At 45.5% G+C, this 115,534-nt stretch overlaps 4 protein-coding genes and 2 long non-coding RNA genes across 15 annotated transcripts; 4 read left to right on the top strand and 2 right to left on the bottom strand.

Annotated features, from left to right (window-relative positions):
- Window positions 1-8,262: 8,262 nt before the first annotated feature.
- LOC101716483 (uncharacterized) lies at window positions 8,263-15,570 on the bottom strand. Of its 4 annotated transcripts, none has more exons than XR_015450726.1 (5): window positions 15,243-15,570; window positions 11,594-14,505; window positions 9,633-10,306; window positions 9,430-9,471; window positions 8,263-8,290 (listed from the first exon to the last, which is right to left on the bottom strand). It is a non-coding gene; the product is annotated as an uncharacterized LOC101716483 (long non-coding RNA). The 4 variants fall into 4 exon arrangements; XR_015450727.1 differs by lacking the exon at window positions 9,430-9,471 and having other exon boundaries at window positions 11,594-11,730; window positions 12,129-14,505; XR_015450725.1 differs by lacking the exon at window positions 9,430-9,471.
- Window positions 11,069-12,228, top strand: LOC147828473 (uncharacterized). The gene is made up of 3 exons (XR_015450728.1): window positions 11,069-11,516; window positions 11,607-11,724; window positions 12,094-12,228. It is a non-coding gene; the product is annotated as an uncharacterized LOC147828473 (long non-coding RNA).
- Window positions 15,571-15,641: 71 nt separating the features above from the next.
- On the top strand, window positions 15,642-28,639 carry LOC106007912 (transport and Golgi organization protein 1 homolog). Its single transcript, XM_087209851.1, has 6 exons — window positions 15,642-15,818; window positions 18,305-18,438; window positions 21,117-21,203; window positions 23,247-25,866; window positions 27,899-28,209; window positions 28,485-28,639. The coding sequence occupies exons 1-5, from the start codon at window positions 15,674-15,676 to the stop codon at window positions 28,072-28,074; spliced, it is 3,162 nt and encodes a 1,053-aa protein (XP_087065977.1). The 5' UTR covers window positions 15,642-15,673; the 3' UTR covers window positions 28,075-28,209; window positions 28,485-28,639.
- A 4,973-nt stretch (window positions 28,640-33,612) lies between these two features.
- On the top strand, window positions 33,613-59,069 carry Mia3 (MIA SH3 domain ER export factor 3). Of its 4 annotated transcripts, none has more exons than XM_087209853.1 (23): window positions 33,613-33,741; window positions 34,413-34,544; window positions 36,836-36,857; window positions 39,634-39,722; window positions 39,965-40,042; window positions 40,130-40,240; window positions 47,537-47,608; window positions 47,741-47,845; window positions 49,018-49,140; window positions 49,239-49,350; window positions 49,888-49,940; window positions 50,182-50,272; window positions 50,346-50,484; window positions 53,177-53,278; window positions 54,007-54,067; window positions 54,185-54,220; window positions 54,310-54,377; window positions 54,460-54,560; window positions 54,644-54,787; window positions 55,977-56,068; window positions 56,161-56,211; window positions 57,156-57,303; window positions 58,194-59,069. In XM_087209853.1, the coding sequence occupies exons 5-23, from the start codon at window positions 40,010-40,012 to the stop codon at window positions 58,460-58,462; spliced, it is 1,911 nt and encodes a 636-aa protein (XP_087065979.1). In that variant the 5' UTR covers window positions 33,613-33,741; window positions 34,413-34,544; window positions 36,836-36,857; window positions 39,634-39,722; window positions 39,965-40,009; the 3' UTR covers window positions 58,463-59,069. The 4 variants fall into 4 exon arrangements, with proteins under 4 accessions (XP_087065979.1, XP_087065978.1, XP_012921969.1 ...); XM_087209852.1 differs by having other exon boundaries at window positions 33,695-33,889; XM_013066515.3 differs by having other exon boundaries at window positions 33,695-33,889; window positions 56,158-56,211.
- Aida (axin interactor, dorsalization associated) lies at window positions 58,525-94,182 on the bottom strand. Of its 2 annotated transcripts, none has more exons than XM_004867417.3 (10): window positions 93,654-94,182; window positions 85,566-85,635; window positions 76,898-76,951; window positions 76,474-76,528; window positions 70,204-70,267; window positions 69,828-69,934; window positions 65,984-66,106; window positions 63,636-63,758; window positions 62,528-62,645; window positions 58,525-62,413 (listed from the first exon to the last, which is right to left on the bottom strand). In XM_004867417.3, exons 1-10 carry the CDS (start codon window positions 93,761-93,763, stop codon window positions 62,317-62,319), a joined length of 921 nt encoding a protein of 306 aa, XP_004867474.1. In that variant the 5' UTR covers window positions 93,764-94,182; the 3' UTR covers window positions 58,525-62,316. The 2 variants fall into 2 exon arrangements, with proteins under 2 accessions (XP_004867474.1, XP_021102084.1); XM_021246425.2 differs by having other exon boundaries at window positions 61,606-62,413; window positions 76,898-76,969; window positions 93,654-93,937.
- Window positions 94,183-94,323: 141 nt separating this feature from the next.
- Brox (BRO1 domain and CAAX motif containing) lies at window positions 94,324-114,969 on the top strand. 3 transcript variants are annotated; one of them, XM_004867422.4, is made up of 13 exons: window positions 94,324-94,463; window positions 97,404-97,520; window positions 100,307-100,413; window positions 100,753-100,849; window positions 103,762-103,857; window positions 105,350-105,422; window positions 106,816-106,921; window positions 107,630-107,719; window positions 109,093-109,178; window positions 110,058-110,139; window positions 110,455-110,605; window positions 111,347-111,506; window positions 112,431-114,969. In XM_004867422.4, the coding sequence occupies exons 2-13, from the start codon at window positions 97,420-97,422 to the stop codon at window positions 112,515-112,517; spliced, it is 1,236 nt and encodes a 411-aa protein (XP_004867479.1). In that variant the 5' UTR covers window positions 94,324-94,463; window positions 97,404-97,419; the 3' UTR covers window positions 112,518-114,969. The 3 variants fall into 3 exon arrangements, with proteins under 3 accessions (XP_004867479.1, XP_021102083.1, XP_004867478.1); XM_004867421.4 differs by lacking the exon at window positions 94,324-94,463 and adding an exon at window positions 94,759-94,894; XM_021246424.2 differs by lacking the exon at window positions 97,404-97,520 and having other exon boundaries at window positions 94,356-94,463.
- The last annotated feature ends 565 nt before the right edge of the window (window positions 114,970-115,534 follow it).

Below are 115,534 nucleotides of genomic sequence, written 5' to 3'. Positions count from 1 at the left end.
GAGACACTGGTGGCTCCGACAAGAGAAATCCATGCACAGCCTTTAAATTTCTTCCTTGAAAACTTATTTTACAGTTTTGGCTTTCAATTAAGTGACTCAACTGCCTTCCCCACAACTTGGGCAAGAATCTTTTTCCTTCTCAACAGAATCGACCCAGGGGCCGTTTCAGGTCAACTTTCATGAGCAGCATGGACCCCGCAAGTGAAGGAGAAGAGGAAAATAGGATGGTTAAGCACTGCAAAATGAAGGAGACTGAGGCTGCGGGGAAGAGGACCCAGAAAGAGGCTCAGACACATGAGAACACAATGTGTTCTCCAGGATTTGAAGGATGGAGATGAAAAAGGGGCCAGGCTCTTTTTTAATACCCTCAGAGAACCGAACCAACACTAACAGGAGCCAGCTTTAAAGTCACTGCAAGGAAGAATTTTGACCATAACTATGGAGCCACAAATAATAGCATATGCCAGTGGTGGCAAACTTATGGCATGTGTGCTGTTTGTCTTTTAAGAAAAAAGATGTTAATGTATGAGTTGTTTTTTTCTAAACTAAAATCTCAGTATTCAGATTTAATTGCATTGTTGGCACTTTGTGATAAATAAGTGGGTTTTGGGTTGTAGTTTGGGCATTGTCTCTAAAAAGTTACCATCACTGGCGTAGGCTTTCCCAGGACTGGCTGAATTTCCCCCTGGAGAGGGAACCATTTCAGTAGAATCAGTATCAGAAAGGGAATTTAAGTCTAGTGAGAGTTTGTACACAAATGCTACAGATGGATACTTCGCTCTGTTTTCTTCATAAGATATGTAGTAGGCACACTCTTGCAAAAAAAAAAAAAAAAAAGTTCCTTCTGCTGGCTTTTATGCCATTAGTTGTTGGCCTCATTCAAATCCACTATAACTACAGGAAAATCTAACCTGCATGATGATCAATGGTTGAGGACACAGAAGATAATAGTCATTTGCTTCCAGGCTAGGGGCTTGTTCTGGCTACATTTTTCTGTTAGCATGACGTTATATTTACCAAAACTAATCAGAAGGGCCGGGGATTTAGCTCAGTGGTTCTGCCACCTGCTGTGCAAGCACAAGGACCTGAGTTTGATCCCCGGAACAAAAAAAACAAACAGAACTGTTTTTTATGTGGCTAAAAATGCATGTTTTCATGAAAATAAGGAAGAATTTTCTAATTTAAATTTCTGAAACATCTCTAGATAGCAATAGATAAAAGCCACAAAGTTAAGAATATCCTTATATGTCCTATTTACAATTTCCCTTTCTTAGAACAATTCTGACAGAAAATGTGTTGAGAGCCTCAAAAGTCAACTGTATTGCCAGATGTGGTAACACATGCCTGTAATCCCAAGACTTGGGAGGCTGAGGCAGGAGGATTGCCGCGAGTTCAAGGCCAGCCTGAACTACATAGCAAAGCCTGTCAAAAAAAAAAAATCATCTGTATTGTATATAATAGCATGAACAAGATTTTTTTAAGTGGCACAACAAAAATGAAAATAAAATGAAGCATGCAAAAGGCTTTCTGAACTCCAGTGTAGAAGAAAGCATCCCAAAGGAGAGTGCTTGAGGAGTCACATTATACTCTAGATCGCAGGTAAAGGTATGAATAAGAAAGGAATGTGGCAAAAATGAAAGCATAAAAACATGTCACATAGAAATGTAGATGCCAGGGGCTGATCAGACCCTCAGATACCTGGGGGGGGGGGGGAGTGGTGACACAGAATAAAAGAAGACAGAGACAAAATTCAAGGTGTAGGGCCAGGGATTTAGCTCAGTGGTACCGCACCTACCTGGCAAGCACAAGGTCCTGAGTTCGATTCTCAGTGCTGGAAAAAAAAAAATCAAGGTATAAGAGGATCCGGAGGAAGCTGCCTCTAGTGCACAGGCTTGACAATCTCCATGGTTGACTCATTTTTATTAGCCAGCAAGAAGTGCAGGGAGAGGGATAGTATACTTTTCCTGGAGCAGTAACTACAGTAAGAATGGGGCAATAAAAACATGAGGAACAGGGCTGGGGATTTAGCTCAGTGGTTCCAGCACCTGCCTTGCAAGCACAAGGTCCCGAGTTCGATCCCCCTTACCAAGGGAAAAAAAAAAGAGGAACAAGTTAAGTCTTACAAAGGGAACAAGTTAAAGGGGATTAGTTTCTTCCTCATACCTGGATTCCTGCATATTTTTTTTTTTGCATTGTTCTCAGCAAATGTTATCTTGCCTTAGAAGTCCTATGACTGCAAGCTTTCCCCATACATCAGGGAACCATGCAGCCTTCCACATACTTCCCTATTCCTAAAGCAGGTCACACCAGCCTCAAAACTGTGGAACCTAAGTCACTAACCTGGTCCCCAACATTTTCCTCACATAGCTTGGTCCCTAACATATAGATACAAGCATCCAACTCTACATTCCCTAAAATATGTGTACTGGGATCCTATCCCAGACTTAAACTTGAGGAAAGACTGTCCTCCAAGGCAAGGCATCAGTTGTTTTTCCCCCCTTTGGTACCCTGACCTATGCTGTAAAGCACAGGCTCTCCTACTGAAGAGAGTCTGTATGAAGAAAGAGCCACTGGAATAAGGAAGACCACAAGGGAAGGGAGACCATGTGGAGTCATTGGTCAGCATCTTGGTTCTAGTAAAACAGTGGTTTTAAGCCACTAAATTTTGGATTGGTTACACAACCATAGATAGCTTAAAACACCAATATTGATAATTTGCATCTTCTGCCTTTCTTTCACGGCCAGACTTGTTAGAGACTACAAAGTTTATTTTGTGGTTAGAAAACAAACTGTGAAATTCAGTATTTAAAAATTTTTTGAGCTGTGTTATCCAGAATATAGCCTGTATGTAAACGTTGCATAAGCACTGGTAAAGAATGTGTATTCTCAAGTGGTTGAGCACTGTCAATATTGATGAGGTTAAAGTGGTTGATAATTTTGTTCAGCTCTTCCATATTATTACTGATCTTTATTCACTGTTACTATCAATGATTGAAATAAGAATGTTAATTCAAGTATATGTGTGGGACTGTGTGATTCAAAAGTTAATTACTCCCCTAGATTCTGTTGTAAATTTGATGGTTGGAGTGTGTTTGCCTCGGGACAATGGACAATCAGTAATAGGGCGAGGTTACTCAGCCATCTGTTTGCCCTAAATCCAAATGTCCCGGGGCCCAGTATCTATAGGACAATCTGTAAACAGGGTGGTCGTAACTGTCAGTCAGGATGTCTGCTGAACATCAGCATGTGACAATGAGCCACTAACCTTTGTTCTTTTTTTTTTTTTCCTGTGAATCCACATGTTAAACCCCCCCTTAACCCCCTATAAAACAACCTCGGACTCTGAGCCAGGTGCCTCTCTGAGCTATTTTGCTTCGGGAGTGCCATCTGGCCAGACTAATAAAGGTCTGTTTTCCAACATGGCCGGTGTGTTCCTTCCCGGGTGGTCCTCGCTGTAGCTAGCTCCTTGGAGCGTTTGGTAAGGCCTTGGTCTTACATTCTGAAGGCACCGCTGGGATCCTCGGGTGTGCTCCACTTCAGCTCCTTGGAGCATTTGGTAAGGCCCTTGGCCTTGCATTCTGGAGGCACCGCTGGGATCCCTCGGTGTGCTTCACTATAGTCAGCTCCTTGGAGCGTTTGGTAAGGCCCTCGGTCTTACATATGCATTTGGTTTATTTGTCAGGCTTTCACATTTCAAAATTTTGGGGGCATATAGATATCTTGGTTGTATGATACAGTTCTAACATCTTCTTAAAGAACTGATTGTTTTATTGTTATGGATTATTTTTTCTCTCTCATAAAACCCCTTTCTTGGACTCAAATTCATCTCTTATTATAGCCACTGCAGCCTTCTTAGCTTACTGTTTGTATGATATATTTTTATCCATTTTTCTATTTTCAACTTGTCCATTTTTTAAATTTTATGTGATTTCCTTGTAGGCATCAATCAAGGTTTGTTATTTTAATCCAATCTGTTTAATTAGTATGCTTAGTCCATTTATATTCATAGTAACATGGATACTGTTGAATTCAGTTCTGTCATTTTGCTATTCATTTTCAATTTTTTCCATTAATTTTATGTTCCTGTTATTGCTTCCTGCTTTCTTTTGAATTAATGTTTTTAGTGTTACATTTTAATTACTTTGTTAAGCCTTAAGGCATATCTCTTTGTATTCTTTTAGCAGTGTTTATAGAAATTACCATATTCATTCTTAACTAGTTACAGTCCATTAGAGTTAAAATTGTGATATTTTCCATAAAACACAAGAGACTTGCAATAGTACAGTTGCACATACCACCTCAAGTCCTTTGTTCTGTTGGCACATACATTATATCTACATACATTATTTATTTTTGCTTTAGTCATATGTGATAAGAGTTCTCTGCTGGATAAGATGGCTCTGGCAGCCCCACATCCTAAATGGCTCTCCCCGGCAGATAATAAATCACTCAGGGAAACAATAACCTAACTTTCCTGCCATGAAGCTCTGCCCCTTATAGTCCTTCCCACCACCAAGAAATTCAATCTTGCCAGTGGATTTAAACCTCACCTCTGGCTGCAGGCAGACATCTACCTCCACTACGTCCTGTGTCCACTCCCCCCACCCCGCCCCTTGCCCCTTGCCCCTTGCCCCTTGCCCATATAAGAGGTCCCCTAGCCAGCCCCTGGCCTCCGCTCTCGCCATTGTTTGAAACAGCCCAGCACCCTATCCCCTAATAAAGGCCTAGCCTCAGATGTTCGTGTTTTCTGCTCATTCTCATCCTCTCAATATGTATATCAAAGATTTGAAAAGAAAAATATATATTGATTTTTATATCCACCTACATTTTAATATTTGCAGTACTTCTCATTCCTTCCCTTTTGAGATGGATTATATTTTAAAATAACCAGCACGAGTTCATCACATTTCTACATGTTCATGCTGCTTCTCCTGTTGAGAAGGCAAGTCTCTTCTCCCACCCCATGAATCAAGGCTGGTCTTGTAACTTGTTTTTTTTTTGGTTCCAGTGTAAGACCGCTGGCCTTACCAAACCCTCCGAGGAGCTGACTACAGCGAAGAACACCCGGGAAGGAACACACCGGACAAGTTGGAAAGTAAAACAGAGCTTTATTAGTCTGGCCAGACGGCACTCCCAAAGCAAAGTAGCTTAGAGAGGCAACTGGCTCAGAGTCCGAGGCTGTTTTTATAGGGGGCTGAGGGGGAAGTTAACATATAGAATTAAAGAAAAGGGGACAAGGTTAGTGGTCGACTGTCACGTATTGATGGTCAGCAGACATTTGCAGCTTGTTCTATAGATTGTGGTGTCCAGAACATCAGTTCCAGGCAAACAAGGAGTTGAGTAGTTTACTTTGGGACTTTAGGTCTGTTACAGATTTTTATCTAGTGTCCCAAAACTAACAAGCATCTTTATCCATTAACTCACATTTAATCACAATGGGGCTGGAGAAAAGGAACAAAGGTTATGCAGTCCCACACCGGGGATCAAACTCGGATCCTTGTGCTTGCGTAGGAGGAGGCGGCGAAACCACTGAGCTAAAGCCCCTGCCCTTCTTTTAACTTGTTTTGATGAACAACACATGGCAAAGTGGTGCCGTACCAATTCTGAGACTATGTCCTAGGAAGCCATTTCCTTCCACTTTTATCTTCTAGAATCCAGTAGGCAAATGCATAAGATTAGGCTAGATTACTGAATGGTTTAAAAGACTTGGAGGGAAACAGGCCTGTCCCAGCCATTTGAGCTGCCAGAGCTGAACCGCCAGATGTGTGACTGAAGCTATCTTGGAACTCCTAGCTCTTTCCACTCTCCAGTGAGTGACCCTGGACAGTAAGACATAGAGCAGAAGAATCATCCAGTGAAGTCTGGCTAGGCTACAGAAGAGGGAGAAATAATAACTGACTATTCTTTTAAATTACTAAATTGCCCACATGGTGGTGCATACCTGTAATCCTAGCACTGGGGAGGGTGAGGCAGGAGGATCCCCATGAGTTCAAAGCCAGCCTGAACTACATTATGAGACCCTGTCTCAATCCCCCCCCCCAAAAACACTAAATTTACTACACCACAAAGGATAACTCAAAACACTACAGATTACGGTTTCCACCTGGTGAATCATCTTTCTTCCTGAAGAGTCTCTTTTCACTTTTTTTTTTGCAGTACCAGGGATTTGACTCAGGACCATGCATTTGCCAGGCAGGTGTGGTGCCACTGAACTAAATCCCTGGCCCTCTTTTCACATGTCTTAGGGTGGAGTCTGTTGGCAATGGATTTCCTGGTTTTATTTATTATTCTACTTCCAGTTTTGAAGAATACTTCTTGATTCAGTTTTGTTTTCCAACACTGTAAACCCATTGACCTTTTATGTTTTGTTTCTGATAAGTCAGCTATCAATTTAATCGTTTTTGCCAAACATAACATATCACTTTCCTCTGGTTGCCTTTAAAACTTTTTCCCTTACTGGATTAGTTTGACTATAATGAATCTAGATATAATTATCTTTGTGATTAACCTATTTAGCATTCACTGAGCTTCGTAGATCACTGTCTTTTTTGTAAATTTGGGATATTTTCAGCCATTATTGCATCAATGCCTTAATGCATTTTTGCATTATCCTATAAAATAATGCCTCAGATTCTCTTCTAGGACCCTAATTGTATGTGCATAAGACCCCCTTGTTATTGATAGTAACTGAGTCTCCTCATTCCATTTCTTTCTCGTCATTTTTTTTTTTCTCTTTGCTGTACCGGGGATCCAAGTCATGACCACGACGCCACTGAGCTAAATCCCTGGCCCTTTTCTTTCTGGTCTTTAGACTGGATAATCCCACGTGGTCTGTCTTCAAGTTAACTGATGAAATTTGCAGTTCACAAACTGACGATAAGCCTATTTCGTGAATTTTTAATTTCACATACTATTTAGTCCTTGGGATTTCTCTCTTTATTTTCTCTTGAACGTATTTATAGAAGCTACTTTAAATTTTTTTCTGCTAATCCTAACAACAGGGTCATCTCACAAATATTTTTAATACATGTCTTTTTCTCTTATGATTCTCATTTTTCTCTTTGCATTCTGATGAAATTTAATTGTATCCTGGGCATTTACAAGATTACAAGATTGCATTGTCATTCTCTAAAGGACATTCTGCTTCCTGAGTCATGCAGGTCAATTACTGGTAGATTCTTTTGATCATGTGAAGTTTGGTATTGTTCATTTTCAGTATGAGTCAAATTTGGTTTCAAGAAAGAGAAAAGCAAGCAACTGTGAGGCTAGACTTGGCTTGTGGGTCACAGTTTGCTGAGACTTGCACTAAAGTATCCACTAATGTTCATGTTCACAATGAGGTTTGGCTGGGGTGTACACATACGTCATATGCACAAACATAAGTACAATTTTAAATATACATAATCACACTGTGGTGAATTTTGTGTCCAAAAAGAGATCTACAAACATAACAACTACTGCTAACACCTCACACCTCAGTTGTTATCTTAGTCATCAACTCTGCCTTTCTTTTCCTGACCACTTCAGCACAAAGTCAGTAGATGCCAATGTCACGAGGAATTTTGCTGTTCTATGTGGGAGAAAGCTGCCCATACCAGGTTAATTGAGATCAGCTACTGTGAACTGATGTATGTTTATTTAGTTATAATTGCCATTCTAATAACTCTGCATACTAAGTCTCAAATTATATTCCCATAGGTTCCACTTAAAAACATGTGCTTTCATTAAAAAAAGAAAAGAGAAGGAAGGAAGGAAGGAAGGAAGGAAGGAAGGAAGGAAGGAAGGAAGGAAGGAAGGATACCTCCACAGCCAGTCCAATAATTCAAACTGTATCCCTGAGTGGACCATTAAGACAAATTAAAAACAATGTAACTCATTCAAACTTAGATTTAAGATAAGCTAGTGCGGGAGAGAGAACAAGTGTAGGAACATGGGAGTGGAACAAAGTGAGGCTACTCCTATAGGTCAGAAAGTATAAACTCGGAGGCCTGAGCCGCCCTTCAGGACCGTGCTCTCGTTGCCCTAATCCTCAGTTTGGCTGCAGAGACTGGACTATGCGCCTGGCTGGCGAAGGCACCGCAGCGGAGCCGGAGGAACGGAAGAACGGCGGTTGAGAGGCGGACCCTCGTTGGAGGAGGCGGTCATGGGGCGTGACCTTCCCGCTGTATCTGCTCCCCATTGCCTTCGCTCAGGTTCTGCCCCTCTGCTCTGCTTCCTGTCCGCCGAGTAAGCAGCTTTCCCTTCCACCGTGTTGTTTCTGTCTTGGGGCCAGCTGCCCATGGACTGAAATCTGTGAAACCATAAGCCAAAATAAATATTTCCTCCTCTGATTTGTTTTTCCCAGGTATTTGCTCACAGAGATGGAAAAAGCTGGCTGGTACAAAGGTGGTGTTAGCTTTTAATGGAAAAAAAAAAAAAAATCTGTACAGCAAAGTAATTCGGACCACAGAGGCCTTGGGGTTTGAGGATTATTTTCCTTTTGGCTATTTACATATTGATTTTATAATCCTTTCCTTTTAGCTGATGAGAGAAACTACAGAATATTTACAACCACAGGTGCTTTGTTAACTGATCAGGTTGTACCAAAAGCCTCAAGCATTGCATCTCAAACTGGGAGGGTGGTGCATTCTGAAAAGGGGTCTTGGGGAGTGACCAGGACACTTTTCTTTTGTTGCCAGGACTAAGGGTGCTACTGACATTTCACAATCAGGCTCAGCGATATATATAATATATTTTGCAACTCATAAGAGGATCCGAGTCACAGTACCAATACAGTTGGGTCAGCAAACATTTATGTAAACAAGTTACTTGGTCTATTCCCCTCCTTAACCACAACTGGTTTCCTATAGTTTTGTCTAAAAGAATAAGGGATTTCATGCAATTTGTTTTATTACCCATTTAAATGTAAAGCTTCATTGTTTTACGTTTGTCAGGAAGTAAATGTGTTTAAGATAGCCAAGAAACCATAAAAGCATGAGCAGTTTAGGAGCCTTAGGATGACTCACAGCTTGTACTTTTTACTTAAAGATTTTAGATCCACCTGACATGGCAATAAAATCCTCAGATATTTCAATGGAAATCTCAACCTCTGACTGCAAACAAAAAGTTTGGGTTTTTGAGGTAGCCTCAATCATTCTTTCTCTCTTCTGCAGAAGTTGCAAGAGAGCTTGGCCCAAAACAGTTTAAATCCTATGACACAATTTTCAGCTTTGTTTTTCTTTAAAATAAGTATATATAAAATAATGTGCAAATACACAGTATGGCTCTGGTGTTAATTTTCAATCCTTGCTTTCTAGTGCTATGGTAATCTGTAAGTGTAACAGATCTGCTGAGATATGCTGTAAAATACACATCAGATTTCAAAGTAGGCTGGCGTGGTGGCACATGCTTGTAATTGCAGCACTCAGAAGGTTGAGGCAGGAGGATTACCTTGAGTTGGAAGCTAGCCTGAACTACACAGCGAGACTCTATCTGAAAAAAATAAGCAAACAAACAAAAACCCCAAATATTTCAGATTTCTTATGGACTAAAAAATATAAACTATCTCATTAATGTTTTATATTGATTACACATTGAAATGATAACTTTTGAATATACTGGATTAAATAAAATATTATTAAAATTAAGTTCACCTGTTTTGTTGTCACTTTTTTTTTTTTTTGGTACCGGGGATCAAACTCCTGACCTTGCGCTTTCAAAGGCAGGCGGTGGAACCACTGAGCTAAATCCCCGGCTTGTTGTCACTTTTAAAACACAACTTCTAGAACATTTAAATTATATATGCAGTTGATGACTGTATTTCTATTGGACAGCATTGGTCTAGGGAATCAGTAAAAATAAGCCAGTGTCAGGTAATGCTTGGGGTCTCCATTTCACCACTTGGGTGTGGCATCACCATTGATCCTCTGACGAATTCCACTTCTTGTTCCATGTGGACTTAGGTAGGAATGAGCTTTTGTATTAATTCCAGAGACTCTTCTTTTTCCTGCAGTGATTGCTTGGTGTCCAGGACTGAATACAGACTTCACAATGGTCCTGCTGTTTCTAGATTGAAACACTGAGGATCAGGAGGTTTGCCTCGTCTAGCCGTCAGCAGGATGGCATGTTATCCTCCTCAGCCCTCTGTGTTTCTTGGAGACACTTGGATCTCCCAGCACAGTCTGAGCAGTTTCGAGAGGCCCTGCTTTCTTCAGTGAGAAGAGGAAAGTTTCGGGGTGAGCACTGTCTGCAAACAGCTCCTTGGTGACGAGGCCATTGGTGGCCAAGACTTTGTGCTTCTTCAGTCATCTATAGTGGCTGTCACTGCCTGAGATTTTTGTTTAATTATTTAAACAACATAAACAACAATTTTATGCATTTCTCATTTGCTTGTTTAAAATCCCTAAAAAGCCTTAACCTTGGCCCCAGTGCTCCGGATGAGGAATCTGAGACTCGGAAAAGCCGAGTCTGTCTCAGGTCATGCCATTGGACTTCTGCTTCCTAGCGCAGTACTCTGGACTGCATTCCCCGCCTTTGCTGTTTTCCTGGGAAAGAAGTAGCTCTGAAAGCTAAATGGACAAAGCCAGGCAGTCTGCACTGTGGAAAGTGACGTGTACAGGCCACACCCCCAGATTTGCTCTGCACTTGTCTCAAGGCACCAAATATTTGACTTCTGTGCAAATAGTGCCAAGGTAAATTAGGCGGAACCAGAAACAGGAACTGGTATGTACACCTATGCAGCAGTAGCAATTTCAGATGTTTGAGTTTCATTATCTGTGCGATAGAACATGGACTGTTTGTCTGGGCTGGACAAACAGTCCATCCTGGCAGACGAAGTGGCCCGAGTATGACTCACTCCCAGCAGCACTCTCGCCTCCACAGGACTTCCACTCTGGGGAGAGATGTACTCTGCCGGGCACGCCCTGGCTTTTGGACCAGGATATTCACTTAAGCTTCAGTCATACAATCCCTTTCCTTCAAGCCTGGTAGCTTTCTATATTTCCCCTCTCCCCCTCCCCTCTCCCCCTCCCCTCTCCCCCTCCCCTCCCCTCCCCCTCCCCCTCTCCCTCTCCCTGTCCCTCTCCTCCTACTGGGGATCAAACTCGGATCCTTGCGCTTGCGCAGCAAGTGGTGAAACCACTGAGCTAAATCCCCGGCCCTAGCTTTCTATATTTCTATTCCAAGTTCTCAGGCTTGGTTTCCAAAGGTCTTCCTAATTGACCCGTCTCAGTCACCCAACCTCGTCCTGCATCGCTCCAGCAGAACCCTTTCGCTGTAGGGAAATGGGGCTTCCTACTGTCCTGTACACAACACTTTCTGCTGTGCCTTTTCCTAAGCTATTTTCTTCATTTGCCCTCTCCTCTCTATTTTTTAGACTCTAACTCCTGTGTATTCATGAAAGCCTAGCTCAAATTTTACCACCCATCCTCGCTTTCCTCTTTAACTCTTCAATGTATAGGACTTGGAGCAAAACACATTTCAGCACTGACCGGGTGGCAGGATAGTCCTCCCCCCATGCCCCCAATTTTACTCATGAGGTAACTGGCGATAGCAAGACACCTGTTTATCTTCTAGCAGCTCCCCTCTGAAGGTTATGATGAGAATGTAGAGTTACCTGTCATCCTCAGGACAGAGCCAACGTGTGAGGGTGAGCCGTCTCCTAGACACTGGTACAAAAGCCAAAACTCTGGGAGGAGGGCAGGAAGACAGAAGACCTCAGGATACCCACAGGAAACAACACTGCAGGTTAGCCTGACAGAGAAATGTGTTTCTTGTCACTTTCTCTCTTTATTATGACCAATTGTAGTGTTTTTTATTTTTACTAAGACTACTAGGATTTACTTACAACTCTTCAGTTACCCTTAAAGACAGTGGAATCTGATCTCTTTGGGCTAATATTATAAATTTCCCCCACGTGCTTCCACGCATGTGCTTGCTGTCACTCAGCAGATCTGAAGGAGGCCCCCACAGATGTCTGGAATTCCCCCCGACACACACACACACACACACACACACACACACACACACACACACAGAGCTCTTCCCTTGCCTATACTCTGCTCTGTGAATTCTACTTGTTGGCTACCCCAACTTTACAGCCCGCCTCTGGTTCAGGGCGACTTCCTGTTGCTTCCGTCCCTGGCTGTGACCTGCGGACTCCGAGTGAGTGGGACACGGATCGCACCCATCTCCCCCGCTGGGCTTCATCCAGGGACCCTGCTCCTCCGGCTCACTGTCCAGCGTCTGAACACTATCCCGTATGTATTCCGTCTGCTTCAGATGTTTAATGGGGGAGGGTAAATCTGTTCGAGGTCCTCAGCAACCCTTCCGCAGACTGTTCCTCTGCTGATGGCCGGGAGGTTCTCCTGGGACTCCAGGGCTGAACCTCCCTAGGCTCCTGGATGGCACCAAGGCCAACTCGCAAGGGCTCTGTGATGCTCTCTCCCGCTTGTTTCAGGTGCATCCGCTCACTTTCTGTCGCGCTCAGATCTAGAATGTCCCAGAGGCCTCTTGTGTTCTGGGCGGGGCTTTTAAAGAGGATTGGACCCCGGGGAGACACAGCCCTCGGGCTACTGGAGGCGGGGTCTGGTGGGTAGGGCCGGGCCGCTGGGGCGTGGCCTGACCGGTGCTTCTCACTCCCACTTCTTCCCTTCTCTGGAGCTCGACCCCAAGCCTGAGCAGCTTTAGACCCCAAGCCTGAGCAGCTTTCCTCCCCGAGCCCCTGTGCTGCGCTGCTTATGCCCTGGAGCTGGAGCACAGACTGTAACCTCGAGCCAAAGCGAACCTCGCCTCGGTTACTTTACAAGTGTTAGGTATTGTGTGCCTTGTGTGCCTTCGAGGACAAGGCAACAAAGACACCTTCTCGCTCAGACTTCCAATTCCCTGAGGTCTGCAACCCTCCCTATCCTATATTTCTATGTCCTCACCACCCTACATAGACACATTTACTTTTGACTATGACCCAGCCTTTATCCAGGAAAAATCCCACTTGAGGTGTTAACAAATGACACACTTGGGATAAGAGTTTAGATTAAGTAGCATATGCCTATAATCTCAGCACATAGGAGGCTGAGGTAGGAGGAGCCACTGCAAGTTTGAAGCCCACTTGGGCTACATGGTGAGTTCAAGGCCACACTAGACTACACAGCAGGACCTTGTCTCAAAAAAACAAAAAACAAGAGTTTAGGTTAAGCAACAGTGTCTCATCTTCAAATGTTATGAGCAAAAATGAATGATGAGTCATCCACTGGATTAGCATCTGCTGCTAGGAAGAACTACCACTGCCACCTCATGATGCTCAGTGGAGAAATGATTTCTCAGTATCCACCGGACCGTTTACTATCTCTTTAAGGCAAAAATTTTTGAAAGAATGCAGCCAAATCAAAACCTACTAAACTCTACAGATTGAGCAGCCCGTTCTTCAGCCCTAACACAGAAGGACCTCTAAGGCCGACTCAGTGTAGACATCAGCACAGTAATAATCAATCAGGTCACTTTGCTGTTTCGCTTTTTCCACTCATCAGTCTTCTCCAGTTCTATTCTAAATGGAAGTAGGAAACATTAAAAGTACTTTTCACGTGCTTTAATATTCTGGTAGTGCAGGAAAAAAGCACAGTGGGACTTCCCTACCCTCCACTGAAGAGCATTCTTGTTCAACACCAGGGGCATGTGGGCTGTTCCCAGTGTTGGGGCTGCCACCGCTGAGGGGAGCACATTCCACACCTTTCTCCTGGTGTTTCCTCAGGTGCTGTTTACATCTGGGGTCTTGGCTTGGCCTAACAGTGTGACAGACTGATAGCATGTGAGGAGCCAGTTCATCCAACAGTCACTTGTCAGGTACCTGGCCCACTGCAGACATCCCATGTCCTGGTGTGACAGCAGTGGACATGACAACACGCCCTGTGCTGTGGGGCTTGCATCTGCGTTAGGGTGCAAGCTGTCAGTTGGGTAAACAAATGCAAGGCAGGCGGTGAGTGCTCTGAAAGCAATCAAATGGGTGTGGGCCCTGCTCCTGGGAAGCACTCCTGTTATGCAGGGTGTCTGGGGAAGGGCTCTGCCATGTGACGTGCCACTGTCCCCTGTCGTAGAGACTTGGCGACATGGGGACACTAAGGCAAGAAGACTGCTTGGAGAATTACTCGAAGTTTTGGGAAAGTTGTAAGTGTGAAGGCACAGAGGCAGGTGTGGCTTGGTGAATCTGAACTAACAGAGCCAGGGCAGCTTGCCAGGAAGTGGCTAAGGGATGAGAGTGGTCAGACTAAATGAGACAGTGTGGTCCACAAGAAAGTCACTGCATTCAGGGGCAAAGGGAAGCCCCAGGAAGGCTTTGGTCGAGGAGACACAAGATCAAATTCACATTTAAAAATATCCCTGGCTGGAACCGGGACAACAGATACTGGGCAGGTGGGGGTGGAAGCAGAGCAATGTTTAGACCCCGAGCTGGGAGGTGGCTTTGGCTTCCTCACGGGCACTGCAGGGAAGGCAAGCATCGCGGATTTCAGGTGCTTATACTGAGGGAAAGTCGGGCTGAAAAAGAAAAGAGTGCAAGCTGTATAATTCCATTCGTGTCAAATTTTAGAAAATGCAAACCAATCTAGAGTGACAGAGGGTTCCGCAGTCAGGGGAGCGGGAGAGGTTACAGAGAAGCAGGAGGACTCCTCAGAGTCTCAGAGGTGTGACGGTGTGTCCAGGGTTGTCGGATTGCACACTTTAAACGTGCAGTGTGCTGTGGGCCATCACGTCTCAATACAGCTGTGGAATGAACGCATTTCGGACCGGGGTGAGAGGAACGAAGTTGGACTGGTCAGTAAGTTCTGCGCTTGGACCCCCGGGCCAGAGCCATTAAAGTGTCTTTCCTATTGATCTCTGAGGTCAGGAGGGCTGGACGGTAGGGTTTGAGAGAAAACGCAGTGTGGTTTCCAGCCTACGCAGTAAGTTAGAGATGCCTGCCAGTCACGCCCAAGCCTGCGACACACCCACGCACACTAGACGCGCAGGACGGCGGAGCCCGCGTGCCCTGGCCTCAGAGCTGGGCCAGGGGACGGCTCGGCCAGCACCGTCCGTCCCCTTCTGGGCGCAGCACTGCGGACCGCGTGTTTTCGCTGGCTTTGGGAGTCGGGTCAGTGTGAGAAGCCAGGTGGAAGGCTTGCTGCTGAGGGTAAGAATAACCAGACACAGGCGCGGGGGAACCCTGGCCACAGACAAATGCCACCTGCCTCGGCTAAATAATGATAACGATAATGATAATGGTAGGTCCGACTTACGGGCAACTCAGCTTCATGATGGCTTAAGCCAGATGTTCTCTCCTAGTCAGAGAAAAGCAGATGCGCTTGCTGCTGGACGGCAGCTCCGCAGTGCGGCAGAGAGACGCGGCTGGAGGCTCAGTGCCCGCCCCGCCCCGCAGGCCGCGTCCTCCCGGGCCGCGTGGGAAGCTCCGCCGCCCGCCTGACACCCGTCCCTCGCCCCGAGCCGGGGTCTCCGCCGAGGCAGGGCTGGGGCGCCGTCGGCCTCGCTCGTCCGTCCGTCCGCCGCCCGGCCCGCGGAGCCAGCGAGTCCCGCGAGGAAGCTCGGCCGGGTGCGGCGGCGTCGGGCGGGCGGGCGGGGCGACGCGCGCGGTCGTCATGGCAGCGGGGGCGGGGCGTCGCTACGCAGCTGACGTGGCCCCAACCCCCGGCAACGCGGGCGGGATCGCAACATGGCTGCGGGGCGAGCGCTGCAGCTGTCCCTGCTGCTGTCGCTGCTGCTGTCCGGGCCGCCCGGTCGGGTGAGGGGACAGCGGTCTCAGGACCGCGGCCGCCGCTTCTCGGACTTCAAGAGCTGCGGTGATCCCGAGTGCAGCAGTGAGTGCGGGGCCGCCGGGCCGGGGCGTCGCGGGGGTCAGGGGCGACGAGGGATCGCGGGCCCATGGTGGTCGGGGGAGCCATGAGGGATCGCGGGCCCATGGGGGTCAAGGGGAGCCCTGAGGGGTCCGGGGGCCGTGGGGAGTCATGGGGTACCCAGGGATCGCCGGGGATCGCGGGAGGGAGGGCGGGCGGGCGGGGAAACATGGGGGACTGGGATCGAGGGAGGCCAGGGTTGGGGCGGTTGGGGGATCACGGTGTGCCCGGGGGTCGCAGGCGGGGGTCCCTGGCCCGTGTCCCCCACCCCCACCCGGTCTCCCGGGCTACGAGCCCACTTGTTGTGGACATTGTTTTCCTCCGCCGCTGAGGCGCCCTGAGGGCTCGGGTTCCAGTGACAGCAGGGCCCCTTCCACCCGCCTCACTGGGTGGGTGGCGCCTGCCCAGGGCAATGTGGGGGTGCGGGCCCCTCCCCCTAGCTGCCCTTGGGAACTGGGGTGTGTTTTCTTTCGACCCCCAGGCCTCGTGTAAGGATCTGAACGAGGCCAGAATCTTGGCGCGGTGTGTTCTGAGCGCCCGGCTCTGAGGCCCGCGGAGGCCTGGGGGGGGCGGGGCGGGGGGCGGCGGAGATCCTCCTGCTCGGAGGGAGAGGGTTGTTAGGCCATCGTCGCAGCCCCTCCGGGGGCTGGAGCCCAGCCAGCCGAGGCCTTGGGGCTGGTGTTGCTGGAACCTCGCCCTGGGTTCGCTGGCCCAGGGAGGCCGGGCCTCAGGAGCCCTTAACTCACCGACAGTGATGTTCATAAATTCATATAGACTGTCCATGTGCAAAGGGCGAGAAACCTGCAGGGTAGCTTTTATATTCAAACTGATGTTACCAAAAACAAATGTCATAATCTGAAAGTTTGTATCCCCACAATACCATGAAGGAGCAGGACAGTCAGCACAGTACAGCACAGTAAGGCTAATTCACGGTAGCTATTCCCGGAGGAGACCCGAGGGCAGATCCCCGAGGCTGCCACGCTGGCCCTGAAGCTTTTTGGAGAAAGCCAGCTGCTCGCTGTCCTGCAGAGTTTGCACTGCTCGCTGCCCAGCGGTGTCCCACCTGGCTCCTCACAGGAAGTCACCTTGAAGACCACAGCCTGAGCCTCCTCAGGCCCAGACAGCTGCTGGGGGACACAGGGTGTGACAGAGCCTGAGGGCCCTCTATGCAGACAGGCACAGCAGGCACGGGAGCAGGCCTGGCTGGCCATGCTGCCCTCTGATATGTTACTGCAAGTCCCCGGACCCAAGGGGCCAAGAGAAACACTGCCCTTTCGCATTCTGGTAGAACCCCAGCCTTGATCTGCCCCAACCCCTTCAGCCTGGCCCCCTACTCAGATGTGAATTAAGATGCCAACATATCGCAAAATTACCACATTGAAGCTTCTAAAAACAAACTACCCCCTCCAAATCCGCACATTTGTTCCTTGAGTACATATTTTAATACTGAATAATACTGAGTACATTATATAAAATTGGCTTTTAGAAAATGTGTTGTTTCCATTTCTACCTTGTTTCTGCCATCTAGGTACATTTAATGTCCATTTCATCCCACATCAGAAGATGACATGTACTTTGTCAACAAAAGGAAAAATACTACTTCTCCCAGTTTCTAGATCACATTATAAGGATGGTAGCTATTAACTTATTCTTATAGTTTGGCATTGTCCCTGCCAAATGAAATGTCCATTTTTTAATTTAGCATATAGAAAAATATAAATAAGGGTAGGATTTCTTTTCTTTTAAAGGCTTCCTGATGTTGAGTACAATCAACATTATTTGCTTTGAGTAAACATTGCCTGCTGTTGGGACAGGATTCATAAGAAGTCACTTTCTCTTCCTAGTTAAGCTACGCAGATCCTGTATGTTAACTTACCCAGATCCTGTTCTGAGACAACAGCTTGGCTGCAAACACAACTGCCTGTGTTTACTGGTTCTGGGAGCAGGCGCAGAGCTTAAAGGCAGGGCCTGCTGGTGGGAGCTCGTGCTAATTGACCCCTTGGGGCTGCAGATGTTCTTCCAGTTTGCATTACCTCTACCTGTGCCGAGCTCCATCCAGTCAGTGTCTGCACAGCCATACACACATTTCCAAGTGAAGCTTTTTGTGGTTATGAAGCAGAAGAATCAGGCCTAGCGCGGAAGAGAGGAAACCAAGAGTTTGTTCCCGCCCTGTGTAGTGGGAGACGAGGCTTTTGATTCTTGGCAGCAGCCAGAGGGAAAGACAGACACTTTCCCCTCCCTTGTCTAATTGCAGGGATGTTGTGGCTCACAGCAGTAAGGTTCTAAGGATTTCATAGACTTTGAGCCTGCGCACTGGAAGCAATCGCAGAGTATGGGAAACCCTCAATTGTCGTTTACAGTGAGATTCTTACACTTCCTGATAAATCCGCATGCACTGTGAAGGTTGAATTCTAACATATGTTGTTTTTTCTTTTCTATCCTTATAATAGTGTTAATGTGCTGGGGTAAAGCTGTTGGAGATTTCACAGGCCCGGATTGTCGCTTTGTGAATTTTAAAAAAGGTGACTCTATACATGTCTACTATAAACTGGTAGGGGGATCGCCTGAACTTTGGGCTGGAAACGTAAGTAAAGTTTTGACACATTTTATTTTCTTACTTTGATAGAGTCGTCGAGCACTGTAGATTTAAGCGACAGTGTTCCTGGGGTCTTTGAGTGAGCCCACTGACTCAGCCAGACTGAAAACAGAACACGGCCCTGTGTTCCCAGGGGCCTGGGCCTGGCCCAGCACAGGGCTCAGCAGAGGTTTCCGAAACAGAATAGAACCAATTCTGGCTATCACCCTTCAGGATCAAGTTTTGGGGTGCTGCAGACAAAAGAGAGGTTGAAATGGTGAAAAGTCTTAGCTTCATTGCTTCCTTCAAAAAAGGATTCACAGCAGTAGACGTAATCCTGTAAGCTGTGACGTAGCGGCTCGAGCATGCATGCCCTAAGCTGACTTTCTGTGCCTTCCTTCTTCTGTGTCATTACTGTCTGTAAAAGGCATCAGCTCTAGGAGCAGTTACCTAGTCATCTGTGCTGTCACTACTCTGTAAGAAAGCAAAGTATTGTGTCCGTGTGCTTCCCTGTCTGCTTTTTATTACAATTCTGGTCACCTTTTGCTCTTCTTTCAGCCACTTCCCGCCTGTGGGGCCTCCCGGGAGTGCTGTCCCAGCCAGTTTAATGGGTGTGCTGCTATCAGACATGGCAGCTGGTGACCCCATGGTGCTTTAATGAGGGGATTCACTAGGAGTGACCTGGTTGAGTCTTACACGACTTGGCCACTCCATTTTACAAAGTGTGATATGGGGACTATTTCCGCTAGTAGCAAGGGTGCTTGACAGCCTTGGGATGGTTCGAACTTAGAGAGATTATCCCAACTGTGAAAGTTCTCACCCTCAGTAAAACGCCAAACAAGCAGCAGAAAATAAAGCTGGAAAAGCCCCACAATAAAAATAGGTTCACAGCAGAGTCCTTGGGAAGAATCTTGACTTGTCAAGTGGTCAGGCACAGCCATTTTTCAGACAGGTGTCCTGATAATTTGATTCTGGGAACTGTTTTTCTATTCACTGACACTGCATTTTTCATTTAGCAGTTAGTATGTTTCTCCCCTCTTCATCCTTGAGCTTTTGGGTATAGGAGCCGGACTTGCATTTTCCTCCTGCCATGGTTAGGCCCATGACCGCGTGCACCTCTGGAAACCCTCTTTCTGGGGTGCAGCACTGGTCCTGCCTTCTCTCGGAAGCCTGCTTGCCCACAGGCCCCGCCTGGGGGCCCCTGTGCCATGGTCACCCGCCAAGTGCTGGCTGAGCCACTCACTCCCGTCGCCTTCTCAGTGTTTCCTTCCTTACGTTTGCTCTGAGAGGAGCGCACATGAGTCTGTCCTCTCCTCTGGAAGCAGCAGCAGAGCACCCGCCCCCAGTCAGAGCAGCAGGGCCTTGGCAGGGATGTGCATGGAGGCAAAATTAGACATCAGATCCTTCCGTCACAAGCTCCCAGGATTCTGCACCATTTTTTTTTTTGTCAGATTGTAAGAAATGGGATACCAGCTCATGTAAAACCAGGAAGCTTTAGATAACCTGAGGCCTCGGATGGCAAAGATTAAGCTAAGATAGATGTTTTCCTTTCTCCATGTATCTCTGGTTTGTTGCCCTTTTCCAGATTCAGCCTTAATAGAATTTTCCCCAGAAGGAAGGAGAGTCACTCCCCTCAGGCTCTCCCCTCATCTTGTGCTCCGTATCCTTGGGAAATGATTGTTTCTCACTTCTGTTTCTTAGTTTTTATTCTGCAGTCTTTTTGGGTTTCCTGTAGTGCCGGACTTGTCTGCCAGTAAGGCAGCTTTTAAGTACCCACCTTGTCTAATCTTTAGGCAGTGTTCTACTACTAATGCTGGCTTTCAGATGGGTTCCACAGCAGGACCACTCTCCGAATATTTTAGGGTCAGAGATAAGGGTCCTTTGCTTCTTTCACTGTATTTGGTTTGCATATTGGTCTTCTTTAATGATGGGGAAAAGCCTGTGGCTCCCTCTCAGGCCACAGCTGGTACAAGACAGAGTGTTTCTCAGGGCCTCTTTCTGCTCATCTGCTCCATAGCTCACCTGTTGATGTGGAAAATGAATGGGATTCTGTTCTCTACAAGATTTATTTTGCATGAAACTGAAGCTTGGCATGTAGATAAGTATGCGTTACATTGTAATTTTATGTTCTCCCCATTTACTTGTAGTTTCTTAAAAAGCTGGGATAGTACATAATATCAGTATATGCCATTTGATGTAGTGGTCGTATATTTCAAAAGTTCTCTTTTTACTTGTTAGTCTTCCTAGCTGTTGTTGTTGATTTAGGAAAGATTTACATGCTGGTTTATGAGCAGTGCTGTGAAATGTTCAGGTAAATTCCTTTTAGAGGTTATTTGGGGCTGTGTTTCTGACGAGCTTTGATTCACATAGTTTTAGTCATGTAATATACGGTCATCTCTTATGCAAAGCTTTTATTTTCTTCTAAAATCTAACTTTATGTGTTCTGTGATTAAAATTAAGCTGAATATAGAAAAAACTACAAAGATTTAGAACTGTTGGCTTAACAGTATTCTGCACTTAATTTTATTGACATACAGTCCCAGTGTAATAATAATAGCAAGTGTCTGTCTCTTTTGGTTATATCTACCTATCTGCTTATTTCCTGACACTGCTAAGAAGTGTCTCATTTATATTCCTCACACAGAATTTGATTGACATCTGTCCCTGTTGCCCATTTTTTCATACAGGTTGGATTTTTTTTTGGATATTTCCCAAAGGATTTAGTCAAGATAGAACAAGTATATGCCAAAGAGGAACTACAAGTCCCAGCAGATGTAAGTTGTGGATTTCTATTTTGTTCTCAATTATAAATTGGCTTATATATTTATTAGTTATATATTCAGTTAATTGTTTTTGCGAGTCTTTGTTTTAATTGGGGAAGAAAACAATCTAATATTTATATATCGGATCTTAATTTGGAATCAGGCTACCTGCAAAATGAGCAAAGTTTGAAAAGCATTTACACAAGATCATATCATAATCTGCTTGTTAGCAATACATGAAGCAAATGTTCAGATAGCAGGCTGGATAGCCATAGACAGAGCTTTTCTTTGCTGTCTTATGTGTGTGACAAGTTAAGAACTTAATATCTTTGTGCCCAGTTATTAAATTTAAGAGGTAGATAATTTCATTTCACAAATACAAGGAGTAGGTATCCCAATTTGAAAACTACCATTGAACACTATTAGACATTTGTAGTATAGTGGAGATAGGGATAAATTAATCAAACTCTAATTTATGTACTGGGATAGAAGTGCAGACTTACAAGTGGCTTCTTCCTGTTGGACACTGATGTAAGGGACCTTGCTGGGTTACAGATCGGGCGGAGGGAACCTGTGGAGCCAGTCTCAGCCCTGTGTGATGGTGACCGGGCACCGACAGCACACTTGGTGCTCCCATCTGTGGCCCTGACTTCACGGGATTCTGTGTCTGGAATCCCCATTCCAGCCGATTATTTTCTGGAGGTTGAGGTTTTCCAGTGATTGGTGTCCACCCTCCCTGAGCCAGTTTTGGGCAGCTCCTCGTGTGGCTGCCAAGCACTTGAGCTGTGGGCAAGGACAGCTCCTAGATGAAACAGGCTGCAGAGTAGATAGAGTGAGAGCTGTTTCCAGTCTCAGAATTTTGTGACGATCTCGGAGGCATAAGAGCACTCTTCTTGCCTGCGGGCTTCGCTGTCAGTAAGAGGTGGCCAGGGCCTCAAGTGTGAGCCCCCCGGCCACAGGGGCCTCACCCGCTTGGACGCTACCTTCGCTTCCCCATGACACTTCCCTTCAGCACGCGCAGGAGGGGAAGAGGAAGTGACCTCCGGTGCTGCCCTGGACAGGCTCCCCAGGGCACCGGGAAGGCGTGCCAAGGAGGTGGCAAGTGTTCCACTCAGTTGCTGCCAGCTTGCCTCCTGGTGGAGAAGAGGGAGAATACAGATGTGCAGATGGTCCTGAGGCCGACAGCCACCTGGAGCCCTGACGCAGAGTGAGGGTCATACTCGCTGAGTCTAGTGTTCACATAACCAAGTGGGAAGGCCTCAATGCCACTCTTTGTGCCTTTAAATTCCTACTTCCCATGCCCCGTTTCTCACCAAGATACTTACTAAGCCGGTCTGTCTTCTTGATGTCCAAGGAGAATCCCCACCAAGACCCATGGGGCTGAGCCCGACAGCAAGGTGCAGCTGCCTGTCTGTACTGGGAGCAGAGCAGCAGTGTTAGGGGCACAGGGTCTCACTGCTCCGGAGTGGGCTGATCGGAGGAGCCAGGGACCCAACAAATGACACCCCACTTTCTCCCATCTGGCTCAGACGGATAGAGAGTCCAGGAGTAAGGCAGGAGAAGACCAAGATGTTGCCATATTTTTTCATTGTGCTTTTTGGAAAACATGCCCCATGCTTTAGGAAAAAGTAAAAATAACAGGCTTTCTAGAACTGCAGTCTAGAATGAGGGAGATTTACCCAGCCGCAGACTGAGCTAGCTGCCGGGGGGCCCTACCCGAGGGACAGGCCCCTGTGAAACCGGTGGCAGGGAGGGCCGGAGAAGTTCCTTTCCCTGCAGCAGGTCCCAAACAGAAACTGTTGGGCCTGAGCCAAGTCACCAGCCATGTGAGTGGGCAGCTGCTCCCCGAGGACAGAAGGAAGGGAAGGAAGGGTGTGACTGGAGAGACAGTGGGTCCAGCCTCCTGCCGCCAACTGCCCAGGAAGAGCCACGGCCAGGGTCACCCCGAGTACCCCTAGCGCCGGGGGAGTGTGGGATTCTGTCTGTCATAGCACAGGTAAGAGCTGCTCTGCGACATCAGTCAGTCACACACTAATGTCTCCTTTTCCCTTCCAGGAGACAGACTTTGTCTGTTTTGATGGGAGAAATGATATGTTTGATAACTATAACGTAGAAGAACTCTTAGGGGTTTTGGAACCCTATAACTCTGGAACTGAAGATGCTGAGAAAGCGCCTCCACATGCAGAGCAGCCTCCGGAGGGCTCCGCGGGAAGCGAGCCCAAGGCCCACAGCAGCAGTGCCGCCGAGGGAGGCGGCCCGGAGCACCAGCCCCACGCTGACCCAGGTGCCCGGGCGGAGGCGCCATCCTCAGAGGCGCTGGAAGAAATGCTGCAGGGGAAGCTGAGGGCGCCGCAGAGCGAGGACAGCAGGGCCAGCACTTCTCAGGCCGCCTCCGCTGAGCAGAAGGTGGACACTTACAAGCTCCCGAAGGAGATGGCTCTAGGCTTGAAGACCAAGTTCGGCTCCACTGCCGATGCTATGGTGTCGGATGACGAGGCGACTGCGCTGGTGACCGCCCCGGAAGGTGCTCTGGACAAGGCGCCGGACGCCGAGGCCTGCTCGGAGGAGGAGGAGGAGGAGGAGGAGGAGGAGGAGGGGAATGGAGGCGGCCTGGACGAGCTGCCGCTGCTGACCTTCAGCAGCGGGGAAGAGCCGAGCCGGGCAGCGGAGCCCGGGCTGGAGGAAGAGGACAGCACCGTGGCAGCTCGGCACCCCAGCATGGGAACCGGCCAGAACGGCATCCTGGCCACCTGGGGGAGCACTCTGTTCTCCATTGTCGCCTCCGGCCAGAGGGGCACGCAAGACTTGGAGGGCTCTCACTCAGAAGGAGCACAGGAAGGTGACCCCGAGAGCAGCGAACAGGGGAAGCCACAAGCTGTGGCAGATTATTTTGACTCTGAAAACTTAGATGATTTTTTTGTAGAAGTCTTTAAAACAAATGATGAAAATGACTCAGGAATGGACACAGAACCTGACAATAAGGAAAATGGCAGTGATGCTGAGGAACCAGAGTCCCCACTCGAGGCTGCCCGGCACGGAGGGACAGTTCCACACGGCTCTGCTGCGAGCCTGGGGCTGAGGCCCCTGCCGGCTGCCGGAAAGGGCAAGGACGCCCCTCAGCCAGCTTCTGAGAACAGAGACAGTGACCCGCAGGAAGCAGCTGTGGGCGATGCAGAAGACACACTCAGGGAGGGAAGACCTGGAGCCCAGACGTCGGCTGCCGGCCCAGAGAGCGGCTCTGCTCTGAACGGTGTGGGCAGTCGGGCGACTGAAGGGACTGAGGGGATGAGAGAGCAGGAATCCCCCGGCGCTGTGCCACCGCCCGGAGAGGATCTGCACACCTCGACCCCAGATGGTGTGCAGGTGGCTGGGGGTGCGGCCCCGGGGCCCAGCTTGCACCCTGGCCCAGCGCGGCACCAACTCGAAGAGCAGAGAGAGGAAACAGGCCTGACAGCCCCAGGCCACCCTCTGTTCCCTCCTCCAGATGGAGTGAGATTGGCAGGAAAACTGGAAGAGGAGGTCCCCCCTCTGGGAGATCGTTCCCGGCTGCAACAGAGAGATGCTGCCCTCAGGGAGCGAGCGACTGAAATGGAGTCAGCTCAGCACGAGGCAGAAGAGAGGGACCCAGCAGAGGAGAGGGAGCTGCCCGATGGTGCGGCTGCCCCAGGCTCCCATGCCCAAGAGACAGAGGGGGACGAGGAGAGGACGGAGGAGGAAGAGGAGCCAGAGGGCGACGAGGAGCTCCCAGAAGAGCTGCTGGAAGATGAAAATGCAGTCAGTGCTAAACAGTCTCAAGAAATTCACCCGGAAGTCGGGGATGGGAAGCCGCCTATTAACCCACGAGGTTCTGTAGGGGCGCAGTTAGGGACCATTCACCCCGATCCAGCAGCCGAAGAAAACCAGCAGGAACCTAACGTGATTCTTGTGATTGAAGACGAAAATGCTACTGCAGCAAGACAGGGAGATGGGCCAAGTAGGGGCCTGGGCAGCGCTGTGGTGGGGAGAGAGGACGGAGGTCCCCCGGCACCAGAGATCAGCGAGCCTGAGGGCAGGGAGAAGGCCCCCTCACCAGGCCCACGTGAGGCCCTGCAGAAGGAAGACTCGGTGGGGGTGTGGCCGGGCGGGGACAGCACAGGGCCTGTGGAGAGGCCTTCGGGGGAGCCCTCTGAGGAGGCCCAGAAGGCTGGGGACCCGAGGAGCCTGGGGCCCTTCCCTGCATACCCCATAGATGACCTGTCCCGGCAGAGTCCACTCGCTGCGCTAGGGGAAGACTGGCCCATCATCCTCAGCGTCTTCAAGGACCTGGAAGTCTTGGAGCGCTTCCTCAAGTACATGGATGTCCTCAAGCTGGAAGCTATGCTGCAGGACATGTCCCTGAAGCTGAAGGCGGCGCAGCAGGAGAGCCTGCCTTACAACGCAGACAAGGTGCTGGACAAGGTCTTCCGGGCCTCCGAGGCGCAGATCCTGAGCGCAGCAGAGAAGATGCTGGATGCCCGCACGACCAGGAACAGAGAGCTGGGGGCGAAGGAAAGCAATGTGCTGGAAGAGTATGCCGTGCTAGATGACGTGCAGGACCTCATCTACTTCGTCAGGTACAAGCACTTGGCCGAGGAAGAGCCCGTCCCGCTGAGCACGGCCCCGACTCTGGAGGACTGCTGGAGGGGACCTGCCCAAGGTAGAGTCCTGCCTCAGCCTCCTGGGGTGGGGCAGGTGCGGGGCGGCGGGGGGTCTGTAATGTTCTGTTCAGAGTCCCTGGCTTACAGGAGGAGGCCCAATGTCCTCTCCTTCCTTCTTTCTTTTAGGCACAAACATGCAGCAACATTTCTTTCTTTTTTTTTTTTTTTGGTACCTGGGATCAAACTCTGGACCTTGTGCTTGCGAGGCAGGTGGCAGAACCACTGAGCTAAATCCCCAGGGAAGAATTTATGTTTTGGTACTGGGGATCAAACTCGGGACCTTGTGCTTGCAAGGCAGGTGGCGGAACCACTGAGCTAAATCCCCCACTTGCAGCGACATTTCTTACTGTCTTCCCTTAGGACAGTTGATACTCATTAGCATTTTTTTTTTTTGGTACTGGGGATCGAACTCTGGGACCTTACGCTTGTGAGGCAGGTGGCAGAACCACTGAGCTAAATCCCCGGCCCCTAGTTAGCATTTTCAAAAGGAAACTTACAAAAACCTAAAGAGAAAGATGAAAGTTATACAGAAAGAAAATGATATTCAAAGTAGACCTGTTAACAGAGTTCACATGCGATTATGAAAAAGCATTCCTGAGCAGTGAACACAGCTTCTTTTTTAACCTTTTGAGGGTCCTGCTGTTTAGTTCAGGCTGGCCTTGAACTCATGGGAATCTTCCTGCCTCAGCCTTCCAGGTGCTGGGATTACAGGTGCGCACCACCACCTCTGGCTGAACAGGGTTCTTAACCCTAAAATAACTGTCCTCTCACCAAGAAGCGACCAGCCTGGCTTCCACACACCCTGGCTTAGCTCCTCCACACTTCGCCTTTTGTGGCTGTCGTGCTCTTTTCTGCCTGTAGAGGGCGGTCGCTTGCTCATTACCTGCCCTGGGCCTGGGGTTCTTCCTTTGCCTTTGTCCAGGGTGGTGACCTTTGCGACCCACAGGCTGATCTGGGATGGAGCCAAGGCGGGCACTTCCCAGGCCCGCACGCAGAAGCCAGGCAGTCAGCACTGGTCAGCGTGACCCCAGCCAGGATGCCGACGTGGCTGTGTGACCCGGTCCAGGGTCTGCTGTCCGTCGCCACTGCTTTTCACACTCAGTGTGTGCACCCAAGGCATGTGCAGAGCCCAGGAGGACAGAAAGCCGCAGGACACTGTCTCCCCAGAGTGCTAATTTTTCCTGAGAACCGGGGGAAGAAAACATTTTTGCCCTTCATCAAAGTGGCTATATTTTGGCCAGGTGTGGTGGCTCATGCCAGTAATCCCAGCACTAGGGAGGCTGAGGCAGGAAGATCACGCAGAGATCGAGGCCAGCCTCAGCTACATAGTGAGTTCAAGACCACCCTGAATACATGGGAGACCCTGTCTCAAAAACAAACAGACAGGGGCCGGGGATTTAGCTCAGTGGTTTTGCTGCCTGCTGCGCAAGCACAAGGACCCGAGTTTGATCCCCAGTACCAAAAAACAAACAGACAAAAAAGAGTGGATGTGTTTTGGATAAGAGTCCAATACCCTGGGCCGGGGATGTAGCTCAGTGGCGCCATGCCTGTGTGGCAAGTGCAAGGCCCCGAGTTCGATCCCTGGTACTGAGGACAAAAAGAAAAAGAGTAAAAGCCAAGTGAAATAGCAGGTTGCAAAGAACTAATGCTGGCCTGGCGAGGGTGCTGCTGGCTGAGCCCTGAGGCTCTGGCAGGCGATGGGTTTGCATCCAGCTCTCAGAGTGCTCAGAGCTGCCTTCCTCCAAGGCCGCCCCTCCCGGAAGGCCGAGCCTGAGCCCACATTCCTTCAGATTCTCTCCTTTGCTCTTACTGGTGTGGGTACCTGCTGCTTTCCAAGGGCAGTCATCTTACTGAGGGCCCTCCCACGGAGGCGTGTGGGAAACCTGCAGCGAACGGCTCCTTCATGCACTTGACAGTGTAGATGGCTGTCCTTTGTGTGGACTAAGGAAAGCTCTGCTTCCACCGGCTGTGCTTGTGGGGCTGCCGGGCAGCCAGCTGTATCCAGCAGCTGAGTGGTTCCTCTCCCCTCAGAGACGCAGCCGCCCCCTAGCGATCTGTTCCCTCGAGAGAACACGGAAGATGCTGGCACGAAGCTCCCGGAAGAGCCCAGCCCCTGGGGCCAGCCGGCGACCAGGGTAGCAGGCGGCTCCGCCGAGGAACAGACACCGAATCCCAAGGAGGACGAAGCCCCAGGTAGAGCTTGTTGACCATCCCGCCCAGCAGAAGCATCTTCACAACGCCTTGCAGGACATTGCTGCTGAAGGCAGGAGTCGGGGAGAATAATGCAGAGAAGTAGAGCTGAAGGCTGGAACCCCAGGCTGACGAGAGCAGAGTCCAGACAGGTGGGGCAAAAACAGGAGAGGCCAGACCTGGCTAATCTAGCGGCGTTTGGCTGCGAGGAGCCTCGTGAGGCATCTCCATCTGGGGTATTCCTGCAGAGCCCTTGTGCTCCGAGAGGTTCCTGCTGGGGCTGCCAGGCAGCTCGGATGGGGGTTCTGGAGCTTTTCTCCCTGTAACTGTCCTCAGGGAAACCCATATTCCAGGCCACTCGGTGAATATTTAAACTTAACAGACACAGTTCTCCTGTAGCCTAAAGCTGAGTGCCCATTTTCCCCAGTTTTAGGGGTGATTACGACAGAAGGCCCCGAAGCTGACCCAGGAGGTACTACGGAGAGCCAGCAAGAGATGAACAGGCAGGAGCCGGCCCACACCAGCCCTTTGGAAAGCGTAGTCCCGAAGCATAGTTCATTCATGCCTTACCTCAGCAAGATGGTGAGTTGATGCCTGCCAGCCTGTCTTTGGCATTGTCATTTTTAGGTGGATTTTGAGCTTCATGTGGAGAACTTAGGGTGTCTTTATGGAAACACTGCCAGACCCTCTGCAATAGCTCAGAAGAGGCCAGGGCATGCACCATCCCAGGGTCTCCTGACCACTGAGGCGGCTTTCTGTCTGCTGGGCCGCAGGTGCGCACTGGGAGATGCAGCTCTTCCCGGGCCACCACCATCAGACTGGCAGGGGACAGAGGCATCTGTCGGTGCAGCAAGGTGCAGGCAGGGAGGGAGCACTGCGTGGGGGAGCCTGGAGTGCTGTCAGGTAGCTCCCTGAGCCTGGGGTGACAAGGGGGTGAGGAGCTGGGCCCTGCTTCGAGCAGCCCAGGACGGACGGGAGTCTTGACGGGAAGTTTGCTGCTGGACAGATGGGCCGGCCGACAGAAGAGAACACGTTTGGGGGTGGAGAGCACAGGAAAGGGGATTTGGGCAGCCAGGGACGTGTGAACAGTTGGCACTGGTGAGTGTGGACTTGGGGCCCAGCCACATCATAAAGGAAGCCCTGTGCCAGCGCAGGATACCGCTGCCAGTGTGGGATCCTTCGACGGTCTGAAGCAAGCCAGGGCTTGGGCAGATCTGTCTCTTAGAAAGACTCCCTGAGCGGATGACCTGTACTGACCTCTGGAGTCCCGATGGGGACGCAGCGCCCCCTGGTGGTGTCTATGGACAGCAGGCTCTGGACCAGTGGCGGGGCTGAGAGAGCTGACAGAAGCTGGCACTCACTGACCCGGCCAGGCTGGAGAAAGTGTCCTCCTCAACCAAAGCAGGTCCCATCGGTTATGATAGTCCAAGGCTTATGCAGGAAGGGGGTTTTGAGCCATAAATCCCAGAGTCATCACTTAGAAGATGGGAAATTACTAGCCGTGGCTGACCGGTCCTCAGGGATCTGGGGCTGGAGGAGACCCTGGCCCACTCACCCGTTCCTCACTGTGCGGCAGTCGCTCTGCCCCAGCCCTGCATCACAGCTATGAGCCTGTGACCGAAGTCCCCGGCGGAGCCCACCACAGGGCACCGGCTTGCTGCTGGCAGATCCTCTCTGCGACCTCCCTAGTACAGCCTCACTCCTCTTCTGCAGAGTAACCCCTTAGATATTTGAGGTTACACTTTCATTTTTAAGCTACTTCTGGGTATTTTATTATAGAAAGCTTCAAATAAGCAAGAGCAGAGAGAATAAATAGTAGGGTGGTGGTAGATGATAATGTAATATAAATTTCAAAATACTGCAGGTAGAAATTTTCAAAGTTTTACTCTATGGAAATGATAGATGTTTGAAGAGATAGGCATGTTTGATCTGATTTAAATGTTAAACTGTGTACACGTAGTGAGACAGCATGTTACTACCCTTGAAATATGTAGTTTTATGTTTTTATGTACTAGCTAAAAATAAATTTAATATTTAAAACTTTCAGAAAAGCAGAGAGAATAGTAGAGTGAACTCAGGGCTCTATCACTGAGCTTAACAGTGATTCCTTAACATTTGGTCTAAAATCCCATCCCTTACATTTTAAAATGTTCAAATCAGGTTCTTGTTGAGGTGCAAATGTCATCATTGGTTGATATGTATCTCAAGTCAAATTTAATCAGACATAAATTGCATATAAGGTACCCATCTTAGGAATACAGCTCAGTGAGTGTGTTAACAAATGCACACGCCCATGTAAACACTACTGCAGCCATGTAGAGAGAACATTGTCTTCATTCACAGATTTCTATTCAGGAGCTTTCCTAGTAACAGCCCCCAACCCGCTCCAGGCCACCACTGACGAAACTTCTTTTAAGTTATCGATCAGTTACTCTAGAATATCACCTGTGTGACCCTGTGGAAGGACTCACACCAAGGAGGAGAGTGGCCCCTGACGTGGTCAGGGTGCCTAGCCACCCTCCGAGGGCTGGTGGTCTCTGACCTCTGCTGGCCACCTCGAGAGTGGCCTCTCTTTGTGAGCTGCTTGTTTCCAGATGGTTAATGACATAGAGTGCATTTGCAGGCCCTTGGGGGCTGTGCCTTTCCCGTGTCCCCTCCCTCTGGCTGGCTGCCATACAGCTGTCCCCACCAGGGTCAGCTCCGGGAACCTGCCAGTGGGCAGGTGCTCTGTTCCCCTTCTGCAGTTCTTCCCTTCACTCCTCAGTCTCGCCCTGCACAGGGACTGCCTCTGCTCAGCCCTACCTGCGGGAGTCCCCGAAGACTCCCAGAGCAACTTCTCGGTCACTGCCCTCTCTCTGGGCCCCTTTGCCCGGTCCCACAGCTGGGTCTGTGGTGAGACTAGTGGCCAGGTCCCCTTTCATGGCAAGGTCTGGCGAGGAAGCCCACCCTCTTGTCCTTCCTGCTGTGTGAACTGGCTGCAGTTCTCCAGCTGAAAAGCAGTCTTTCTGTGTATTCTGTCCATTGTCTGTCCCTTTCATTGGCGGGGCCAAGTCACATACCAGTTACTGTGTCTGTGGGCTTCTTCTGTTGCTTCGATATCCTCATTGAGGAAAATGTTTGTTAGCTTCTAGGGCAAAGTGTGGTCCAGGTTTTGTGACCGACAGCTCCCTTGTATGACTTAACCTACTTCTCTGCTTCTCTTTTTTCACTTCTGTGCTTTTCTCTTGCTTGAATCCCCTCTCTCCTCCCTCCTCCCCTCTCCTCCTCCCTTCCTTCTTGGCTTTCTTTTATGCTGGGAATAGAACCCAGGCCTCACACATTCTAGGCAAGTGTTAACCACTGAGCTATACCCCCAGCTCACCTCTGGTTCTTCACATTTCTTGGGAATGGATAGTCAGATTTGTAGTCAGATTTGGCTCAGTTCTGCTCAGTAGGAAATGTTGTATCCTTCTACCAGGAGACATTTAGACATCTAACACTAGTATGTCCTTCTTTTTGATGTCATTAGTCACTGGTACCATTGATGAAATCCGCTAACATCTCACAGGTAGCACAGTGGTGATAGATCAACATAGAATCAACTTTTCTTTACACTGAGACTTGGTTTGTATAGTGAAGGCAGGATAATTACATGATTCTTTATTTAAACAATTTTTAAAATAGTGAGCTCCCTTCCTGGCCTTATCCAATGATGCCCTCAGGAGCTTTTAAAAAGCTTTTTTTCTCTTATCTAAGAGTTGTTACAATGTCATAGATTTAAAACCAGTGTGTTTCAGTCCAATCAAGAATAACAATTAGGGGCTGGGGGAGTCCCTCAGTGGTAGAGCTCACGCCCAGTATGTGCAAGGCCCTGGAGTCCATCTTCAGCACTGGAACACACGAAGACAATTGCCCTTCTTTTTTTTGGTACTGGGGATCAAACTCAGGTCCTTGCGCTTACAGGGCAGGTGGCAGAACCACTGAGCTACATCCCCGCCCCGACGCCTTGCATTTTTACTGCCTGTCTCAGTGTACACAGCTACTGCCGCGCTGCCACAATTGCCCGTGGTATGTGCTGATCCCGTGTGCCAGGGCTCTGGCCTCCGCTGAGACCACGGCACAGTCAGCCAGGATGTGCTTCTCACCAAGTGGCGCAGGACAGTATTTGCCTGTTTGCAGTGTAGTCCTACAACAGTATTAAAGGTCCACACTACCACCAGGAGGATGCTCTTGGAAATGTTTTAAGGATTTTCAGTAAGCTGTAGCCCAGGTGTGCCGGAGACCATTCATCTTTGTGGTTTTGCCACCGACTGGATACACAGGTTGTTTCCTTTTTCCTTTCAGTATTTAGGCGCAGTTTCCTAAGACTTCTTAACCTTACGATTATCTAACATACCTGTGTGATCCAAACTGGGAATGACGTCTGTTGGGAGAACTCTAGCTTTGGCGGCAGTGATGTTGCCCTCCTTTGTAACAACAGGTCTTTTATTGATGGACATTTTGTTGCCAGTCTTTTGTTGTTACAAATAATTGTGGAATTACAAAATTTTATAAATGTATCCTTCCAACATTTGTTTCTGTATCTTATCTTTGAAATACATTTTTACAAGTGGGCCCAGCTGTGGTTCGGTGGTGGAGGCTTGCCTAGCACGTGCGAGGCCCTAGATTCCATCCCCACCAAAGAAAAAGTGGGATTGAGTCGGTAGGTAAATCCGTAGGCAGTTTCAGGCGAAGCTGGCAGTTGTCACAGGAGTTGTGTCATTCTCTACAGGAATCGGCGGGGAGCTGCCCCGCATTCCCTGGCCAGGGCTCATGGTGTCCACGGTCCAGGGCGTTCAGGGCTTGGGTCTTGCAAGTGGAAGGCACACGGAACTGGATCTCAGCGTGGGTTTGTTAAGGACGAGCTACGCAGAGCATGCTTCCATGTGGCACCGATACTTCATTTCTTTTCCAGCGACTTCACTCTCTTTCTGTTTTGTTTTTGTAGGCAGGGGCTGGGCAAGTTTGTTGTTGTTGCTGTTTTATGTTATTTTTAAGATTTACAAACCTTTGAGGCGGGGGTGGGGGGGTGGGGGGGGTGGCTCAGTTCCGGGTAACCGGAAAAAAAAGAGAAGGATTTACAAACCTTTTTCCCTCTTCGCTTCTTGATTTTTGAGACGTAATCAGGAAAAATATGCCCACTCGGTACACAGAAAAATTCCCTCAATGCTTTTTCTACGTAGTTGTTTCGTCTTCTGCGTCCAGGTTTCCGATCCTCTGTAACTCGCCCTGTGAGTAAAGAAGGAGGGCTGCGGTTCCCGGCTCCGGCCGCGTTTGTGCGGACGCTCCGCCCCCCGTCCCCGCGGGGACCCCGCCGCACCCCTGCTCTGCGCCCTGGCCCTGGGGAGCAGCCCCGCCCTCCCGGGCGAAGGCGCAGCCGCGTCCGCCGGCTACGTAGCCGTGCGCGCGGCTGGGCGCTGGGTGGCCCGGCGTCGGCGTGTGGCCGCGGGCCCGGGCCCCGCCCCCGGCCTCGCTCATTGGGCCCTCCTGGCCCAGCTCCGCGCGGCCCCTGGGGTTCGCCCCGCCCCTCCCCCTGCGCAGGCGCGAGGCGGCGTCGCCCTGGAGACCGTCCGTAGCGCGTTTACGGCTCCGGGAGCGGAGCGGAAGGCGCGGTCGTGCGGCCCCGCCCCCTGTCGGCTCCTGGAAGGCGGCCTCTTCGGGACGGGGTGAGGCCGGGCCCGCAGGGAGCGAGCTTCGCTCGCGATGGACGCCGTGCTGGCCTCTGCGCCCGCGGTCGCCGTGTCCCCGGGAGACCCGGAGCTGCTGGGGCCCCTGTCGGTGTTGTACGCTGCCCTCGTGGCCCGGCTTCTGGAGGTGACGGCCGGGCGGGGCGGGGCGGCCCGGGGCGAGGGCGGCGAGCGGCTCCTCCGGGTAGGCCGCCTGAACTGCGCGCTCGGCCTCGTTTCGAAAAAGTGGAACTTGGCTAAGACTTAATGTCTTAGAGGAATACGCGCAGTTTGTGTTTCTCGGTGTCACAGTGGTTTTATTTGCAGCCGTACAAGTCGATTGCTTCTGTCGTGTATTTAAATTTTATCCGGTGTACTGGTTTGTTTTTTTTTAAGTAATAAACACCAAGTTACCTAAGCAAGATCCAGAGGGATTCTAGCCATTGTTAGACGTGGAAAGGCCTAACGCCAGCTGCAAATATAGGCTCGAGTTTGAGATGTTCAGACTCATTAAGCTTAAATACACCAGAAGCCAAACAAGGATGTGAGACTGCCAGGATCCTCTTATGAAAGGGGAGTTGGAAGTGGGTTTAGAATATCGATGATGATTGTCTGTGATTCCTTTATTGTCCTTTTAAACTTTACCATTCTTTCCCCCTTATCTATGTCAGCTAGTTGCTACTCTGCCTGAGGACGCTCAGCCTGGACCTGATTTTTATGGACTACCCTGGAAGCCTGTGCTTCTAACTGCCGTGTTGGGAATCATTTCATTTGCCATTTTCTTCTGGAGAACTGTTCTTGCTGTAAGTAAATTAACTTATACTTTGACTTATAAATACATCGAGTATTTTATAATCCTTGGCCCTTTTGTTTTTCATTTAGTAACATAAACAAATTAATGTTATAATTCAGGCTAATTTCCTGAATCTAGTGTAATCTTGGTGTTGGTACAGACTTAAGAGACCAAGATGACCATGTCCACTGTTAGTAGACTTGAGGATTCTTATAGCCGTCCTGAAAAACAGTTTAATAATTATATGTATCACAAGCTTTTTAAATGGGATAAAAAACAGGATAGGAAATATCAATCCCTTTTATTTGGTGTATCGGTAATCTATACTGAAGAAATTATGTGTTAAAGATTTTGTACAGGGGTGTTTGATGGAATATTATTTAATAGAGTGAAAACTTGGCACAACCTAAGTAATGTACATTAGGGAATTGTATTGTCCCATTTATGTCCACACAATGGGCTGTTAGGCTGCTGTGTATTTCACAGGCAGAAGGCCCAGAGCATGCTCACTCACACCTCAATGTGAAGTGGGGAAAGGGGAAACAGGGCCGTGATTTAGCTCAGTGGTGCCGCCAAGCGGGACAGACTGTGAAGTGTTGCTAGACTGTGGTACAAAACACGTACATATCACAGGGAAAGAGGCCCCAGAGAAATGCAGTAAAAAGGAAGAAACATCTAGGTGATGCGAGGCCTAGTGGTGTGTGTCTGCCTGCAGCCGCAGCATCAAGGGAGCCTGAGGCGGGAGGATTCCAAGTTTGAGCGCAGCCTGGGCAACTTGGTGACTTAGCAAGAGCCTGTCTCAAAATAAAAAATAATGGGAGGGGCCGGGGATTTAGCTCAGTGGTTTCGCCACCTGCTGCACAAGCGCAAGGACCCAAGTTTGATTGATCCCCGGTACCAAAATCATCATCATCATCATCATCATCATCATCATCATCATCATAATGGGAAGGCTGAGGATGTAGCTCAGTGTGAAGGCTCCGGGGTCAGTCCTCAGTACCACAACAAACAAAACCAAAACAATGCCTTCTTAAAAAGAAGCGTCCTTTTACCTGGATTCTTAGGAAGAGTTTTCTGTTTTTGTTTTGTTTTGTTTTGTTTTGTTGCTACCAGGGATCAGACTCGGGTCCTTGCCCTTGCGCAACAGGCGGCGAAACCACTGAGCTAAATCTGTGGCCCTTGTGAAGAGTCTTCTAATCTCACTGAACGTTTCTTGAATAAAAGGGAAGAGTCTGGAAGGCCAAGTGGAAGTGTGTGTGGTGTGAAGAGGTGTCCTGTTTCCCCTGCTCCTCCCCTGAAGCTGTTCCCCCGCAGGGCTCCCGGTTTCCTCGCAGCTGCTGCTGCTGCTGGCGCTGGCCACTGGCCACTGGGCCTCTGTGCTGACAGCTGGCACCTGAGCTCTCTTCCCACTGTCCCCTGCTAGTGGCCTGGGTCCTCGGGGTAGGAGCAGTCACTTCTATAATGGGAGGCAAGGACGTTTGTCCCCACGCTGTGGTCAGGGGCTGACCAGTGGGCTGACCTCAGGTCCCCTCACTGTCTGGAACACTCGGAAGGAGAGACAGCGTCTGAGTTACAGAGGATTTAGCTTCGGTGTTTAATTAGTCACAGTTCAGGTTTTATTACCCCAGAAGTCGCCCTTGCCCTGGGAAGTGCTCAGTCGTTGCCCTTCCTGGACGTCGTTAGCTGTGGTCTCTCTTCCCCTGACGTCTTCCCTTCCACTCAGATTTACTACTAACTGTTTTTGTGGTCTGGGGAGACCAGATGATGTAGCATATGAGATTATTTCAAAATTGAGCGAAGAGAGCTTGGAGTAGGGTGTCTGAGGTGTCTCCCGGTGAGTGGAAGAGGCATAGCTTCGGCAGAGATTATGCTGTTGATCTTGCTCCCCAGTCCTTCCGTACAGTCCTCATTTCTAGACTTCATGCTGGCTGTTTGGGGTTGTCAAGTAAATAATTCTGAATAAATAGTCAGGGTGCGTGTTATAAAAACAGTAAGCATTTCTTTATTAGAGGTAGTGGTCATCTCAAGCCTGGTGCTCTCTTGATACTGGCAGAGAAGCATATGTGTAGCTGAGAAGGAAGACACACACCTTAATGTTCCTCTGTATCAGAGGCTGTTGATAACATATCACGAATGATCTGAAATGCTTTTTAATCTTTCCTTATTTTCTAATCATATGGATTTATCCTGAACCAGTTATTAAATTTTCATTTGGTTATGATTCTGACTGTTATATTAGGAAACTGTATATTTTTATTAATCAAATATTTGACGTCAAGTTTAATTTTCTTTCCCTTCTAGGTAAGGGAGAGAATCTATCAAGGTAAGTCCTTAGGCTTACTTGTGGGAACCGTCTATCTGTCTCAGTTTGGGAGGAGCTCTAGGTAGCTAGGAGGAGGAGGTGCAGTGACTTTTGGCATCTGATTGACTTCTTAGCGGCCCCACATTGGGCTGCCCCCCTGGCAGTCTAGAGGACGCTGACTGTACCCGCTGAGGCAGGCTGAGGGGCAGCAGCTGTGGGCAGAGGGAGGTGATTCGTGTGCCCGGAGCAGACTGACCTCATGCTGCTGTAATGTGGAAGCATCATGAGGGGCAGTGTTCCTGTGCCAGTTATTCCATCCCACACTAAACATTTCTTTGAGTAGGTAATGTGCAAAATAGTAATTAAATTGGTATGCTTGTATTTTCTCTTTTTATTTGCAAATGGCATCTATTCGAAGTGATTCCATTTTCTGAGCGTGTTTCGTGAAGGGAGGACTATCAAGCTATATAACATTTTACTGTATTTCCTACTTTTTGAAATAAAATTGCCGTCTCATTGAAGCAAGTGTCACTATATTTTTCTTATTTTTTTTTGTTGCTTAAATTCTTTTATTGGTACATTGTAGGTATACAATACGTTTACATTTGTCATTGGGTGCTTGTACCTGTACATGATGTATCTTGCTTCTTATTTTTTTCTCATTCCCTGTGCACCCTTCACCCCCCTCCACCCTTTTTACATAGACTTTGTTTCCATTTTTTTCTTTTCTCATAATTTTTCCTTTCCCTTTCCTTTCCCCATCTCCTCCCATCACCCCAACCCCTTGGGACTTTTCTTCCTATTTCAGATTATCAATTATTCATTTTAATCATTTTAATCCCTATTTACACTTTCAGTTTCTTACACTAGAGAAACTATTTGGTATTTACACATGTGGGTCCTATTTCACTTAAGAGTATGGCCTTAATGTGCATCCATTTAGCTATAAATGTCTCCAGTTTCTCGTTCTTTATGGCTGAGTAGTACTCCATTTTATTAAAAAAACCACATCTTCTTTATCCAGTTTCCAGTTGATGGGCACTTGGGCTGTTTCCAAGCTTTAGCTATTACAAACTGTGCCTCTATAAACATGGTTGCACATATATCGCTGTGGTATGATTCTTTTAATTCTTTGGGGCAGATACCTAGTAGGGGAATAGCTGGGTCAAATGGGACCTCTGGCCCTAGTTTTTTGAGGTATCTCCATACTGATTTCCACGGTGGTTGCACCAGTCTGCACTCCCACCACCAATGGAGAAGGGTTCCTTTCTCCCCACAGCCCCGCCAGCATTTGTTATTGGTTGATTTCTTGATAGCAGCCATTCTTTCTGGGGTGAGGTGGAATCTCATTGTTGTTTTCATCTGTATCTCTCGAGTGACCAGTGATGTTGAACATTTTTTCAAACGTTTATTTGCTGCTTTTACTTTGTCTGAGAAATGTCTGTTCATTTCAGATGCCCATTTTTGAATTGGGTCTTTGAATTGGGGGGGGGGTCTGATTTTTTTCAGTTCTTTATATATTCTGAGGTACAACTGTCTGAGGTACAGCTGCTAAAATTTTTTTCTCACCTTGTAGGTTGTCTGTTAGCTCTGTTGGTGGTTTCTCTTGCAGTGCAGAAGCTTTTTAATAAGATGAGATCCCAGTTACTGATTCTTTGTGCTAGTTCCCGTGCTACTGACGTTTTGTTCATGAAGTCTTTTCCTATGCCAATGTCTTGAAGAGTTCTACCTAACTTATCTTTCAGCAAGTTTAGTGTTTCTGTTTTAATATTTAGATCTTTAATCCACTTCGATCTTAGTTTCATGCATGGTGATAGATATGGGTCTAGTTTTAAGATGAGGTGGCTAAGTATATCTGTAGTTGTTTCTGCATCTTCTAATCCATTCCACTGATCCTTGGGCCTGTTTCTTTGCCAGTACCGTGATGTTTTTATCACAGTAGCTTTGTAGTATAGTTTCAGGTTGGGGATTGTGATATCTTCTGGCATGTCTTTGATGCCTAGAATTGCTTTTGCTATTCTAGATCTCTTCTGGTTCCAAATGAATTTTTGGATTGTTTTCTTTAGTTCAATGAAGTATACTGTTGGAATTTCAGTTGGCATTGCATTAAATCTATATAGTAGTTTTGGAAGTATAACCATTTCCACTATATTGGTTCTTCCTACCCAGGAACGAGGGATGTCTTTCGATTTTCTTATATCCTCCTTGATCTCTTTATTTCAGAGTGCTATAGTTTTCAGCATAGAGGTCTTTTGCTTCCTTTGTTAGGTTGATTCCCAGATATTTCCTTATTTTTGGATGCTATTGTAAAAGGAATTGTTTCCCTAATTTTCTCTCAGTGAGTTGTTATTTGTGTACAAGAACGCTATTGTTTTTTGAGTGTTGACCTTGTATCCAGCTACTCTACTGAATCTGTCAATTAAGTCTAGAAGTCTTTTGGCAGAGTTTTTTGGGTCTTCTATGTAAAGTATCATATCATCAGCAAATAACGACAGTTTCACTTCTTCCTTTCCCATCTTTATTCCTTTTATTTCTTTCTCTTTTCTAATTGCTGTGGCTAATGTTTCCAGAACTATATTGAACAGGAGTGGTGATAGTGGGCGTCACTATATTTTTCTTAAATTTTAATACTATCTTATACACTGCTGCTGTTAGCTGCTGATTTCTTTGTAAAGGCCTGATGGTTGTGCTAGGTCTTGTTTCTCACTGTACCACACAGGGTGTCTGCTCTGCTACATTGAGCGGCTTGGTTTCATTTAGTGCTTATAATAATCTTCTGGATTTTTCCTCTTTTTAGTCACTGAACAGCAGATTGCTGAAAAGGTGAAGAATACCACAAAGGCAAATACAGAGCTTGTACAGAAATTGTCAGATTATGAACAGAAGGTATAGTCATTGCTCCGGGTTTTCCCCTGGTCCCAGCTTGACTTACGTCGGCTGTGGTGTAGCTCACTGAGCAGGGTGTCTTTGAGTCGCATTTTCTTACTTCAGTATTTCCTGCGAGCCCTATAGCTCTTAAGCGCCATCTCCTGTATAAAGTCCTGCTTTCTCTCTGAGGGGTTGCCTAAAGAAGTTTTAACAGCACTGTGATTTATAGTCCTTAGTTCTGAATGCTCTATTTTACATAGATCAAGGAATCAAAGAAGCTTGTTCAGGATACCAAGAAAGAAAATATGATTCTCTCCGAGGAAGCAATTAAATATAAGGTAAAAATCCTTCTCTTTTGGGAATTATATTCTAGAAGCAAAAGCAAGTGTAATGACTATTGCTACTCTTAACACCTTTTCTTCTAGGATAAAATCAAAGTACTTGAAGGAAATAGTGAAATTCTGGGTGACACAGCTAAAAATCTTCGTGTTATGTTAGAATCTGAGCAAGAAAAGAATGTGAAAAATCAGGATTTGGTAAGAGTTTTGCTGCTGTTACTATAATTTGATTTCTGAACTATTTGTAAATTAGTTGAACTTTTCCCATGCTGTTAACTAAAGATTAGGAATAACAGAATTGAACGTGCTTGTCCCCATTTTGTGAGATTTTCAGTACTAATCCAATAGGATATTTTTATGGGCCTGGGAAGTGTTTTGATCGTCAAGCCTGGATAATTTTCATATTGCTTTGCTGTATCCTCTGAGACACACAGAAGCGCTGACAGACTATGGTCCAGTTGAATAGTCTGTGTACAATGTTTGATTTGATTTTGCAGAGTTCTTTTTTTTGCTAGACTTTATATCTTTAGAATAGTTTTAGAGTTACATAAAAGTTGTAAACATAATAGGAGGGCTCTCACATTTCCCACCCCTTGCTGCGCTTGATCCCCTGCTGAACTCTCACACCTGGTGAGTGAGCATTCCAAACCCTTTGCACGCCATACTTTTTGGAAGGAAGTTATGGCACACAACCTGCAGTTAAAGGGCGGAGACTTAGGGTCGCTTGAGGAGCCAATATCTTCATAAATATTTTGAAATTCTGCACATGACATCTGTCTGTCCTCCCTGAAATTCTATTATTTTTAATTCAGGCATGAGTATTTTTATTTTTTAAAAAATTTATTTACTTATTAATTTATTTAAATATTATTGTATTGGTACAGTTTACCTATACACTATAATGACATTCATCATTGGAAATTTACACCTTTACATAGTCTCTCTTGGTTCTTATTTTTCCCCCTTCCCCTGCCCTCCCTTCAACCCCTCCACTCCTATTTACAGACTTTGTTTTCATTTTTTCATTTTCTCATATTAATTCCATTCCCTTCTTTCCTTTCCCTTCCCCTCCCACTTCCCCTTCCCCTTTGCTCCTGTTCTTCCTATTTCACATTACCTATTATACCTTTTAGTTCTTATTTATATCTTCAGTTTCTCACACCAGAGAAACTATTTGGTATTTACACATGTGTGCCCTGTTTATTTCACTTAAGAGTATGGTCTCAATATACATCCATTTAGCAATAAATGTCTAATTTCTCATTTTTTATGGCTGAGTACTACTCCATTTTATTAAAAAACCCCACATTTTCTTTATCCAGTCTCCAGTTAATGGGCATTTGGGCTGCTTCGAAGCTTTAGCTATTACAAATTGTGCTGCTATGAACATGGGTGCACATATATCACTGTGGTATGATTCTTTTAATTCTTTGGGGAAGATCCCCAGCAGGGGAATAGCTGGGTCAAATGGGACTTCCAGTCCTAGTTCTTTGAGGTATCTCCATACTGATTTCCACAGTGGTTGCACCAGTCTACACTCCCACCAGCAGTGAAGCAGGGTTCCTCTTTCCCCACAGCCCCGCCAGCATTTGTTATTGGTTGATTTCATGATAGCCATTCTTTCCAGGGTGAGGAGGAATCTCAGTGTTGTTTTCATCTGCATCTCTTGAATGACCCGTGATGTTGAACACTTTTTCATATATTTATCTGCTGTTTCTACTTTGTCTGAGAAATGTCTGTTCATTTCAGATGCCTGTTTTCGATTGGATCTTTAAATTTGGGAAGTCTGATTTTTTAAGTTCTTTATAGATTTGAGATAGTAGACCTTTGTCTGAGGAACAGCAAGTGAAGACTTTTTCCCACATTGTGGGTTGGCTCTTCACAGTGCTGGTGGTTTCTCTTCTGTGCAGAAGCTTTTTAATAAGAAGAGATCCCACTTATTATTTGTGCTAGTTCACGGGCAACTGAGGTTTTGTTCATAAAATCTTTTCCTGCACCAATGTCATCAAGAGTTCTACCTAACCTCTGTTCCGGCCTGTTCAGCATTTCTATTTTAATATTTAGATCTTTAATCCATTTTGATTTTAGTTTAGTGCATGGTGAGAGATATAGGTCTAGTTTTAATCTTTGGCAAGTTGAAACCCAATTTTTCCAGCACCATTTATTAAAGAGTCTGTCTTTCCTCCAGTGAGGGTGGTTGGCTCCTTTATCGAAGATGAGATGGCTGAGTGTGTCTGGTCTTGTTTCTGCATCTTCTAATCTGTTCCACTGGTTCTCAGGTCTGTTTCTTTGCCAGTACCATGCTGTTTTCATCACAGTAGCTTTGTAGTATAGTTACAGGTTGGGGATTGTGATACCCCCTGCCATGTCTCTGTTACCTAGAATTGCTTTTGCTATACTGGATCTCTTCTTGTTCCAAATCCATTTATGGATTGTTTTCTCAAGGTCTGTGAAGCATGTTGCTGGGATTTCGACTGGGATTGCATAGAATCTATGTAGCAGTTTTGGGAGTATGGCCATTTTCACTATATTGATCCTTCCTACCCAGGAGCAGGGGATGTCTTTCCATTTTCTAATATCTCCTTCAGTCTCTCTTTTCAGAGGGCTATAGTTTTCAGAGAAGAGGTCTTTGATTTCTTTCATTAGGTTGATTCCTAGGAATTTCGGTTTTGGGATGCTATTGTGAAAGGAATTGTTTGCCCTATTTCTCTCTCAGTGAGCCTATTGTTCGTGTAGAGGAAAGCTATTGATTTTTGTGTGTTGACCTTGTATGCAGCTACTCCACTGAATTTGGTTATTAAGTCTAGAAGACTTTTGGTGGAGTTCTTGGAGTCTTCTATATAGAGTATCATGTCATCTGCAAATAATGACAATTTGACTTCTCCATTTCCTATCTTTATTCCTTTTATTTCTTTCTCTTGTCTAATTGCCATGGCTAATGTTTCCAGAACTATATTGAACAAGAGTGGTGATAGTGGACATCTTTGTCTTGTTCCTAATTTTAGTGTGAAAGATTTCAGTTTTTGACCATTTAGTATGATACTGGCTGTTGGTTTTTCATAGATGGCTTTTATCAGATTGAGGTAGAGATCATCTATTCCAATTTTTTTTTTTTTTTTTTTTGGTACCGGGGATCGAACTTGGGTCCTTGTGCTTGCACAGCAGGCAGTGAAACCAGTGAGCCTATTCCAGGTTTTTGTAAGGTTTTTATCATAAATGCATGTTGGATTTTGTCAAATGCTTTTTCTGCATCTATGGAGATAATCACATGGTTTTTGTCCTTGGCTCTATTGATAGAGTGTATTACATTGATTGATTTGTGTATGTTGAACCATCCCTGCATCCCTGGGATGAATCCCACTTGATCAGGTTGTATGATCTTCTTGATGATCTTCTGCATTCTGTTTGGCATTACCTTATTAAGGATTTTTGCATCTATGTTCATTAGTGAGATTGGCCTATAGTTCTCTTTTTCAGTTGGGTCTTTCTCTGCTTTGGGGATCAAGGTGATGCTTGCTTCCAGGAATGAATTTGGGAGTATTGCTTCCCTTTCAATTTCATTGAAGAGTTTAAACAGTAGTGGCAGCAGTTCCTCTAAATGTCTTGTAGAATTCGGCAGTGAAGCCATCAGGGCCCAGGCTTTTCTTAGTTGATAAGTTTTTAATTACGTTTTCAATTTCATTGATTGATACTGTATTGTTTAGAATTTTTAGGTCATCTTCATTCAACTTTTGAATTCATACGTATCCAGGAATCTGTCCATTTCTTCTGAGTTTTCCATCTTATTGGCGTATAGGTTCTGGAAGTAGGTATTGATGATCATCTGGATTTCTGCTGGGTCTGTTGTAATTTCACCCTTTTCATTCCTAATTGCATGGATTTGGGCCATTTCTTTCCTTTTTCTTATAAAGTTGGCTAAGGGTTTGTCAATTTTGTTTATTATTTAGAAGAACCAACTCTTGGCTTCATTGATTTTTTTGTATCTTCTCTTAATTTCCATTGAATTGCTTTCTGCTTGATCTTTATAATTTCCTCCCTTGTATGAGCATTGGGTTTATCTTGCTTTTCTTTTTCTAGAAGCTTGAGGTTCAGCATCAGGTTGTTTAATTGGGCTCACTCTGTTTTCCTAATGTGAATATTCACTGCTATGAATTTCCCTGGTAAGACTGCTTTCATTGTGTCCCATAGATTCTGATATGTAGTATTGTCACTGTCATTTAATTGAAGGAACTGTCTGATTTCTTCTTTCATTTCCTCTGTGACCCTTTGGTTATTCAGAAGTGTGTTGTTCAATTTCCATGTGTTTATGAAATTTTTGCGGTTTCTTTTGCTATTGATCTCCAATTTCATCACACTATGGTCTGATAATATGCAGGGGATAACTTCAATTCCTTTGAATTTACGTAAACGTGTTCTTTGAGCGAGTATGTGGTCTATTTTGGAGAACGACCTGTGTGCAGCTGAAAAGAATGTGTATTCTGATTTTGTGGGATGGAACACTCTGTAAACATGTTAAGTTCATTTGTTCAAGAGTTCGATTGAGTTCTAGTATTTCATTACTTATTTTTTGTCTAGTTGATCTATCTGTGACAGTGGGGTATTGAGGTCCCCCGCTACTATTGTATTAGTGCTTATATGACTTTTCTTGTCCGTTAGTATTTGTTTTATATAGTTGTGTGCACTAGTATTTGGTGCATATATATTTATGATTGTCATCTCTTCCTGTTGGATTGTTCCCTTTACAAGGATGTACTGTCCTTCTTTGTCTCTCTTAATCAGTGTTGGTTTGAAATCCACTTGCTCTGCAAAGAGGCTAGCTACTCCTGCTTTTTTTAGGGTTCCTGTCACATGGAGTATTGTTTTCCACCCTTTAACTTTCAATCCCGGAGTTTCTTTTTGAATTAAGTGTGTTTCTTGTATCCAGCATATTGTTGGATTTTGCTTCTTGTCCCATTCTGCCAGTCTATTTCTTTTGATTGGTGAATTGAGACCATTAACATTGATGGTTATAACTGATACGTATTGATTTATTGTCATGATTTTTTCTTTTTGTTGGATTCTCCCCCTTTACATTTAATTTCTTGTCACGCCCAATGGATTCATTCTGCTGTGCTTCCTGGGGTTGTGGTCCTCATTGTCTGTACCTAGGATATTATCTAAAATTTTTTGGAATGCTGATTTGGTATTCATGAAGTTCCTAAGGTGCTCTCTGTCATGAAAGTGTCTTATTTCTCCATCAATTTTGAAAGATAGTTTTGCAGGGTACATCAATCTGTGTTGGAGGCTGTTTTCCTTTAGGGCTTGCAATATGTCACTCCAAGTTCTTCTTGCCTTGAGGGTTTGCATTGAGAAGTCTGCTGTGATTCTGATGGGCTTTCCTTTGTATGTGATTTGTTTCTTTTTTCTAACTGGTTGTAGAACTTTGTTGTTCTGTTGGGTTTCTGGAATCTTAACAACTATATGTCTATGTGTAGATTTTTTTTTTCATTAAGACCATTTGGAGTCCTATATGCCTCACTTATCTATACATCAAGTTCTTTTCTCTTGCTTGGGAAGTTTTCTGCCGTTACTTCTGTGAACAAATTTTTTTTTTTGGTGCCAGGGATTGAACTCGGGTCCTTGTGCTTGCGTGGCAGGCGGAGAAACCACTGAGCTAAATCCCCGGCCCTATGAACAATTTTTTGTTTTCAGAAGTCCAAAATCTTTTTTTATTATTATCTGTTGCAATACATGCAGTTTACAATCATCTTGGGGAGTGGTACATGTACATATTAGCTTGGTTCTTTTTAATTTTTAATCCCCATCTCCTTCCCTCCTGACTCCTTTCCTACCTCTTCTAAATTACTTCCCCCATTTTTGTTCTTGTTGATATTATTAAATTTATCTCATTCTTATAAAATGTTTACATTCATTGAGGCTATTCGAGTCTTATGCATAGCGTCTTTATTCCACTACTTTTTCCTCTCCCTCTCCTGTCACCCATGTTTTCTTGGACTTCTTCCCATCTGCAAGAGATCCATCCCTTTCTGTCCATCTTTTGTTGCGTTCTTTGTACTTTGCCTTACTCAATAAGAGAGACTACATGGTATTTAAACTTTTGTGTCTGATTATGTCACTCAACATTGTATTTTCCAGGTGCCTCCATCTTCTTACAGATGTCTCAAATTTGTCCTTCCTTTTAGCTGAGTAGTATTCCATTATATATAGATACCACATTTTCTTTATCCAGTTGCCTGTTGGTGAGTATACAGGCTGCTACAGGATTTAGCTATTATGAATTATGCTGCTATAAACATTGGTATGCGTATGTTGCTATAGTATAATATCTTTAGTTCTTTGGGGAAGATACTGTGTTCTCCATTTCCAACTCATTCACTTGCCCAGAATACACGAGCCATGAATAACTTGAGTGACTGAGAGTCTTTTCCCAGCTACTCAGGAAACCCAAACACAAGGGCCCGCTTCCAAAACCTTGTGAGGGGCCTATGAACAGTTTTTTGATGTCATCTGCACTCTCTCCTGTTTCTTCATTGACTCCGATCAGTCCTGTGTTATTCTTCTTTGCATCGTCTAGCAGCTGCTGGATTGATTTCTCATGTTCCCTTACAATTTTGAAGCAGTTTTTCTTTTCCTGGTCACTAATTGCAATCTTATCTTCTGTATGTGAAATTCTATCCTCACTTGGCTCATTCTGCTCTGTAGACTTTCAGTGGAGTTGTTAATCTCCTGGAAATCTGTTTGCATCTGTTTTATGGATTCCATTTGTTTCCTATGTTGGGATTCCATCATGTTCCTCAGCTCCTCCATTTTTTTTATGTGTGTCCTCTCTAGATTTATTAATCATGTTTTGCACTATGGGCACAAACTCTGCTGTTATCTGAGAAATTATTTCTGATTTCATTTTTTCGGGATTCCTCTTTGCTTGCCAGTTCAGTGGGTCCAGGTGGTTGAGTATCAGAGTGTTCCATCTCATTTCCCTTTGGGGTTGCTGCCCGTGATCTGGAAGTCTGGTTTTGAGACTTGTTTACGTGTCTTCTCATTTTGACAAGGGGTGGGGGTGCTATTGGCGCCCATGCCGCTCACCTCCTCTGAGCTGGGAGTGGTGGAACAGTGGCCCGGAAGCTCCTTCCTCGGGGCTGGGAGTGGTGGGCATGAGTATTTTTAAAGTGACCTTGAGGCATTTTTGTTTCTCTCTCACCAGAAAAAAACTATTAATTTTAACTGGTTTACTTCAACATTTTTTCACACAATGTTGCCTTTGTGGTCACCATGAAGGTTGTGGGTGCCATGAAATATTGGCTTCAATTCTTTTCCCCCATCTCGTTAAGCTCTTGATTTTTCCCCCAAGGCCAAATTGGGTCCCAGTTTTTACCTAAAACATGGTGGATGGCTTGGCGTATGTTTTGGTAATATATATCTTTTTTTTTTAGCATCCATATTGGTGTTTCTCCCAAAATCCTAATGCATATTTTGTGTTCTGTGTTTCCATGGCAGATACTGGAAAATAGGAAATCTATAGAGAAGTTAAAGGACGTTATTGCAGTGAATGCCTCAGAATTATCAGAGGTAAGGCTGCCTGCACTTCCTGTCTTAGGTTTGTTGTGGACGGACGGTAACGGTGTCCATACGTGCTCTGGGTGGAAAGGTGGCCCTTCCTTCCCCTGGCAGCAGCTCAGGAATAGGAGTGTTCTGCATTAGGTCCAGATTGCCCTGAATGAAGCCAAGGTCAGTGAAGAAAAGGTGAAGTCTGAGTGCCAGCAGGTCCAAGAGGAAAATGCGAGGCTGAAGAAGAAGAAAGCGCAGGTAAACGTCCAGTCAGCAGTGACTCAGATTAGAAAACCCAGGGTCCTTACCTCGTAGCCCTCTTCCCCAGACTGCTCGCATGGTAAGGAGATGTCACGCAGGGTCCAGCTCTCAGCTGTGCAGAGTTTGAGCTCTGCCCCACACTGCGTGCGCGCATGTTCCCCATCTCTCCTGGGTTTTCTGTCCTGTATAGTTGATAGCAGCGCTCAGCCTTTGTCTTCTCAGGCTCCAGTCATTAGCTTGGGCGGCCTCACCAGGCCATGGATTGGCTTTTTCAACCTCGGAATTAAGGCTGCTGTAAGCCTCCTTTGAGCAGTTACTGCCTCACTGGCCATAGGAAGGTTAGAAGACCAGGAATCTGGGTTCAACACGTGCACAGCAGGGCCAGAAATTCTGGTGTCTCCAGCCAGGCAGCTCTAGTTTGAATGTGTTATGTTCCTGCGGCTTAAACCACCTGGTGGTACATGTACAACTGTCCCATCAGGTGGTGTCTTAGCTACTTTCTCGTTGCTGAGACAAAATACCCGACACCCAAAGTTAAAGGGGAAAGGGGTTATTTAGCCCCAGTTTGTAGAGGTTTTGGTCCATAATCGGCTGGCTCCAAGGTGGGGTGGCACATGGCAGAGGGCAACAGTTCATGGCAGACCGAAGGTAGCAAAGCCACAAGGGCAGTCTCTCTGCCCCTTTCTTCCAGACTACTTAGGCTGCCAGCACTCACACCCTTAACCCTAGCATCCTTGGGCGTAGCACTGCACCATGAATCAGTCACACACTCTAGATTCAGCACCTCTGAAAAAGCCCTGCCTGTGGCCACGTGAGGCTTCAGGGGAGGGGACATCTGGACACAGCCGCAACAGAGGCATGGGACAGTCCTGCACATAGCACCGGCAGCTCAAGGTGTGGAAACGTGTTGAGCCCCAGCGACATGCACCCATCCATCCCAGCTGGGAGTCAGGCACTGAAATCAGCAGGCGTTTTCGGAAGGGTTCGACAGGTGGGGCAGCTTCCTTGACGGCTCTGAGGGCTGGGGCCACGTGCCCTCTCTTGAACTCAAGTCCTAGCTGCTGTGACAGGCAAAGAGGGACACAACTTCCTGCCTCCTTGTCCCGCCTGCGTGGTCCTGGTGTTTCTGCAGCGCCCAGCCCACGGGCGTCTGTGTGTCTGACTTTCAGCTGGAACAGGAAGTCAAAGACTGGAAGAAGTTGAATGCTGAGCTCAGTGAGCAGATCACGTCCTTCGAGAAGTCTCAGAGGGAACTGGAAGCTGCTCTGGCTCATAAAGATGATGGTATCGGGGTAGGTTTACCCTGAGCACTCTGCATCTATTGCATGAACCCCCAAAAGGTGTTGATTTAGGGTGAGAGCCTCTTAACGGCCCCTTGCTCCTTTTCTAGGCCCTGACCAATTGCATCATGCAGTTGGATCGATTAGAGTGTAGACCTGAGTCTGAGGGTCCAGGTCCAGGAGGAACTGAGGCAGATGAATTAGCCAATGGAGAAGTGGGAGGTAAGAGCAGCCCTGGGCGGATGGGCTCCTTTGTGCCTTCTTGTCTTTACTGTTTACTTATTTTGGTTATTTGGGACAAGGTCTCTATGTAGTTGAGGGTGGCCATGAACTATATAGTCCAGGCTGGCCCCAAACTCATGGCAGTCCTCCTGCCTCAGCCTCCTGAGCATTCTTGTCTTTAAGTATGTACACGGGTGCTCCTTCTCAGCTGACTGAGTTTCTGCTTAATCATCACTGGGTTTGTAGATCTATCTGGGTTGTTGGGGTGCAGATGGCCACAGGCACACAGAGAATGCTGCAGGAGTGCGTCCTCCCCAATCCATGCTCATGGCGCTAGGGCAAGGAGGCGGTGCTGCCAGCTCAGCAGCAGCCCCATTGAGAGCCCTCCCAGCGGGAAACTCACTGAATCAGTTCTGTCGTGAATTTGTTTTTCCTTTCAGTGTTCGGTGAGCGTTAATTTAGTTTTGGGGAAATCAGGAAAATGGAGTTTAAAAAAGCCATGGGAGAAGAGGCAACTAAAGCTTCTTGTTTTTTCAGGTGACCAGAATGAGATGAGAACTAAAATTAAGCAGATGCTGGATGTCTCCCGGGTGAGGTCCTTGCACAGTGCCCGCTACGCGCCTGCGCCCTTACTGTGCCTCACTTTCAAGAATGTGCCCCTCTCTCTCTCTCCCTCCCTCCCTCTCTCTCCCTCTCTCTCTCTCTCTCTCTCTCTCTCTCTTGCAACCTTTCTATTTTTGGTACCGGGGATCGAACTTGGGACCTTGCACTTTCAAGGCAGGCGGCGGCACTGCTGAGCCACATCCCTGGCCCCTCTCTTGCAATGTTTAGACCCAGACCGCAATCTCGGTGCTCACGGAGGATCTCAAACTTTTACAAGCCAAGCTGAGAGCCTCGATGTCCACCAAGTGTGACCTGGAAGGTGGGGCTCAACCCGAGCTGGGCGGGAGCTGGGCGGGCCTGCGTCCTCCCGCGCTGACACTGGTCCCTCACAGGGCAGATAGAGAAGCTGGGCCAGAGCTGCGGGGTGCTGCAGTCCACCAAGGCCGGGCTGGAGGAGGAGTACAGGACGCTGCGGCAAAAGGTGGAGATCCTGAACGAGCTGTACCAGCAGAAGGAGATGGCACTGCAGAAGTAAGGCGCTGCCTGCGGCCGGCGGGCGATGTCACCGAGCAGCAGGCAGGGCTTGGGCTGCCTCGCCTGTGCTCTCTTCTGTCAGTCACTGAGCAGCGGGCAGGGCCGTGCACCTGGGCAGGGCTCCTCTTCTGCGGATGCCTCCCGTGGTGCCGCCCTGCAGTGTTGCCCTCCTTGCCCTGTGCGCAGCTCCATGGCGGACCACATCCTAGCCAGAAAGAGCAGTGTCTGGCCCTCGTCCTCAGCTTCTGTCTTCCTCGAGGTCATGGGACCGCTGTGCTCAGCCGCTCCCAGAGCCCCCTGCCTGTCCCCAGCCGCAGGAGGTTCCGCCCAGGCCATCCTTTCTCCCAGTCACCTCCTCTTCCCTTTCTTGCACCTGGGTTGGAAGCCCGATTGCTGCCCTGCTGGCTGCCCAAGGGTGCTTTCTGAAGTATAGGGCCACCCAGTCATCGCTGGAGGATTTGCTTGTGCACCCGTTCATTCTTCTTTCTCGCAGGTTGGTGGAGTCTTTTGAGTTCTGCTTTTGTGTAAGCTCAGCGCAGCCATAGCTTGCTCTACTCATCCTTCCATAGCTAGCTTGAAGGCCGCAGCGTGTGCCCTGGACTTAGTGAAGGTCTCCGTGAGGGAGTGGGCACGCTCTTCTGCCCTCACTGCCTCCTGACAGCCACTCTGTCATGGTAATGTACGCTTATGCTCCACACCGCAGACTGCAGGGACATTGTACCGTCATTCACGGTGGTCCCCACCCATGTACACTCACTTTGTGTACATAGTTACCATTCCTGTCAATTCTTCATTCTACACCATAGGTCTTCTCTGTGAAATTACTTTCATTCTTAGCCAGACATGGTGGTACACACCTGTAATCTCAGCACTTGAGAGGCTGAGGCAGGAGGATTGCAGGGAGTTTGAGGCCAGCCTGGACTAAACACCAAGATCCTGTCTGAAAAAAGCCCCCCACAAAAGAAACTCTCATTCTTCTTGAAAATGATAAATTGGATTGTTTGTTTTTACATGAAAATGTCTTTATTTCCTTCTAGTCCATTTCTGAAAGAACTTTAAGCTGGTCATAGAATTATGATGGTCGTTTAATTTTAGTATTCTGGAGATGACAGATTGTCTTCTGGGTTTGCAGTTTCTGTAAGGAATCCATTCTCGACCTTATGTTCCCTTTCACAAGCGTCTGCCCCACCCTCTGCTTGCATCGTCTCTCCGTTCTCAGCAGTTGTTGAGGTGCTATGTGGTGGGCTTGCTCCTTCCCCCTCTCACTCTGCGGGCATCTTAATCTGGGGTCTTTTCTTACATGGGAATCCTGCCTCATTCTCCTCATTCTAGGTAAACAAGTCAGACTGCTGAACAGTGGTTCTCCCCGCGTTCTGGATGTCTCCCCTGCTCTGTCTCTCGATGCACTCGATCCCACTTCGCCGAGTATCTGCTGCCAAGAGCACTCACTGAGCACCCACTTTGCATTACCACAGTTCCGGTTTCCTCCTTTTTCTGTGCTGGGGCCCTCAGGCCTGTGCACCAGCACTGAGCTGCACCCCAACCCCTTTGTTTTCTTCTAAGAGACAGGGTCCATCTGTATTGCCCAGGCTATTCTTGAACTCCTGGACCCAGTCTTCTCCTGCCTCAGCCTCCCAAGTAGCTAGGCACACTGCCACACCAAGCTGTTTCTCAGTGTTGTGGTTTCTCATCCTCTGGAAATGCATACTGGACGTTTACTTTCTTGTCTACAAGGCACACTTCTTTTCAACCTGGGGCTGATGTTGTTCCGCAGCTCCCTTGTCTAGGACTTGGCCTGGCATCTTGTCCTATGGGGCTCCTGGCAGGCTCTGAGTGGGCAGACGTGAGGTATGGTAACTGGAAATCCAAGCCTCGCACGCTGCCAGCCTCCAGTGGAGCAGACCTGAGGCGTCACTGCCATCTGCTTTGCAGCCCAGCTCCTTCAGACCCGGCTCGGCCCTCGGGGCCTCCGCCTGCTCAGTACCAGGGCGTAGCACTGTCCGAGCTCAGCAAAAGCCTGCAGCTTTCGCCAGGCTCCTCCACCTCCGTCAGTTCCTCTTCTATTTTCTCGAAACCCAGGGATTTGTTGAGGGCTCCATTCAGCCTCACGTCTCTACCTTGTCTTCAATGTGTGGCCCCCAGGAGGCGCCAACCTCACAGGGACTGGGGCCCACAGGTCCCTTTCCAGCTGGGTCTTGGCCACAGACACCCATGTCTCCTGAGGCAAGGCGTCCTTATCATGGCGTCAGGCTCGATGGAGAAATGGTTCTTCGGTTCTTCGCTGGCAACGTAAGGGCAGCAGGTGGTGGGCTTTCCCTGGCAGGAGGAGGCAGTGGGCTTGGCCCTCGCTTGATCCTGACCCCTTTCCTGCGCCAGCTTGGTCAGGCCTGGCTGTCCACCGTGCATCCTGTCTCAGCCCAGGCGGCTGGCTCAGGAGCACCCTGTGCTTCCTTATGTCTGTTCTGCTGGCTGGGGATAGAGAATTCCAGGGAGAGCTTGTAGAATGCAAGTGATTTGCCAAGAGCCCGCTACCGGAGTGGGACTTCCAGAGTGGGGCTTCCGGAGTGGGGCTTCCGGAGTGGGGCTTCCGGTGTGGGGCTTCCGGAGTGGTGGGTGTGAATTCCTTCCTGGGAGTCTGGGGGAGTGGCATGTGGGCAGAGTTTGCCCTTGACAGCTGCCCTTGTCCTAGGAAGCTGAGTCAGGAAGAGTATGAGCTGCAGGAGCGAGACCAGTGGCTGTCGGCTGCAGACGAGAAGGTGGTGCTGGCCACAGAGGAAGTCAAAGTGTGCAAGTGAGTGTGGCATCCGTGTCCAGTGCAGCGAGGGCTAAGTTGCTTTGTCAAACTGTTCACATTACACAGAAAAGACTGGCACAGAAGCATAAACCAGTAATCAGAGGATATGAGTGCATTTAATTCATACAGGAGAGAAACCTTAACAGGTGAAAACTTGTTAACAGAAAAGTTCTGAGGCCAGTGCTGGCGCGAGTCAGGGAGCCCGGGTCCCTCAAGTCAGCATTCAGGACAGTGATCTGCTCCCGTCACACAGCGAAACCCTTGGGTCACTGTGCCCTGGACAGGACTGGCCCAGGAGGTGGCCTGCTGGCTCATTTCCTATGGCTAGAATTAAAAGAAGAACCTTTATGGAGGAAGATATCCTTAACAAGATTATTTGAGAACATTATTGCAGAACAGCTAAGGAAATCATAATTTATCAACACAGAATCTCTACCCATTAAATGAAAAATAAGGGGATTATGAAGTATCAGTTTTTTGTTTTGGGGGGTTTTTTTGTACTTGGGATCAAACTCAGGACCTTGTGCTTGCGAGGCAGGCGGTGGAACCACTGAGCTACATCCCCGGCCCAGTATTAGTTTTGCTCCCACTGTACTCCTACCACTATATAAAACGTTTTTGTATGTGTTGTGAAGTCTTCAAAGGTAAGCTGTTAGAGTAAAGGTAATATGGTCAGATTGTTTCAAATTTTATTCAGTTTTAACTGATAAAACTATCACTATTAGGCGGAGAATTCAAGAAATGGAGGAAGAATTACAGAAAACAGAGCGCTCCTTTAAAAACCAGGTAACGATTGTACTGCCCTCAGCTTTGGCGCTCTTTGATGCCTAACTCGGGCAGTTCTGACACTGCCAGAGGCCACAGTAAGGCCCTGAGTGCAGTTTTTGGCGTCTTGTCTTTCAGCTTGCTACTCACGAGAAGAAGGCCCATGAGAACTGGGTGAGATCTTTTCCTTTCCTTTCTTTTTCTTGTCCCTTTCCTGTTTCCTCAAAGGCTCCACGGCTGAACTTGGACTCTGTCTCCCACAGCTCAAAGCACGCAGTGCAGAAAGGCAGCTCACTGAGGAGAGAAGGGAAGCCGCTAACCTGAGGCACAAGTGCGTGGCTCTGCCTCTGTGGTGCAGGGGGCTCCTCGCGGGGATCAGTCGCTGTCACACTCAGGCCGTTCTCTGTGTCCAGATTGCTGGAACTGACCCAGAAGATGGCGATGCAGCAGGACGAGCCTGTGATTGTCAAGCCGATGCCTGGACGACCTGGGACCCAGAACCCTCCCCAGAGAGGTAGGCTGCCTTGGTGCTTTTCTGCACGCTTCCCTCGGGAACACAGAGGCTGCCAGAAAATGCAGTGAGCATTGTCGCCCCAGGTACCCTGAGCCAGAACGGCTCCTTCGGCCCGTTCCCCATGAGCCTGAGCGGAGGTGAATGCTCCCCACCCCTGAGCACGGAGCCCCCCAGCCGGCCCATCTCTGGAGCCTTCTCGCGAAGAGACCTGCCGAGGAATGAGTTCGGTGAGTGGTTCCCGGTGGGTCTTTCCCTTTTTTCCCTTTGGAGCATGAGAAGGAAAGCAGCATTCTGGAGTGTGGGTCTGTCTAGCACAGGGGAGGACATTTTCCAGTCCATCTTTGGAGTAGTTTACGACAAGATCAGCTGCAGAGCTGGAAGCATGTGTGCCTTTCTCTTCACTGCATGCTGTGAAGTGGGAACTTTTATCCTTCTTAGGGGTGTGTGTTCATGATGCATGGGAGGGGCCGATCTACCTATCACACCTTAAATCATTTTTCTGTCCCCTGCTCCTCCCTTCCCAACTCCAGAGTCCTCCTCCCTGTTTTCTTTTGCCTTTCACTTTGCTCTTTAAATTATATTTTGGCTTGATCATACAGCAGAAACCATGTGATACTTAACTTTCTGTCTCATTTCACTTAGCTTTATGGTCTCAAGGTGCATCCATCTCCCTATAAATAAGTTAAATTTGTCCTTCATGGCCTTGAACTCCTTTGTGGATGAACACATTTTCATTATCCACTCATCTGTTGATGGCGCTGTAGGCCACTCCTGGGGTACAGCTGTGAGGAGGCGTGCTGCAATATGGGGATGCGGCCATCACTGTAACGTGGTGTAGAACCCTTTATCCCGGATGTCTGTGGTGCTCCTTTGCCTGACAGCAGGGAGGTAGCCTCACACCTTTAGGGTTTATGCAGCATACATACTTCCATTTCTCTTACTGTCATACAAACTGGTGTCTCATTTCTGATTCTCGATGTCTGTAACACACTGACTGGAAGCCAGATTCCACGCAGGCTGAAAAGAGCCAGTCTTCAGACTGGCTGTCAGGCCTGTGGCTCGGAGCCCAGGAGCAGAGCTGTCCATGAATGCGCAACTTTCACTGCTGTTCTCTGCTCCAAGGCAGCTCTCGTCTCAGTGTCAGAACTCTGCCGACACCATGGCTCCTGGGCCTTTCCCAGCCCTCACATAGCTCTCTAGTGAAGAGCTGAACCTTTACCTGCCCCCAGCTGGTTTGTCTTCTGAAAAGTACAGCCAGGGCTGTTACTGCTTCCCGAGGGCCAGCCGATGGGCCTTTCCACATCCTGAGTGTCGCCGAGGCCCCAGGGAGCCTCATCTTTTCCCAGTGTGAAACAGCGGGTGTGGCCCTCTCCCGTCAGAGTGCACAGTCTGAGTCCGCTCCCTGGCCCCTTACAGCTGCTGGCCCCCGCCCCGGCCCCAGTCCCGGTCCCATGGTGAGCAGCGGCTCCCGAGGCTCCTCCCCAGCGAAGGGCCTGGATGAGGGCAAGGTGAGCCCTGCGGGCGCGGCCCTTCCCTGCCCTCTCCGGGCGCCTCTTCCGTCTGTCCTGTTTACATCTCCCTCTGTTCTTTCACAAAGCAGACTGCTCCACAGGAGCCCAGCGTGACATCTGCAGCCGAGCGTCCAGCAGCAGTAAGTGCAGCACCTGCAGGACGAGGCCTGAGCCAGCGCAGCCGCTTAGCCTGCCTGGCAGCTGCGACCCCACTGACCTGGGCGTGTGGAAGTCTAACCCCACACGCCTGTGTGCGCGCCTAGAGTCAGCTGTGGCTGCAGCCTCGGAGCGGATTCCTCCGAGCTTGGGGGCTAGGGTCTCGCTGTGCAGCTCAGGCTGGCCTTGGACTCTCAGTGTATACCATGCTGGCCTCAAATTCATAGCAGTCTCCCGCCTCAGCCTCCAGCTGGGGAGACCACAGGCATGCGAGTTGGAGAGCAGATGTGCTGGACGGGAGAGCTCATTCTGGCCAGCCCAGGCTGCGCTCTGTCCGCAGAAGTGCCTCCCGCGTCCCCGCAGCTGTCACAGCTGGTGGCCTTCACACCGCACAGAGCTGCCCCTGCCAGTCAGAGCTCGCTGTCCTCACTTCCTGGGCACCCAGGTCCACAGGCGTGATTGGCCAGTGTCTCAGGGCAGTGTCGCTGGCAAGGGAAGCTCCTGTCAGAAAGGCTTATCTCCCTGAGCATGTAACACCACTAGTGTGCAAAACCCTTCCATGTTCCAGTGCAGTGCTCCGGGAACACACTTCCCTTGCAAGCTTTTCACCGCCCCTGCCACACGTTGTCGAGGATGGTGCTGAGCTTTCGTGGCGAGGGACATGCACTGGCGTGTCCTCGCAGCGCACTGCTCAGCGTGAGGCTTGACTCCTCCAGAGCTCACTGTGCACTCACAAGTGGTGACAGCTTGGGCCAGTGCTTGCTCCGCAGCGTCCTTCTAACCACAGAGCTGCTGGGGACACGGCAGGAGGTCACTGCACTGGCCCTGCTCTCTGGATGGGCGCCTGCTGTCTCCTGGGCTTCAGTTTTCCTGGTGTTGCCGCTGTTCTGTCACTGGATTTAAAGCTGTAACCACTTCTGTTCTGCAGGTTAACATGGCCATGAAGGGGCCCCCTGCTTTCCCAGGGCCACCATTTATGGGGGCCCCTCTGCCACCACCTGTTGGATATGGACCACCACCACCGCTCTGCGGGCCTTTCGGACCTCAGCCAATGCCTGGGCCACCTCCGCCTTTCGGTACGACGCTCTGGACAGCATAACTGTCCTCTCCTATCACCCCCACTAGAACAGTTGCTAATGACTGGCTTGTCCAGTATGTCCATTTTTTCTTCTGCCCCTCGCTCAGCAGTTGCTAATCCTGGGTATCACAATACAAGGCTAAGCTCACAGAGGCCATTCCGACCTCCCCACAGTTTCTTGGGACAGTTTGACTACATGATCTCCCCACAGACACAGGCAGTAGCTGACTCCTACAGGCAGGGAAAGGGTTCTTCCCAGAAAGCCGCAAGTACCAGTCCTGCAGGTGCTCATGCCAGGCAGCCCTGTGCGGCAGCAGATGGTGACAGAAAGCTCGCATAGTATGGAGAAGGAAAGGTCAAACCCTCACTCCTCCAGTGAGGACAGGTGGGAGGGGGTGTTCAAGAGGACTCTCGTAGCAACCTAATGAATGTAGCTGAGTTTCACCAGTGGAGATGCAAGGCCACGTCTGGCAGGGCAGGCTCATTGACATTGGTGGCATGTGATGGGTCTGTGCCCAGCTACTGTGTGAATTTGTGACTGACATAATAGGCAGTAGAATTCCCTTAAAAGGTCACTGTTGCAGTGCAGCTCTTATGCATAATCTGTCATCTCGGCATGGTAGACAGCACCTCCACGTGAGATGGCCACGAAACTATACCATGAAGAAAACACGTCCAGAGCCAGGCAGGCCACGTTAAAGTTCTGCCTTCATGCTTCTGGGCTGGCCAGCCTCAAGCTGTAGCTTGAACTTGCCAAGCCTCAGTTTCCCTTACCTGTGAAATCAGATGCGTCACTAGCTCCCTTGGGATGTGGGAATTAAATCCTCCCTCAGCATACTTGGAGGCTTCTTTGTTCTGGGTGCTTACGGTGTAACTCCTGCTTTCCAGTTCCGTGTATGTACCCACCACTGGGCCTGAGAGAGTTCGCCCCAGGCACCCTGCCAGGACATGCACCATTCAGACCTCCGGGCCCGCTTAACCCTAGACAGTATTTTCTTCCTGGTCCGAGACTGCCACCACCGCCTTCCGGCCCCCAGGATTACCCACCGCCACCTGCCGAAGGAGACTCACTGCCCGTGGGCCCCAGAGAGAAGCACGCGCCTGCCTCTCCATACAGCAGCCGGGACTCCTCGCAGACTGTGAGGCAGAGCCCGTGACTCTGACTCCAGTCAGAAGGAAGTGGGCTGCACTGTTCACATGGCAAAAGGTTTTCATCAGCTTTGAAATCCAAAAGTTTATTTTAAAAGGTTTTTAGTACTAAGCTGCCTTGGGCAGTGTGCATTTTTGAGCCAAACAATTCAAAAGTCTCATCTTCCCCCTCTTAAAAATTGCCTAAGCTCGAGTGTCCTTTCAACTTTGAAATCTCCAGTAACAATACCTGTTTTAGTTAATGTAGCATATATAATTGCAAAGTGATTCAGAATGTCCTAAAAAATGACCATTTCCTGTGGAAATGCTTTAAGAACACATTTCCATTGTCCATTTTTAGTGTACCAACTGAATACAGAGCAGTTGTGTTTATAAGCTGGCCCACACCTTCCCCCGCCCGTACTGGTCGAAAAGACTGTTACGTAAAGATGTTTACTCAATGATCATACAGTTTTTGTTGTTGTTGGTACCGAAGATCGAACTCGGGTCCTTGCACTTGCACAGCAGGCAGTGAAACCACTGAGCTAAATCCCCAGCAATGATCATAAACCTTACCTCCCCTCTCATTGATGTCCTTTGTAGTAATAGTTAATAAAAACAATATTTCCAAGTGTCTGTCGGTTCGTTGCTTGTTGAGAGACCCGCTGTAACTCCGGCTCCCAGGATGGCTGGCAGCTTGGCAGCAGCTCTGGCTCCGGTGAAGCCATGCCCTGTCAGGTGAGTGCTGCAGCCCTGCCGGCTGCATGGCTGCTCACACCTCTGCCTGGCTCACTGAGCCACATGTGAGCACACAATAGCAATAAGAACTTTGACCTCACTGTTGTTTACCATGATTGCATTTAGGGGTGTAACAGCAAAATAGAAATGACGTGTCATGACTGTGAAGGCAAATTTCTTCTTAAAAATGCAGTCTGTTCTCTTTCCCACATCCCACAACTGACTGAAGGCCCATGAACCAAAAATGAGAAGAGCAAAGTGACTGAGGCCTGAGGCTGCCACCCTGCTCTCGGTCAACATGGGCTGAACTCCATTCTGTTTTGACAGATGCTGTTCCAAAGTTGGTGTTTGGACATTTGCCCCTTTCCTTCGAGATCCCAAGTCTAAGAATCTGGAAGTGAGCCACACTTAGTCTTGGACTGCTACTACACTGTCTTCACTGTTCCTAGGGACTCGCTCGCTCTTCATACATTTTGAGGATGATCATTTAACAGCACATTTAAGAGGCTTAGGATCTAGACTGAGTTAAAAGTATAAAAGGCTCAGCTTTTGCTTACTGCTACAATGATGTCCTGAAACCCAGAGCCTGGCCTGTCCCGGCCACGCTGTGTGCCCTGTGACTACAGCGCACGATGTTTCGCGTGAGACACCACCTGCCACAGCATGTGGAGAGATGGGACCTCTCGAGTCAGGGTACTCAAGAGTTCAAACGGAATGTATGATTCCTGCAGGAAAGGAATTCCATCTACATGGCCTCCCTCCAATTAATGTCAAGAAGAGATGACATCTAACACCATCTGCCATTTTTAACCTGTAAAATAAGACAATCAGGAACACAACCTTTGAATGTCATCTGTCAACCCCTTCAGGACACAAAAAGTCAACATAAGTTTTAATTTTAAAGAGCACATACTGCAGCTAGGAAGTAGGAATGGTAAATCTCATTTTTGATTCATTCTCCCTAAATCCCATTGGTACTTCTATATCCTGTCCCAGAACGTCAGCGAGCCATGGAGATCCCGAGTAGCTGTCCCAGCAGGTCTGCACCAGGGTGACCCTCGCCTCTCATTCCACCCGACTGCGCCACTCCTGTGGCCAAGATCACCCCAGGCAGGCAGTCAGGTGGAGCACCCGGCTTCCCACTGGAGGCTGGCCCCTGTATCAGACGTCAGCTCCAGCTGGCTGTTTCTGGGTTTCCCTACTGCACTGCCTCGCTCAGAAAGCAGCACTTCCACTCCCGTTGTGGGCACTGTCCACTGGCTGACTTCGCTGGAAAGTGAATTTCAGTCCCTTGTGGGATGTGGCGTATTCCGTTCACTGCTTCTAGACAGGGTCATCTTTTGTCACTTCATTTGGGTCTGTATGCATGCCCAACTCACTACATACTGTTCGGGTCCGGCTTCTTCACTGCTGCTGCAAGGCATGTGCGGTTCAGCTGCAGCACACTCGCATGCAGTACACTGGCTGCCCACGCAGATCACTCAGCTGCGCACATCTCGCAGTGTGTGAGAAAGGAGGACAGTACGCCTGCTTTGCTACACTTTAATAGTAGGCTTCGGGGTTGTGTGTTAGAGCTCCACAGGCTACAGCGCTGCCAAGCACCTCGGAAGGAAAGGTGCACGACACAGAGGATGGGTTCTCGCCCCGAGGAGCTCACGGCCTGGGGGCTGCAGACTCCAAAGCTGAGCGGAGTGAAAAGAAAGCAGTTTCTTAAGGCAGATTCTTCATCTCCCAGAGCTACTCTGGACTGAGTCATTTTAGTATTTGGGATTTATCAGTCAAGGTGAAAGACAAGACTGAATTTGGTTGAGAACTCTTTCAGGCTCATCGTTTGTGTTAGCATTCAGCTAGTGAGCAGAAGTGGCCTGACTGACACTCGGAAGTAGACCAGGTCTCCTGAAGTGCAAGGGCAACACAACTCCGCTGTGGTTACTGACTATGAAAAGCGAACGTGCTGACCACTATACCTAGGCTATCCCACGCGTTTAAAATAGGAGCTGGCACTACTCCCTCGTGCACTGCTGGTTTAAAATAGTGACTATTAAAATATGTGGGTTCCACATCTAAGCCACAGAAAGCCCATCACAAATCTTAATGTCGAGTGTATCAAATACTCACCTCATGTGCTATGAAAGTTCAGTTTATGCCTCCTCAAGTCAAAAGTAATGTAAATGGTCAAAATTATAATAAGCTAATGACCTGCACGCTTTCATGTGGATGAATGCCAATATATCTGAATAGGAAATAAAAGGCAATCCTATCTACCTATATTAAAAAAATAGAAAGTCTGCCGATTTTGCATACTTATCACTCTAAGTAAAGGTATTCAGGTTTTAAGGTTTCACAATCAGTTGTCAGAAAATCAGCAGTTACTCCTGCAGTATCTCATTAGTATCAGACGCAATTATTTTTGGATGACATGACCTACAAGACATTATAAACCCATCTAGAAATGTGTTTATTCTGAGACGCTTCCAATGCGAACTAAAATCAGAAAAAAAGACAATGTGATGCAGAACAGCTAATCAACATGACTAAAATATGCTCATTTTCAGAAAAACAATCTGGTTATCTGGGAAACAATCGCAGCCACCATCTGGGAACACTGTGCCTGCCTGGGGACACTGACCTGGGCCAGGCACACTGTTCTAAGCAGGAGAGCCGCCTGTCCCCTTCCCACAGACCTCCGGCAGCACAGCTGGTCCAGATCCTCCACACAACCTGCTACCACCCCACCCACCTCCCGGAGCCTGAGGTCCACTCCGACCAGAGCACACACCGGGTCAAAAGGGAGCAGAGGTGGAAACCCGAGACATTCTTCCTGCCACGTGGGGTGTGGAGATGAGGACACCTACCACATCAGCACTGTCCCAGGAAGCAGGCAGGGCAGAGGTAACCTGGAAAACAGATTCTTAATGCACAATTAACAGAAAAGAGCACGTCCGACACCTACAATAAGCCATCATCCAAAGGAGTCTTCTGCTCTGCAACAGCCGGACTTAGCCTACCGTGCGGCCATCCAAGGGCTCACTGGCCTCGCTGGGCAGAGCCCACTCCCTGCCCGAGGAAGTGAAGATCCGCAGAGCGATCATTCATGCTACTGGCTGCTGAGATTGAAAGGAGCTCCAGGTTACTCGGGTCAGGATCAGTCCTTGTGCAAAGTTTGATGCAGATGAAGATAAAGTGGTTTCTTGGTCAGTAACTGTAACTTTTTTCTTTTAAAGTCAGTGGGTTTCTTGTAGCTGTAACCGCAATAGAGAGCATTAATATACCCAGGTGACTGATCTACCCCAAGGTTACTCTAGGGCAGAGGGCTGGGGAGAGACATGGAACAGTGCCCTCTGCACACCACTTACAGCTCTATCACAATGGGCCCAGGCTTAATCTCATCCATCTCCATGAAAGCGAAGCACTTGGTGCTGGTGAACCTCTTCTTAGGCTTGTAGTGTTTGAATTCAAAGAAGATAGCTGCACCTGAGGGATGGGATACACAGACCCGTGAACTGTACAGCACTTTCTCCTGGATCTCTGTGTTTTTCACTGATCACCGGAAGCACAGGAGCAAGCACACTTTACAAAGTGACCTGTGTGGAATACGACCAGATGCTGCGGACTGGCTCAAGAACATCAGGTCCTTCTGTAAGTGCAGGCACTAGCGAGTGTGAGTGTGAAACACCACAGGGCACACAAGACATCACAGATCAGCAGTGCCCAAAGAAACTGCTTCAAAAGGCAATGTGACTAGGTACATAGGCGCTGAAGAGGGTCTCATACAGAAGCCTAACTCTTTCTCTTTCCCCTCAAACAGACCTCGAAATTCAGTATTTGTGAGGCTGAGATTCAAACCCCTTAGCTCGTGCTGGGTCAGGTGTGAGATGCTCCTGCAGTGTTGAAGGGCTGCTCTAGTTCTTCCATGTAAATACAAGTCTGTTCAGACAGTTCCGTGGGTGGGAACTGGCACCAGCTCCCGAGAACAGTGTAACATGGAAATGTGTGTTGACCTTTCCCAGTTTCCTGCCAACAAACTCCAAGGGATGGAAAGCCTTCCCCAGGACATCCAACCGCTGCTACAGGGCTAGCAACAGCCCTCAGACCTGCCAGGAGCACTTGCCAGTGGGAGAAAACTTCCTGCTGTGTCATAGAAGACAATAAAAATCTTACCATCGAAGAACGTTTTGCTACATTCCAAGGCTAACCTACACGTAGATCATACAATTCCCAATCCCGGGGCCGGGGATTTAGCTCAGTGGTTTCGCCGCCTGCTGCGCAAGCGCAAGGACCTGAGTTTGATCCTCGGTTCCAAAAAAACCCCACAATTCCCAATCCCGCAGTTTTACAAAGTACTCACTGACTTGACTTTCTCAAGTCAGTGTCCCTTGACACCACGGGACAGTGCTCTGCCAGGCACTGCGCACACAGACCCAGGGCATTTCTGCCGGCCGGGCCCCGATGCATGCCACATACCTTTGGTCAACTTCTCCACATGCTTCTGGAGCTCAATGTCCACACTGAAGTGAACGTATGTGTCTTCCTTTCTTGAAGCCACCGGAGTGTCCTGCACAGGCGTTAAATCTATGCCGTTCAGGTCTGGAGAGAAACAAGCTTCTGCTTAAGAGCAGGTGCATGTACACACTGAAAAGTGCAGATACCACACAGCCCTAGAGAGGGCTGGCGGGAGCCCCCAGTGCACACGGATTCCCCCGTGGCTGCTGGTGGGGCGGAAGCTGCGCAGGTGGGGCAGGAGACCTTCTGGACGGGAGGAGGCCCTGCCCCGGCCAGATGAATACAGAGCTGGGGGGGGGGGCAGTGTGGCCCGTGCAGGTAAGAGGCTGATTCCCTTACAGGGCAGGCACTACTGCTTTTGTGTGGAATACAAATTTGCAGTGTGGCCTCTGCCCCTCATTTCCAATTTTGATCATGTGCACAGCTTGGAAAGACCCATCTAACACTGTCAGAACTTTCCTATTATAATTAAGTCGGACAACCCAAAATGGCCGTGAGAACTACCCACAGAGCCTTTCATCAAAAAGTAAAATGTAGGGGCTGGGGATTTAGCTCAGTGGTTCTGCCGCCTGCCCCACAAGCTCAAGGACCCAAGTTTGATCCCCAGTACAAAAAAAAAAAAAAAAAAGTAAAATGTCGTATACATCATCTAAGTCCTGGTTAGAGTTACTATAACACAGTTGACTTAAAACACCAGACAGATACTAACTTGCTGTGTACGGTTTTATTTCCAAGATCCAAGAGTCCCAGTTAATCAAATCCAACATGGACTCATTTAGTGACTCTGCATCTATGCACTGTCCCACAGCACTGTCTTGGGGCACTTAATTTAGTATGCTGGACTATCTCAGCTCCCAAAGCCACGTCTCAGCCCAGCATGTATGTAACAGCGACCTAGCACCTACTGCATTATCACTGAGCAGTTCTGAATGTCGCAGAGCACATTTCTGAATGGGTTATGAAGCTTTGCAAATGGCACAAGAACGAAGAGCCAAGCCCTCTCCCAGGCTGCACACCCGCTGAGTGGCCAGGCCACAGGTCAGTGCCACCGACCAGAGCCGTGGTCCACGGTCTCCTCACAGTGGCACTTTCCTCTATGGCTGAGCCCCTTTTCCTCCTCTGGGTCTGAGTTTATTTCTACGACTGAGGAAGTTCTTCCATTTCATTTCACCCCAGATCTTTTCCTCTGATTTGCCTCAAACTACAGACTAAGTGATTCACTTGTATTATGGGATTATTGCTAGATAATGGAATGACTTCATCCTTAACCATTCTATTATTGTTGTTGTTATTATTTTTCATTGTAGTACCAGGTCTCACTGTCTTTCCGAGGCCAGTCTCACACTCTTAGGCTCTAGTGATCATCCTGCCTTAGCTGCCTAACCAGCTGGGATTACACACTTGGCAACCAATAATTATTTAGTGATTTACATAAAATACTTCATATGTTCAGCAACAACAAAAGAACTTAACCACTAGTTTCCTTCCTTCAGATTGAAAAAAATGTTTTCAGGGAATAACAGCTGCTACACTGGACAGGGGAGAAAAACAAATCCCACAAGAATCATACTTCCTGCCTGTGGTAACAGTGCTCAGTGAAGGATCCAGGCACCGGGACGCCCAGGGACCACATGAGGGTCGGGTGCTGTGGCTGAGCCTGCCTCCCTGTCTCCATTAACCACGCTCTGGAGGACTGGTGCTCACTCCAGCAGGACGAGTGTCAGAAACCTGTCCGGGGCAGGGAGGCGAGGGTGAGGGGACAGGACACAGGGCTCTGCTGGGGAAACCACACGCCGGTGGCGTGGGGGTGGGGACTCGTTAACCTGCACCAGCACTGCAGCTGCCATTAGGGTAACGTGGACTCTAGTCAGCACCACGGACAGTCTTGGAGAACAGCAAGACACCCAAGGGTGGGAGAGGACGAGTAAGACGGGAGGGGACGTAAAAAGGACAGAGGCTTGTGCACCTGTGCCAACTCCCCACGGTGGATGTAATCACTTATGCTGCCAAGACAGACTAATAGAGCATCCACGGTAAAGAAAAGAAAACGCCGTAACAGTAATTTTAAAAGAACAAAAAAATACAGAAAGTCAATCTCAAAAGCAAGGGCATAAGTTATAAAAAGGAAAATATTTTCAATAAATTTCCCAGAAATGTTTATAGTGATGGAGCAATGATTTCTTGCAGGAATTTTGCCTTATTGCAGAATGAATTAGAATGAGTTGTCATAGATACAAGACCACCTCTCAAAGAAACTGACAAATTAGAAGTCATGTGGTAAAAAGAGGGCAAAAGGAGGGAGTCGTTACCCTTTACGCTGACTGTCATATAGGGATCGATGCACTGCCCGGCGTCTTTCAGCCCAATTTTCTCAATTCTGATGGTGAGTAATGTCATGCCCGGCTCTGACGGCAACCTTGGTAATAAAGTACCTGGCAAGAAGCCACAACAAAAGTCAGCTCCGCCAACAATTTCAAGAGTAAATGCTGTTAACAAGCACAGAAATATTTTGCCTTGCTCTTCACTTAGTAACTAGATAAGCATGATGTATTTTGGTCTCCAAACCTCCCGAACACTTGTTATTCTGTGGAGTTGTCTTTTATACACAACACACACGTGCACTTCCCTAGCTCATCACTTTAAGGCAGAAATTAATTCAAGCACACTCAAGGAAAGCTCAAGTTAAAACTTCACGTCATTCAAGTTATAAATAACCACATAATAATATATAATGTATACTCTTCATATGCACTCACGTAGATGTAAGAAACTTTATACCTCAGTATGAAATTGCTTTTTAAATAGTTATCCTAAAGTTTAAGAAGTGTAGTGTCAGATCAACACATCCTTTAGTTACTGCTCATAAAGGATGTAAGTTGCAGTTTAATATTTATGTATCTAACTAGGTCACTGTGCTCTCACTTCCCACCCCTCCTCACCTGCTGGGCACCACTTAGCCTTAGAAGTCCCTGCCACAGACAATGTGACACGAAACCACAGAGTGGACTATATGGCTGAGTGAACTGCAGCACCCAGGTCACTGCAGGATACACTCAGGAAAATTCCCAGGAACTAATGACTATTTCCACAATACATGGTTAAATTAGCGAATATATCAAGGTAGTTCACATTAGCAGATGAAAGGAGAAATTTTCATAATCTTTTCAATAGACGCAGAAAAAGTTTTCAACTAAATTTGAAATCCAGTCTTGATTTAAAACATTCTTAGGAATTTTTTGTTTTGTTTTGTTGTTTTCTGAGATAAGGTCTCACTATGTAGCTCAGGTGAACTCCTGGCAATCCTCCTGCCTCAGCCTCCTGACTGTTGGGATTACAGAAATGTGCCACTATGCCCAGTATTAGCAATGTTTTAAAGGAATCCAGCAAAGGTAAGGTAGCCAGAACCAAGGCTTGGAGCTCAGGTGACCCACACAGGGAGAGTGCATGCTGAAAGCCACTGTGCATCCTTGAACGGACAGCTTTCTGATGATCTGTCACAACAGCCTCCTCCACAGAGAGGTCCCACGTCGTACAGCCCTGAGGCAGCCAGTGCAGGACCATGCACACATGGGGCCTGTTTTCAGTTTTTATGTCCTCTATTCACGAAATCTACCAAGATTGCCTTTAGAAACATTAACTTCTACTTTGGCTTAAGCAAGTAATAACTGACTTAAATATAACAGAAATGTACTGGGGATTTAGCTCAGTGGTGCTGTGCCTGCCTGGCAAGCACAAGGTCCTGAGTTTGATTCCTGGTACCAGTCAGTCAATCTATCTATCAATAGATAAATAAATAAATAAATCAGACACAAATGCATTGTGTGCCTAGTGAGACTAAAAGTTTTTAAAAAGATCTAATATTAAGGAAGCTAAGCTAAGCCTAACAGCCTCTTACTCTTTTCAAGAAAGGTTGGATAACTCAGTTTTAAATGAGAAGAAACTACTCTCAGTCATACCATAGCCACATACTGTACGCATCTCTTTAGCTTAACAGTGGAAGTAGCGACGGTGTGTGTTTGTCAAAACTTACAAACTTCACATAAAATGACTTTTCCGTATGTAAACAATACCTCAGTAAAACTGACTTGGGGGCAGTGCTTTTTGAAACAGGGTCCATGGAAAGGAAAAGTTATGAGAAATGGAAAAATGGAAACAAAGTCTTTGTAAATAGGGACGGGAGGAGGGGTGAAGGGAGTGCAGGGAATGGGGAAAAAATAAGAATCATGAAACAGGGTCCTACAGCTGGCTCTGAACTCACTATGTAGTCCTAGCTGGCCTCAAACTTGTGATGATCTCCTGCCTCAGCCTCTCAGAATGCTGGCATTACAGGTGTGCACCACCATGCCTGGTTATACCAACCTGCCTTTTCAAAAAAGTTTATAAAACTTACAATTAATAAATTACACAAAAATACTGGTAATAAAAAGTCATAATCTTAGAACCACACTACACAATAACGTAGCCATAGCTTAGTCATCACTGAAACCTTGGATTCCCTCAGGGTAACAAAGCAACTTTTTCTTACTATATGATTGAGTTAAAGGTTAAATGTCTTCTTGCTATTTTGATGTCATTTTTGCTCTTTTTTTCCATGTTTACTATACATCAGTGCTGTACATGTTACACTCACTGTGGGGAGCTGGCATATGTACGCAACACACCTGAATCCTTTTCACTTCCCCCTGCCCTCTCTTCCAGATGTCACTGTCAATGAGTATAATTTTATAAATTTTTTTTTCAGTGACACTTACAGCCCTGGATAGCATAGTTCCAAACCAAGTACAGCCAAATAAACTACACACACTCTTTCTTACTCTGAGGGGGGAAAAAAATTCAGGGTCTAGAAAGGGTCAGTGAGCTTCTTGTATTTCTAAAATGAGATATCAAACTATTGTACCAGAACACAAACATCTAAATTCAGCTTGCATTTAAAGGTGCATAGCTTGTGGACTTAATTCACAGCGGAAGTTTCTCTTCAACTCAGCAACCTGAGCCAGTAAAGACCTTCCCTCTGCATCTCATGACTCACCTCAGCTGCTTCAAAGGCCTTGTCTACTACAGAGATACAGCAAGGGCGCAAACAAGCAAGCAGACAGAAATTTACACAGCTGCAACTGCATTGTCTGCAGTACATGGTTTGAAAAGGGAGTAAAGATCACTGAGTCAGGAAAGCATCACAGTTATTTATTTCACCATCACAGCAATCTTGAAATTTCCCACAATAATGACAAATCTAAGAAAAATACAGCTTTCTCTTCATAAACCAAAGCAGAGTGGAAATAATGGCTTGTACCAAGGAGACATTATGGACAGGAGCACCTGCCATCGACAGGGCCCAACACGTTTTCAGTGATCCCATGAGCGAGTCGCTCTGAGCCCAGAGGTCAGATGCAAGAGCCCAGTTGCCTGTCTGTCCACACCTACGCTGCTTCCATTCCAAGTGCCTCCTCCCCAAGGAGTATTAGAAGTGCTGGACTATTATGAAATAGTAATAGATGCATGACACATGACACACACATTGCACTGAGCCACACAGTGTACCGTCTAGTCCAAATGCATTACAATTTTACAGCATCCTGCTGTACTTCCCAAAGTGAACTTGTTTACCAGCAATAAACACTGCACAGTGCATAGAAACAGAACAAAGTAGAGCCAGAAGTGGGAGAGAGAAAAAAACCTACCCAGAATGCCTGCCTGGGTTGTTACAGGGAGGGAGATGCTCATGGAGATCCTCCCTCCGTAAGAAAGAAAGGCTTCTTACTTCTCTCAGACAAGATGAGGACAACTGCTCAGTTCCTGCTCCCTCGGCCCACACTCACAAGAAGCTGCCTAGGTGACAGCACTGCCCTCTCCGGAGATTTCCTCTCCTTTGCTGACTTGTTGCGTACTGGCGCTATGACAACTCATAACCACCAGTGCAGCGATACGCTGGACCTTGCAATGCCTCCTAGGGCGTCTCTGAATATGCAGTGGTTTTAGCGCCCTGACAGACAGGAAGACGCTGTCCCACTACACTAACTCCACTGCTGCACAGCAGGCCACGGACACTTGCTTCAGACTGGCACAGGCTCCAGAGAGCTTCATTCCCTACTAGCGAAAGTTGTCCCAGTACCCGAGCCGCGGTGTAGGTAGCAGTCTCCCTGAGGTACTCACCCGGGACTCTAGCAGGAAAGGAGTCCGGAGACCCTCCTCCAGCGCCACCCTCTTCCTCATCATCTTCAAATTCCAAATGCTCTTCTTCACCAGGTGCTAAAATTCTCCTACATGAAAAAGGACAGGAAAATTAGTGAGCCACAACAGGTAATACACGAGTGAAGCTTCGCAGATACTCATTTCTCAAGGCACAGTGCTGATTGTTTTCAAAAAGCTGTACACTGGCAGCAATGTTGATGTCAATGACATCACTGCTCCCAATGACACCGATCACACTGATCACACCAGCACTGACACACAAAGACATAAGTAACCAAAAACAGGTGTAAAATAGGAAAGTGAAAAGTAAAATATGGATGCTTTTTAAAAATTTTACCTTAATGGGACAGGCTGAACATCAAATGGGAATTCTTTATTATATGTAAGAATATTCTTTAGGACTAGAATAAAAAGATAAAAAGATGTGAATTCTTCTATGAATAAAAACTAAGTATTTTATCTTAAGTGGATCTTAAATGGCTAATCTTTAATTATCTTCACTATGCACATTAATATGCTTTTAAATCCCCAGCCTATCATTACACAGCCACTGTGGACTTGTCCATGGAAGGTCTTAGCAAAAATGGGGTAACCGAGAGAGAGTACTTCTTTCCCTCAGTACTCTAATGAAAAGACTGACAGCAAAGATGACCCATTTGTGAGAGATACATGAGCACATTTTACTCTCTGTCGTAAATTTCCTCTGAACACCATCAAGCTGGTAAGGTTTGTAGCTGCAAGGTTCTAATTCTCATATAATCATACAAATTAAATACGTTGTAGACACACACATGTATACATACACAAAGTGGGATCTATCCTCAAGAGAGGCCTTCAGACAACATGGCAGCACTTCCTGTGTCCTGGCTATGGTTGACTAACACCTCCATGACCATATTCTGGCATGCCAGCTCAGAGAGATTCTGGAGTCCTGCCTGTATCTGGACAAGCACGACACGTGTGCAATGCACTTCTTAAGGACTCCAAGTAACTATCCACAATTACATCAAGGTGAATTCACAGCATGAACTGGGCAACCCAAAAGGCTGCCATGATCTTGTACTCAACTTATTCAGCCTTTAATTCTGGAGTCTTGCAGTTAGTGCTACAAGAGGTATAACACACTGGCACCCACAGGAGGCTGCAATTACATGATTTATTCCAATAGGAGTCACTGTTGCTTATCAAAATGACCCCCCCCCGCCCCCCTTCTAGCAGTACTGGGAACAAACCCAGGGCTTTCACACTGAGCTAATCTCCAGCCCTTTCTTCTTATTATTTTTTATTTTGAGACAGGATCTTGCTAAGCTGCCCAGGCTAGGCTCACACTTGTGAGCCTCCTGCCTCAGCCTCCCAGAACGCAGAGATTACAGGTGTGCATGACCACACCCAGCTTTATCAGACTTCTATTCTATGTGGTCTACTAAATCATCCAGTGAGAAGGAAGTTGGATACATGTATGTAGATTCTTATTCATTCACACCCTCTCTTTCTCCCTTCAGTCACACTTCCTTTCTTAACAAATGCATGCTGGGTGCCACAATGTACCAAACATTGTTTTAGGTACTAAAACAAATAGAGTGATCAAGAATTCATATCTGAATATTACCCCACAAGCAGGAAAAGCAGACAATAAATATGCTAACAAATAAATAAGACAATGTAAGGCTGGGGTTAGTGTTCTGAAGGACACAAGCAGGATGTGGCGTAGTTTAGCAGTGGGGGCCCGAGTAGAGCACCAAGCTGGGCAGGATAATCCTTTCAAAACTAAACTGTTAGAAGATGAGAAGAAGACCAGGCATGGTGGCACACCCCTGTAGTCCCAGCACTCGGGAGGGGACTGAGGCAGGAGGATTGCTGGAAACTTCAGGCTAGCCTGGGCTACATCCTGAATTCAAGGCTGGTCTGGACTACATGGAGAGACCGTCTCAAAAAACCAAAAACAGAAAAAAAAGAAGATGAGAAAAATCATCCACAAGTAGCTCTGGGTGAAGGAGAACAAGCTACAGCAGCAAAGGCCCTAAGAAGGAAACAGCAGGGTGAGTTCAAGGGCTCAGGTCTGACGAACAAGAGGAAGTAGATGAAGTAGTGCAGGTCAAACCCTGGCCCTTTGATTGTGCCCGTGACCTGGACATGCACAGCCATTCTGAACCGCAGTTCCCCAATCCTAAAATGGGAGTACTGCTGCTTTCATCGGCTGCTAAGAGAACTAAAATTCATTTCAAACACCATGTAAGTGGAAGCCTACACTGGCACACAGTAATTCATTCTCTCCACGGTTTTCCCTATCTAGCTGCTTCAAATCCTAGTATTTCGTATCTCACTAAGAAGCACTATTTTTCTCTCTTAGTTTTTGTTTAAGTTTTTTTTTTGGTACCGGGGATTGAACTCAGGTCTTTGCACTTGCAAGGTAGGCAGTGGAACCACTGAGCTAAATCCCTGGCCCTAAGAAGCACTATTTTTAAAACATAAGAATCTTTTCTAAACTTGTTGCATGTCATTATTAATAAGCTGTTAATTCAGCTCAGTAAATATCACTTCACAGAACTGGATAAGACACTAACAAGGGGGAGTAACAAAAAAGACCATGGGTCATGCGTACCAGACACAAAACAGAGAGATGATCGTGTTTTAATAATAATAAAATGGGAAAATCACTCTTTAAAATATGTCTAATATAACAGCAATTCTTTAAAATTGGAAACTGTATCAGTTATCTTGCGTAAGTATAAAAGAATTAAACAGTATTTTCTCTTCTTAGGTATCAATCTTTGAAAAGGAAATGTTTCTCTGGCATAGCAGCCTCTTGTCATTTTTACAAGTTAGATGCATCCAATGTTTACTCTGTAGGAATAGCTGTGGGAGAAAGAAGGGACCTTTCTTACTACCTCTAATGGTAGGAGGGGCTTCCATTTCCACCAGCTGCGGAACAACAGATTCTAAAGTCCTTCTAACACAGGGCTCTGCCTTACATTCCCAGAGGTCTCCTTCCACCAATTCCAGTATGGGTGTTAAAGGAAGATGTGGAGAAAAGAAGAGACTACTGTGTGTGACCTCACAGAGGCTTCGTTGTGGGCTGGTGCCTGCTGGCTCAGCCAGCCACACTCAATCGCGTGGCCCACGAGGCCTTCTGCCAGGGACACCTGGCAGGCTCAGAGTGCGGACTGGCTCTGCCCCGATGCTCACACTCTCAGAATGACGCACACACAGACATCAAAAAGTGCTCTGCTTTTGTGGCTGCCACGCTCCATCATAGGGGCAGGCAGGCAGGGCCGCTGCTCCCAATTCTCCGAGGCTGTGTTCCACACTACTGGGAGAAGATTCCCTCAAGACGCTCACTCCTATTCAACTCAACACAAACTCGCCAGGTTCCAACTGAACACAAAGCACTGAGTGGGCCTACAGGGATAGACAAAGGTTATTCCTGATCTCTTTGAGGGGTGAAACAAATACACGTGAGAGTGATACAGGGAAGACCAATTCTGGATATAAGCAGAGAACGCAGAGTTTAGTTATGGCTGAAGAAAGCAGCGACAGCTTTCAGGGGAAGGAGGGATTTCTGTAGAGCCTTGAAAGATAAATTAACAGAAGGGAATTTCACAGGGTTCAGGTGGGAAGAGAAGCATGAGACAGAAGCAGCATATCATAAGGATTAAAAAAAATGATGAGGCCAGGGATTTAGCTCAGTGGTTCCTCCCCCTGCCTCTCAAGCTCAAGGTCCAGAGTTCAATCCCCGGTACAAAAAAAAAAAGAGTACTTTCACCGTCATTGTCTTAGTATAAGTTTCAGACAGCAGTTTCAAGAGATTTACAAAGTAAGCCAGCTAGGTCCAACATATTGTAAGTTACATTCATTAATTTTCCTTAGAAGCTTGACTGCCGAGTGTGGTGGGGCACACCTATAATTCCAGCACTCGGGAGGCTGAAGCAGGAGGATCACCAGGAGTTCAAGGCTAGCCTGGGTTACACAGTGTGTTCAAGGCCAGCCTGAACTACCCAGTGAGATCCTGTCTCAAAAAAAAGAGAGGCTTGACCAAGGACAAGCTATATGAAGCACACTTAATCTGAAACACAGTGAGATATCAATTTTAGAAGAGGTCTAATTCTTGATAATTATCTCAACAAGTGCTCAGATTTGGTGAATTCAGAATTATACGCACACACACATAAGACCATCGCAGATTTACTTCAATCCTCCACTAACACATGGATCAATCATCTCTCTGGAGCTCGAGCGGAGAACCGTGACGCTCGGAGTTCGTGTCAGTGGCCCCATGCGTGCACAGGGTGCTGGGTTGTGGTTGCAGGCCGTGTGGCCAGTGAGCTGGAGCTGGGAGGCTTCTGCTCATCTGAGTACTCAGCACGAGCTGCTGCTCCAAGGAACATCCTGCAGAAGACCTTGTGTGACAGGAGGAAGCACCAAGCTCGCTTCCGGGAGGAGACCATGAAGTCTAAGGGTAAGCAGCTCACAGTCTTTGGGCCAGGCTGTGCAGCTCTAAGATTCTTTTTTTTGGTACCAGGGATCGAACTTGGGACCTTGCACTTGTGAGGCAGGTGGTAGAACCACTAAGCTACATCCCTGGCCCTCTTAAGTATTACTTGGAAATAACAAAAGCTAATGAAAAACAGCAATTAAATCAGGAAGCCAAAATCTTGGCCTGGGGATTTAGCTCAGTGGTGCCGTATGTGCCTCACAAGCGCAAGGTCCCAAGTTTGATCCCTGTACAGAAAAAAAAACAAAAAAAACCCCCACTGTAATTATTTTATCACTAAAAACTGAATGGGATACCCTTTCTTTACAATCACTATGTAACAGACACCCTAACTATTAGTTGTAATCTTTTATTTAATGCCATCAATATTTTCTTTCCTCAAAATGATCTCTAACATAGCCAGTCACCAAAGATGATATATTATATGGTTCCACTTACACGAGATGCCCAGAATAGGCAAAGTAAGTTAGTGCTTGCCCAGGGCTAGGAATGGCAGGGGTGGGGTGGAGAGAAAAGAGCAACTGCTATGAGCACAGGGTTCCTTTCAGGTGATGAAAATGTCCTCAAATCTATAATGGGGGAGGGTAAAACTGTCAGTGTGCTAAGAAACACTGAAATGTACACTTTAAATTGGTGAATTTTATGGTAGATAAGTTACATATCTATGAAGTGGTTATAAAAATAATCCTACACAAAGTATCTGTTAATGATTTTTAAAAGATGAAAATATGGTCATTAAAAATAAAAACTTGTGAGTTTTATATCATTTCATAGGCATCCCTATATACTTTCGACACGGGTGAGAGCCATTTCCCAATATAAAATTATGTCTCTTGTAACAAAAAGTTTATGATGTAGGGCCGGCAAAGTAGTTCAGTGGTAGAGCATTTTGCCTAGCATGCTTGAGGCCATGGGTATAATCACCAGCACCACACACAAAAAAGTATGATCTGCATAACATAAAGTAACCAAAACTACTAAAATGACATAGTTCATCATAATTCTTGCCATACTCAAGAGGACAACATTCTGAAGAGATGAAACATGATCACCTAACAATTGTGGAAAAGCCACCGGAATCACAACAAATCTGCTATGTGTTTCTGTTTGTTCCTTCCGTCTACCAACACAAATAACAGACCATCCCTTCAGTACAGCCTCAGAGCCCCCTCTCGCCTTGGACCTGCAGTCACAATTACATTTCTGCTACCTCAGTAATGGATGTCTTTATCAGACTTGCTGCAAATGAATGAGAAACTGTCAGTTTGTGAAATTTTTATGAACACTCTCCTTAACTCCTAAAATGTTATCTTTTACCTCCTATCCAGGCATGGAAACATCAAAGGGACTGCAGCAGTGTGGACAGAGCTCGGCTGACCAGTGTCCTGAGATACAGGCCTGCCCAGCTTCTCAGGGCCAGAGTGAAACTGGATCTTCAGCTACACAGTGAGAGTGTGACACCCCACACCTAAGGCTCCTTTCTGACCATAAATGCCAAGACTTTATGATTCTGTACTTAGAAAGCTGACTTAACAATGGATAAATAAAATCTCCTACTCCCTATTTACATAAACAGCTAAGATGCTAATCTTGTCTCAGCACAAGGGGAGTATTTCAGCTTCCATTCACTGAGCCTTCTATTCAGCTCTGCCCACACTGCAGACATTTCTCTGAACCAGGAAACAGACTTTATTTGGCAGGACCCTAAGCACCAAAATATTTAAAGGAACTGTTTACTTCAAAAAGTTTTAAAGATGAGGAAAAAGGAGGTAGCAAGGAAATGTTTTACAGTGCAGCCCAACAGCCGCACTGCAGCGGTCAATGACACGAAGGCACTGCGCGTCCCCTCTGGACTCCACCAAGGGCCTATGGAAGCTATCAGGACAAAGCAAGGCTTAAAGACATCTAGATGAAGTACAACCCTGGACTTTTGACAGTGAAGGTGCAATCCAAACTAAACACTGCAGGAATTTTTTAAAGGGTGGAAAAGATCACACAGGACTAAATATTAAGGGGATAAATCCGATTTGCACGTGTGCTAAGTAATGTTAATGTCTGTAACAGATAAAGTACTTTTTATAAAGGAATATCGCTGAAAGATATAAGAAAACTTACTTGGCTCTAGCTTCTTCAGGTCCTCCAGTTTAAATTCTTCTTGGGACTGTGTAGACTAAATTAAAAATATGTATATTACATCTTTGATTACAAAGATTTCAATATGTTTTAAATAGCAAGAACCAAATATTCAAAATGAAATCTATTTTTTGTTTTCAAATAGCAAAATAAAAAGTCCCAAACTGGTTTTTGTTTGCTTTTACATTCTTAGAACATTCAGGCTAAAAGTAATAGAGAAATTTAAAGTCATATCTTTTATTTCTACAGTTCACAAAATATGAACTACATAATTTGACTCTCAACTGATAAATTTCTGTTGTTATAAAACATTTCTGAGACAACACTGCTTTCAGCACAAATACCTAATGTCTTTTTAGAATAATTTATTTTGTCTTGTAGTAGAAAGAAAGGAAAAACTACTTACCTGTAAAGCTGCACTTCTCAATTCTAAGCATGCTGCAATTTTGCCTATGGTTTTCTGTTGGGAAAAAAAATGCTATAAATTATTATAATTGTCAGTTGTTAAAATCAAGGTAATGTCTCACTGAGGAGACCTAGCCAGGCACAGTGTAGCATGTGCCTTAGTCCCAGCTGTTTGAGGCCACGCCGGAAACTGGAAAACAGCAAGATCCTATTTCAAAAAGTAAATAAATAAATAAGGGTTGAGGAGAATAGCCCAGATTCAGAGCACTTGCCTAACAAGTGTGAGCCCCTGGGTTCAATCTCTAGCACCAAAAGAAAAGAAAAGAAAAGAAAAGAAAGAGATCCATAACTGTCCTAAATAAGTTAAATTATATTTCTTTTTAGCATCTTGCAGACTTTAAAAAAAGAGGAGGCAAAGGACAGAGATGCAGGAAAGTGAGTATGTATTCTCTCCTAACGTAACATCCCACAACTAATTCTGAATCAAGTCTGCTTTCTGAGAGCTTTGGCTGTGATTTAAAGGGCACCAAATATAGCCATTATGAAAAATGGTATGGAGGTTCTTCAGAAAACTAAAAACAGAACTTCCCATAGGATCCTGATTCCATCCTGCTTAATCCAGAGCTTCGGGCAATACAGCCAGCGTGTTCCAGGGACTCTGCCTATGGACAGCTTAATCAGCTTCGGCCCCCCAGCAACAGATGAATGGAAAAAGAAATCACAGCAGAGTATTACTCAGCCGTACAAAGCAAGCCCGTCATTCGCCACCGCTGGGACAGAACTGGAGCAGATTATGCCAAGTGAAATACACCAAATGTAGAAAACATTGCCTGACCTCACTCGTGCAGAACACAAAAAAAGTTGAACTCATAAAAACAGAGCAGAATATCGGCCACCTGAGGCAGGAAAGAGGCACAGGTGGCTAACTATGGACAACAGTAATGTGCTACACAGTTTGAAAATCTACAAGAAAGGATTTTAAAGGTTTTACCATAAAGAAATGGTAAATGTTTGAGTAGGTATGTTCAACTTGACTTAAACATTACACAACGTATGCATTACCCAAACATCACACCATCCCATTAATAAGTACAATTTTTATGTTTCAGTTAAAACCTAGTTTAAAAACAGAGAAAATTAAGAGAGGACATGGAAAGGGTTTCTTAATAACATTTCCCACCCAGCTTCATCTTCTCTCTTCTGTAAAGCCTGAAACGCACTAGAAGACTTAAAATATCTGAAGGTCAGCATCATGGTATAATTTAATTTTGACTTAAGATCGACCCTGACTTGTTTAAATACCGAAGTAATAATACTAAGTATTTATTTATTTATTTTTTGGGTACTGGGGATCGAACTCGGGACCTTTCATTTTTGAGGCAGGCAATGGAACCACTGAGCTAAATCCCAGGCCCAATACTAAGTATTTATGATGAAGCACATGGCAAAGTTTACAGTCAGATCTGTTTAGTGAGTTATAAAGTGACTATAAATGACAGGACATAGTCACTGCCTTTATGACTTTGTGTTCTATCACGTGAGGCAACATACAGAAAGAATCACTAAAATTCAACAGCAAAGAAAGATACTCAATTCTGTAAGGTTCAGCGAAGTAAACCCAAGGTTCAGTAAAGAAACAGAATAAGAGCTGTATTAGGAAACCTTAAAGATGGCGTGTGTATGTGGTGGTAGAGGGGTTGTTCTAGAATGAAAGAATTTTGCAAATTGTCATGCCTCAGCTGTCTAAAGTCCCAACGGGAAGCAGAGGGAAAGGAGTTGAGAAGAGGGGCTAGGGTCTCACCCTGAAATGGATCCTCAGCGCCTAGCTGAGGAATCTGGGGTTACTGTGCCCCGACAAGTTACAATGAAGGTTTCTGTTCAGGACTCGCTCAGGTCTGCCCTTCAGGAAGACTGCTGTGCTGTGCCTGCTGGCCCACACCTGCAATCCCAGCAAACTGGGAGGTTGAAGCAGGATTCCAAGTTCAAGCCCAGCCATCGTAACTCAGCAGGACCCTGTCTCAAAATAAAAATAAAAAAGTGCTAAAGATGTAGCTCAGTGCAAAGACCCTGGGTTCAATCCCTAGTATGGCCCTCCTCTCCCCAAAAAGCATTCACAGGTTGCAACAGAAAAAAGGGGAAAACAAACAAAGGGCAAAATCAGGTTATTTCAAGTGTTCACATGACTGGGGGAAATGAAAAGGAGATTCATAAAAGAAATTCTCAAGGACAGCTGAATTATATCCATCAAGACTTACATCTGTCCCAGAAAAAGCATTTCTGAAGTTCCTACAGGAATGAGGTGTGTGTGTGTGTGTGCACTGTTTGGAACGCCTGTGTGATGCAATATTCTGGGATGTTTTTCGAAATGTACACATGACCTACAAACGTTCAGTAGGCTGGATTAGGTGGTTTCTCTGGCTGATTTTCTTTGGAAAGTGAGTGGAGAGCAAAGAGGAACGGCAAGGATTACCCTCCTGAGGACTCAGGCAAGCAAGCGCTGCACAACCAGCAGCAGGATGGCAATCCCAAAGAGCCTACTGCTGACTTAGATCCACCCTGTCCCGCCAAGGAACCAGACACAGGCTTCACCATCTCCACAATCCTTAGACATCCTCCTCGGTCCTAACATGAAAGTTTAGAGGGCTGGGGATTTAGCTCAGTGGCTTCGCTGCCTGCTGCGCAAGCGCAAGGATCTGAGTTTGATCCCTGGTACCAAAAAAAAAAAGTAACAATAAGTGCTCTCTCGGGCCAGGGATTTGGCTCAGTGGTTTCGCTGCCTGCTGCACAAGCGCAAGGACCCGAGTTTGATACCCGGTACCAAAAAAAGAAAGTTTAGAAACATCTTGTTTTATTCTGAAATTTATGTTTGGAAATTGCATTTATACACACTAACTGCAAAAGGATTCAAGAAACTCATAAATGTATTCACCCTCTTACATAGCTACTGTGTAGAGAGCAGCAATAGCCTTTGCTAGACACTATGGAATATCCCCAAATCACTGTTGCTTAGGAATACCACTCAGCTCTGACCAAGCTAGTAAAGAGTTGTAAGCATAAATAATAACAGCAATGAGTGACCATGGAGTACTTACAAAGTGACAGCCCTCCTCAGTGATTTATAAACATTCTTTCAGTAGTCCTCCCTACAGCCCTGTCAACCACCACCACTTACACGTGTGCAAAACCGAAGCACGGAGAAGTCACGTCACACACCCGGGCATCAGGCCTTCCACACAACATAGCTCCACATGCACACTAAGAGTAAGGCCCCTGAGCTGTAACTGCTATGTTCTCCTCATCAGAACTGTGCCTGCTCCGAGATACATGAATGATTAGCCTTTAAAAACAGTACACTTCTCTTCCTTCTTTATTACAGAGTCCATTTGATTTCATTCTTTTAACATTTAAGATAAGAGTGTTGCAGATTAGTAACTATGAGGCCACTGATATTCAAGCTAAGCAGAAGCAACAGCTTTTTGACAGCAACGTACTAAACTATGGCAAAATACCAAGAGGCATTATTCATAACTATTTTAAGGGACCACACCCAAGCTCAGTATTAAAAGAGTGAAACACTATCACGTCAGCTGTGGCAGTGACTTTTAATACATGTAGAATCTATTGATGTCAAAATCAAATGCCTGCCACTGAAATAGTTTCACCTTTTGTAGTATGGTTCAGAAAATGATTGAGGAACAGTCGCATGTGCTAGAGTGTAAGTACTGCCAACTAACAGGCCTTAACACTAAGCACTGAAGGTAAAGGATGTTTAATTTTAGGAAGACTTCAAGAAAGTTCAAGGAAAAGATGGAATAAAAATGGACAATAAAAAGGCTAATTTAATTTTGCTGAAATGTACCAAATTTATATAAGGAAAAATCAATGTAAAAATATATAAAAAGAACCACAGTTTCACTTAATCTGGGCTTAATTTTTCATAGGTAAACAGCCAGTTCTCTTGCCTACCTGGGGGAAAGGAGGGGAGACTGAGGACCCCATAAAACACAGCACAAGCACCTAGTGCCAAGATTCTCACTACTATCACATCTGACTCAAAACGGAAAACTGTCTAAGCGTCATGAGACAGGAAGTTCTTTTCTGTCCAGAAATTTACAGGAGAAAATCTACTACCACGAGGCAGGGAACTCAGTGGAATGGAAGCTTCTGGCAGCTTTTTGCTGCTACTGAACTGAGTTTTTATAATGACAGAACTACTGAGAACTGAGACTAGAGCTAAGTGAACTAATCATGAGGAGGATGAAATAAGAATCTGGTATTATTTTAAACCAGAAATTTTTTGAAATAGTAAGAATAAAAATACATGTGAAGTTTTTACACTGTCCAATACCAACTCATTTGGCTTAGAGAGAAGAGTAGTTCTGTTATAGAGTTCTTTAGATTTAAAATAAATGTTATTCCTATGTAAATTAGGACTTTATCTTAAAATAATCACTAATAAATATCAATAACCTAAGATCCAACAATCCATTTATTCATCAAATATTCTGAGACCTCTATGTAAGGTAGACAGTAAAAAGCTGCATTAAAAAAGCACTTTAGAAATATGATTGGTTTTTTTTAGAAGAAAAATCTATCAAAGTCCCACAAATTATTAAATGGTTGGCATAATTCTAAATCCTGTCATTGCTACCAAAACACTGAAAACAGTGAAAGTATAGCATACATAATTTAAAATAGAAAACATAAACAGTTTTGCTGAAGAAAATACGATTGACTTTTTCCCCAGCTAATGTACCAGGCGTAGCATTCAGCATTTTCAATTCTGCAGATCCAGCAGTGTGCACAAATCTCCCGAATTATGTCCAAGCGACTCTGGACTCGATGAGACGTTATGCAAAGGGAGGAAGGGGGCGGGATGTCCAAAAGCAACCCCCAAACTGCTGCACACCCAAATGTTTCAGAATATTCAACACACACACTAGCATGGGGAAAGCAGGGAGAGGTCACAAACTCCTGAACTGACAGCTGATCATTTTCAGAACCACTACTCCCCAGAGTGCGTCTGAAGATCTTTATTTCCTGATTATCACTAACTTGGGGCCCCTGAACACTTTTTCCCTGTGAGAGGCCTGTGAGCCTGTGTGGCGGTTTCGGTCGGTTGTGGATGTCCCATTTGTAGTTTTAAAGAAAACACAACTTTTAAATGCACCCAACTTGCCTTCTGCCCATCATACAGTACAGAACAGCCCAAGTACTCCCCCAAGACCGAGGAACAAACTGGCCTGGCCCTGTCTCTCAAGTCAGCCAGGTAGCCGGCGGGCATCATGCACACCATGGAGGGTGACCAGAAGGTGTGGACCACACTGAAGGCAGAAGGCAGGAGAGGTCTGTTTGGGGAGAGCTCCTTTTGAGGCCCCTTGTGGTTCTCTGCCCCCTGGTTTCACACATAAAGAAACAGGCCTAGGCCAGAGGCAGGAGGCAGACTCTGCTGACTCCAGCTCCCACTCGCTCCGCTGGGTCATGATGCTTCCAGGCTCTCTGGGAGTGCAAACTCTCGGCTTTTTGTTTGTTTCTGTCAGTTGAGCCAAGGTCCACGTGGTGCAGGCTGGCCTCAAACTCTTGGCCACCTGCCTGCCTCAGAGTACCAAGTACTGGAATAACAGGTATGTGCCACCAGGCCCTGCTAGGGGTCCTTTTAGCACTGAGAAGCTGTGGGACAGCAGTAGATTTATAAAGAACAAGCAGCACTATCAAACATTTTCAAGAAAATTAAGAAAAAGGTTAACTTTTTTCTCTTTACTCTAATCATAATGCAAGGCTCACTTATTTGTGTGTGTATGTATAATTTTATTGTTATGTTTTAGGAGGTCAAATCACTTTCCACTTGAGGTCTTACAGCTCACAAGTCTTGTTCCTAAGCAACAGATATTGCAGATAAAGCACAGAAGTAACTCAAGGCAAACAGGTGAATAAAACATGGAGTCATTCAAAAATCAGGAGCTTCTTGTAGACAAACAACAGACTCACTACTGAGAGACAAATTAGGGAAACAATTCCTTTCACAATAGCATCCAAAAAAAAAGAAGTGTCTAGGAATCAATCTAACAAAGGAAGCAAAAGACATCTACACTGAGATTCCACCTCACCCCAGAAAGAGTGGCTGCTATCAAGAAATCAACCAATAACAAATGCTGGTGGGGCTGTGGGGAGAAAGGAACCCTGCTCCACTGCTGGTGGGAGTGCAGACTGGTGCAACCACTGTGGAAATCAGTATGGAGATACCTCAAAGAACTAGGGCTGGAGGTCCCATTTGACCCAGCTATTCCACTGCTGGGGATCTTCCCCAAAGAATTAAAAGAATCATACCACAGCGATATATGTGCACCCATGTTTATAGCGGCACAGTTTGTAATAGCTAAAGCTTGGAAACAGCCCAAGTGCCCATCAATTGGAGACTGGATAAAGAAGATGTGATTTTTAAAAATAAAATGGAGCACACTACTCAGCCAAAAAGAATGAGAAACTAGAGACATTTATAGCTAAATGGATGCACACTGAGGCAATACTCTTAAGTGAAATTAATAGGACACACATGTATAAATACTGAATAGTTTCTCTAGTGTGAGAAACTGAAAGTGTAAATAAGGATTACAATGTATAAGTGATAATGTGAAATAGGAAGAAAAGGTCTAAAGGGGAAAGGGAAGTGGGAGGGGTAGGAGAAAGTAAAGAAAGGAAAGGAAAAAATATGAGAAAAGGGAAAAAATGGAAACAAAGTCTTTGTAAATAGGGAGGGGTGGAGGGGGTGAAGGGTGCACAGGGAACGGGGAAAAAATAAGAACTAAGATGCATCATGTACAGGTACAAGATCCCAATGACAAACGTAACTATATTGTATACCTAAAATGTACCAATAAACTTAATAAAATAAATAAATAAACCTCTCTTTCTTTAAAAACAATATGGAGTCATTAAAATTTTTTAAAAATTTCTTAAGTTTTCGCTGTTTCCATATTCATAACACACTCTATAAACTATTAATCTGTATCTGAGGATTTCTGAGATTCTGTTTATCAAAATTTAGGTATTTTAAGTCCCAAATCTGTGATGCCAGCTGATCACTTCCTAATCAATTCACACACAAACCTTACAGAGGTGACTGAGTGTACAATCCAGCGGTGGCGAACTCACGGCATGCATGCCGCAGCAGGCAGCCACAGCCCTCTCTGTTAGCATGTGAGCCAAGTGTCCCCCCAGCAGCCAAGCTCGGATAACAGTTGTTTTTCTAAACAAAACCTCAGTATTAAGGTTTAACTGCAATGTTAGCACTTGCAATAAATAAGTGGGTTTGGGGTTGTAGTTTGGGCACTTGGGCTCTAAAAGTTTCGCCATCACTGGTCTATATATATAGCCTGTTTCCTTCCTTAAGTAAGTCAGTTGCTTTCTCTATGCTAATTATTTTCCAGGGCTAAAATTGCAATTAGATTTAGCTATGTGGACATTAGCAATTATTAAGGGAAAAAGAAAAATAGCCTTTTAAATTGTAGCAACATGACTTTTTAAGAAATACAAAACAAAGTGTGCAACTTGAAGTAAGAGCCTAAATATTTTTAAAAATGCAAATATACTAATTTGAGCAAGAAATATGGCTAATTCTGATCTTTGGGGGCTTTTTCTTCCCAAACTCCTGTTAACCATGAGTCAATGAGATGAGATCGGGCACATTCAGAGTGGTATGGCCGTAGGCTACTATGAGTCAGTGAACGAGAGTCTATAAGCAGGGCCGGGGATTTGGCTCAGTGTCACTGCACCTGCCTCGCAAGGTCCTGAGCTCTATCCCCGGTACCCCCCTCAAAAAAAAAAGCCTATGAGCTAAACAATTATTTTTTAGGCTTGAGATGTGGGAAAGGTTAAGACATTTTTTTCACTATCTACTAGATGAAAGCTGACTTAACATGAGCTGGTTGGAGCCAGGATAAAATGGGAATTGTTTCCTCTCATTTCCTCTCACTCTTTTTGAATAGTTTCTTTAAAATAGCCCATTTTTCATAATCTCTAACAGTTCAAGGAATTAACCCAACACACAAAAGTTTTAATTCAAGGAGAAAACACCACTGAAATATTTTGCAACCTTGTACATTTATTTTGCTGATGGATTTGTATGCCAAATTCTTTTTTTTTTGGTACCGGGGGATCGAACTTGGATCCTACCGCTTGCAAGGCAGGTGGCAGAACCACTGAGCTAAATCCCCGGCCCCTGTATGCCAAATTCTTAACTAACTTTTTTCAGTGATTTTATTGGTTTGTTAGGTTTGGCTGGTGTGGGGTTGTTGGTTAGTTTTGAGAGGAAGTAGATAAAGAGTTTAGAAAGTTCAGAGTAAGTAAGTGTTGAGGTGGGATGCAATTATTCACAGTCCTTCTGTTTTCCTAAGGGAGCTCACACTGCAGGTTCCCTCCTCCAGCCAAGTGGATGGTCTCCACTAGAGTTAAGCAAAGCCTCAAAGGCTGAGGAAAGAAATTCATTAAGTAGTAAATTATACAGTATCTCCAATGAAAACTTAACGTCAGACTAAGCATAATCAACATGGTTCATTTTTGTTTGTTCTGTTTTGACTTATTCGTAACAGGTTGTTTTGGTTTATTTTTTGCATAACAGACGGACCCTTTTCATTTGGAATTGGCTGTATCTAGAGATTACTTTATGGTACCTTTTGTTCTTCTGTGAATTCAGAATTATTGTGTTGAGCTTGGGCCTCTTTTTGTAGATGTCTTGCTAATCTGTAAGAAAAAAACATTCTTTAGAATTGAAAGAAAGCAAACTATCTCAACTGCAACAATGTAAAAAAAATTTAAATCTTTTTAAAGACAGTAAAGTACGGGGGCAAGGATTTAACTCAGTGGTTCCACAGCCTGCCTCAAGGGCTTGAGTTCCATCCCTGGTACCAAAGAAAAAAAGAGTACAGCAATATTTTGTTCTGTTTTCAAAGTAGAAATCTACATTACCGTTAGAATCAAATTCTTTATGCAACCATGATGAAAATAAGATATAATACTTTTCATCCCATTTCAGTGGGACAGATTTCAGCTCTAGGTAGTAAAAACAGAATCTTAGAGCTGGAAGGAACTCAAAGGGGATCTAATCCAACTTGCTCTAGCATGCACAAATTTCTTCCATAATTAGCCAATAAGTACTTGTCCAGATTCTGTTTAAAGACTGCCAGTGAGTACCAATAATAGTAACAACTAGAAGAATTTTATCCATTTATCATCAATTTTCTGGTAAGATTGGTGCAAACCCAAATTACAGACATGACAAAGTAATGATACTCTTATCAAAATACACTTCTGAAAACTTTTATTTCATTAAGTTTATTGGTACATTTTACGTATACAATAGTTACATTCATCACTGGGATCTTGTAACTTTACATGATGTATCTTATCTTGGTTCTTATTTTTTCCCCATTCCCCTCCCCTTCCTTCACCCCCTCCACCCTTCCCTATTTACAAAGACTTTGTTTCCATTTTTTTCCTTTTCTCATAGTTTTTCCTTTACCTTCTTTCCTTTCCCCTACCCCTCCCACTTCCCCTACTCCTTTAGACCTTTTCTTCCTATTTCACAATATCAATTACACATTTTGATCCTTATTTACACTTTTAGTTTGAAAACGTTTTTTTGAAAATTAAAAAGTTCTCCACTAATTAGAAGTAGAAAGCAGGACTTGCCCAATTACCATTGATAGATTTCCCTCCAATTTAGGGTGGCTGCTGTATATAATAGCTACCTTCTTTCCAACACAATCCTACTCCCACCAAGAGTAACCTGACGCTTGCTCTCCTCCTGGCAACTAGTGACGTCACAGGCTCCTCCACTCCCTAGCCACTACCTCACTCAAGTACCTCAGCTCCTGGAAGCCCCTATATAAAAGGCACTTGCTGTCCTGGCCATATTGCTTTTGTCTCTCCTTTGTTCAGAGACAACCTGGCAGATCTGTTCCCCTAATAAAGGTTTGTTGTGGCCTGGTCTGGTCTTGTTTTTCGGTCTTTTACCTGACAATCATCATGCTTAAAAATAGCAGGTAAGCTTTGGGTGAGTTTTAAAGCATGGATCTATGTTATTAATCCAAGGTCAACAGTGAGGGTCCAAAGCTATTTCTAAGGCAACAAAAACCAAAGGCCTCTTACAAACAATCAATAAAGACTCTTACAGATAATCAATAAAAAGCCAATTTTGGCAAAATTTGAATAAACATTTCTCCAAATATGTATGAAAATGTCCAATAAGCACATGAGAAGATGCTCAACATCCTTAGTCATTTTGGAAATGTGTGTCAAAACTGTTAGATACCACTTCACATCCACATGATGGAAATAATTTTAAAACTAAAACAGGGAGAAAATAAGGAGTGTTGGTGAGAATGACAAGAGTTGGAACCCTCATACATTGCTGATGGGAATGCAAAATGGTGCAACCTACTATGGAATCAAACTCAGAGAATATAACTCAGAGAACTGAAAATACAAATTCATACAAAATATCTGTACACAAATGCTTACAGAAGCATTATTCATAACAGCCTGAAAGAGGAAGCAATTAAAATATCTTCCAACTGATGAATAGATAAACAAAATGTGATATATCCATCCAATGGAATATTATATAGTCATAAAGTGAATAAAATTCAGACAACATGCTATAATATGAACTTCAAAAACATTATGCCAAGTAAAAGAAGCCAGATGCAATAGATTATGTATGACTCCATTTACATGAAGTGTCCAGAATAAGTAAATCCAGAGATAGAAAGTGCATTAATGGTTGCCTGGAGATGGAGGAATATGGAGTGGCTGATACTAGGTATGGGGTTTCCTTTGGGGATGATGCAATGTTTGGGAATTAAAATCGAGGATGGTTGCACACATTGTGAATACACTAAAATAAACTGAGTTACCTATTCAAAACTGAGTTTTATGTTATATGATATTTATCTCAATAAAAAACTGCAGGGGGGATGAGCCAGGGATTTAGCTCAGTGGTTCTGCCTTCTGCCTCGCAAGCCCAAGGTCCCGAGTTTGATCCCCAGTACCAAAAAAAAAAAAAAAAAAAAAAAAAACTGCAGGGGGAAAAACTGGCAAAAGAATTTGAAAATAAAACTCCCAAGGGCCGGGGATTTAGCTCAGTGGTTTTGCCGCCTGCTGCACAAGTGCAAGGACCCGAGTTCAATCTTCGGTACCATAAATAAATAAATAAATAGATAGATAGATAGATAGATAGATAGATAGATAAATAAAACTCCCAAGCATATTACGCTATCCTGGGTAGGCAATGAGGACAGAAATACAAAAGGAAGCAAGTGTAAGCGCCACCTTTTCTACCAGGACACTTTAAGAGGTTAGTTCTTCATGTTTCCAAACATGAGTACCAAAGGAGTTATATTCTGTCATATCTTTAAGGATCAGGCATTATTCTTGATCACTTCTACCCAATTCATGAAATGTCTGCATCCCTTATCATAAAGCAAGAAATTTCAACAAAAAATCATTTGCTAGGATAGTGTCATCATGTTACATATCAAATCGCTTCTATCCATTAATATCTTTTCTCCCAAAGCTGAAAACCTCGTAATATTTTCCCCTAAAATTTCATAGATTCACTTTTTGTAAATTCTGTACAAGAAACAAATATGGCCATTGTCCTTGCTCTGGATTTTCTTTTGTAACTCTTGCTGAGCTCCACCTATATGGGGTGCTTTGTTGGGACTCATTAACCTATGTCCTTAGCAATGTCTACCTTATACCCATGAACTCAAGGGAATTTGTAGTGTGACAGCTTCTACACATAATTCGTTAACAGTGGTTATCAACGTAAGCAGGGTTAATGTCAGAAGAAAAAGTATAGCTCTAAACTCCTGCCCAAATGCTCATCAGTAGAAAGCATGCTAAATTTGAACAGAATCCTGTTTTCAAAATTTAGGCAATAGATTGGAAGGTTGCAAAATAAAGGATCTCTCTCCAGAATATATAAAGTACCCTTACAACTCAATAGGTGAGAGATAGGCCAGAGATTTAGCTCAGCAGTTTCGCCGCCTGCTGCGCAAGCACAAGGACCCGAGTTCGATCCCCGGTACCAAAAAAAAAAAATAGGTGAGAGATAATTCAATTAAACATAGGCAAAAGATCTGAAAAGACACTTCACAAATAAGATTTACAGAGTTCCCTCTGCATATGAAAATACTCAGCATCATCAGTCATGAGAGAAATGTAAATTAAAGCTGCAGTGAGGCACACTATAAACTTACTTGGAATGCCCATGATCAAAAAGACACTAACATATGTCGGCCACATGGAGAGACAGGGACCCTCACACTGCTGCAGAAACATAGAACAGCATACTCAATTTGGACAACTGGACAGTTTTTTTAAAGAATTTAACATATGACCCAGCGATTCCACTTAGATATCTACCAAGGGAAATGAAACTGTCCATATAAAGAGTTGTATGTGAATGCTCAGGGCAGTGTTACTGATAATAATCAGAACTCCAGATGTCCAGCACTAATGAATGAACAAGTCAAACGTGCTGCAGCCATACAGAGTAACAGTATTCACCAACGAGGAGGGAAAAAGTCTGCGCCAGCCTCACAAGTGCAAGGTCCTGAGTTCGATCCCCAGTACCAAGGAAAAAAAGAAAAGAAAAAGGGAAAAAGTACTTATGCATGCTATAACGTGGATGGAACTTAAAAACACTATGCTAACTGGAAAAAGCCAAATGGAAAAGATCACATATGGGTGATTCAAATTACACAAAATGTCCAGAAGTCAACATTACAGAGAAAGCATGGAGATCGGGGGCTCTCCGGGGCTAGCATGGGGATGGGGAGTGATCACAAATGGGCCTAGCCGTCTTCTGGAGTTGAAGGAAATGTTCTGAAATTTGATTGTGGTGATGCTTCTGCAACTAGGTAAATTAAGTAAAAAATCATTAAATTATACATGCAAAATGGATGAATGTTGTTATATAAAAATTATACCTTGAGAGAATTGTTTAAAAAACGTTTCACCTAGGCAAAAAAATTAATGTTCCTAAGTCCACCAAAGCTTGTACCATTTCAAGACAAAGTGAGACCCAATTCTGTCCACTGAAGGGAAATTTACCTGATCTGGATATCAGATAAGCAAACAACAGGTGAGAAACCTGTCAAATATTTTTCTCCGGAGACCCCTCCCTCTTACCCTACGGATCCCTACAGGCAAAGGGGCCATCCCTAAGGGATCCAACACACTGTGAGCACATCACCAAGTCAGCCACCTTCCAGACACAGGAGTCAGCACTTCTCAAACTCCACAGTGAAGGGCCCGTTTTCCTGCCAGTCAGTTCCAGGATAATACAAATACAGTTTTAAATTATAACTACAAATGTCGCGATGCCAAGTAGCTGCAAAGTCTCAAACTGTTGGTTCTGGAGGCCTTTATCTTAGAAACCAGCTCTGAGCCACGGGCCACACTGAAGGCAGCACAGCTATAAAGCACTGCAAAGATGTCTGAAAGCAGCGCTGACCCATCTTCAGTCACCCTTGCCTTTAATACGTATTTCTGGAGCACCTGTGTGCTCGAGAAATACGTCAGGATTGATTCTGCAAAATGCCTGACTCGGAACAACAGCTCCCACTGCAGTCTACCACAGGTGAGGAGTGGCATTCGCCCAGGGAGCCACAAAAGGCACCCTGCTGAATGGAGATACTTTTTAACCAGTTCGTGTGTATTTTGGGTAACAATTTTAATTTGACATATTCTCTTTAAGTGTTCCAATAGCATTTTGGCATCAGTTCCTTTTCTTTTTTTTTTTTTGGTACTGGGAATCGAACTCAGGTCCTTGTGCTTGTGCAGCAGGCGGTGAAATCACTGAGTTAAATCCCCGGCCCTGGCATCAGTTCCTTAATACTTCTACTGAACCCCCCTGAATTCATCCAATCAGTGAATACGGTAACTACATAATTCTAAATAAAAAGCGTGTTTTGACAGCACAGCGCTACTCTGGTCAGCAGAGTGGACAGCAAAGAACAGAACAGACACCACTCCCCACTCTGCCCTCAAGGAGCTTACATTCCAGCCGGGGAGAGGGAGAGAGACAGCCACACAGTTTCAGACTGTCAGATTGCATAGTAAACAAATGATGGAGGGGTTGTGCCAGACCGAGCTACAGGAAGTTGGGACTGACAGGAGGCTTGGCAATTTCAAACAGGGTGGCCAGAGGGTCTTGGTTGAAAAAATGATATTTAGGCCGGGGATATAGCTCGGTGGTGCCGCACCTGCCTAGCAAGCACAAGGTCCTGAGTTCGCAAAAAAAAAGAAAAGAAAAAAGATATTTGAACACAGACCCAAAGGAGGCAACCAAATGACCCAAGCTGATAGATAATGGGGGGAAGAATGTTCCAGAAAAAATACAAAGCCCCAAAGCAGAAGCAATGCTTCGGGAAAAAGCAAGGAGTATGGAACATTTACTTTTCAGACTTCAGGAACTGCAATAGCTGTTAAGTTTGAAATGTTCCATTAAACTCCAGTGCTTGGAGGGCAGAAATCAGGTTTATTCTTCTGTTCCTGTTCTCCCTTGCTCAGTGATAAAACTGTGCAAGTCACAGTACTCTTACATTCTGACAGCACGGCTCTGAGATGTTCCGAGCATAAAGACACAGCCCACAGTCGGAAATCTCCATCCTGTGAAGTCCTCCTCCTTCACCCTCCACACAAAGTCCCTAACAAACCGTTGTCAGTAACTGCCGGCATTGACAGTGACCTCCAGCTGGTCTTAGCTGCGGCCTTTCCTCCAAACAGCTCTTTCAAATACATATGGAAATTCACCTTCATTCCCCAGTATATTAGAAAATTTTAAACTCAACCTCATTTTATGTGTAGCCTGTAGGTTTACAAAAGTTAAGCCAATCGTTATGTATTTCTATTGAAATTTAATGCTTCATTTTTATAACTGGAGAACTACTGTGAATCATGAAATTCAAAGGTTAGTACTGAGACCTAACAATGGACTCACACGTGTGCCTATCACTCTCATTCAGATGTTTCCAGAAATTCCAACTAAACAGCTTGCATACTTGATTTTTCTTGGTAATTTCAATTAGCCCTGGTATTCTTCACTTTCCATTGGGAGGTCTGCTGCCCAGTGCCAACACCTGCTGGGTCCCACAGGAGCACAGTGAGGGGTGGCTCTGTATTTCAGGCTGTGTTTCAGGTCTTCATTAACATACCCAGTGAGGATACAGGGGTGCTGCCTAACTGACTACAGTATGGAGGGTATGTTCTCTTGTAGTGATGGAATCTTGAAATTTGTCAATTCATTTACAGAATTACTCTACTGACACTTTATCAAATAATACATCTTAAGCCCTTATGTACTAGAGCAGCAGACAGGATTTGGAGGGAAAATAAATCCAAGATTTCAGTGGTATCATTTTGTGACCCTGAGTATTATATTTAACGTGGGCTTCAGTGTCATCATTTTGTAAAATGAGAATAATTATATTGTCAAGTGAAATCATGTGAAAGTGCAAAATAAATGGTAGTAGTTGTTAGGCACAGAGACATGACCCGGAGCACAGTTGTTTTCAAACTTTTTGAAAATACAGGCAAATCAAGGTCAGTACAATGGGGCAAAGAACATCTACACATCTAAATTAATGCTCAGATAAAAACAAATCACTACTGTGGGAGGAAATACGAGTTTTGATTTTTTTTTTTTTTTGGTACCGGGGATCGAACTTAGGACCTTGCACTTGCAAGGCAGGAAGCGGAATCACTGAGCTAAATCCCCGGCCCTGGAAATAGGAGTTTTGATTTTCCAAGTGCCAATTCTGTATTCTTTCCAGATGTCACGAGGTAGGAGGCAGATTATACCCACACATGGTTTCAAACTCAGAGAGAAACCTCAAACAATATCTTGCTTTAAACCCAGAAGTAATTAATGGCAACAGTTTGCAAACAATAGCATTTTCCTAGGCAGTTCTTGTGTCCAGCAATTTGAGCAAGAAACTGGGCAAGGCTTTTGTATATACATCAATTTTGTCTTTTAATTTAAAAAGCAACCCTAAAGTTTTTAAAGGGAAACCAGAGAAAATCAGACTTAGGTTGATAAAGGAAACTGGTACTCACACGTACCCTGCGGCTACACATTGTACACAGGAAAAGGAGAAGGAACCCCCAGGAGGGAGTGGCGGCTCCTGCGCCTGGTCTATTAATTCACATTTTGCTCTCCTCGGTTCACATCCTGCGCGGACTCCACCCAGAGCAACCAAGCGAGGGGGTGGGTGGGACCCAGCCTAGCAAATAACAGTCCCAGAAACCGAAACGAAATCGAGAAGGAATTGTGAAAACACGCTCACCAGAAAGGGGTGGAGAAGGAGCGAGAGGGTACCTTCTTCGGACAGGCCAAGCATCCCTGGCCCTCGTAGCCTCCTGGGAAGCCCCCTCCCCTGAACTGCTTCCAGTTCCCTCCTCTCCTAACCCGGAGGGAGAAACCACTAGAGTGGGACGTGGGTGGGGAACACGCAAGTATTCCGCAGAGATTCTAAAAGATCGAGCGGTGGCAACCTGGGAGAGGCGGAGGGGAGGAAAGAAAACACTGCGGAGCAGGGCACCGTCAGACTCAAGGCAGGATCAGAAGAAGGGCCACCTGTTGAATGGACCTTCCCCGTCCTTCCCCTGCCACCCGGCGTCCCCAGTCCGGCTCGGAGACCGGGACCCCACCCCGAGGACACGCGACGGAGGGAGGCCGGACTGTCACTCACATCTGATACTCGTCTATCGCCTCCACCAGCTGGCCCCAAGAGTCGAAGTCGGCGCCTCTCCTAAAGCTGGCGCCCCAGCGCTGCAGCAGACTGCGGGTCCCCTCCGACATGGCCGGTGCCCGCCCCGGCCCTGCTGCCCCAGCCCCAGCGAGGTCAGGCTCTAGGGCGCCATCCTCCCCGGGCCGGGCCCCGACATTAATGGGGCCAGGAGCAAACGCCGCGGGCGCCGCCGCCGCCCGCAGAGGAGCCGCCCAAGCCCATTTGCCGCCACAGCCAAACTTTGAGGCTCCGGAGCGGCCGCCCCCAGGCCCCGCCCCGTCTAGGGCGAGGCCGCCCCGAGCCGCCCCGCCGCCATGCTACTGCGCGGCCCCCCTCGGCGCGGCGGGCCGGCGTCTCTGCCCTGCCTCTCTAGGGACGCCACCGAAGCTCAGGTGGGAGGGCCTGAGAGCGGATGCGAGAAAGGACCGCCGAACAGAGCGTCCCGAGGGACGGCGACCTTAGAGCGCTCACTGCCGCCTCGACAGCTGTCATGGCGACAGTCACGTGACCGCACCCGGCGCCAATCTGGCGCCCTACCGCCTCGCTAGCTGTCATGGAGCCAACCACGTGACCCTCCCCAGCGCGCACCTAGCTTCCCGTTGCCTCGGTAACTGTCATGGCGCCCGTCACGTGATTTCCGCCGCGGCACTGGCTTCCGGTCGCTCTAGTTGAGTACTCTCGGCTGTTCGACTCCCTCTTTTTCTCCCTTGTGGACCTCAATATTGTCCTTCTTCCCTCAGAAGGAGTGCCGCGCTGACTCTGGGGGCCCCGGTAAGTGTGTCAGAGGAGGGGCCTTTACCAGTGCTCTCCCTCCCCTTTGATCCCCTGGTCCCAAGCTGTAGTCCCCCCTCCTTTTTACTCTAGTCTCCATAGACTCTTGGATGCTGCACTAAAAAGCCGGCTTCTGATGCCCTGTAATAGACGAAAGACAGAAATTCCACATTGGTGCCACAAATCAATAATATTGACAGACTCGCCGAGTCCCCTTGCTTCGCGTCTGCATTGGCTACCATAGTTCCCGATAACCCAAGCTGAATAGGGCTGCGTTCGGCCGTCGTTTGCCCACCCCTACCGGGTCGGTGGCATCGGCCTTCCCCTGCAATGCCTGTCCCGGAGTCGGCGCGTGCGCAGTCGCCGCCCGGCGTCTCCGCGGGGGGTACCTTGTAAACAGGAAGTGGGCGCTGGGCTCGCGGCGGCCTCAGGTAGGTCCCGGGCTGGCCTCGTGGTGGGCGTGCAGGTGGCCTTGGGGACCCTCGCTCCTGCACGGGGACGGCCCACCTTCCGCGGGCCAGGCCAAGAGGCGACGCCGAAGGACAGAGGGTCGGAAAACTTGCTCCACGAAATGGAGCAGAGACTGCGGCGCCGCTGTCACAGAGCCCGGCGATGCTGCTTGGCTCAGGCTTTCCCGAAAAGCGGGTTTATCCGGAAGGTGTTCCGATGGTATCTTCTGAAAGATCTTGTAAAACCTTTGAGTCGTAGATGAACATCCCCAGGTTTTCACAGAGGACACAGTGCTTCTCTGGTCATCAAATATGTGTTGCTTGTCAAAAGCAGTGTTGTCATGAATGAGTGAGTAGCAGGAGGTGAGCACCATTGTGCAGCCCACACTGCAGCCTACGTTTATTTCTAATAAGTCTATTGACGACCTTGTGCAACGGCTTCCTGTTTAGAAACCTTGTCAGAATCCTCTCTGACTTCCGGGAATCTGACTGCGGTGTTTAAGCCTCCTTGACCTTCCTATCATGACATGCACTACCGACTGGGTAGGCAGCGTGGGCGGGAGACACCGCCTTTTTTCCATCTTTTTTTTAATTTAGCATTTCACTTAGTTTTTCGAATGTCTTCACTGTTAAAGGTAGAAGTTATTAATCAAATGTACTTTTTTGTTACAGGCTTGATTTTTCCTGCTGTTTTATGGAAAATACCTTTATTGTAGAACACGTGCTAGAACCAATCCATTGGTGTCCACAGTGTGGGGAATATACTTAACTGAAAGCCTGTTTATTTCAGGTAGTTTTAGCAGTGTAAATGAAGGTCACCATTGCAGTGTCTTACGGTAATTTCAAACTTCTAGCCCTGGGTCTCTCTCACCGCAGCTGTCAACTGGAGTCTCCGCGCTCAGAACTGCATCAGCATCCCAGGTCCCTTCCTCACACAGTGAGCTAGAACTTTCCCACAAGACTGCCTCACCCTCAGCTGAATTTTGTGCACATACAGTAAATGTTGCTACAGCAGTGTTAAAATACATTTCTTTTTTGGGGGGGGTACCGGAGATCGAGCTCTGGACCTTGTGCTTTCGAGGCAGGCGGTGGCACCACTGAGCTACATCCCTGGCTAAAATAAATTTCTGTAGTGTATTTTGACATTGAAGTTACTTTGAGCAACTTTCTAAATGCAATTTTTTTTTATCACTGATCTAAATATGGACTATCATAAATAGATCATCAGTTAAAAGCACATTGATTTGTGGATGTAAACTATTTTATTAGTATATTGTATATGTTTTATATATAATAGCTTACATGTAAAATACATGTATGCTGCTGGACAGTGGGATAGTAGAAAGGAGATTGGGCTGAGTATTGCAAGTGCACACCTGCACCATCGGCCGGCTTTATTGGGGGAGGAAGGGGGGGGTCCAGCCCAAATGGGCCTTTGGCTGAGGACAGTGAGCAGCGACTGGTTGAGTGACCAAGCTGCTGCTCACAGAACAGACAGCAGCAGGGTTTTGTGGATTTGCTGGTGTGGACCAAAGCCCGATCATATTGATTCCTAAAGATGTTTCCTTTTGTGACAGACTTGGAGCACCAGGTCATAACACTCAGTTCATTCTAGAGATGGTTGAATTTTTGTATATCTGATGCCTTTATCCCGCACAAGACATCTTGGTCTTGTACTTGGCGGACTAACAGCCCATCAGCTTGTGCTTGGGAACTGCTGAGCACTTGACAGGCATCCTCGTCCTGCGTAACCATCCTGGCCTTAGGAGAGGGCTGAAGGGCTTAGAGCTCCTGAAAATTACAAGTTAGGATAGAAGGAACGCACAGCAGTAGGCAGATTGACCATGTATCATAGTCTTGGGCAAAACATTTTCAAATGATGAATTTGTCCATGTGCGGAGGTGAGTACAGTTTGGCCTCAGGGTTGAGACAGCAGAGGGGCAGACACAGTATGAAGACAGATGCCAGTCCTTTATCCCATTTAGTCACCCATCAAACATCTGTAGCCCTTGAAGAGTCAGTGTTCTCAGCAAAAGCAGGCTCAGGTCCCTGGGAAATAACCCAGCAACTGTCACCACATTCCAAATGTCATGGCCTTATCTACAGCAAAGCTGGTGGGAACCTCATAATATATGCCTTATGTGTAACCTTCGTAAGCTGACTAAAAAGGGAAGCTAGAGGGCTTAATTAGGCTCTTTTTCTTTCTTTCTTTTTTTTTTGGTAACAGTTTCTTATTTCATGCAAACATTTTACTTTTGTGGTTTGTCAGGATCTTGTGGTCGGTCCCTTGAAAAATGCCATGCTGTGAAGGGTGATAGGTCAGTTGCTCTCAGGGTTTATCTCGCCTTCCCACTGTTCTGTCCTACCACTGTCCCCCAGGGGGCCCTGTCTCATGTTTTCTAGTAAACTCTTGATTTAAAAATAGTTATTTTTATACTGTATTCATTGTTTATGAATTTTTTAAAAATTTTATATATATTTTTGTGTACAGAAGACATCTGGAGAAAATGACCCATTGGTTTCATAGGAACCCACTAAAAGCTACAGCTCCTGTCTCTTTTAACTACTATGGTGTGGCCACTGGCCCTCCTGCTTCAAAAATTTGCAAGTAAGTTTTAGTCAGAGTCAACAAGCATGAGATTTGTTGTCACTCTTAGATACAGGTATTTTTTTACATGGGCAATACAGGAATATGTAACACATCATCCCTAACTTTCCCTTCTTATTAGATTGTAAATGACAGTGAAGCGTGAAATCATAGATTATTTAAACTTTGGTTGTCATCTAGGCCTTCGTCATTAATTTAAGACTAGTGTAAGAGTCCCGGGAGACCAAAGCAGTGAGAGCGATAGAGTTAAGCTTGTTTTACTGTAGTGAAGGAGACCCCATAAAGTAGGATATGGACATTATTAATTGGCTGGCTAGTAAATTCATTGAGTTCAGAGCTGGGAGAGGTCCCTGTGACTTGGAATGGCCATCACAGAGGTCACACAGGAGAAAGGACGGGAGCTGGGTTTAAATTTTATGGCTTAGTTCAGGAGTTGGCAAACTGCCCCACAGGTTCAGCCTGTTTGTTTTTAAAGATAAAGTTTTGTTGGAGCCCAGCCGGACCCATATCTGTTCAGACCCTGCTGTGGCTGCCTCCTGAGCAGCAGAACTGAGTAGTCCTGACAAGACCTTGTGACCCACGGAGCCTGAGGCTGAAATGTTTATTCTGTGGCTCTATACAGAAAGTGTTCGGGAAGGTCCCTGATCCAGGTTGGGTGGGAGGAAGAAAGTCCCCTCTGTCTGAAGAACCATCAACTGGGGAGAAAGGGAAGAGTTATTTGGCTGCAGCAAACAAGAGAGGCAAGAGATACTTCCCAGGAGCCAGCTGACCTGACGGTCTGATGGCTGTGGAGACCGAACAGGGTGCGGCCTCAAGGAGCTGTAACCTGGGCAATGAAGACATTGTTAGGGCCAGTAAGGGAGAATCAGAGGAGTCACAAATCTCTAGACCAGTGGGCAGTAAACTTTATTTTAAAAGCCACTAAATAGTAAATGTTTTAGGTTTTGTGGGCCACATATTTGTGGGCTTTCTTATTCTGCAACCTTTATAAATGTAGAAACCATTCTTAAAATCTCAGTAGACTTTTTTTCGGTACCGGGGCTCAAACTCGGGACCTTGCACTTGCAAGGCAGGCAGTGGCACCCCTGAGCTAAATCCCCGGCCCTGTAGAAACCATTCTTAGTTTGAGAGTGGAACACAAATAAGTTGTGGGCCATAGGAAAACAAGCTGCAGGTTATAGCTTGCTGACCCCTAATGTACCCTCCCTGATGCTGGTTGCCAAGTAGCAGTTTATCTGTAGCAGTAGGTAAGGCTCTCGACTTTGGACCTGATTTCTGAGGTGTCAGGTGCAGCCTAAAGCATGTATTTCTAAGGTTTATTTTCCTCAAGTTCTGTACTTTTAAGATGAGTTTAGCTTTACACAATTCGGGCTCTCGGTGACGACTGAGCACCTAACATGGAAATTTCTGGCACACAGTACTTGAGCCTAAAATAGGCCTGAAGGATTTAAAGAAATTCCAACTTCTTCTTAGTTCGGGAGTCACCCTTTCAGCTTCTAGATAAATACCTCACACTATGACATGATCAGAAGCCTGCTCATTCTTGGTCACCGATGTATAATTGATAAGTACTTTCTTGAGGTAAGACTCCTTAGAGTCAGTGCTAATGTGAAGGCACTGCATTGAGACCATTCAGGGTGAAGTCCATCCCCTCCTGTAAACATGACAGCTACCTTACAACCCTTCCCAATCAGAGGAAGACATTTGAAAGCTGATGTTCTTGCACTCAAACATTTTGGGTCTGTGCTTTATCCTAGCACCTCCTAAATTCTGGGTCTGCACCCCCTACTCTCTGGGTGCCTCACAGTTAGAGTTAGTCTTTCTGTAGTCATTTGCACACATTTCAAGTACCTGCAGCCTTTGTGATTTCTGGAACCTTCAATAAGCTAGTTAATTGCCTTCTGTACAATATATGGAAGGGAAGTGAACAGAACAAGTTAGAGCTGACAGTTTAGATCTTGAAATGGAAGTAGTGGAAGATGAGATCTCAGAAGGGAAAACCAGAGCGCCAAAGACCAAAGTTTTTTAGGATAAGGAGACATAGTTAAAAGTACAGAAAGAATCTGTAGAGATGGGAGAAGCACCTGGGAAACATAGTATTATGGGAAAAAAGAATTTCAAAGAGGAAAAGGCAGCTCTGCAGTATTTTTGCTGCAGAGAAATAAAGGAGTGGAGACACGAAAACAGTTCTAAAACTAACGGCCATGCGTTTTTATACGTTCTCCATGTGCTCTGAGTGGTGGAATGCAATTTCACTTTTAAAATAGATTCCCTTTAAGGAGATACTAAAAGTAGACACAAATATATTCAATTTCCATTATTTCCAAAACCTTTTATCATGAACTGGTTGAAGTTGCTCATTTTTTAATTCCTCCCCTCAATCTGAAATGCATGCATCTGTTCGATTTTTTTTTTTTTTGTATCAGGGATGGGAACTCAGGACCTTGTGCTTGCGAGGCAGGCGGCGGCACCCCTGAGCTAAATCCCCAACCCTGTTTGATTTTTTTAATTGAAACCTGCTACATATTTTTATTACATAGTTGTTTCCACGATTTGCCCCTTAATTGGACTGGGTTGATTTTAGTGTAGTATGCCTTTTTAAACAATTGTTATTAGTAACTTCATTATCTCTAGATTTATCCCTGTGTACTCGGTAATAGCTTCAAGGAAGTGGAGTGGGTATTAAGTGGTGTATTTCAAAGCTTTTGTATTGAAACCTTTAAGCTGCTTTTACATGGAATATGTAACACAGCCTCCATCACTTTACCTGCCCTGTTTCATGTAAGTGACCTGAGATCATCCAGGGCACGCCTCCTTGAACTGTTCACTGATCTGAGCTGTGACCCAGAAATGATGAAGAATGCAGTAGATTCATACTTTTCACTTCTGCAAGGTTGGTCATTTATATTTACTTCTGCGTTAAAAAAAAATTTTGAAGAAGTTCACATTAATTCTTAGACTTCATAAATTTGGATAGTTTAGTGTTGCAGGCTTTGATAGGCATGAGTTTCAAAACTGAGATTGTAATGGTAGTGTGTGTTCTAACATTTTGGAAATTAAATGTATATGTATTTCATATGATGTAATCTCAGGAGACAGTGAAGATGTAGGTAGTTGGGGAGAGAAGGGCCAGAAGTTTCATTCAGACACCTGGAAAAGTAATTATCTGACAATTTTTAAAATAGAACGTGATATTTCTTCTAAAACTAAAATGTCGTGTGCCTTCTTATAGGTTTCATAAATTCACCAGATGAGTCTACACAGGAAAGCAAGTTACGATATATTCAGAATTTCAAGTGGACTGATACATTACATGGACAGGTTCCAAGGTAAACAGCTCATGTAGGTTCTGAATCAAAGCAAGTCGTTGACTCAGCCTCTGTATTTGAAGGCGATAAATGGAGGTCTGATCAGCATTTTTTTCTCACCAGGAAATTAATTAAAGGCATTTTAAGTGAAAACATTTCTCCCAGACCAATCTATTCTTGAGATAATCAGTACAAATATTAACAGAATTGAACAGCTGAGACTTAATTTTTAATAACACCTGAAGAAGGTTTAGGGAATGTGGAACCCAAACTGACTTTCAGTCTTTGCCTAGCTTTAAGCCAAGCAGAATTGTGGTTTTTCCCAACTTTTTTTTTTTTCCCCGATGGCTAGTTCAGATGTGTTTGGTCAGTCTATTTTTTTTCTCAACTGCATACTCTTTTTTGATTCTCAGCATTTGTTTTCTCCTGTTTCTCTTCACTTTTTCTGCTCTTCTTAAAAAACGTCCCTTCAGAGTTTTTCATCTACCACTATTTGTAACTACCACTATTTGAAACTATTTGTAGTAGATCTCATTACAATAGGAATTAGATCATTGTGGGGCTGACTTTATTTGGCCACTTCTTTGAAAACACCATTGGATTGTCAAGGGGCCTATATATCTTGATTTGCTTTAGAATTACTGTTTTATAAAACAGAAAGGAAGGGACTGGAGATTGCATGGGAACGGGGTGGTGCATGCAGGCTGTGAAGTCTCACCTACCTAGATGCACACCCTCGTTTTCTACTGAGTGGACGTTTGCTGCTCCAGTAGGTTTTGGGGTCAGGGAACTTAGGAACAAAACAAGAAAACTTACATTAAGTGAATAAGAATGCAGGCATATAAAGAGATAGTCATCAGATGTTTCATTCCTTGTTTGGGAATATTGTGTGTAGAATTCATAAACTGGGTAGGAAACGGGGAAGGTAGGTCCTTTCCAAATATTAGTGTTCTGGGGTACTGAGGTTTTCTAATACTTTATTTTCTGTTTTTCTTTGTGATCCCTTTTTCATCCAAAATTAAGGAATTTTTAAAATTTAAAGAAGCAAACCTTTATTATTATTGCTTTACAAACTTTAACAGATTCTAAAATGTTTTGCATTACATAAATTTGGCACTCTTCCCTTGTGCCAAATTTTTATTCCATGTTACAGCAAGCTGCTGTTTATCATTGTTTCAGCACTTTATGATACAGGGAGGGATTACATGGTGAATACCTTAAGTAACACTGAAAATTCAGCCCGCATAAGACGTGATTTCCACTTACTCAGTAGAAGCAACTGTGAATATATCAGTTCCGAAAAGGGTTTCCTCAGCTGAGTGTGCTCCGAGTACCACCAAGGTGTTGTGCTACAGAAGTGGGGTATTTTGGAACAAGATAGGTTGAAATTAATGAAAAAGGAGAGAGCTGTTCATGAGTCTTCACATACATTAGCAAAACTGTCTCGTTATTTAAAGATAAAGTTATAAGTTAGATGTGCCTGCTGGATCATCGGGCATCACTCACTCAAAAGTTCTTCATGGTGGGGCCGGGGATTTAGGTCAGTTGTTCTGCCGCCTGCCTCACAAGGAGTTCGATCCCCGGTACAGAAAAAAAAAAAGTTCTTCATGGTGAAAAGAGTAAGCCATCTTTCATTTCTAAGAAGGTAAAACCATTGTAAGGAGTAAACAGGAGTTTATAAATTATTTTTAATTGCAGTAAGTTTTCTCACTCTTTGTGGTGATGGCAATTGAACCCAAGGCCTTACGCATGTCCAGCAGTGCTCTAGCACTGAGCTACATCCAAGACCACAGATTTTTTTCTAATCTAAAATGTTGACATGGCTCATATCTTTCACAATATATAAAAAATACAACATACAGTTAAAATTTTAGTTTTTCCTTTCCTTTGCGTAACTTTTCTGTATCTTAGTATTTCATGTGTAAAGTAACTCTATTACTTCTGCCTTCCTATTTCATCATTTGAAATAATGTGTAGGAATATTCAGGCTCTTGGAATGACAGTAAATACATTGGTGTTAGTATTTTATTTGTTTAATATGTTCTCGCTGTCTTTATCCCCTAATTAGTGATAAAATATGAAGGAAACGGGGTAAAAATGCTTGCTTTCAAGACCTTTTTCTTTGTAGAATACTGAGTGGGTTGGCGTTCAGAACCCTTCTTCAGTTACGTTTCTTTTAGGGTTTTTGTACTTCTTTGCCTTGATTGCTTTTTACACACTGTCTGCTTCAGTCAAGCAGGTGGGATCAGTCCTATTGAAATAGCTTTCTTGTGCTTTGACATCATCATTTCCTCACCTAGCGTGTCTTTCTGCTTCCCTTCTAGTCATCATCCTTCAGGGCATAGTTTAGATTTTATAAGTACCAGTAAGACTTCTTAATGATTCTAGCCTAAAAAGCCACCTTTCCTCTGAATTCCATTTTCTTACTACATTGTGTAAGTACCACCCATTTCAGAATACAAATACTGATTCTGGACCCTGTCCCAGACTTTCTGACTCTCTGAAGTTAAGCCCTAGAAATTCATATTTTTAAATCTATTCATGTATAGTTAACTTTGGGAGCCACTATTCTCAGTTTATAAGTTATAAGTGTGAAGTACATACTGGACCAGTATATTTAACCATTCTTTTTTTTTTTTTGGTACCAGGGATCAAACTCAGGTCCTTGCGCTTGTGCAGCAGGCAGTGAAACCACTGAGCTAAATCCCTGGCCCCTAAGCATTCATTTTTAATTACTGTATGTCTTTATCTCTTCATCTATATTAAACATAAGAACTCAAGAACTACTTTCTTTTCTTCCTTTTTTTCTCTTTGTAGACACACACATATAAGTTAGCTTATAGTTTGTAATTGTGAACTGAATATCTAGTATGCTTCATGTAGCAATGTCATAATAATTTGTAGAACTTAACTGAATGTATTTTTAACTTCAGTGCCCAGCAGGATGCTGTTTTTGAATTAATTTCCATGGGATTTAATGTAGCTTTGTGGTATACCAAATATGCTTCAAGACTGGCTGGAAAAGAAAAGTAAGTTAAAAAGAAAAATTTGCATGGATATATATGTTATCTTTCAAATATATTGAGTTTCATTTTTAAAAATTCTTGGCCATTGATTAAAAAGTGCTACTTAGGGTAAGTGAAAGCTTGCCTTATTTTTTTTTTTTTTTTTGGGGGGTACCGGGGATTGAACTTGGGTCCTTGCGCTTGCGAGGCAGGCGACAGAACCACTGGGCTAAATCCCCGGCCCTACAATTGCCTTATATTTTAAGTACTGTATTAGAATTATGAAGCCTAGCATTAAATGGGAAGTTTTTTAATAATCTTATCATGTGGAAGGTCTTTCTGAATAAGACCCCAAACCATGAAGACAATAAAGTAAAAGATTGAATAAATGACTGCATAAAAGTATTATCAATATATATATATTTATTATCAACAAAGTTTAAAAACAAAGTTCAGAATTGGTCAAAAATATTGCAATGCATATGATAAATTATTTTTATAATGTATGCTATTACAAATCAAAAAGGAAAATAAGCAAAGAACATAAACAGGTAATTCAAAGAAAAAGAAAAGGCTCGTAAATATATGAAAAGATGTCTTGAAGGACTAAAGAACTGCAAAGTAAAATGATTGATTTATAACTTTTATATAGCTAATGTGGTACAACACTTGGAAACTGGCAGTCAGTTATGATTCATCCATACATAGGAGTAATGTGCAGCAACTTAGAAATGAAACTAAATTTTGTGTGCTGATGTAAAACTGTTTCTGTACCATAGTGATTAAAATAAGCAGAATAATGAAATGTATCTACCATTGTGCATATATTGAGTGTTTAATGTTTGTGCTTGTTTATGACAGAAGAGTCTGGGAGGAAAAAAAAGACTTTGCCCAGAGTTTACCTGTAGGCAGGGTCTCTGGTTTTTTTTTTATCAGTTCTATCTTCTCTTCGTTGTCTTAGTTACTTTCTCATTGCTAAGACGAAATACCTAATACCCACAAGTTAAAGGAGGAAAGGTTTATTTTGGCTCACAGTTTGTAGAGATTTCAGTCCATAGTTAGCTGCTTCCAAGGCAGGGTGGCACGGCAGAGGGCCATCACAGAGGAGAAACAGTCCATGGCAGGGTAGGCAGGAAGCACCAAGACTTCCTTCTTTCCCTTTTTATTTCATCTAGGCTACAAGTTGGTTAATGGGTCTTCCCTCTTCAGTAAATCCATCACTCACACCCAGAACTGTGTTAAACCCATCAGTGGACTAATCCAGTATCACACCCATGACCCAGTCACTCCCCAAATCCCCATGTATGAGTGCATGAGGCTTCGGGGGCCATTTAGATATCAACCATAACATATTTTTCATGTGCATTTCTTAAGTGTCAAAATCAGATGTCTTTAGAGGAAGAAAACTAGTGGTGATAAGCAGAAATAACTTAGTTTGGTTTAATAATTATATATTAGTTGTTGATTTTAGTAGCCAACACCAGTTCTATCCTCTAATGTACTTGCTGTCTTCAAGCATAACAGAAGATGAAGCAAAGGAGGTCCACCGAAGCCTAAAAATTGCGGCTGGAATTTTTAAACATTTGAAGGTAAAGAAACATTTTTTTATGTATTTCTAATGCTTTAGTTCTTGAATTTTTTTTTTTTTTTTTTTTTGGTAAGGGAGAGAAAATGATTTCATCTGTAGAGTCCAGTCCCTCCAGACCCTGTGGAGCATGTGCTCCTAGACAGACTGCCCCTTTTCCTAGGGAACCAGAACTCTGGATGCTCAAGTCCCTTTTATAAAATGGTGTAATATTTGCGCGTGACCCATACACAGTCTCCCTTATACTTTTAAAATCCTCTATAATAAGTAATGCAAAGTAAATGCTGTGTAAATTGTTGTACCATATTGTTAAGGGAGGAATGACTAGGAGTAATGACATATTCAGCACAGACGCCATGTTTTTTTGTTTGGGCTTTTTGGTTTTTTGTTTTTTCTGGTACCGGGGATCAAACTCAGGACTTTGCACTTGCCAGGCAGGTGCAGCGCTGCTGAGCTATATCCCCAGCAGATGCCATGTTTTATTCCAATGTTTTTTATACAAAGCAGTCAGTCTGCAGGCGTGGAACCCTCAGACAATACAGGGCCAGCTGATCACATCTGTTTCCAGTGTGAACTACCTTATTCACGAGGGCAGCCAATTTCTGATTAGTTGTGTCTCCATGTAGTGTGGACATTCCCAGTCTCTATCACAATTAGGAAATTCAGGTTGTGATGCCATGCTTATTTTTGTCTCTTCTGAAAAGATGGGAAAATGAACCAGAGAAATTAGTTTTTCTCATTCTCTCATTGCTCTCTGGAGCAGCTCCCAAGCGCAGGCCCAATTCCACCTTAGCTGAACTTCGATTGTGTCCTGGACATCTCAGTGCAAACACCAGAGAAGCAGTCGTTGCATTCTAATGATACTGAGCTACCTGGAGATGTGTTGGAGTTAGAGAAAGAGAATGTTATTTTCCAGCCGGAATTCCCTCCCCTCATTTTAATTAAACTGGTATTTACTGAAAGCCTCCTGGAGCCCAGTGTTGGGTTTTTTAATAGCGTAAGATGCTTTTACAGTAATCAGAGGCTGTGAAGAACTGGGTATGGAGTTGTAGTGTTTTCTCTCCCTCTATTAATGTGAATGAACAGGTCAGGCTGTCAAGCAAAAAGGAATTTTGGTTACTAGTTAAAACATTCTCTAAGTTGAAATTATGCTTTGCATATCTAAGCAATCTACATATTGTAATCCAAATTTGTTTTTGAATTTCTTATGAAGTTGAGTGTTATTATATATAGAAGCTTATATTCTCTGTGAGCTTACTATTACTCCTTTTTGTTCAGCTCCTTAATTTCTGGTAAGTCTTCAAACTGACTGTCTCAAAACCTCCATTTTCCTCATCTCTGATACCTGGGTTAAAAATCAAACTCGGCGTCTCTGCGTTATGTCTTCTTTTCCTCAGGAAAGTCACATCCCAAAGCTTATCACGCCTGCAGAGAAGGGACGGGATCTGGAGCCCCGGCTCATAGAAGCATATATTAGCCAGTGTCAGGCAGAAGCTCAAGAAGGTACCCTGAATTCTGTAAGATTGTTTTTAAAGAAAATCTGTATTGGCTTTTAACTTTTCTTTCCTTTATATCAGAAATAGCCATATAGCTATAATCCTGTTTCAGGTTTTAAGAAATTTGTAGGAGGAGTAACTTTCCCTTTAACATCTGGTTTCATAAAGGAAAAGGCCTTATAGGTTAATGGCTCTTGTAGAGTTTGGAAAAAATCAGGTGTGGTAGTCTATACCTCTAATCCCAGCTACTTGGGAGGCTGAAGCAAGATGGTCACAAGTTCAAGGCCAGCCTGGGCAACACAGCAAGACCCCATCCATCTCAAAACAATAAAATACGTGAATAAATAGTTTTGGTTCCATACCATTCCAGACAGTGAGACTCGTGTGATAACACTGAATTTCATAGGCTTTGGTTTTTCTTTCTTTAATCAAACTCTGGTCCTCTGAAATTACCGTTCTTACTGTATCATGCTATTTGTAGTAATTCTCTGAGATTAGCTAAGAAATTGGCTGGTGATTGATTGAAAGAAATGGTATCAAAACCACCAATCTCAGTGTTTTCATTTGTGTTTGAATTTTCCATAACTTTTTGTGTTAAACTTGGACTGCATGAAAACCCAGAAGGTTGTCAGGCTGTCTTTTGGTGTTCTCATTGAACTTACTTCGAACGAGTGTGATTTACTTCCAGATCTCTTCTCTTGTATTTTCCTTACAGTGACAATTGCCAGAGCAATTGAACTAAAACATGCTCCGGGGCTGATTGCCGCGCTGGCCTATGAAACGGCCAATTTCTACCAAAAAGCCGGTAAGCTTCTACATGATTCTTTTATTGCACTTTTAGTCTTTAGATTTTCAGATTTGTTGCCTCTGGGCTGAACAGGGGATGAAAATGAAAGATTTCTCAGATTTTTCCAGTATCTGCAAAACTGGAATGTCTTCATTATTATATTGATCTTGTTTTAAAGAAATAGAGCTGCTCATTGTTAATAGGCTACATAACTAGAAAGGACAGGGCTGTACTTTGTAACCAGTCATAACTAGTAGCTGTACAGCTTACTTTCGACATTGGTTTTGGTCTTCATAACAATCTTAGCATTGCTGCAGCGTTCTTATTTAGACCAGAAACCAAACTGGAGCATTCAGGTGCCCAACCTGTCACTGCAGCAGGTGAGGGCGGGGAGGACACTGCCCCTCTGGTGATATTATTCTTTGTGTTCACCTGTTTAAGAAACATGCGTGTATTTCCGTTTAGGAAATAGTTACTATTTTAGCTGCTGAGTAGAGCCAAGTTAAATAGATTCGAAGCCTCGGGACAGAGGCAAACCTGTAACCTCAGTATGCTGTCACGTGATACATGATATTCTTGTAGCATTAAAGTAAGAACCTGAACAGTCAGGGCTGCTAGGGAAGGCTTTCTAGAGGAAGGTGGCATTTCCCGGGAACCTGCAGCCCATGAGAGTAGAACATCTGTACCGCGTACAGAAATGAGCAGGGGCTGAGCACTTTCTGGGGGCTGCGGACAGCTGCTCATCGCTGAGACCAGGCTGGAAGGAAGGAGACGATGCTGGGATGTGTGTGGGGTCCAGAGTGGCTCGTAAGCCCATCCGAGACGTCTGCCCTGACTCTAGATAGCTGGGACCTCCCACAAGGCGCCAAGTGAGTCTGCCTCGCTTGGATCTGCTCTAAGAAGACCTGTGGCTGCCCTGTGACAGGCTTGCTCCACAGGGAGGGACCTGCGCTGACCTGGCACTGATGAGGGCGGTGATGAAGATAGTGAAGTGGACCTCAGCAGTGTGGGTGTGAGTGTGGAGGGCTGTGGGAGTGTGTTTGACACAAGATTCCATGAGACAGTGGAGGAGATGAGCACGTCCGCCGTGTCCCTGCCAGGACGAGGCCACTCCTCCTGCTGCTGGGCTATGTAAACTCAGGATGTTGCAACAAACAGTACTTACTTTGACGTTCTTGGTCACATTAGCATTTCAGTAACTTAAAGTTCATTAACCATCAAATCAGAGAGGTGCTGTGATATTTAACTGTTGTTATACGGGGTTTTTTTGCATAAATGCTTCAGTTTTAGACTTGAATGGCATTCTGCTTTTAAAAACAGAACAGATAAACTAAAAGTCTCCTAGTGAATCAGGGTGAAATTATATTTTGCTTTTTAAAATGTAACTTTAGATCATACTTTATCCAGTTTGGAGCCTGCATATTCTGCTAAATGGAGAAGATATCTTCACTTGAAAATGTGTTTCTACACAGCTTACGTGAGTATGAATAACCCTAAAAACAACAGATTATTGGGAGGGCCAGGGATTTAGCTTAGTGGCACCGTGTCTGCCTTGCAAGTACAAGGTCCTGAGTTCAATCCCTGGTACCAAAAAAACCCAGAAAACAGGTTACTGGGGCTCATCTCCCCAGACTCAAGTTCTTTAGCATTGTACACGTAACGGACAGTTCTCAGGAAATGCTGACTGCCAGTGGGGAACTGAAGCAAGTTGGGAGAGACATGGACTCGAGCCCTGGGATACAGGGTCAGAGTTGTGCTTTGACTTGAAGACTGCTTTCAGGCTGGGTCCTTCCGCACAGCCAGTGAGAACTCTCAGTCGTGTCACCTGTGCACTGAGAGCGACACTGATTATTTCGGAAGTCCCTTACCAGTGTAGTCTGCCCACCAAATGTAGCTGTTTGATTGCTTAGTATCATTAGCGGGACGATCAAAGCCGTTTCAGGTCCGAGTTGGTCTGAGTGCAGCGAAGAGAGCTGTTGGAGGCCATGTGTGGTCTCTGCAGTGATGTGGACAGTTAAAGAAGAAGCCTTCAGGCTGGTGCACCTTTCTCTTAAAGCCTCTCTGGTCCTTAACATCAAAACACGTGTTCTGTGTTAGTACACAGTACTTTGCTCCTTTAACTGCTCTGTCTTGATTTTAAAAGCAGATTTCCACAAGTAACTTCTCAGGATGCAGATAAAAGGCTATTTTGGCTCAAATCTTGACTGATTCCACCATTTATAGGAACAGAGATGGGGAAAAGCTTGCCCAAGTAAAGAGATGTAAGGGGTTGTGCTGGTACCTCAGACGAGCGTAAAGGCGTGTGTGTCTGACACGTGCGTCAGTCTAGGGGAGTAAGGAGGGTCTCTTTCACCAGGCGTACTGTTACCACGGTCAGACCCTGCTGGCTGCCGATAAATGTGGTGAAGCAATCAGGTCCCTCCAGGAAGCAGAAAAACGTGAGTGTTCCTGTCTGAATTTTAACTCTTCTGTAAAAAACAAAGGTTTTATCCCAAAACAATAAATAGGCAGCTGAAGAGATATCGGCTGAGCTCCTCGGGGGGAGTGGGAATCAGTGAGGCCATTGGAGGATGGAAAGCAGTGTTTCTAACCCAGAACCTGTAGCAGAGGCCCGCTTCCCACTTGCAGGTGCAGCATGGGTGTTGCTGTCACACTCTGCAGAAGCAGCAGAAGCCTGGCCCCCGGACTTGAAGCTTTTTCACTATAAATAAGCACCGCATAACTGTTATCAAATGACTGTCTTTCCCACGTAGTGTATGCCAAGGCAGAAGCACTCTGCAAAGAGTATGGAGAGACCAAGGGGCCTGGGCCTACGGCCACACCTTCGGGACACCTGTTCTTCAAGAAGCTGGGAAACCTGGTGAAAAGCACACTGGACAAGTGTCAGAGGGAGAACGGGTTTATGTGAGCACAGCTTCGCATCTTGTGTGCTGTTTTTGTCTGTTCATAGTACTAAAAAGCTAGCCTCTCACCAATGTCCCAGTCTCTTAGGGATAAAGCTCGAGTGGGTGCAGCCTCATTTTTATCCTGTATCTGTTGATGATGTGTAAAAAATAGACTGCAAGATTTGAACGTGAATTAATAGCGCATAGCTCAGTTCACCAGCATGCTGCATGATGTCCTCGTTTTCTCTTTGTCCCCTGTCATTCTTTCTGTTGAATACATTTCTATGCGCCTTACCTATTCCTTTGCATGTTCACCTCACTCTAGTGTTAGCTCCCTGTATAGCAGAAGATGAATTGTCTCACAGTCTGTCCTGGTCCTTTCCGGCAGTTTTCCATTCTTGAGTCAGTGTTTAAGCCACAGGTCAGCAGCTCTGGGGGTGGTAGAATCAGTCCTGCCCCTCCCTTTGCCTCTCATTCTTCCACTGGTGCTCTGCGTCTGGCCATACTGAACCTTTCCCTGCCTCAAGTGTACCCAGCTCTCCTTTCGTCGCTGACCCCAGCTGTTTGTCTTCTCCTGGCAGTTTGTGTCCTAAGCAGCTTCAGGGACAGTGCATGCTGCATTGACATTTTCAGCTGCTTCTCTGTGAGCTGCAGGAAGCAGAGAAATCTTACTCATCATTAAATCGGGCTTTGAACCTGTTAGGAACTCACATAGTCACTGAATGAATGAGTGAACCACTATTTAAATTGCTTTTTGCAGTTACTTTCAAAAAATTCCAACAGAAGCCCCGCAGCTGGAACTCAAAGCCAATTACGGGCTGGTAGAGCCTGTGCCTTTCGAATTTGCTCCTGCAAGCGCTCAGTGGACACCAGAAACGCTGGCATCATTTGACCTCACCAAGAGACCCAAGGACGAGAGGGTATGAGCTGGGTTCTTCTATTTTCAAATTTGAAAAGAGAATCCAGAGTTAGCATTTGATAGCTTTTTCAGTTTGGATACAAAGTGCGTCTGAGTGTTAAGCCAGCTGATTGCAGTGTGCATATGACTGAGGCAGATCACTCTGAGAGGAAGCCTCTGGACCTTCGGGCTCTTCGGTTCTTCACAGGACGTTGTTCCCAACACATGATCTTGCCTTTGTATAACGTGTCAGTGCCTCCTTGCAAAGCAGTTGGGAAAGATCATCGTGTTTGTATTGCTGTGGCCCTTCTCTCTTTTTGATTTGGCATTGTTGCAGGTATTTGAAGATTTGCTCTAGTTCAGCATTCTCTGAATCATCCAAGACAAAGTATTTTATTTACTAAATCTAAGTATGTCTTGGTATTGAGCTCAGTAGTAGTTTATATGGAAATTTTGAAATTTAACTACCAAAAGACCAGGGACCTGTAACAGAAGGAAAAGGAATTATTTTGCAGCCATAAACCCACCCTTGAAATTGTATTTTTATATAATTTCCTTCCCATACTAAAGCCATTGTTCCTTAAAGTAGTCATCTTTATGTCCTGTTCAGCCTTTGAAACAAAGCCCTAAGAGACAGCTTGTTATCGCCGTAAGTCATTTCCAGACTTGAGGAGTCCAGTGCATAGACTCACTGCTCAATTTCTCCCTGTTCATAAGGAATGTAGGAGACGTGAGCTCAACTTCTGCCCACCAGCCTAGGTTTCATTCAGAATGTTGCCTGTTGGCTGTGTCTTGAAATGAATTGATGTGTAGTTTCTGGAATAGCTTGGTCAGTCTCAGAGTTTTGTCGCTCAATACGGCATCTTTTCAAAGTCTGAAGTGGAAGAGGTCACATGTGTGTTGTATGAATCATAACATATGCTCACATATTTTTCTTTCTCTCTAGGCCAAACCCAAGCCAGAAGAAGAAGTGAAACCTGTGAAAGAACCAGACATCAAGCCCCAAACGGACACTGGGTGCTGCCTCTCCTGAAACACTGTGTGCACTTCAATTTTCTCTGAGTAGACAAGAGAAACCATAGAGCTTCAGTTCCTACTCCTTAAAGAGACCGCTCTGAAGTCAGTAGAATAATCATACATTCAGAGAAAAGCTGCCTTCTGGTACTTGTTCTTGATTTTCAATGTAGTGGAGATGCTTCTTGCTTTGCTCCCAGCCTCTCCCTCCTAATCATGACAGTGTGAAAGGTTTATTATGCCTCAAAAACACATATTTGAGGGTTGGATCCTTTCTGAATTCTGGATCATTTCAGGTTAATGTATTATAGTCCTGACTGATGTGTTTTCAGGCAGGTTTTTCTACACAGAAACATTTATTTTCCTTCCTCTTATTTGATAACAGAAGAATGACACAAACCAGTTTTGAAGAGAGCAGGTTTACCCCTCACTGCTGTGTGCATTGTAGAATAGCTTTTGCTCTGACGTGTTCATCTTGTGGGAAAAGCAGTCACTTACAATGATCAGAAAACCTTCATACCAGATCTCTTACATGTATTAGGATCTATAATTTACTTGAAAATCAGTGTTTCTAAGGGCCGGGGATTTAGCTCAGTGGTTCTGGCACCTGCCTCAAAAGTGCAAGGTCCCAAGTTCGATCCCCAGTACCAAAAAAAAAAGTTAAAGCAAGAAAATCAGTGTTCCTATGTTGAAACCTTTATGAACCTACACTTACTTTGTATCCCTGTGCTTCATTCAGTCTTAATGACCCTACAATAATTTTTACAAATCCTTTTTCTAATGCTTTTTTTACTTAGAGGTTAAAACTTTGTAACAGCGCCTAGTGTTTCTATGTAAGGGAAGATAGTAAGAATGGGAAATGTTTTTTGAAGAAATGAAACATTGCATGATATAAAGAAATTTAAATGAGATAGGTTGTCCTGAATTACACTGGTAACTGCTTCTTTCCTAAAAAAGTATTAGTAAAATGGCTTTGTTCCCTGATTTCAGTATATATTGTTTTTACATGATTTTCTAATATTTCTACTGGAACTGTATTGCTTTAGGCCAAAGGCCACAGCAAAAACTACAGAACATACATACAGTATGACACTAAAAATGGATTGTAATATATGAAACAGTTCAATGTATACACTGGAGAAGCAGTGGATGTGTAAGTGCAACAAAACTAACAGATCTGTAGATTACTTCCTATTGATGACTCTCCTGGGCACTAGGTAATTTTTTTTATTATAAATGACAATTGGTCCACTTAATAGAAATAATAGTAGTAGTGTATTTTGAGAGCTTTCTGTATGCCCAGTGCCACGCTGAGCCTGTACATAGATAAACCATGGAATCCATACAGCATCCCTACGAGAAAGGTATAAAATCTGCAAAAAGTGTTGAAAGAGGAATGTATATTATCTTATGAAGAATGAATAGATTGATGTCTGTACTAGCTTTTTGTCACTGGGACAAATTACCTGGCACACACACCTTAAGGAGAAAAGGTTTACTTTGGCTCACAGTTTCAGAGGTTTCAGTCCATGGTTGCTGGGTACAAGGTAGGGACATCATGGTGGAGAGATAGAGGAAGACAGCTGCTCACTCAGGGCCAGAACCAGAAAGAGGATGGACCAGGGCTAGAAAGCCTCTCTAGGCCACTCCCCCAGTGATACCTCCCCTGCTTCTCCGCAGTGCTTGGCACTGTTACCCTGGCCAGGCACAGAAACCAAGGACCCAGCCTCTGATCCAGGAGCCCTGGGCAATGTGTGTGATCCAAAGCAGAACAATGCCTGCTTGAGTCAGGATGATGTTCAATTAGATGACTTCAGTCGTAGCAAGTTGTTACTTTCCTCAAGACACTGGATAGAATCAGGGTTTTCAAAAAAATACATGGAAATGCTAATTAATGCTTATAATATTTAATATTTGAAACCTCAACTTGGGATAATAGTTTTATTCTGCTGATAGAGAAAATGTTAAATGTCACTGTATTTTGTGTGGCGATTGCTACAGAATCACCTGCTGCCATATGCTGTTGAGTTACAGAATTTGAAGCCGTACTTGTCACCACCTGTAGGACCTGTTTACCTTAGGTACTAATGTTTGTTAACTTAGTAACTAAATTGCCACATTGAGGTTGTGAACTGTACCATCATATATGAAATGGAAACAATATGCTTAGCGCCATAAAGTGCAGTAAATACTGCACTTAAATCAGCAGTGGCAACTTTGACACGAGCAGATAGTAAATAGTAGGAGTGTCTCAACTCGGCAAAGGTAACGCATTATGACCAAGATACACCATTGTGTGTAACGCTTTTTGAAGTGGTGTTGAGAATTTGGGGAAGTTACGGGAAGGCAGGCCAGGGAGCTGTAACTGTTTGTGCTAATGCTGCACTTGTACGTGCAGGTGGTGATGCTCTCATACTACTTCTGCTGTCTTTTTATTTATGAAAATAAAAGCAGCCTTCCTTACCCTCTCACTGAGGTCTGTTTCTGAAAAAGATGTCTGTAGTTACGAAGCGTGGTGGTGCATTCACGTCAATGACTTCCGGGTGCAGCCAGTGCTGTGCACTCCCTGGCCTGCTTGGCTTCTGCTGGATGTACAGGTGACTGTGAGCTCTTACTCTCAGAGGGGTTGAAGGCTGTGCGTGTGCTGTGACACGCAGTGTGACGTGGCGTGTGTGCTCTGCACACTGGAGGTGCCCTTCCCAGTGCCACACACGCAGAAAGGAGCCTGAAGACACTTCTGCTCCAGAGTTTGGGTGCAGTTCTTTAGAAACCCTGTTCTGATCTCACACACGCCACGCAGCAACCACATTGGGTTGCCATGATCATGTGTCTGAAGGCAGCTTTCTGTGGCATCTGCCGTCATGGTGCCAGGGGACACTGGCATTTCTCATGGGCAGATGTGGCTTGCTAATTCCTGTTTCTCATTGCCCCTCTCCTGTGGCACACACAGGCATCCCTCACTGTGGGTGTCCCCTTGGGAGGTCCGAGGCCTGGCTTCCTACCCGCAGAGGTGTCCAGACCTTTAGACAATGGGGA

This window comes from Heterocephalus glaber, unplaced genomic scaffold, assembly GCF_053883595.1.
Source record: "Heterocephalus glaber isolate CG9 unplaced genomic scaffold, H.glaber_assembly_v1.0 deba00001067, whole genome shotgun sequence".
Taxonomy (NCBI): domain Eukaryota; kingdom Metazoa; phylum Chordata; class Mammalia; order Rodentia; family Bathyergidae; genus Heterocephalus; species Heterocephalus glaber.
Note: the sequence above shows the minus strand (reverse complement) of the source record. Positions and strands in the feature narration are given on the sequence as shown.

Bases quoted from the DNA above. Each gene is read 5' to 3' on its own strand.
- Brox (XM_004867422.4), top strand. From the start codon at position 97,420: ATGACCCATTGGTTTCATAGGAACCCACTAAAAGCTACAGCTCCTGTC. The intron at 100,414-100,752 runs GTTGGTCATTTA...GCCTTCTTATAG, and splicing joins ATACTTTTCACTTCTGCAAG to GTTTCATAAATTCACCAGAT. The intron at 105,423-106,815 runs GTAAAGAAACAT...TCTTTTCCTCAG, and splicing joins GAATTTTTAAACATTTGAAG to GAAAGTCACATCCCAAAGCT.
- LOC106007912 (XM_087209851.1), top strand. From the start codon at position 15,674: ATGGCTGCGGGGCGAGCGCTGCAGCTGTCCCTGCTGCTGTCGCTGCTG. The intron at 15,819-18,304 runs GTGAGTGCGGGG...TCCTTATAATAG, and splicing joins CGGTGATCCCGAGTGCAGCA to TGTTAATGTGCTGGGGTAAA. The intron at 25,867-27,898 runs GTAGAGTCCTGC...CTCTCCCCTCAG, and splicing joins CTGGAGGGGACCTGCCCAAG to AGACGCAGCCGCCCCCTAGC.
- Mia3 (XM_013066515.3), top strand. From the start codon at position 33,779: ATGGACGCCGTGCTGGCCTCTGCGCCCGCGGTCGCCGTGTCCCCGGGA. The intron at 33,890-34,412 runs GTGACGGCCGGG...TATCTATGTCAG, and splicing joins TCGTGGCCCGGCTTCTGGAG to CTAGTTGCTACTCTGCCTGA. The intron at 47,846-49,017 runs GTAAACGTCCAG...TCTGACTTTCAG, and splicing joins TGAAGAAGAAGAAAGCGCAG to CTGGAACAGGAAGTCAAAGA.
- Aida (XM_021246425.2), bottom strand. From the start codon at position 93,763: ATGTCGGAGGGGACCCGCAGTCTGCTGCAGCGCTGGGGCGCCAGCTTT. The intron at 85,636-93,653 runs GTGAGTGACAGT...TTTTTCTTACAG, and splicing joins GCGATAGACGAGTATCAGAT to ATTAGCAAGACATCTACAAA. The intron at 62,646-63,635 runs GTATGTGGCATG...CCCATCCCTCAG, and splicing joins TGTGGAGAAGTTGACCAAAG to GTGCAGCTATCTTCTTTGAA.